Source organism: Primulina tabacum, chromosome 5 (assembly GCF_025594145.1).
Source record: "Primulina tabacum isolate GXHZ01 chromosome 5, ASM2559414v2, whole genome shotgun sequence".
In the NCBI taxonomy this organism is placed as follows: domain Eukaryota; kingdom Viridiplantae; phylum Streptophyta; class Magnoliopsida; order Lamiales; family Gesneriaceae; genus Primulina; species Primulina tabacum.
In genome coordinates, this window is record NC_134554.1 from 9,363,302 (window position 1) to 9,503,831 (window position 140,530).

The following is a 140,530-nucleotide window of genomic DNA, read 5'->3' on the forward strand; positions in this document are numbered from 1 at the left end:
AGGATATGTTATAATCTCTCGTGTCAAACCGAAATAACTAAAAAGACAAAACAAGACGTGTTTTTCAATGTTCTAAAATCCATGATGTTAACTGCCGGATGGTTGCTCGTCGGCTTAATTTTTAGAAAAATATATCTTTATATGTTGTTGAAAAAATTATCGCTTAAGATGCCCACAACGTAATATATAAATTTTGTTTCAAAAAATGTTCGACATATTTTTTTCAATCAATTTGTATTAAATAAAGATACATTACATACCATTAATTTTGAGTTAGAATCCGATGTATCTAGACGTTAGACGGTAGATGGCCGTCTGCCTACCGCTTTTTAGAATATTGTGTTTTTGTACCCAACACCTAATTTTGATTAATTAGATTTTTAAAAATCATTTGATTCTTGTTAAAATATGTATTAGTGAGTGATTATTTTCATAGTATCAGTTTTGAATTTTGAAAAATATCCAATCATCCTAAGCTATATTATAAATTGAGGTTTTAATTCAAAATTTTAACTCAGAACCATGAACTAAAACAGCAACTATATCTAGAAAATTAGAACATAACTATTTTTTGAATTTGGTTCTAAAGTAGAAATAAGAACGAGGTCCGATTTCACTTCCTTGAAATAAGAAAACCGGGAACAAAATTTGTCTAAATTTTATGTCTTGTAGTATTATATATAGACGGAAACTTGATTTATATGAGTAATCTATTTAATTATGTAAATTAAATATATCATAGATTTTATTTTTTTAAGAAAAAATTGAAATGTACACAATATTCACATTATTTTATAATGTAATTGTTAATAAACTCTAATAGCTTAGTATGATTCAATATTTTATAATCGTGGACATACCTTATTATTATTTTGCAACTTTTATATATTAGCATATTTTATAGTATATTATATATCTACAAAAGCATTATTTTGACCCTCCAATATTTTTTTTGGAGTTTTAGAACTTCAAATTTACCTATCTATACAAAAACAATAAATTAGTGTACTGCGCATGCGTTTTGTTATAATCAGTTCGATTTATATTCAAATAGATGATTATCATAATGATAAAATATAATGATAGGTCATGTTATAATTTGAAATGATAATATTTAAATAGGGTCAATCCATAATTGTGAAAAATAATTAAAGATCAACCTTCATTTTCAAATAATGAAATAAAAAGTGGAAAATTAGAGGGGTTAAATTGAATTTTAAAATCCAGATCATAACACCATTTTTGTCACTATTATGAGGTCTTTTAATAAATAGTTAAACATTATATATAAATTTATCGTGGTCTTATTTGTTTTAAATTATTTATACATGTATATATTTTACATATCGTATATTTAAATGGTATTATTTTTTTCTAATTAGACCCTCCTATGTTTTACGAGTTCAAGTTGGTTAACTAAATCAACCCTAAACCTACTATTAATTACCCCCTAATACCTAGCGATTAGCACATTTGACCGTGAAAAGTACTGGAAACCTTGCAATTATCATCATTGTAATGTCATAGCATGTGAACACTAAAAACTCTTTATTTACGTAACCCAATGCAATTGGAGATGATCTTGAATCTCTGATAATAACACCTAGAGAACAAAATTATTTTTTAATATATGGTTTGTTAGACAAAAATACTTTGGTAATTGTAAAATATAATTAATTTTTTTTATTAATGGAGAAATTAAATTACTTGAAAAGGTTATTAGTGGGGAGCTTACTATCAAACAAATATTCTAGTTTAAAGAGCTCTTAAATGCGTAGACAGGACCCAGTTCGTCGGAACTTGGATATCATGGTTTTGTTCAAATTTATTGATTTGGATTATATTGTTCAATCTTTTTATTTTTTTGTATGTTAAAATGAAGATGTCATAATTAATAGTTAAAAGTGTACTATATTAGACGATTAAAGTAGGAAATTGGTTTGGTATATTTTGATATTTATTTTTCCGAAACCGATTTTGAGTGAATGATAAATTACTTGTTAAATCAATTCCATGAACAGAAACTGAGCTCGAGTAAGTGTATGAGACTGAGCAACGTTGGTCCATATATATATCGAGGAGCTCAAGAAACTTATTTTCCTTTGGGATTGGAAGTTACATTAAAGTAATAACAATGATTGTAAATATGATAATTTGGATAGTTATGGTGAGATATTTTCTTTGAGATGCTGGTTTAAAATAGATAACCTTTGAGTTATTGATTTGAAGTATTCGAGTTTGTACTGTTAAATGTTACCATCAAGTATATGTTTTTGTTATATTATTGATATCAGAATCGATTTCATGTATTGAATTATCACAGACAGTGTAATAATTTAAATGACGATTGTTAGAAAACAATAATTATTCATGGTGGGAGGGTGATCAAAATGTGTTGTGTATATTGATGTACATTTTAAAATCTCTTTTTGTTGTTGGTTAAAATTAAAGGGGAAAGATTAAATAAAATGCATGGTGAAACTTATTATATTGTAGAATAAGTATTTTGTGAGACGGTTTCACGAATATTTATCTGTGAGACTGGTCAACCCTACCGATATTCAGTAATAAAAGTAATATTTTTTAATGAATGACTCAAATAAAATATTTATTGACAAAATATAACATGTGAGATCGTCTCACATAAATCTTTGTCAATATTATAATATCGGTCTGTCTTTTTAGAACATGGTAGGTAATTGGAACACTGTTTATCCCGCATTTTAAATGAGTGAAGATTTCATTATATGGAAATTGACCAAATTCTGTGATCGATTGTACTTGTGGAAATAACAGACACATTCGGGGCATTGGCTAAAATGGAATTTCGCAATTGTCAGCTTTTTTTAAATATTATATATGTTATATATATTGTGTGTGTGTTTTTTTTTCATGTTTGATCTAATATTTGAAAATGATTTAAAAACAAAATATTTTAAAATATAGTTATTTCATGCAAATATTTAGTATATAGAAAAAATATATTATGAATGATATTTACGCATCATTATTTTATAAATGTAGTACATTTTTTATTTTTTGTTATAGGAGTTAATAATAACACTTAGTTGCTAGTTTCTTTTATTTAGTAAGTTTGTTACTAACTTTCAATTCCTAAACTAGATTACCAAAAATTGTAGTTATCCAAAATTTTTAATTAATTTTTTCAATACCGTATATAAAAACACAAATGAAAAAAACTAACAGTTAAAAACTAAACTAATTGCTACTTTTGTTTGATCTTAGTATATGTATTGTTTCTAAAATTTTACATTGAGTGATGTTTCATTCTTGTTTTTATAATTGATCACATTTGTAACTTTTTATAAGTTTAAATAATCATATTAGGATGAGTTTAGGATTTCTCATCAGTGCTTCGAGATTGGATTAGTAACCAATGAAATTATTCTTTGATTTAAAATGATCGAACGATTAACTTTATATAAAACGTAAAAACAACTCGATCTAATGCAATAAATATTTTGATCAAAATGATAATAAAACAGATAAAATATGTGAACGCGTCAGAATTGATTGCGTAAAAAATAGACGAATGAGCGCACAAGTTTGTTTCTGAAATTTCGAGGATCGAATCTCTCTACGTCTTTCATATTCCACATCCAAAAGGGTTTCACAGTGAAGATTTTGAACTAATGATCAATCAGATGACAAGTTTCATATAAAATATAAATTATACAACCGTTCACATTCATCTTCTGAATCAAAACTCGAAACAACCCAATCAAATTTTTTTACGCTTAGACAAGACGACGGGCGGTGGGGTGCATACCGTTCTTTTCTCGCAACTCTGTGACTCAAAAATTTGCATAATAAGAAATAGGTTTTGAAAATATAATCTAGCAGTCAACATTCATAAAAAAAAAATTATAAGATGTTTATTCACGACTTAGACCTTCATCGATCCTAAAAATAATTGATTTACTTTATGCAAAAAAATAATACATGAATTTAATCACCAAATGTATATAATTTTTTTAGAAATAATATAAAATAACAAAATTTTTAAATATATTTTATAATTTTTTAATTAAAAAATTCAAATCCCAATTTATTAAGTATTTTGAGAAATACATAACCAATTTTTTTATTTATACTCTTCTATTTTCGGTATAATTTAATTATTTTATATTATACTTATATATAACAAAATTTATTAGTAACTTTTAAATCACATGATTTTTTGTATTAACATAAAACATGTCAAATTTAAATTTTTTGGGGTAGAGAAAAAATTTATAATAAAAGAAATTAATAGGTTAAAATAAAAAAAATAAAATTAATAGATGAGGGTAAACTTATCAAATATTAAATTAAAATAAGTAAAATGCATTCAACAATAAATGAAGCGTAATGATCATTTTTCAAAAATTTGTACTCAATATTATTTTACATAAAGATGTAAATGAATCAAGCTGCTCGCAGGCTATTTAGAGTTCGATTTGGTAAAAATTTTGTTCGTTGAGCAAAATTCGAGCTCGACAATTTTGTCAAGCCAATCTCGAGCTTAAAAATATTCGGCTCGTAAGCTCACAAGTCGGTTTGCGAACTCGCTTAGTTTGTTGGACCTTAAGTGTATAATAATAACTTTCATTGTCTCACATCGAAATTTTACTTTAAGAGAAGTAATCGAAAAACTATAAAATGAGAATCGTAATCCCCCAATTTCTCATATCCTAATTGACCGTTTGGATTTGAATGTTCGATTAGCTCGAAAATGAGTTTGTTTAACTAGCTCAAAAAACAAGCTCACTTGACTAGGTGAGCTCGAACCAGACTCATTAAATATGATAAATGAGCTGTTAATAAGTCGAGCTATCCACATAGCTAAATAATTTTAAAACGAGTTGAGCTCAAGTCTCATGATAAAGGAGTTGAGCTCGAGCCTGATAATGTTTTATATCTCATCTCTAATTCTATATCCTACTCAAATATTTTAATAATCACAATATTATATTTCAACAACTTCATATTAACCCAAGTAACTTAAACGGATCTTAAATATATGTAATGCTTTGTTAGTAGTAATAATTCTTAACAGAATGTTATATTGCTACCATAAAATCAATTTGGCCGATATTTTACTGTAATTTTAAAAAATGAGTTTATTTTCATTATTAACAATATAAACCGTACATAACAACTTGTAAAGTCCACTTTCATTTTTTTTTTTTGGGTTAAAAAAAGAACTTGAAAAGTTAAGTATATTATATAATCGAAAATTAAACAGTGGTTTTTTTAAAAATTATATAATATAAAATATGATCAATATTAAAATACGGAGAAAAAATGAAATGACATCTGCCACGCCTAGGTTCTCCTGCATTTAATGTAAACCTCCACCTCCAACCTTCTTCTGCACTTAATTTCATAATGCAAAATAAAAATATATATAATTCGTTTTAATTAATATTTTCTTTAAATGTTTATCAACTGTCTTTTCTCCTGCAATTAATTTAATCATATAAAATAAAATTATTAATTATCAATCAATATTTTACTGTATCAACTGTCTTTTCTAAAGTGCCTGCACAGGCCTAAAACCACATTACATGACATGACACTTCATTTTACATACCTCGTTTGAACCGACGATAATTAATTTTGTAAACAAGTTTTTATATTAACAATAATAATCCATTAAATCTTCTCCTTTATATGCCACACATTATAGGGACAAATTGTATTTACCACTCTTATAAAATGTTTAAAAAATATAAAATTATTTTAAGATAAAAGATATATAAAATTAAATATTTTATTTAATCCTGTATTTTAAAACAGTGATTACAATTATAAATTACATGGAGGAAATAAAATACAAGGCACTTACATAAATTTTGTATTCGATAATTAATGTAGAAAGATATATTAAGCTACGAATCTTTATTTGAATCACCAAATTATAAAAAAATAAAATTACTATTATTATACTTATCACCAAAGAAAAATTCACAAATTTCTATTTTATAATATAAATCAAATTTATTATTAAAAATTAGATTAAAATAAAAATGACTATAAAAAAAATACAAATATATTAATTGAAAAGATTTGCCATGATCCGAATTCAATGGAGTCATGTGACCCAAAAAATTCACAGCAAGCAAATAATAGAGAAACAAAAAAACTCAAAATATTACAGTAAAGGCAGCAGCAGTGTCCGTAGCATACACAAGTAAAGTCCCTGCAAAAGCCTCATACAAACTCTCTTACTTAAACACAGCACAAAGAAGTCACCAACCAACCAAGAACCGAAACTACAAAAATCCCAATTCTCTCTGACCATTTCTTTCGCCTCTTCAATGGACTTGGATCTGAAGCAACAAGATGAAAATGACCTGGAAACAAACCCCTCTGCAAAGCTACCGAAACTTCTCCTTGAACAACACCACGCTGATTCCAATCCCTCTGCACTCACTTTGTTTGTACCTGAACCCAACAGCAGCAACCTGTCAGCATACTCACCCACCAAATTTAACAGTATTTTCCTCTCTCTTTTTTCTCTATCACGCACATATTTTACATGACCCATTGCTGGTGCTGACAGTTTAAAGCATGTTTTCTTGAAGTTCTTTCGCTTGCTGTGTTCGAAAGTTTTCTGGGCTTTTTTTAGCTTACAAGTTTCACAAGTTTGTAGCTTTTGTCAGTGTGTGTTTACTTAGCTTTATGGTTGGATGGATCTTTTATATTTGGCCATGGTTTCTTGCAGGAATGGGGAGCTATTTCAGCTTGACACAATGGCAGGAACTTGAACTACAGGCTTTGATTTTCAGACATATGATTGCTGGCGCTGCTGTTCCGCAAGAACTACTCCATCTTGTTAAGAAAAGCCTCATCGCTTCTCCTTCTTCTTCATATTACCTCGCCAACTCGCTGCATCAGTACTATCCACATTACCAGCCAGCTCGTAAGTTCTCACATCTCCTTCTCAAGATGATACATACAACAGTTATTGATTATTTTCACTTTCAGAATGTGAAATTTTCAGGATTATGGCTTATTTCCTGAATGATGGATATGCTGAGTTTTACATTCTGCTGTTTGGTCTTTTTTTTTAAAACTGTAAAAGTGTCGTTTAGTTGAAGAACGATGGGATTTTTTTTCATGGAATGGGGTTCTTGCAACAGTTTCTCTTAGCATAAACTTAAACATTTCCACTAGCGTACTTTAACGTGTGTATGTGTACGGTGGATCAGTGCTGCAATCAGGGTATTGGGGGAGAGCGGCGATGGATCCAGAGCCAGGGAGATGCCGGAGGACTGACGGGAAGAAATGGCGGTGCTCAAGGGATGTGGTGGCGGGGCAGAAATACTGCGAGCGCCATGTCCATCGTGGCCGAAACCGTTCAAGAAAGCCTGTGGAAGTCCCCACATCCACCACCACCACAGCCGCCACCCCCTACGGCGGAAAATCAGGTAACAATGGCGGTGGTGGTGAAGTCCCGAAAACTAACAATAGCATTACTTCTCAAGGAATGGTTGCTAGCGGCGGCGGCACTCCTCGCTTTACTCTCTCAGGGCCTTCTCCTTCCTTGGATCTTCTCCACCTTAACCAAAGGTAAAGTAATTTATTATTTTCACTTGTAAAAAAAAGTAATTTATTATTTCTTCCCCCACATTTAATTAATCTCCCCCCTAAATTATCATCTAAATATACGTGACATAATATATATTATTTTATCAATTTTGGGTGGCACTCTTCAAACTATTTATACATATATTTTTTACTTGAGAAAACTAATAAATTTTAAAAAAAAGTTTGAATGTTAGATGTCAAGATTATCTCCGCTTTTGAAGGAATTCTATACAATAGATCGGTTGGACTCTAATTCCTTAACCTGATACAAGGTTTGATGCAACGAGATAGGGTCAGCAATAAGATTAATTCTTGTAAGAATTTCATGTCATTTACGCCACAACTAAGGTCGTTTATTTGAACGTTACTTTTAATTATTCATCCATGCTGCTAATGGAGACTTGTTGTTCCCCAAAAGGAAGAAAGTGCGCCAAAACCTGATAAACAATGATCCAAGCCATCATCTGGTTTGATATTCTCAAACAACTTTTCCTTGTTGAGGGGTCGTTAGAATTCAATTCACTTTGGATTATTAAGGAGCGTATATATGCGCATTTGACCCACTTGTGTTTTCTGGTGGGTCCTTTGTTTTGATATTTTTGGAGTAGTGACAACGTAAAAAGGGCATTTGATGATACACAGTCACCCCCAACCACATGTTCTAGCTATGACCCATATTTAAAGCTTCTTGAATCAATTTTCACCAACCTTTGTGTTTTTTTTTTTAAAATCACTGCATAATTTTTTGGGCAAGTTAGACCACAAGATATTTGCTTGTAGGCCTTCGGAGTCGACGATGGAGAACAAGTGTTCGTTTGAAACCCAAAACGATGGCGGACCAACACTACGGCATTTCTTCGATGGCTGGTCTAGGTCACTTGATGAGACGACCAACGCTGCTAACTCGGTGGCTTCGGCCACCAACTTGTCCATTTCGATGCCCGGAAACCCGTCTTCTGATTTCTCGTTAAAGCTTGGAACGAGCAGTGATGAATCAGGTGGTCATGTTGCAAGTCTTGACAGGGATAGGCTTCAACTGAGCTGGGGTGGAACGTGGGAGGCGAATCCAGTGGCGCCTATGGGTGGACCATTAGCAGAAGCATTGAGATCGGCTACGTCCAATTCATTTCCAACTAGTGTGCTACATCGATTACCACCACGGGGCCCAGCTCCCAAGGCCAGCTATGTTAGCACCTGAAAATTTAAGTGGCTTTTCCTTTCGCATTGCTTTCCGGTTTTCCACTGTGTTCTTGGTCCTCTTTTTCGAATGTTTCTGAATGATTTTTTGAGAACATGTAATCGTGTGATGTGTAAATGGTGTGAAGTTTGATTCTGGAATGACTTTGATTGATACTTTGTAGCAATGTAAGTAACTAAAACAGACCCAAGAATTTATACAAATTCTGTGACGCGATGCATCGTGAAGGTCCAAATTTACATCACAAGAAAATGTTAGATATTGGAAAAGTTTTTAACCCATCAGGTATAACAAGGATGGGGGAGAAAGTCAGGTGCCACATAATTGCACGAAGGATAACAGTTAGATGTTGATCTGTAAAGTCATCACTTTTAAAACAGTTACGCCCCCAAATTTACTGCAAGCGTCTGTAGGAGTGATCGACGAGACTCTACAACCGTATCTGCAGAAACAAGTTTTCCTTGTTCATGCTATGGGACTAAGAACCATCCCTTGTATAGATTCGTGCGGATTCAAGATGGTAACTCGATGTCCGTTTAAACTGCTAGCACACATGCTGCACTCTGCTTGAAAGAGTGTGATCAATCCGAAAAGCATTAGCACATTTTACGTCAGTAATAACTAAGAAATTTCATTGCCAACTGGAAATAATATACAGAGGAATAAAGACAGTGATTGGATTCCATAATTCGGTTCATTACATACTAAGATAACTATATGCATAATCTCCTTTCTAGATCTAGATGATGCCAGAACTTGAAGCAAGATCAAATCTTGCACTGGTATACAGTTAAATGATTTAGAGTTTTCAAACTCGTATCGATGCAAAATAACTTTAGTTATCACATCTCTCAGATCCATCAACTTGAGGATTTTACATACCTGCCCTCCATGTTGTCAATATACTTATTTGCAGATTATTGAAATCCATATGCGTCTGTGACTCAACCCATAGCTCACAAACTGAATTTGAATACAAGTTCATATATCAACAGCTTCCACTTCATTTCTTTCCAAGGCGTAAACCACTGCTGTTCTAGATGGTGCGTAGATCAAGAAAGAACGAGGTCGGTCATCATGCCCCCATTCCTGTTAAGATCAATTCGAATAGAAAAAATTGTTGATATTTACTGGTAACATCTACTAATATTAAATCTCAAATTTTGATCAAGCGTTGGTCTTTCAAACTAATTTAATAGATCAAGATACTAGTATCAGGCAATCTTACAGAGGTAAAATACTCGGCCGTGTTACTGATCCTACCAAAGCCTCCAAATAGTGGATCGTCCGAGTCCAGAACTACCTGCGAAATGTAGCACGATTCAAGTACAGAATAACATAAGCATTCCACCAGCTTCCAACATAAAAAGTGCTATTTTTATAACATACCTTATATTTTCCTGGATTTAAGCATCCTACCCGATAATCTGAATAACTATTAGTCCAATGAAAATTGAAGACGAAGATCAACTCCCCCCTTTCGAATACAATCACCTTATCTCCTTCATGTTTCCTTGATATGTATTGATGTTCCGAAGTCATGAACTGTAAAACAAACATATTATACATAAAGGTAAATAAATCAGTGGATTACACCATATTATCTTTTCGGAATTCAATTTATTCAGTGCAACAAATGCTTACACCGTGTTTTTCTTCAAGATGCTGCATAGCACGGTCAAACTCCTGCATCCCATTATATCTCAAATAATCTGCATCCGCCTGGTCAATCAAAGCCAAGTCAGAATATCCACCATTAACTTCAGAAAATCAAATTATCATTTTATATCAGTGAAAGGTTTATCGGAAGAAAATAATATACACTAGCATTCAAAAAATATATCTTTGGTCGAAAGAATATTGACGAAGAAATAAGTATTCTTATACATTGTTTAAAGCACCAAATGCACAAGGGTCTAAATTTATAGGATGGAATCTTTAATTTAACTTGATTGAGAAAAGCAAAAGTCGCTGGAAAATTAACAGGATAGAAAGATTATATTTTTATGCTCCAAGGTAAAAAACTTAATGGTTCTGCATGCCACTACTGCACATCAAAGTGTTGACAACCTGTTTAACCTCAGACATACTAAAAAGTTTTCATGGTGAAAATGCATCTTGGGTTGTTTTATCAAAGTCATTATTCCCAATAACCGCTCTGTCACCAATCATGCATTCCTTATTCATCACAATTCTTATCGAGGCAAAATTTTTTAAAGGAGAATTACAATTCAAAAGGATAACCGTGGGTAAAAAAATCAAATCGTGTCGTGTTAATTCTAAGTGACACAAAGAATTGATTTTTATCTTCTCAGCATTTCTTCCCACTAGAAAACATTCCCGTGTATGTGCATGAATTGAATCCGCCTACTTCAAGTCTTCTTACAGGGCATGGGCATTTCCCCACCTCTAATGGTTCACACATAAGACAATCCAAGCCATCCCAGAATTTCATGCATCAGTTTACCACGATAGAGTCTCCAGCTACGAGTTCATCTAATAGATATCATCATAGGAATAATATCTGGCATAATATTCATGAAAAGGAGGCAGGTGTCAAAGTCACTACTACAAGTTGGACCAAAAGTTACCAGATCAAATCTACGCCGGCACTTGTCATAACTGTTGCCGTTTCCAGGAATGAATCGACCATCTGGGAGAAGTTGATCGCTTCTAGGAAAATCTATCCACTCTGATTAAAAAAAAAAGTAAAACCGTCAATGACATGGATGTGCATGCCAATGAAAAACAAATAAAAATTAGAAATCACAATTCAACGTACGAACATAACAATATACACTTACTCACCTGAATGTCCAAATTCGTTTCCCATAAAATTCAGGTATCCTTCTCCTCCCAATCCCATCGTAACAAGCCTAATCATCTTATGCAATGCTATTCCACGATCAATCATTGGAGTAGATGGAGTATCCGAAGCCATGCAGTCATACATATCCTGAGACATGGATTTAAAATATGACGATACAGAAAATTCAGAATAAATGTTTATTATTATCTCATGCTTTTCTGAAAGTTCATGTTTAAATATGGAGGAAACTGACTAATCACTTCCTCGAAACAAGATGATAAATAAAGAAAACCTCACTAATATAGAAAAACAGAAAGATAAAAACCAATCAACATAAATGTTGGATAAGATAATACCAGTCTCTTTATTCTAGAAAATGAATATCATCAATTAAACCAAGAAATATATCTTATCACTTAATACATAGAAATTAGAGTTTTCTACAGATAACGTGCCTAAAAGCAAAAACTGATGAAGCAAATTTCATTTATCACAACTTTATAGCTGTGACTCAAAAGTGACAGATGTATAATTTCTCGAGCTTCTTTTACAAAAATAGAGAATCCTGTGTCATGAAATATAAGAGTACGCGCAATTACGCTGTTCTTCCTCAAGTTTCTTATCAAAAAAAAAAATTACGCCGTTCTTCCTTGAATTTTGGGAAAAAGAATTGACCACACAACAAAAAGATGAAGGTCATATGCAAACGAAGAAAATGTCTGTTCTATGTCGGTTCTTCGAGGCTGTGTCAACAGCATACCTACTTTTCTAGAAGGAGAAAATTTTCATTGGGAATTATTGATAAATCTTAATCACTTTCAGCAGCAAGCTTTTCATTTCCATAGTAACTGAGCAGAGATATATAAAGATGAGAGGCAAGCACAAGAAAAGAATAATCTACAACCTTATCCATCAACCAGAAAGCAATAGTTTTATCGCCAACCAGTGCTTGGTCATGACTTTCTGCATAGACAACACACTTTTCCAACCACCTTCGGTTTGTAAGAGAGTGCACTATATCCCCCATTTTCCAATGCTCGTCCCTAATATATAGAAAGTGAAACTTGGTAATCAACAGAAAAAGGCTAGCTGTTCAATATTTTATTCTTTTTAATGCTACTCTAACTTCATCATTTTCCAACATCCATGCACAATTGCACATATACATCACCAACACCGCCAGAAAACAGAAGCATAACAATGGAAGGGAAAAAAATAAAGAACATGAATTAAAGGAATACATACTTGAGAATCTCAACCCATTTATCAGCAACTGCCATATGAAGACGATAGTCAAAACCAACACCACCATCGTGTACGGGAATACAGAAAGTTGGCATGCCACTGACCTGCCATTACATGAAATATTTTCATGAGCTGGGTGGGAAGTAGTTGTTTCATGCATTCTTCAGAGGCATCAACAGTTCCAGCAAATATAGATTAACACAGTCAAAATCTACAAGATAAATATAAAAGGTTCACTACATATTTAGATCATGTGATCAAGTGCACACATAGATTTTTTCAATATAATTAATTATCTTTATAATTACTAATCGTGATTAAATTTCAAACTATACATTTTATATTTTTATAAATTTAAAAGTTTAGATAAGGATAAAGAAATAAAGCGTGATATTTGAGAATTTGGGAACGTGACGAGTAGAAGGGACATGTAGTTACACATATCACATAAATTTACTAAAAAATATTTTCTCGTTAATTATTATTGAATGGAGAATTTATTTTTTTTACCATGAACTTAAAATAACCAAAAGTACTTACTATTGGTAGGTTGATGCACAAGTATATATGATTACGAATATAGTAATATACCAACTTTGGAGCACAAGGTACCCTCCAAAGTTCTTATTTTCTAAATGGTAAAACTTCTGGATATCCTGAGTAGTCTAGAGTAACAAGTTAAATAATCCAAAGGTGGAAACTTAATTAATTAGCTAATGTGTAAAGTTAGAAATACTCTTATAATACCAAAAATTTAAGAGATATCAGGGCCTATGGGTAAAGTAACTTTTTTGCTTCACTGCTTTATAGCCACTCACTGTTGGTGGATATGAGGAAAAGATAAAATTTAAGATCAGAATATATGGGATCCAGAATTCAATGTTTTAGATAATAATAGAGGCATACGTCTTCACCAATGGTTATGGCATTAGGAAAGAGTCCATGAATGAGATCGTTAACAAGCATCAAATAAGCCACCGCATCAACATCTGTAGCAACTCCGAAGTACTCATTATAATTGCCAGTAAATGCCACCTATCAGAAACCAATTTTATTAATCAAGACATCTGATGAATAAGATGGAATGAAGTAGAAGACTTGAACAAATGTATTATGCATGGATGTCTGATTGGATGTTAAATCACCATGATGTCAAAATCAGCCCAATTTTAGATAGATGCCTTTTTCTCTAATTAAGTTCACATCGTAATCGCCTTTTTTATGCTTCGTTTATGTAGAACTCACTATGGCCTCCTATCATTCAAGAGACAATTTTTTTTTATAAATTTATCTAAGAAAAACAGCTATCAGACTAAAATAGCAATTTAAATTTGAATATGAAATAATTTAACAACAGATAGTTAATCATGGTTCAAATGAATATGAAAGGACATTAAACAAAGGAAAAACTAACACGTCAACTAGTAATCTTATTTTTGGAAAAAGGAAAGTATAATTTAACAAAGAAAAAACTTGAATTTGAACTGTTCTTTTACATGTTGTGATTATGGTCAAACTGATGAAACAGATAGAACAACAATATATTTCAAGGTTTTGTGTAATTGCTTTAGTTCGGATATAAGAACTTGCATGTGTATTATCATGAAATATTGATCATGTCATCAGGTTCATTGGTCCAATTAACTAGGACTAGCAAGGTCTTACTGGAAACATTAGATACTTTACCTCCAAACCATGGTGTGTATACATCATTGATGTCACACCATCAAATCTGAAACCGTCAAACTTGTACTCATCCAACCACCATCTTGCATTAGATAGAAGAAACCTTAAAACCTACACTTAAAGTCGTAATTGACACCTTCATTGCCATACCATTTGAGAAAAAGGTAAAAAAAAATCACATATTCGATAAATTCCGAATTTCAAGACCATACATACTTCCCAGTGTCCATAATTAAAAAGTCGAGAGTCCCAGATCCAGTGATAACCTCGTGCTCCAGAGTGAAAGTAACAAGCATCAGTGCCGTCAAACATGTTCAGCCCATCCAAAGTGTTATTGGATGCATGACTGCATGAATTGAAAATTTTCAGTGAAATCAGAAAGGAAAGAAGAAATAATTTTGAAATTGAGGTCAATACATAGAAATTAAAGTAAAAGAATCATAAAAATACTTACCAAAGAAGGAAGAAAAAACCAAAAAAGAAGAAATATCAAAGAAACACAATTATTTTTAACAAAAAAAAATGTACAAATCAAAAGAGTAATTAATAGCCACAGAAATCATAAATTGAGACTCTTGAAAATAACTGTATGGAAGTTAATTGCAACATATAGTTTAAAAGCAAGGTGCCTAGCTATGACAAGGTTCATGCCTAGCCTACACCAAAGGCCTATGACTAAGAGTGCAAGTAAGTCAAGCTACTCGTGGACCGTGGTTAGCTCATGAGCGGCTCAATCAAAACTCGACTTGAACTTTACTTGACAGAGCTCAAGTTTGAATCATTTTTACGCGAGCTACGCAAGTAGCTATGTACTATGTTTTGTTAGAGGATATATAATTTAAATCTAATTTTGTCGATCTAAATATAAAATTTAAACCTTAAAATAAAATAAAAAAACTAAATATTTTCAAGTTCTCATAGCTCTGTTATGCTACAAATACTTTCACGTTTTTCAAGCACGAGCTCGAGTAACTCAATATTTTTACAATTCGAACTCAAGATTGAAATTTAGTACTCGATCGAGTTAAGCTCGATCCTAAAAAATTTAAATGTAGTTGAATTTGAGTAGTATGATACTCGAGCTTGACCGGACTCATTTTCACTCGTACTTATGACGCCAATGCTGGTCATTGTACCTGGGGTATTTAACAACTCCAAAAACTTGAACATCAGGAAAAGCTGTTATTTTAGTTACAAGTAACCAAATAATACTTTCAAAAATAATATCCAGTCTACACAAGTAGAGGGGTGGGAGCAGGATTCGAGAAAAAATGAAAAAATGCTCACCATTCATCAGTCACAGCTTCCGAGAATAATTTTACATAATTAAAATAGAACAAACATCTTGATCACATGCAAAACGAATAAACCGTAGCATGGAAGTTTGCAATCGTAAGTAAGGGTGACCACAAACTGAATCAAACTACACAGTCAGTTTGTGTGATAACTTTAGTAAAGTTTGGATCGGTTGTAAAGTCAACCAAACATAAATAATTGGTTTGGTTCAAATTTTAGATTAAAAAAAAATCCAAAACAAACCGAAGCAAACTGGTTTTGTAAATAAAATAATTATATCATAAACTTTTTAAAAAACTTAATTTACAATGTTTTTTCAGTTATAGAAACTTAGTTGTTGTAATTGATTTTATTTCTTCTCAAAACTATTTATTTTTCTTTACTATTTTTTACGAGATATTTGTTGATACGGGTGACATCGAATGATTGTGGAGTTTTTTTTCAAAAACAAATTTATTTATTTTGAGGTTTTGTATCTTGTTATGCAAATTTGGTAATATAATTATCATGCGTTATATTGTTAACTGCTATAATATATATTTTGTATATTGATATTTGTTTATCTATAATATCTAGTTCAGAAATTTTAAAATATATTGAAAAATAATAATTAAAAAAAATCACTCAAAAAAAATTCCAAATCAAACCGAACCGATCCAAAAATCAGGTTTGGTTTCTATGGTTTTTAATCAATAATGGTTTGGTTTGGTTTGGTTTGGTTTCCTACTCAACAAACCAATTAAGTTAGTCTAGTGAGTCTTCATAAAAAATCTAACCAACCCAAATATGTTTACCAATCACCCCCACTCGTAGGAACTTGATTAAAGAGATTGTTCACTTACATTTAATGAACTGAGAACCCTAGGAAATATAACGTCCACAAATATATTGTCAAGTAGATTTCATTTCATACCTGTGCACAATATCCATGAGGACAAGCAATCCCAACTCATGAGCTTTATCTATCAAAGACTTGAGTTCCTCTGGGGTCCCAAAACGGCTACTTGGTGCAAAGAAATTTGTTACGTGGTAGCTGAGGCAGAAGAATCATTATTAAAACTTGTCAGAAGCCAAAAGGAGAAATAAAAAAAAAGTTCGCAAAAAGTTTACAAGCACAGAATGCTTTTATGAGATGGCAACATATAAATTAAGGTTTAGCAAAGCACCCAAAACTGGCATAATATGAATGCTCTTGAATTGCCATTATCTGAACTGCATTATAACCAAGTTTCTTAATGCGGGGTAACACATCATCTCTGAAGCCGGCATATGTATTTATAATGGGCTCCTGCAATAAAGGTCAAGATGCCAATGAATTTTGAAGCCTCTGAATAACTGTATAGAATCAAGAACTATCAGCTTCTCACATTATCCTTAACAAAAGAATGGTCCACGTGCCTCAGAGATATCATAAAACATAAAACCTTAAAGAAACTCCAGAGATGCATGTTTACTCAAAAGCAAAAGCCAATCTTAATTAGGCACCATAAGTTGCATTCATTTCAGGTTGTTGATTGCAAATTCTACCAGGCAATGGCTTATGAGAAAAACATCCTTCCTTACATTGCTCCTCAGGAGTAAAGAAGTATCACCATTTGCAGAATGTAACAGCGGAAACCATCTTCTCTTTAGAAAAGCACAAACTATAATACCATATGGTATCATTTCTAAACACTCAACAGAATAAGACAAGACCCATGATCATGCAAATCCACAAAGGTGATTTATAAGTAACCTTCACGATTTACATTTTCTTGCGCACTACAAGCCCTATTACTGTAGCTACATTCTTCCAGACTCAAAGTTGGTTTCTGTAATAAAAAACATTTGGAACCCCAATGCCTTAATGTCAGTCCACAAAGCCAAAAGAATAACTATAATTTATCCATTTTTGATTCTTCATTCTCTTGAACTAAATTGGATATAATTATCTATTTTTTCAATCATGCCTTTTACTTTTTAGGTGTCAAAGGAGATTTAACTTAGTCAAAAACAGTAAGGAGAATACAGGTAACTAGAAACAATGAATTAAAAATTACTTGAGAGAAGAGAAGCACACCGGACTACTCATTCCAACATGAGACTCATATATTCTGAGTGATTTTGGTTTATTTGGTCGAGGATGCTTGAAAACATACTTCTCCTGCAAATCATCAAAACGAGATTCATTGACTGCAAAATTTACTCTTTACTTCCTAAATTTACAGATGCACAGTCAACATGTGGAATTATCATGTGAATTGTGTCCCTTGCACCAGAATTAGATAACATTTTAATGCAAAGTCAACGATGCTGATGCAGAAATACAATACATTGAAAACTATGAATACCTCTTCTGGTGGATCATAGTATATTCCGTTATATGGAATTTCCCCTGGATCCTGAACAGAGAATTTGATCCAGGCAGGAATAGAATCCTTGATGCCAGATGGAGTCTCCATACGAATCTTCATTTGGAATGAACGGAGATCATTATCAGAAGCAAAGCAAAAATGACTTTTATAAATACTTATTAAGTCAATAACCAATTACTAACGTGAAAATATTGAAAATTAAAGAGTCTAAGTTCTTCATAAACAAGCTGTAAAACAATGCCTCTTGTCTTATGATTCTTCTAAGTTCCTCAAGCACGATCATTCTGAAGTAATAATGAATAGAACAAGTTTATTTTCTAACCTTTTCATGTCTAACCTCATATCATTTTACAGGAGTGTTTACGACCCAAAATTTATGCATGAGCACAAACGCCAATTACCTTTATTTTGGAACCATGGGGGATAGCTGGAGAACCATCTGCATTGTTTGGCAAAAAGACCTCCCAAACGCCAAATTCATTCTGTTAAAACTTTCCATAAGTTTAAAGCAAATGGGTAGTAGAGATCACTATGAAACATGAAGATTATATGAAAAATGCACAGACATGTAAATACCAGGAGAGAATACAGCTGGTTCCCAAGTATACATAACAGCAAGAAATAACAAAAACTAAATAACATGAACCAAACTATAGTTCACCACTCTAGCGAAGCTCAGCCAGGAAATTAAAAAAAGGACGTGGTTACATATACATCTCAAACCTGGAAAATCACATTTAAGAGGTGCGAGAAAACCCCATTTTTCATCAACAAGCCAAACGGAAGTTATGACATGCAAGAGTCGTGACATTCATAAAAATGAAAGAATGCTTACCCGAGTCATAGTATCAGCATTAGGGTTCCAATTGTTGAAATCTCCAATAAGTGTTGCCCACTGCAAGTGCATTGAAGAGTAAATTGACACACAACAAAATCGACTTTTCTGACACTAAATAAGATCTCCACTGCAAACATCGATAGTTCAAAAATATCGTCATAGATCGGTCAATTCTAACAGCCCATTCAGTTCAATGGTCAAGAAAATTAGTTATTGAGGCAAATGAGGTCGTTAATATAAGTAGCCAGTAACTGAACCAACAAGATGCCGACTTGTTTCAGTAATTGCTACTTTTTTAAGCGACAAACTCATTCACCATGTATCAAATGCAGATTCACACCTTCGGCAAGTATTCTGTGCTCAAAAAGCAGATAAATTATTTCATTAGAATTTTTCAAATGCTAAATGGCTGGCAGAAACTCAAGTAGAATACAGTCTGAATTGGAGAAACTACCATCAAAAGATGAAAGCCTGAAGAGAGCACTGGTTTGAAAGAAGCTGATAAAGTGAAGAATAAAATATGTGCTGACAGCTGACATATAAAAATCGATCAATGCTAACCTTGGCCCCAGGAGCCCACTCCCTGTAAGTGATGCCGTTCTCACTGGTCAAAGATAATATACGAAATAATGAGTTTTAAAATCAGACAAATGTACAAACTTTTCATAAAACATGATCACTACGTGGCCAGGAGTTGATAAATTTCTAGAGGAACTACCACTTCTCATAGTTCAATATAACAATACAAACAAAGTAAACACATTTTATAATTTCATGAAGGCCTCAGTTCTTCAAAGAATCAACAGTCTTCTTCCAAGACATAAGAAATTACCGAAAGATAGCTTGAGCTGACATAAGCCCAAACCAGTCATCCCATGGATGAAGTACTTTGTGCACTTAAAATCCCTCCAAGCACATGGCATGCACTTTCCTCTCCAGAAATAAATAAAAAAGGGAAACAATAGGAAAAAAAATTATATTTATTTGGATTGCTGCAGTTCTCTCATGTTGCTAGGACAATGTCTAGGAAGAACCTTAATATCTAGCAAGTATGCCTTCTAAACAGTCATATTACAGTGTTACTGCAATAGGAAGAACATCTTTCACTTATTCCGTTAGTCATATCACCAAAACAGACACATTCCTTCCATTTGTATGATTTGGTGTCAACAATGAGAAGCAATTAAAATCATCAATTTGCATGGAAGCCCTTTCCAACAGCAGTTATCCTAGTAACATGCGAGGACCAAAGATTCACACAATTTTCAAATATAAGATGCATGTATCAGTCGAACCAGGTTGATCTCAATAACAGATTTTATATTGTATTCAGAGGGTAAACCAATAATGTTCAAAGAATTAACAGTTTACCAACGCGTAAAGCCAAATTTCTCATAACCGCGAGAAAACTTTTCCAAGCCACCCTCGTACTTGTCAATTGCTTCACGCAATCTTTTATATTGCTCATACCTGTAAAGAACAGAAAATTTAGCCAAAAAAACCATCTATTACTTTCTAAATGCGGATTTCAGGGTTCACCACAAGCTTTGGCCTATGGTTAACTCTGTTGAAAGCTTTTACTGAATAATTGAAAATTGTGAATTGTTTTAACTTGCACATAAAGAATACAGTAGGGAAAGTTAAGCTTCCATTCACATCTATTTTTATATCTATCCGACAAATCCTCTAAAAAAAAATGTTCACAAGATCTCACCGATAATCAAGATGGCCACGATGATTGTTTAAAAATGGATCTATCTCATATATTCTCTGACCAATTCCAGGTGGAGGGACAACACTCTCTCTGATGATAGCAAATTCGTTGCTTATTGTTTTAAATGATGCATCTGATGTTCCTTCTTCCATTTCACCGTCTCCATCTGGCAAAATTTCTTCTTCAGTTTTGATTTCATTTTCCACCGCTAAACTTCCCACATCATCTGATATCTAGGAAAAAGAATCATACAGTGAACCAAATCAACAAAGAGGTTGATATTTCCGTATCACATATTGCTCTTAGACAGTCCGTAAAGATATTAGCAGTCAGCAAACAGATAAGCTAGTTTATAAACACACAAGGAAAACCTAATAAAGCAAAAAATTTAATGCCTCTTTGTCTGGTTCGCACCACACACCTAGGTTTTAAGATACCAATGCTCTTCATGCCTCTACTACGGTCTAAATGCAGGACGACAAAAGACTTGGCAGTAAAAGGTCACAGACCCACTTAAAATAATATAAGATGACTTCCACAGATTATGCCTGCTTTGAGCTTGTTTCTACTCAATATGTAAACATAAAACGCGGGTTTCTCCATTAGTTTCAAGCATAAAGTTCTTGTATTCATGCTTATAATAATAATAATAATAATAATTTAAAAGAACTAGTGCAAAATATTAGATCTCCTCTGATTCACTATGTCACAACTATAAGAAGTTCCCTACAGCATGATTCAATCCTACAAAATATACCCGGTTTGACAATGTAGAGATTCATATCTTAAGATTGTGGCTTTATCATGACAAAAGTATCGTATGATGCCATTGGATAATTTGCCTATACATTCAAACAGAAGTTCCGCATTTAAATTAAGACAATGGGATAAAACATGCTTGCTGTTAAGAGATCAGCGAATTAACAAAAGGGAGATGAAAATGTGACCAAGTTTAGAAGTCGAATCAAACAAAAAATTGAGACCATGTTAATGTTTGTGTGAGACGGAACGATAAATTATGCACTTGTATCTCAAAAGTTTCAAATATGGGGTAATGTGGCTAACGAATAAGGAACTTTGACTATGATCAGCGTATTTTCCTCTTTTCAATTACGATATATCTACTCTTCAAAAGATTTTCATTTTTCTTTCATTTATTCACATAATTTGGGGTCGGGTTGCATTGTTTTGAATCTTTTGATGAATGCCGGTGGCACATTTTATTCCTGACATGCCTGGGAATCATCTGAAAGTATCTCAGGAACCTTTAACTCCTCTCTCGACGACGAGTCATCAATCTCAGTGCCTGGAACAAGGACCTTCTCTGATGAAGTCGCCATAGACGACTGGGATCCAGACTCCAATGACTTTCCAGCCAAAATTTTCCCTAAAAACAAATGCCAAACTAGCTTAACTTTAGAATAGACGTCAGCTGTATCAAATTTGAAATTGCAAAATGGAAGTGACATACAGCGAAAATCCTAGATTAGGCAAATGAGATTCCAGATTCAGCCAATGTAAATTCAAGGATAAAGACCCAAAAAAAAAATTAACAAAATGAACACTTGCTACAAGATTAAGAACCAAAAGAGAATAAGATAATCACACAAAACACCTGAAGGATCCAATTAAACACAACGCCTGACTGGATTATAATAGTATTCAATCTAAATTACAGTCCTAAACAGAAGCTACCTCCATCTCAGACCTATCGCGCATTCGCAAAAACTCTTTCATGACAAGAAAATTTCTTTCTTGCCATCTAAGTGAAAAAACTGCAAAAGAAAATCATCCAAAATAAGACCGATACAATTGTGACAAATTCCGACTGATAAACAAACATCCAACATAAAAAAAACAAATCTTTACACTAAAGAAGAAAAGGAGAAGAAATTACAGGAATGAGATTGATTTCTGAGGCAAAATGAGAAGTGGGCGTTCCTCCTATGAGAAAGAAACCTCGATCCACGGCATCCCAGCCTGCCCACCAATGGCATAGTAGGCCACCTCACGCCGTACAACGTATACACCATTTTCTTCCCCGAGATTTTCCCCGCTAACCCTCTTTCCACCAAAAATCTAATAAGGAGTAACCATAAAAAATCTGCACCGAGTTCAAGGTGCCCAAAAATCCGCCAGGATATTTGACAAATTTACACAGAATATAATACAGAAATAGTAGTGACAGCTAGTGTACTAGAAATGTGCGGCCAATATGCTACGTGTCAAGAGGGGCTAACATCATATCATGGGTGCGTGGGGACTACAGATACCATCATGTCCTCCTGGCTCCTACCTGCATCGCCCATTTTAATTCCTATCGCAAATTAAATTTTAAAATAATAAATATTTCTACGTGTGGGTGAGGTTCTCCAGTTGGGCAAAGATATGATGATAGAGAATCATGAATGGGATATACTTGCACTGTTTTCTTGATTGTTTAACTCAGTAGTAACTACATTGTTGCATACGTTGCTGCACACATTGTTTGGAAGATTTAGGTATTGAATTTTAATTGATAATTTTTACTAGTGAAATTTTTACTATGTAACACTTTTCATGTTACAAATAATTATATGTTTGAACAAATATTTATAAAATGTTTTTTACAAAATTATTAAAAAAATTTAAATGTTGTTTTAAAAATAAATATATATTTGGACAACTATCATATAAAACATTTTTACAGTTAAATGTATTTGAACATCTTTATCTACTATTCTAAAAGACGTAGAAAAAACATCTATCGACTGTTCTTTAAAAACTATATTAGAGAACAATTTTTTAAAAAAATATTCATACATTTTTCACAAAAATCATGTTCAACTCAGTGTTCTAAAAAGCGGTACGCAGTAGGTGAACGAGCACCTAAGTGATTATTTTTACCTAAATATGTAATTTTTATTGTTTATCTCTCTACTTTTCCAATAATTCATAAATATATGATTCAAAATCAAAATCAATAACATGTTATTCTTCTTTATACTATATATATTAATTGAAAATTATGTAAGAATATTTTTTAACAAAATTTAAAATTAAAAAAATCATATATATTGCATTAGGCGGCCGTTTAACGACTTCTAAAAATGAGGACGGTGAGCAACTGCACAACACCTAAGCGCCGCCTAAGCAGTCCTAGAAAGTGTCTTTTAAGACGTTGATTCAAATACATACTTTCGGTTTTTTCACTTATAAAACATTATAAATATTTTAAAGTATATGTTCAAACGGAACACCGATCACGACAAAAGAAAATATATAATAATAAGAGCTCGTTCAATTTTCATCGAACTCGTCGATTTGGAGAAGAGTTATGCCTCACATGTGCAATTTATGAAATATGATGCATAAATTGTGCTACATTACTTCAAGGCCAAATACTTAATTTTCCATCTTCAAGTTGGTGAAAATGGTATTTGGAGCATCAAATGGTCGACAAACAACCAATTGACTATAACTTATGGACATTATATGAAATATTCAACACATAATTCTAGACATAATTTTATTTTTTTTCCAAGTCTTTTACCACAAATTTATATTTCAAATATTTGACCATTATATTAAACTCTTCGATAGCTATACATCGATTGTATCACATATACCATGATTATCTTATTTAATATAATGACATTTTGCTATATTGAAACGATACTTTTGGTTGTTAAATCTAATTTCATTTGATATTTCAGATCTTTTGTGATTTCCTATTTATATATCATTATCAAATCAACTTTAACATGTCAACAGAACTTCAAAATGGTATAATAAGTCAGATAATCTACTCAAGAGAAATCACTTGGTATATTTCCCATTTTAAAAGAAATTAAAACTGCTCATGTTCATGCAACATATAAAATGATTCCACATGAATTTGTAATTTTTTTTTTGTAAAGGATGTATAAAAAAATTAAATGATGAATATAGCTAGTTGTGGATTTTCTTTAAATTCAGATATATATTTTTTTAAAAAATATAAATTCCCAGATACTTTAACAATCAAATTTAAATACAGAAGGCTGCGCCAAGAGCTTCCTATATAAATATAAGATTATTACATTTCATATTATATTTACTTTAATTTTCAATCAGGAATTTTATGAACAAAAAATATAAAATATCTAAATTATGATTCCTCGTTTTTATATATTAATCTTTATATTTATCAGTCTCTTGGAAATATATTTTTTGTAATTAATAATTTGGTTTAATTTAAGACATTTTTGTTAAAAAATTAATACCTTTATAATACAATTAAATTTAAAAAACAAAAAACAAAATATAAGTATTATGAGAAAATAAATAGTTATATTTATGTTCGGCTGCCGCCGTGAGGGAGGCGAACTTTGTAGAGCTCGCGGCGTCATCGCCACTCCATTTGGACCGATTGGGTGTCCTTTTGGGAAAGTGAGCGTCGGAAGCAGCGCCGCCGGTCCCAGGGATGTGGAGTCTGGTACCACAAGGCCTTACTGGACTCCTCTCTCCAGTTGACTGGCGGCGCTGTATGCACCCGTAAGGAATGAAATTTTATGTGTAATTTTTCTAAAATTGAATTACAAACCAAACCTTAGGTATGGGTTCTAAGTCCCCCATGTGAATCTCTGGTGAAAGTTGAGGTACCGTCTCTTTTACCCTTTTGCTATTACATTTGTGCTATGCATTCTGTCTGTTCTTGAGCTTGGAATCGAATTTGAAACAATTTGCTTAAAAGAAAGGGATTAAGATGATTTTTAGAGATTTGGTTTATAATTGGGTGATGTTGTTTTGTTTTGGGATGTTTTTGTCCCGACCTATTTCTTTCCAATTGGATTACCGAAACCAGGCAGTCATTCTCTTCGGGCTTTTATGATTTTTTTAAAGCACCGTTTCTAAAAAATGTGTACTTTTTTGAAAACTGGAGCTCGAAAGTTTTGTGATTGTACATCTGAAATGGATAGCCTGATCTTTCATGAAAGTAAGTCGTTTATGGTGGTGGATAAAACCAATCTCGGGAACAAGAATGGATGGACATTTTTGGGTAATACTAAAATGATTGGGTTGAAATATGTATTCTGCCCTCGGGGAAATGCCAGATGTTTTAAGGTCTTTCTTGCGGGTTGTGCCACTCATGACCCTTGAATGGATTATAATGCCCTAATCTGGATCTCGCTCCAGTATTTTGCGTTATTTGGGGCTTAAATCAGTCCCATGGAATTAATTGAGCCTATTGTTATCTGCTGTTCTGTTTTGTTTTATATTCTGATACATGAGTTGGGTCGAATACGTCAAACAATTGCATCATAGGTTTTGAATTATGATAATTTATTGATCACGGTCTATTTAATAAATTCGAAATTAGTGAAGTAGTAGTCTTCACGTAAATTTTGGAATATAAATGGCGCAAAATAATTGTTTTGTTTGTTTTTATTTTCCGGAAAGTGTTTCCATAGCTAGAATATTAGTCCCTTGTTATATTTAATTGATATCTTGATATTAAATATGTTATTGAACATGCAAACAGATGGAAATCTTAAACACATATAAATTTTGACATAATAAATTAATCGTAGTTCGGAGGAATAAATAATTCCACTTAAAATTGCATTGACAAGAGTTGAATTGTAAGTCGTGTCATTATCACCCGAGTGCATGCACAATCTATGATCCGTTTTTTGGGTATGGGATGTCTAACGCTGTGAGAGCCCAGCCCGTACACCCCAAGCCCAGCCCAAAATTTAAGCAAGGATAAATAATAAATAAATAAATAAGTAATTAAAAAAAAAAAAGAAGAAATAATCATCATCATCATCACCGATTTCTCTCTCCTCACCCGTAACCTTCTGTCGAAACATTTTCACCATTTTCGCCGCCTCTTTGATCGCCGATTGTGGCCGCACCGGTCGCCAAAAAATTCAAGTAAATATACGATTGGAAAGCTCTCGACGTAAGCTTTTCATTGATACCACTCTTGCTAGGTGAAATCGTGATTTCCGAAAACCCGGCGAAAAACGCCGCCTCTGTCACCGCTAAATTCGCCGTCTTCCGCCGCTCAAAACTAAAAAATTGATTGAGGGGTTTTGTTCCTTATGTCGTAAGCTTACTTTTGATACCACTTTTGCAAATTTTCGAGAACTCTCTGTTTTTAGCGTAATTCCGGTCATCTTCTCCGGCGAGTTTGCCGTCTGTTGCCGGTTAGCTTTGGTTGAGGCTCGGTTTCAGCCACTGTTGTTCGGATTACAAGCTACTTCGGTGCGAATTGTTGCTCACGTGAATTTAATTCAATTTCGACTCAAATAATGTATCATTATTGATTAATTATTGGGTTATTGTTGTAGGTTCCGGAATTGTGCAAGTTGGAGGTATAGTGTGGTGAACCTAGAATTTATCGCAGTCGCTTAAATATTAGTTTAGCGTCATTTAAAGCTAAAAAGAATATTTTGCGACGATAAAATATAAATAATTGATTTTAGGTATTTTAGTCGAATATTGAGAATTTAGAAATTTAAAAGGCCTAAATTATTGAAATTGGATTTTTAGTGAATTTAAATAGTTCTGGAATTTTTATATGATGATAAGACCATTTAAATTAATATTCAGGTGATTTGTCTGAGTTGGCATTTACCAGACTTTCTTGAGGATTTAAGATATTTTGTGGTAAATTAAAGTCCAGTTGAGGTACGCATGAACTGTTTTATTATGACTTCTATATGATGTGAAATGACGTTAAGTACTTTGTAATGAGTTGTGGCGTGCCTTATGTGTTTCTGTGAATACGTGATTGCATTCTCGCATTTATTTGAGTTGATACTATTGTGGCATAGCATTTCGAGCCTTGACTCCTTTGATTGCTATTGATATTGATCTATCGAGTTGTTGCGTCATCGATGGAGTGGGTGGGTAGGATTAGCACTCCTGGTGACTTGCATGAAGGCTGAGCGGGTCGCTCCCGTACCCTCGATGCTACGTGCATGGATGAGCGGCGGCATGATATTACGTTGCTGCAGGTCCTGGCACGGGTGGCCACTGTTACTGTTGCTGATGCGTTTCATTTGGACTCCGCTTTGGTATCCATTATTTTGTTGTTACCGACACGCATTGCATTGCATTTTACTTGATTTTATTTCATGTCAGTTATATTTGTCGTAATATTACTGGTTCGTCGTACTGGGGCCCGACCCCTCGTTTCTTTTTATGCTGTGGTTGTTTTTGATGCCATAGCAGGTTATCCAGGAGGATTTGACGCGTCTGGTGGAGCGTCAGGTAGCGGTGCCCAGTAGTTGGATTGTGATTGAGAGTTCCCAGATATATACTATATTATGGAGTCATACATTTACCGGGGAGATGCCCCGTGTAGCTGTACTGTTATTTTTACGATGTTTTGTATTGATAGTTGTGTGATCGAGCCTTGCCGGCTCTATATGTGTTTAGTCCTGGCCAGTGCGGCTATAGGGTTGTGAATTGATGTTATGACTTTATTTGGAGTATATAAATGTTGTTTGTGTGGTTTGGAAATTTTTGGGATGTCCTATTTACGTGAAGGTCATGTCGAAATTTCTATTGGCCCAAAAGGAAAATTTTTAATCGCTTTCGCTGTTTACATTAATAAATCCTGGTTGTTTTGTCATTAAAGATTAATAAGGAGCACGGGCCCCCGACAGTTGGTATCAGAGCGTAACTGGGATATGCTCGAATTAGAGTCTAGGGCACTTGAGTCTAGACACAAATAACATGATTGTGCATGTGTTTGACTATTTGCTCTTATTTGAATTATTTGGTGTGATTTGCTTGAATTTACATGCGTTAGAACGACTAGCTGATTAGGCATGGTATGTAGTTTCGAAATTGCCTATAACTTTCTTTTACCTGTTATCTGCCTGTGGATTTAATCCTCGTGTCTTGCAGAATGGCACCTGGGGGAAGAGGTAGAAAAGGAAAAGAAATAGCGAAAGAATCTGAGGCGCAAAATGTTCGAGGACTTGCAGATATCATTAGAGGTAAACGTGGTCGACCTCGAGGACAAGTCGCTCAAAATGTTGAAGAAGAAGTGAACCAAGAACCTCCTCGACCTGAAAGACCTGGAGCTAGACATGTAGCGATTGAGCAAGAAGTGGAACAGCTGACACAGAAAGTTGGAGGAATGCAGTTAATAATTTCTCAGTTTCAAGAATTACGTCCTCCAAAATTCTTTGGCAACGAGAGCGGAGAAAAAGCAGCAGGCTGGCTGAAAAGTATAAATCATCTATTTAATTTGTTGGAGTATTCCCAATATATTAAATTGAAGCTTGCCATCTACCAACTTAAAGACCGAGCACAACTCTGGTGGGAAGCCACAGAGGAAGCAATGAAGGACTCTGGTGAAATTATTACTTGGGATGCTTTTCGTGCTCACTTTACCCAAGAATATGCACCACCATCATATTATGCTGCTAAAGAAGAAGAGTTCAATCAGTTGGTGCAGGGAAACAAATCAGTGGTGGAATATGCTTCACATTTTTCTGCTCTTTTGCCCTATGTTCCACATGTTGCCAGGAATGATCAGGCTAAACTATCACGTTTTCTGCACGGGTTGCAGCGGACTGTTCATACTTTGGTAATGACTGGATCGCCTAATACGTATATTCAAGCAGTGGAAAAGGCGAAGAAAATTGAAGCAAGTTTGCTCAGAGGAGACCCACAACCAGGTCCATCATCTGTTTCTCAGGGATCTGGAAGTAGTATGTCAATGCCAGTGGATTTACCTCCATATCAGCCTGTACAGTCATACCAACAACCCAAACAGCAGAGGTACAAAGTAAAAGGAAAGCAATTCAAGAAGAAGTCTCAATCCAGCTCTTCCAGTTCAGGCAGCGCACGAGGGGGAGGTTCTGTTGGGTCGTCTAGCACTGTGCATTGTGATCGATGTGGTGGTCGACATTTTAGTTCCCAATGTGTAGGAGTTCAGGGGACTTGTCATAATTGTGGTCAGGTTGGACATTACGCCAGGGTATGTCCTAATGCAGGGAGACTGCAGTTCCAGCCACAGCAGCTTGGTCAAGTTCCCCGTGGACCAGTCTTTAGACCATATGCTCCTACTCCATCATTTCAGCAGTCCGGTTACCCACCTCCCAGAGGTCCTATTCAGCAGCCATTTCCAGGGCCACAACAAGCCCAAGTCCATGCTTTGACTCAGGACCAGGCTCAGGATGCACCAGGAGGAGTGATTGCAGGTATTTGTTATGTTTTTGATTATCCTGCACGCATATTGATAGACACAGGAGCATCTCATTCATTTTTATCTGCTGCATTTGTTGATGAGCATGAGGTTGATACTATTCCTTTGTTGGATACTGTGTCAGTTGCTACTCCTTCCGGTGTATATTTGATGTCCCGTGAGATAGTTTTGACCTGTGTGATTAGATTTGAGGGTAATATTATGATAACAAATCTAATCAAATTAGCCATGACTGATTTTGACTGTATTCTGGGTATGGATGTGTTGACAAATTATCGAGCCACTGTGGATTGTTTCCATGGAGTTGTCAGATTTAGACCATATTGTGGCAGCAAATGGAATTTTTATGGTTATGATTCACAGTCTCGAATTCCATTAGTATCTGCAATGGAAATGTTCAGGTTGTTGTCAATCGGCAATGAAGGATTTTTGATCTATGCTCTTGATGCAACACGGGAAGAACGATTGAAAGTTTCAGACATTCCCGTTGTCAAGGATTTTCCAGATGTATTTCCTGATGAGATTCCAGGCTTTCCGCCTCAAAGGGAAATAGATCTTAGCATTGAATTAATGCCAGGGACAAATCCTATTTCTAGAGCACCATATCGTTTAGCTCCAACAGAGTTGGAAGAACTCAAGGAACAGCTACAGGATTTACTGGAGAAAGGCTATATCAGACCCAGTATGTCGCCCTGGGGAGCTCCAGTATTGTTTGTAAAGAAGAAAGACGGAACGATGAGAATGTGCGTCGATTATCGGCAGTTAAACCGGGCTACTGTGAAGAATAAGTATCCTTTGCCGCGTATTGACGACTTGTTTGATCAGTTGCAGGGTAGTTCTGTGTATTCCAAGATTGATCTTCGTTCCGGATACCATCAGCTTAGAGTCCGAGAGGAAGATGTTCCTAAGACAGCATTTTGGACACGTTATGGACACTATGAATTCCTAGTCGTGCCGTTTGGTTTGACTTATGCTCCAGCGGTTTTTATGGATTTAATGAATCGTGTGTTCCGGGAAGTCATAGATAAATTTGTTATCGTCTTTATTGATGACATCTTGATTTATTCCAGATCAAAGAAACAACACGAAGAACATTTGAAATTAGTTCTCCAAACACTCAGAGAAGCGCAATTGTATGCCAAATTTTCTAAGTGTGAGTTTTGGTTGGACATAGTTTTATTTTTAGGCCATATTATATCTGCACAAGGAGTATCTGTTGATCCTAGTAAAGTTGAAGTTGTTATCAATTGGCCTAAACCAACCAATGTGTCTGAGATTCGAAGCTTTTTGGGATTAGCTGGGTACTACAGGCGTTTCATTGAGGGATTTTCTAGAATAGCTAGGCCTATGACCCAGTTGACACAGAAAGATCGACGTTTTGTATGGACTGCAGAATGTGAGTCTAGTTTTCGGACTTTGAAAAAAAAATTGACCACATCTCCAGTGCTAGCTTTGCCTTCAGGCTCAGGTGGATTTGTTGTCTGTACAGATGCTTCCCTAAATGGACTGGGTTGTGTTTTGATGCAAAATGGACGAGCGATTGCGTATGCATCTCGTCAGTTGAAGCCACATGAGACTCGATATCCAGTTCATGATTTGGAGTTAGCTGCCATTGTGTTTGCATTGAAGATATGGCGTCATTATCTGTACGGAGAACAGTTTGTGATTTATTCTGATCACACGAGTCTGAAGTATCTTTTCACACAGTCCGACTTGAATATGAGACAGCGTCGATGGTTGGAATTACTTAAGGACTTTGATTGTGAGATTCAGTACCAACCAGGGCGAATGAATCAAGTTGCAGATGCTTTGAGCAGAAAGGTTCAGCCTAAAATGTTGGCATCTTTGACTATTTCAAAGGTTCATGAGCATTTGGGAACTTCAGGATGGACTTATCAGTCTAAGGGCGACTACTTTATAGTTTCATCTATACAAGTTGAACCACAGATTGTTTCTAAAATCAAAGCAGCACAGAGAACTGATCCACATGTTCATAGATTGAAAGAATTGACTCAGACAGGTCAATCAGACAAGTTCAGTGTTGCTTCTGATGGATGTCTACGCTATAATGGTAGACTTGTGGTTCCAAATTTGATAGACCTAAAAGAAGCTATACTTCGAGAAGCTCATTGTAGTCGACACAGCGTTCATCCTGGAATCAGAAAGATGTATCATATCTTGAAATCCCATTACTGGTGGGAAGGTATGAAGAAAGAGATTTCTGACTTTGTGGCTAGATGTTTGACGTGCCAACAGGTTAAAGCTGAGAGAATGAGACCTGGTGGTAAGTTACATAGTCTTGAAGTGCCACAGTGGAATTGGGAGCACATTGCTATGGATTTTGTGACACACCTACCTCGTTCTAATCGTGGTTGTGATGCGATTTGGGTGATTGTTGATAGATTGTCTAAATCAGCCCATTTTATTCCTTATGATCGTACTTGTACTTATAAGAAAATGACAAAAATGTACATCGATCATGTGCTGAGATTGCATGGTGTGCCTGTAACCATAGTATCAGATCGTGATCCCAGGTTTTCTTCGAAGTTTTGGGGTAGTTTGCAATCAGCATTGGGTTCAAAGTTGGCGATGAGTACTGCATATCACCCACAGACAGATGGTCAGTCTGAGAGGACCATTCAGACACTCGAGGACATGTTGCGAGCAGCCGTGATGGATTTCAGGGGTGGTTGCCAGGAATCATTGTCACTTGTTGAGTTCTCTTACAATAACAGCTTCCAAGCAACCATCGGAATGGCACCATTTGAAGCCTTGTACGGTAGAAAATGTAGATCTCCGATATGCTGGGAAGATGTAGGAGAAAGACAGATGTCAATGCCAGAATTTATACAAGAAATGAAAGAGAAGGTTGAAATGATTAGAAAAAGAATGAAAGCAGCACAGGATCGTCAAGCCAGCTATGCTAATAAAAGGCGTAGGCCTTTAGAATTTCAGGTTGGCGATCAGGTTTTCTTGAAAGTATCACCGTTTCGTGGTACTATGAGATTTGGGCGCAAAGGGAAGCTAGCTCCGCGTTATATTGGTCCATATGCGATTGTTGAGAGGATTGGCACTTTGGCTTATCGTTTGGACTTACCACAGAGTTTGTCTGCGATACATGATGTGTTTCATGTATCTATGTTACGAAAGTACGAGCCAGATCCTTCTCATGTCTTGAGGACTGAAGAGGTGGAGTTGGATAGTTCCCTTAGCTATGTTGAGCATCCAGTGCAAATTCTTGATCGTAAAGAAAAGCAACTTAGGAATAAGACGATTTCACTGGTTATGGTGCAGTGGAGTAGACATGGGAGAGAAGAAGCTACATGGGAATTAGAGGCTAAGATGCGTCAGGATTGGCCTCATTTGTTTGAAAATGTAATAAATTATTCCATGTATTCTGATTTCCCTATGTACTATCAGTGGTAAATGTTTGTAAACCACTTTTGTATAAATTGTGTATACTAGATTTCGAGGACGAAATCTTTTATTAGTAGGGGAGAATGTGAGAGCCCAGCACGTACACCCCAAGCCCAGCCCAAAGTTTAAGCAAGGATAAATAATAAATAAATAAATAAGTAATTTTAAAAAAAAAAAAGAAATAATCATCATCATCATCACCGATTTCTCTCTCCTCACCCGTAACATTCTGTCGAAACATTTTCACCATTTTCGCCGCCTCTTTGATCGCCGATTGTGGCCGCACCGGTCGCCAAAAAATTCAAGTAAATATACGATTGGAAAGCTCTCGACGTAAGCTTTCCATTGATACCACTCTTGCTAGGTGAAATCGTGATTTCCGAAAACCCGGCGAAAAACGCCGCCTCTTTCACCGCTAAATTCGCCGTCTTCCGCCGCTCAAAACTAAAAAATTGATTGAGGGGTTTTGTTCCTTATGTCGTAAGCTTACTTTTGATACCACTTTTGCAAATTTTCGAGAACTCTCTGTTTTTAGCGTAATTCCGGTCATCTTCTCCGGCGAGTTTGCCGTCTGTTGCCGGTTAGCTTTGGTTGAGGCTCGGTTTCAGCCACTGTTGTTCGGATTACAAGCTACCTCGGTGCGATCAGGTTTTCTTGAAAGTATCACCGTTTCGTGGTACTATGAGATTTGGGCGCAAAGGGAAGCTAGCTCCGCGTTATATTGGTCCATATGCGATTGTTGAGAGGATTGGCACTTTGGCTTATCGTTTGGACTTACCACAGAGTTTGTCTGCGATACATGATGTGTTTCATGTATCTATGTTACGAAAGTACGAGCCAGATCCTTCTCATGTCTTGAGGACTGAAGAGGTGGAGTTGAATAGTTCCCTTAGCTATGTTGAGCATCCAGTGCAAATTCTTGATCGTAAAGAAAAGCAACTTAGGAATAAGACGATTTCACTGGTTATGGTGCAGTGGAGTAGACATGGGAGAGAAGAAGCTACATGGGAATTAGAGGCTAAGATGCGTCAGGATTGGCCTCATTTGTTTGAAAATGTAATAAATTATTCCATGTATTCTGATTTCCCTATGTACTATCAGTGGTAAATGTTTGTAAACCACTTTTGTATAAATTGTGTATACTAGATTTCGAAGACGAAATCTTTTATTAGTAGGGGAGAATGTGAGAGCCCAGCACGTACACCCCAAGCCCAGCCCAAAGTTTAAGCAAGGATAAATAATAAATAAATAAATAAGTAATTTAAAAAAAAAAAGAAGAAATAATAATCATCATCATCACCGATTTCTCTCTCCTCACCCGTAACCTTCTGTCGAAACATTTTCACCATTTTCGCCGCCTCTTTGATCGCCGATTGTGGCCGCACCGGTCGCCAAAAAATTCAAGTAAATATACGATTGGAAAGCTCTCGACGTAAGCTTTCCATTGATACCACTCTTGCTAGGTGAAATCGTGATTTCCGAAAACCCGGCGAAAAACGCCGCCTCTGTCACCGCTAAATTCGCCGTCTTCCGCCGCTCAAAACTAAAAAATTGATTGAGGGGTTTTGTTCCTTATGTCGTAAGCTTACTTTTGATACCACTTTTGCAAATTTTCGAGAACTCTCTGTTTTTAGCGTAATTCCGGTCATCTTCTCCGGCGAGTTTGCCGTCTGTTGCCGGTTAGCTTTGGTTGAGGCTCGGTTTCAGCCACTGTTGTTCGGATTACAAGCTACTTCGGTGCGAATTGTTGCTCACGTGAATTTAATTCAATTTCGACTCAAATAATGTATCATTATTGATTAATTATTGGGTTATTGTTGTAGGTTCCGGAATTGTGCAAGTTGGAGGTATAGTGTGGTGAACCTAGAATTTATCGCAGTCGCTTAAATATTAGTTTAGCGTCATTTAAAGCTAAAAAGAATATTTTGCGACGATAAAATAGAAATAATTGATTTTAGGTATTTTAGTCGAATATTGAGAATTTAGAAATTTAAAAGGCCTAAATTATTGAAATTGGATTTTTAGTGAATTTAAATAGTTCTGGAATTTTTATATGATGATAAGACCATTTAAATTAATATTCAGGTGATTTGTCTGAGTTGGCATTTACCAGACTTTCTTGAGGATTTAAGATATTTTGTGGTAAATTAAAGTCCAGTTGAGGTACGCATGAACTGTTTTATTATGACTTCTATATGATGTGAAATGACGTTAAGTACTTTGTAATGAGTTGTGGTGTGCCTTATGTGTTTCTGTGAATACGTGATTGCATTCTCGCATTTATTTGAGTTGATACTATTGTGGCATAGCATTTCGAGCCTTGACTCCTTTGATTGCTATTGATATTGATCTATCGAGTTGTTGCGTCATCGATGGAGTGGGTGGGTAGGATTAGCACTCCTGGTGACTTGCATGAGGGCTGAGCGGGTCGCTCCCGTACCCTCGATGCTACGTGCATGGATGAGCGGCGGCATGATATTACGTTGCTGCAGGTCCTGGCACGGGTGGCCACTGTTACTGTTGCTGATGCGTTTCATTTGGACTCCGCTTTGGTATCCATTATTTTGTTGTTACCGACACGCATTGCATTGCATTTCATTGCATTTTACTTGATTTTATTTCATGTCAGTTATATTTGTCGTAATATTACTGGTTCGTCGTACTGGGGCCCGACCCCTCGTTTCTTTTTATGCTGTGGTTGTTTTTGATGCCATAGCAGGTTATCTAGGAGGGTTTGACGCGTCTGGTGGAGCGTCAGGTAGCGGTGCCCAGTAGTTGGATTGTGATTGAGAGTTCCCAGATATATACTATATTATGGAGTCATACATTTACCGGGGAGATGCTCCGTGTAGCTGTACTGTTATTTTTACGATGTTTTGTATTGATAGTTGTGTGATCGAGCCTTGCCGGCTCTATATGTGTTTAGTCCTGGCCAGTGCGGCTATAGGGTTGTGAATTGATGTTATGACTTTATTTCGGAGTATATAAATGTTGTTTGTGTGGTTTGGAAATTTTTGGGATGTCCTATTTACGTGAAGGTCATGTCGAAATTTCTATTGGCCCAAAAGGAAAATTTTTAATCGCTTCCGCTGTTTACATTAATAAATCCTGGTTGTTTTGTTATTAAAGATTAATCAGGAGCACGGGCCCCCACAAATGCTGTGCTGTTATCACACATCTACGTACAAAATCCATGTCGTGTTTTAAATTTTAAGTTGCAATAATTATAAAACCCTTGTCACTTCCTCTTCACTTTCAAGAGTATTGTTTTTTGATCATGATTACAAGTTGTCTTAGCCATTCTAGTTGGATATTTGGTCTGATTTATATATTATAGAATTTCACAATATTTTGCCCGAGGTATGTAAAAGTGTCCCTATCAGTAAAATGGATTTCACTAGCAACTTGTTTTAGTTTTCTTTCCAAGGTAAGGGTGAAAGTGTGGCAAATTTTAATTCAATATCGGTGTGACAAAATGGATAAAATTTCTTACGCATGGATCTTCTAGTAAGTCATGATGCCTTTTCCTTTGATGCGTTATTTCTTGCTCCAAGCCCACTGCGTCAAGTTTTAATATTTGATTAAGTACGGATATCGTCAAACAGAGAATGAGTAATTTAATCTTACATTAAGTATTGTAATTAAAAAATTTTAACTTTGTCCAGAAAATCAGATGTGAGATTTATACTAGATAATAAGATTGCAAAATTGATCAACGGAAAAAAAGATTAATAATGAGAAAAATCAATTGGAGATAAATGCTAGAGGTTCGATTTCAGTTAACTATCTACTATTTTTAATTTTTATCAATGTCTATATCATAAATTCTTCTAATTTATTAGCTTAGAATTCTTAATCTTTCCTCAATATCCATTTCCTATGTAATACGTAAAAATGTATTATCAAATATTGACTCCAATATTTCTATTAAAAATCAATTATCAAATAATATAACCGACAAGATAATTCTTGTGATGAATTCAATGGAGCTATAGGTCTTTCGAACTCTATAAATACCAATTATGTATTTTCCTACGGTCCTATTCTAAAATCTCCTCTCTTGAGGGATAAACTTCATATAAATATAACGATTCAATTAGTGATATGTTAATTGAATGCTAACAATTCAGAAAAAACTATACGAAGAATTCAAATATATAAATAAAAAAGATCAAAACCATAGTTTTAAGTCAAACCACGTCGTTTCTCTAGACAATATAATGAATAAGTAATTAAAACAAATAATGTTTTCAATCCCAGCATTAAACTAAGAATTTGAGAAGAAGAGAATGATGAAATTGAAGTCCAACATGATCTCCGTCTCCGGAAGTTGCATTTTTCGTTTTCGTACCATGCTTCTTTTGCTCACAAATCTTGTCTCTGGTTTTCTCCTCTTTGTATTTTCGTGTATGTCTCCTCTGATGCGTGATTCCTGACGGCTGCTAGGGTGCGGCTCTTTTATAATCTCCAAATTCCGCAGACAACATGTTCTCCACGACTCTCAGCGCGAGTGTGCTCTATGTCGGGCGTGTTCGTGCTATTCTCACTGTTCTCACGTGTGTTGGTCCTCTCGACAGTGCAGCCGCGCTCCAACGGTAGCGCGGGGGCGCTTGTATCTGCATGTGGAGTGTGGGGCATTTGAATCTCTGCCTCAATGAATGTTTTCTCCACTCGTCAGCGCGGTCGCGCCAAAAACCCAGCGCGGGTGCGCGATAACATCTTTCCAGAATCTCAATTTTGCTTGGCCAGTGCAGGTGCGCTGGTTTTTAGGCACGGAGGCGCTCTTCATTCTGCCTTGGACTTTGTTCCATTTCATCAGCTCATCTTTTTCCTTCGATTTCACTTCTTCTTTGCAACAATATGTACTTCTTAACTTGATTCATGCAAACAACACAAAAAACTACCCAAAACGCATAAAACTGATCTGGAATAACAACATGAGTACCAATTAAGATGATAATATAAATGCAAATATTTCACTTAGCATCTTTTCATCAACCCTCGCTTGAACCTTCATTGCATGTATTCAAGGAAATCATGGTGGGTATAAGATTCTCAAATTGTTTTCTTCTTATCCAATCGTCATCATTCCTATATGTTGACGATACCTGTGTTTTGGTGGTCTTACAACCTAGTGCTTCAAAAGTTCGTCATTCCTCTCTTATTGTGGCCCTGTGGGTGATAGATTTCACCAATAAATTGTCACAAGCTCCATTAGAGATCTCATACTCTTACATTTCCCATATCTTCAGTTGAATTTTGGTCGTACAATAATACATGTAGGTTTTATTCGTTAAATTAGTTTTCTTCCATGACAGCTAAAAGTACTTGGTTTGATGGATTCATTTGAACTGGAAGCTCAGGGAATTATGTTAAGACTGTAATAAACATTGGACAAGCATTGGCTAACAAAGGGTCATGGACTATATCTGAAGATGATATCCTGGTGGAGTTTGTGAAAGAGCATCGTGGAGGGAATAGGGGTTCAAGTTATGGGAACTCTGGCTATGACTTACAAGGACGAACCTTTTGAGGCCTAATCCAACAAAGATGCATTCTGCACTGAGAAAGAAAGATTTGTTGTTCAGCTTTATGGAAACACCAAATTTAAAAGACACCAACATATTGGTTTGATAATTTACCTTAATGGGACATGCTATGAACGTTAGCCACCAATTCTTCACCATGACCATAATTTCATCTCTTTTAACTTCATTTCAACCCCAAGATCCAAATTATTTGTATTTCTCCTGATCTCCCCTAAGTTAAAATGTAGATTACCAAAAGATCTTTAACATGCTTGATATTCACATATACGATAGAACTTATTGTAATTCAAGATGTTGGTATTGGCGGTGTTCATGAAATTTAGATCATGTTCTGCAAGCCATGACAATAATGCTTTTGATAATTAATAGAAAGATAATCTCCAACAAAGATAATTATCAGTGATGGTAATGCCATAATGAATTAATATTATGCTATTGATGTTCTCGCGTTACATTGTGTTCTAGCCTTCTATGTAAAGTAAGCAATATTTTGGAATCACTCTTGTTTGGTCGTAAAGAATTAATTGCTTTGCTGCATTCGTACTCGGTTAATAAATATTCTTTGTGCTCGAAACATTTGTGATTGCTTCATTCTCGCTCAGTCACACTGATTATTTTATATCTAAATTGTTGCTTGAATCGTGATTCCATATATTCTCACCACATTTCTATGTAACGATTAACTTGTTTTGATTTTTCAGTTTCACTCCCATAAAGAAACCAAGGAAAGAATATGGAGGCAGGTCACCCAACAATGAAGTAAACCCTCTTCCTTTTCATTATCACTCCCATTTTATGAATTATGCCCTTTTTTTTGTACTTTGGAGTGTATATTAAATTACCGTTAAACTATTATAACTGCTCATTTTACTTGATGCCCTCTTTCCATGATTTTCTCACGGTCTTGAATTGTTCTTGAATATGCTTTCAGAAAAGAATTATTTGTGGTATTAAATCAAAGTTGGACTTTGGAATTGGAAAATTAAGTGATTTTTTTTCCCCGGAATTTGGTGAATGGAAAAGTACATGTTTTTGGTGAACGGGAAGTAGCCAGGCGTATGTTGCTATCTCATTGGTTTATTGTTTTGAGAACCTGTTGGGTAAATATAGTGCTTATTAGTTCCAAAAAATTTAATGGGCTTTGTTGGTAAGGACCATTTCTTGTGTTGTGTATGGATTCTGTTCGGGAGCTTTACAAACAGATTAATTCTATTTATTTCTTTCTCTAGAATCATTAAACAAGTAGATATTTCTACTTGGGAGGTTTCTGAAGAAACAATAAACATAAACAACCCCCCTGTAGTAGTTTATGGGTTGTTTCTCTTTCTTGTTTCTAAAAGATAAAAAATCATTCTTGCCCTTCATATTATGTTTAGTAATTTTTTTGCTACTTTAATAATTTTACTGCCCAAACTATTTTTTTCTATATGTATATTTAGTAATTTTTTATTACTTTAGTAACCTGACATTTTTTGTGCTATGATTTAATAAGATTTTTGAAGTAATCTGTACGAATAATTGGTAAAAAGAATTAATTATTTAGCACGTAGTATTTTTTCCTTCTATAATTCAATAATCATATCTATTTACATTTGAATCTTCACTGATTTAAAATTTTGATTTTATAATTTTTTTGTTAGCTCTAATCTTTACCCTCAAACATAGTGACCCCCTTCAATGAATTTTTGGTTTTAAAAGGCGTGTCAACATAATGAAAGGTTATTAGATATCTATATTTTTTAGGGTCCATAGATTGTTTTTGTGCATCTTATCCTTGCCATGTTGCCTTAGCAGAACCTGTCATTTTTGTTGCAAAGGGAGACTTTTAATTTCTGAAAAAATCTGGGGGTTTTAAGAAGATGATCTATGTAATAAGCCATCATTTTTTAATTTATTGATTTTATATGTGGATATAATTGTCAAAATATGGTTCATACACGCAGATGGCACGTGTGAGTCACTTTGGTCGGACTTGGGGATTTAGTCCTTTTCTTAAAGCATTAGATGTAGGACACTGTTTTTTCCATTGGGATAAAATGCCACCAGCTAGAGATAATATAAATACGAACTATAGGTTGACTCAGGCATGAAGGTTTGAGGGGGGGTTAATTTTTTCGTTGATGATAAATCTTTTGTCACTTTGTATTTAATTTTCTGTCCACTTCTATTTTATGTTAATTAAACTGATTTGAGTAAGTAAATCTCGTACAAAGCTAATTTTAATTATTAAATGGTATCATTGATAGTTCATTAATTTGACATCTTTGTAAATGAGATTGAGAGAATACCACATCACGTCCAACTGGTGAATTGTTGGTATCGAATTACTATGATATTATTGAGTGAATACATTATGATTGTGTCAAAGATTGCCAAAATCTAAAGAGGGTACCAATTGCCTCAAAAACTTGAAAGCGCTGTAATGTATAGACAACAAAAGTGTTTATTGACTTGCCTGTTATTGGTTGTTAGGCTGCTTTATTGTTCATGTGGACACGTGGATAGACTAGTATTCAAACAGGGCGGAACGCTAGGTTTTTGCCTATAAATTAGACAAGCCCCATTAGGGTTTTTATACTCTCACGACCACCATTCTCAACTCAACTTTCGTTCTACAAGAATTCCTTTTTCCCCTATCTAAATCGACCCAATTTTTAGTTTATCAATTTTTTTCTATTTTAGAACAAATAGAGGTATTGAGGTTTATGGCTTTCGACGGATCTGGATGCTCAGGATCTACATCTGGAAAAACCGAACATGTGCTAAAGAGAACGCCATGGACTTCAGCAGAAGATAAGATTCTGAAGGAGTACGTAATCAAACATGGTGAGGGAAACTGGGATTCTGTTCAAGAGAGATCTGGACTAGATAAATCAGGAAAAAGCTGTAGAAACAGATGGGCCAATTATTTGAGGCCTAATCTGAGGAAAGGCGCATTTTCTGCTAAGGAAGAAGAACTTATTATTGAGCTTCATGGGAAACTTGGTAACAAATGGACTCGCATCGCTGCTCAGGTTATTAATTTGGTCTGGATGATTTATTTATTTATTTTGGTGGTTTAATTTTTCATCAGTGTGCAGTAAAGGATTCAACATTATAATTTACTAATTTCTTCTCATTTATATAGCTTCCTGGTAGAACAGACAACGAGGTCAAGAATTACTGGAATATAAGAATTGAAGAAATGCCGACGTGCGAGTTTGGAGATTCACCACCCTCAGCAAATGTGTCAAATAAATCAGCCCCTAACTTCTTCACCATTACCAACATTTTCATCACTTTTTGCTTCACTTCAAGTCTTCAACCCCAAGATCCAAATTTGTTATGTTTCTCCAATTCGGTCGTGTCACCATCACCAAATGATCCTTTACCGAACATGCTTGATAAATCTTACTCCGCTAATGATTTGACGTTTGCTCGAGACAACAATGGTGGTGTGGCCTTGTCATTGATGGCCTCAAACGAATTACTTTCTTCACCCACTTTGGTTACAATGCCTTCTGTCAAACAGATCTTACCAAATTCATTTTTGCCTGTGGTACCAGTTCAAGAAAATTATCTTAATTTTGGCTTCAATAGATGCCCAAACGAGGTAGTTTTAGGCCTTCCATCCACGCAATCACCAAAAATGGTCACATCAACTCTTAAACCTTTTCCTAGTGATCATGTGATTGCCACCCCAAATAATGCTGCTGGGGATTTAGAGGCGATGGAATCAGAATTTCTGCAAGGTAAAACAATGATTTACTGATATTAATTTTTATTTATTACCGGGAAATTGTTGATAGGCAATCTAGGAAGGATTTTGGTACAATTCAAGTTGTGGAATTGGTTGTGCTAATTGAAATTTAGTTTTTGGTTTTGCAATTCACGACAAAGTGACCTTTTTTAGCCATTTCGATGTATTTTTTTTTTTTTTCATTTTCTTTTGCTAAGCATTCTTTTCTGTAGCACCATTACGCATTGGGTCTGGTTTGGTGGTAAGTATCATCTCTTTGGGGTTCTTGCTGTTAAATGTCAATGGCATCGAACATTTATGGCCGACTGTGTCACTTGATTCATGAATGGATTTTGGTCAGTCTTGTTTTGCAATAGATATTCATTTTTTTCCCCAATAATTTAGTCTAGTACATTGTTTTACTTGTTCCCTCAGGCACGGGAGACATGGCATCAATTTTATAGATGAACTGTCCAGGCTTCTAGACAATTTCCCGTTAGTTGTGCCGATCCCCGAATGGGACGATTTACATCCACGCCAGTGTTTTGATTCATCGCCCAAATATCGAAGTTGAAAGCGCACACAGTTTTTGCTGCTATGGGAAGCTGAAGTTTGAAATTTTTAAAAATGTAATTCGAATTTCTAATGATGTGGGATTTTCTCGTTTAGCCTGAATATTTTTAGCTCAAGTGTGTGGTATCTGCTAATGTATAACGTTTAGGACTTAGTTATTTCAAGAAAAGAAATGGTTCTCAACGTGTCTAAAATAATTGGTGTTTGCCCATGAAGAAAAGAATGGAAGTTGGTATTGTTCACGTTTTCATTTAGCTCGAATCGAGGCCATGCCTTAAAATGCGAGAGTGGCGTATAAGGATATAATTTGGGTAATCGATTTGTGAAAGAAAAAATTTATAATCTAACTTTTTTTATAGATTGTAAATATTGTTTTGGAGATCGTAGACAATTCTTTAATATCGTCAAGACGAAGAAAAATAGTAAAGACTGATTTTGATATTTTTCCTATTTGATTTTTAGGAAAATAAAATTGAATGCAGGAATCCTAAATTCAACAAACAGTAAGAATTGATTAAAAACCCGACTATAAAGGCGTATTTCTCCTTTGGAACTGTTGGTGGATTTGAGGCTTAAATACGTGATATAAAGTAAAACTTAATATATTCTTATTTTTGTGATGGATATATGTCACAATGTACTATTTTTTGTAGTTTAACGGATGCTTAAATTTTCTGTTTTAGACATTTTTTTATGTATTTTATAGCGATATTTTTTCACTATTATGTGACATTCAAATCTTTGACTATAATGCGATTTTAAAAATGTTTGACTATAATTATTGTTTTATCAAACAATGGTTTTTCTTTTTAACAATAAACTCAAATATTAAAAATCCATATGTTGTTTTAGAACATATTTAACAATAATAATATGATACGCTATGAATACAGAATATTTGAGTCCAATTGCGATAATTTAGAAATCTTAAATACCCAAATTTCAAAAATAAATAATTACACAAGAATAATGTGTAATATTATAACTTATTTGAAAATTAACAAAAATGGACATGTAAATAGAGCTACGTTGATTTTGGTAATCTAATTAACAAATCTTAGTGCAATTACTTCGTTTCTTCTTCAATTTTATTCATATTTCATCGAAGCACTAACATTTGTTTTTATGGTGGTGGTTGTTTTATTGAGTATACCAACTTCACATTAATTTTGACTAATTTTTATTCATGTATTAAACTTAAAATAATTTTAAAACGACAAATATTAAATTTTTATAAAAAAATTTGAGTGATGAGGATATTCTTTTAACATAAGTTTCTAGAGTGCATTTCAATTGAGAAATCTAAAATTGTGGATTCTAAATATATGATTTAAAATGCATTTCAATTTATTCGGATAAATTTATTTTATGTGGAATTTAAATTCATTTCTTATCAGATTACGCAGTTGTATGTATATTATCAAAATTCAAAGTTAAAAATTATTTCTCAAATCGAATTCTTCCTCTAGACAAGTTCAGGATATAATTTTTTCCTTAGTTATATATACACACACAGAGTTCACATAATCGTGTAACAAAAGTTGAATAATCCCCAAGATTTATGTGTTTTTTTAATTTCTCGTTGTGATTCACTACATGTGTTAATTTTCACTAAAAATTATATCACAAAAGCTCACGTGAGTCGGTCTGAAGGATCAATTTTGTGAGATCAATATTTTATTTGAGTCATTTTTGAAAAAGTATGATTTTTTATGTCAAAAATATTATCTTTTATTGTAAATATAGCCAGAATTGACTCATCTCACAAATAATTAAATATTCAAGAGATTGTCTTATAATAGACCTACTATAATTATATAACCAATTATTAAATATATAAGTAATAACATATCTATTTTTCTTAACCTTGATTTAAAAAAAAAGAGAGAATTATATATCCCGAATTATAAATCCGTTTATCACCGCCACACAGTACTGATAGGAAACCCTAACATTTTCAGAAATTTACTTGCTATATCCATATGTCGTTCTTGTAGTACTTGGAAATTCTCATAAATATCTATGTTCAGTTGCAACACAGAACCAAGGAAGCAAGGCGGAGCTTCCGGCGGCCATTCCTTCGACAAGGATACAATTTTGTTTTAAGGGAATGGAAGCTTCAGTGCCACCGCCGCCGTGGTGGATGCGAAGGAGGGTGTCTCTGCTTCACCCTCCACTCCACTTGATTCCTTACACCAGCAGGATGGAAGCATAGACAAAATAAATTTTATATGTATTTATTCTGAAAATTGGATTTTCGTCCTTCCCGTTCTCAGGTAACCAATAAACCATGCATGAGGCACCATGAGTCTCATCAACGAATTTGTGTAATCTTGTGTTGCAATAGATCATGTTCACTTTCCATGTGTTAATATAATTTCTAATAATTCGTTCGCTCGACACGGAAAACAAGGAATCCGGGGAAGAGATCGACTATACTTTCCATGCAAAAATTGAAGTTTAAAGCCAAACCAAAGTAATTTGGCAGAAGCTTCTCAATGGTAGCAGATGACGACAGAACTTTTCAACCTTTTTCGACGATTCTGATATGGGATGTTGAAGATGGATGAATTATTTGTGGTCGTTTGTATATGTAAAGCTGGGGTATATATTAATGTATGCAACATTGTCGCCGCCAATGATGATGCAATTTCTTCAACTATGCAGAAAATAAATTTTATGGTGTAACTTTTCTACAAGAATATAATAAATTAATATATCAGCCAACCCGTTGGGACAAATACTAAAACCCTTACGCATCACACTGTTTGGTATGAATGATGAGATTCAATTTCCTTGTATGATATCAGGTTTTGCTAAAATTTGACAACAATTGTAATTGAAAGAAACTATATCATGCTTATCTTTCAATTATCATGACCATCTCCCGAACCAAACGATCTATTAAGGGATATATGAGCCATCAAACCTTCTGATCTATACATGTTAGCATGTGTGGCGATTCCTGAATGGGACGACATGAATCCATGCCGGTCTTAATTCCTACCTTAAAAATGGTGCAAATAATATTTTCAAAAAATAAAATAAAATGGTGCAAATAATGCAAATGAAGATCAATCCAATGTTGGCACCACAATCTCCTCAAGTCAGCAAATCAAGTCTTGACCTTATGATATATATGCCTAGTATTTGTTGTTAACTGTACGTATTTAGACAAGTTGGTCGATTTTAAAGTATGATGTATTCAATTTAAAATTATGAACAATTTTTTTTTTCCATTGATGAGTCAATTTCATTCAGACAAAAAACACAAAAAAAAAAAAGAAAAAAGAAAAAAAGAAGAGAAATGTGTATAAATCAATCAATATTTTGGTTTATTTCATTTTATAAATAACATAAATTAATTTATAATATAAATTGCTTGGTGCAAATAAAAAGACATTAATTGATTAGTCATAATTGTTTCGTCTCATAATTGAATCAAGTTCTACACAAGATTAAATCAATATGTTATTCATTTATATGTCACTACGATAAAAACACGGAAAATCGTTTGGTGCAGATGATAAGACATTAATTGATTATTCATAATTGTTTCGTTTCATAATTGAATCAATTTCTACACAAGATTATAGTACTAAATCAATATGTTATTCATTTATATGTCACTACAATAAAAACATGATTTTATAATGGAATTAGAGCCCGATAAAGAACCGGGCTATAATTAATTGAAACCGAAGTTATTAAATTATATCTTAAACCGTTCACACTTTTAAAAAATTTGCGACCAAGTTTCAAACGCTCGGTCGCTAGTTAGAACCCGAAATTATCATTTGATCTCTAATTTGAGACTGATATATAAGCGTTGTGTCTCTTTTAATGCCCACTCGCTCAAGACCTAGAAATCTCAATTTCACGTGTTCGTCGCCGTCATCCGCCCCACCATCCACACTCGTCGCCATCCCCCCAACTCTCCGCCACCTCCATCAACTACTGTTATTTTTAATTTTTCTGTCATTTTCTTCTTCATTTGGGTATGTATTTATATTTCTTTGTATTACACATCTGTAGCTGCACACATAGCTGTCATACCTCATCCCTTCTCTGATTAAAGGTAATTTCATTTTTTTAAACCCAAATTTGAATTTGTTTTATTCAGTTCGTTTGTATTTTTAGATTAGAATCAATTTGATTCAAATTTTATGTTTATGACTCTTCAAATTTTTTTTATCATCAGGTTCATCTTACAATATTTCCATTTGTAAATGATAGCTTGTCATCCGTACTTTGTCAATGCTTGCTTATCTCATCCCATGAGCCAAAAGACCTTTTTACAAGATGAATGACAAGGAAAAATTGAATTAAATTTGACGAATAAAAAAAGGAAAATGGAATTAAATGCCAACACGATCATGAAATAAAAAGAATATATAGATTGCAATTGTTATCATTGAAAAAAATAGTAGATTTGCTATTGATATGTATGCTTTAATTTTTAGAAAATGATTTTGTTTTTTTTTTTGTTGGTATTATACTATATAATAATTATTCTAGTTAATGACCTCAATAACATGAATAAAATTTTAAGATACATTATAGTACATGGGATATTTTAAAATCTTCATCATCAATTCATCATCATTATTAAAAGATTGCATTTGGTTTGATAAATTAATTCAAAATTATGATATACCAATTCATGATTCTAATTTCATTTAATTTGTTTGAATAAATTTATTTTTAGTGATTTTGAATTACCTCTATTCAAACATTGACAATTGTGTTCTTAATTGTGGAAAAATCAAATCCATCCATTAAAAAACAATCGAAAACATATAATTATATCACAAATACATGGAATGTTTACACAATATTCTAAGAGTTGAATACTATTCCATAAGATTTTTTAATTAAATAATAGCAATATATGAGTAATATTATATCTTATTTTGTTAATCTTATTGAAAAGAAGATAATTAGATTACCAAAATTATAAATCTTGTCACAGACGCGTGAAGCCCTAATTTGCTTCCTATAAATATATCATCCTGTTGTTAGAAATTCACACGAACAACAATTTATGTTTAATTGTAACAGAGAGAGCAAGAAAAGCGGTGTTTCCAGCGGCCATTCTGCCTTTCCGGCAGAAAAAAGACGCTGTTCTCCGGGGAATGGTTGCCGCAGTGCCGCTGTGGTGGATGTGGAGGCTGGCAGAATAATCTGCCGCACAAATAAAATAAATTTTATGTGTAATTTTTCTAAAAAAAATGATTTTGTTTTAGGTAACCAAACAAATCAGGCATGCAACGTCGCCATGCTAAAGTTTGGGTATAATCTCCTTTTCCTTTTTGTTGTTCTTTGATCTTGATTGATTTTAGATTGAGATCCCAGTCAAACGAAGAGAGTAACTTTTTTCATTGAAACAGTTTCCAGGATGAAGAGACAGAAACGTAGGGTGGTTTAGCTGTTTCCCCTCCAGAGTGAGGCCAACCACTTCTTTGGCATCGGTCCATTTTCTTCAATATTAATCGTTCGACTTCCAAGCACTGGATAATTCCTTTTTTAACATAAGTTTGTGTTCGAATTACAAATCACCAAACGATCCTTCACAAAGCTCTCCGTATAAAAAAAAACTTATTCATGTTTTAACAAGCCTGCTGACGCATTTTAGTGTGGCCTGGACTTGTCGCTGATAGCCTCCGATGCATCATCTTTTTCATCCCATTTGGACCCAATGTCTTGTCATTCCGGCTTTCTCAAATGCATTGCCATGCCTTGAGAATACATATAGCTACTTCAATCCAACCACCACCCACATACAGCAACTCAAGGGCCTTGATATGCTTGGTATGATAAAAACAACATCCTGAAGTTAATACCACTACAGTGCAGTAAAGAATGGTCTACACCGGTTCGATTTCCAGTTACATTTTGTAATATACTCGGGACCACCATCCTGTGATCACAAAAAGTCCCGTGAAACGGTCTTATGTGAGACAGTTCTTTTATTTGGATCATCCATGAAAAAATATTGTTTTTATAAGACAATGTCAGACTTACTTGTGTAATCAGTTTATTAGAAAGTATTGATTGTTTTTAGGTATATGCTTATTGTTGTTGGCGTCCAAAAATTAATTGCGACTCTTTTATTGTTAATTGATCAGCAACCGATTTTGCAAAATCCGTCATTAAAGAAAAATAACTGAATTTTTTGGCGCAAATTCGGTTGCTATTTTACGACGACAACATTTTACAAGTCTGTTGCTCATTACAATAAGGAACATTTTACAATTAACGACTAACGATGGATTTACAAAATGTTTGTTGTATCTGTCTTTAATTAAGGGGGCGCCGAAAAAATTCAGTTGTTATTTAATTAATTAATTAATATATTAATACTGTTTTTCAGCAAAAAAGACAGCCAAAAAATGGTGCATACTATATGTACAACACATTATCACAGATTCACAGTTTAAAATAATTGATTTGTGTTTCAAGTTAACATGGCCGCACAAAGCCGCAGGCTATTCTTATATGTTGAAAGGGTGAAAGGGTGTTTGGCATAAATTGTTTTATATTGATCTAATAATCTTATCATGAAAATAAATAGTTAATATATTTAGATGAACTTATTTTAAACAACTTAAAGATATCGACATGTTTATTATTATAAGATTTTTTTACTGTTAAGATCACCAAAAATATATAATATTATGAAGATAACGTAAGTAGTTATATCTGTGTGTGAAAATAGTTTTAAATTTTATATAAATATTAAATCTATATTCTATATTTAAAAGATAAAACTATTTAATATTTGTACTTTATAAAAATGGATATTTTTGGAAAAATAAATATTTAATAGTATATTTAATTTTTTCAAGTAAATTTCTAAAGTTAAAATTTATCAAAAAATTTTGGAGGACTTGGTGGGAATTTAAGAAAATATATAATGATATTTTAGAAAAAAAAATGTTAAATAAGATATTTTCAAAAAAAATTGAGTCGACTTATAAGATATCAAGTAAGGTGTCAAAAATCTATTTTGATTGCTAGCTTGTAAGATCTTTTATTTTTATTATTAAAAAAATATCAAACAAAATTTGAGAGCTTATAACTTATAAACTGTACCAAACAAATATATTCTTACTAATAGCATATATTCATTTGCAATAATAAGATAAAGAATCATAAATAACTTAATGTCTGATTATGTGCAATAATTGAACATATTAAAATACTCGTTTGAGTTGTTGTATGATTTGAAATACTAAAGTTACTTTGCTATCATTAGTAGAGGCATAACAACTATTGGCAAAGCTCGACCCAATAATACATGTCCTTCCCGGTCTAATAATTAATCTTTACAATTAGAAGTTCGAAGCGTGATCCAAAGATTAGGTAACTTGGGCTATTGTAAAAGAAGTATATTAGTAGAGAAAGTTAATTTCAAAGTATAGAATTTTCTGACGAATGGACAAAGAGAATCTTTCATGGAAAAACAATACCTCACTTAATAAAAGGACGGGAAAAGAGAACACAATACAGGTCTTTCTATCTGCATGACATTGTTCTAGACAACAATACTCACATATGATGATTGATAACACAGTGCCACATAAATAAATCCCAAACGCTCTAAAATTATCGTCCATCGTTGCTTCAATTGTGCGAAAACAACATAAATATTGAAAGAGAAGCTTATGAAGTTGAAGGTTTCAAAGTTTTAAGGAGTAGCAGGTCTTTTTTTTATAAGGTGGAGATGAAGTTTTATGTGGCAGGTTTTTAACGTAGGAATCATGTCTCGAGCGTGTTAAAGACTGGTTTATGGGAAGTGATCCCTGATATTCATTTGGGTTAAAGTGCAATTGGAAACCAACCTACGGGAGATATTTAATTTTCTTTTTAATCTTTTTACTTTTCAAGCCCGTTTGATAAATGTTAGATATCTCATTTGGATTTTCACATCTTTCTTTAACCGTACTTGCAAACCCATTCAATCGATTGCGGGTGTCTTTTTCTTGATTAGCCCTTGACAAATACACGTGTGTATAATAAACAAGATAATTTTTTTTAAAAAAATAATTAATACATGTAGCCATCAATCCATATTTAAACGAGTTGAACATTGCTGATTGTACTTATATATGCAACATTTAGCATTTAGATTTAATTAACTTTTGCTTGTTATCCATCTGTCCCTTCTCCTTTTCATTTAAAAATACTTGAACATAAAGATTTTGGTTAAAATTGAATGGACATTAAAATTTTTTTTTAAAAAAAAGGTCGGCATATGGACAGATAAAAAATTAAATTAGAAGTGATTTTAATTGGCCTTTAACGTGTGTCATTAAATAAAACCTTGGGAATTGAGGAAGAAAAAAAGAGACACTGGAAAATTCTACCCTCCTGTGAAGTCTTCGAAATTTTTATTTTTAAAAATACATATTATATAATAATGATTATATTTGTTTAAAATTATGATGTTTAAACATATCAGATACCATGATATAATTAATTTAAAACAAATCATATATTTGTTCCAAAAAAAAAACTCAAATACCTGCATATTATATCAATAATAAAATTAAGAAAACAGAGAGTTATACAGTTTAGCAGAGAGCATTCAAATAAAAACTAATTTGTGCTGAATTATTTCCCGATTGATTATACCATCTCCATCTCGATTTCAATTGCATGACCGTAACTCGAAAAATCGGCAAGTTGTTTTTAATTGACTTGCACAAATACTTTCTGTCCCAAACAATCTACAACCCGAAAATCCATCCAAGTAAAATAATATTTTTTTCTAGCTTATTTATTATGTCTTAAAAAAAATTAACTGACATAATTATTTTGCATTGAAAATCGTTCCTTATAACTCTGTGTATTTAAAAATAGTTGGAGTAGAATGGAGAATGTCAGGATAAATTGCGTTTATCACCCAGATGGAATATCAAAAGCCTGAAACCCCCAAGTAAAATTAAAATCTTTTTAGAACTATATGGTTCCCGTTTTGACAAGAATTTTAAAAATATTTTTAGTGTTTTATAAGTAAAAAAAAAATTTAAAGTATGTTTTTGGATAAGATTTTTGTAAATCATTTTTGAAAAAGTGTCATCCAAGAACGGTTTTTAAATAAAAATCAAGAGATTTTTTTAGAAATGAAGAAAATGATTAAAATCAAAACATATTACTTTTATATATTATATATATATATATATACATATATATATATATATTCACTGAAAATTAAGGGTCCGGTTCCAGCAAATAACACTAATCCAGACATAGGTTTCGAATTTGTCTTGAGCCTGCCATCACAAAGGAGACCGTTAGAAAGGGGACGAGAGGGTGTCCCGGCGTAACCCTCCGACGCTCAAGTCAGAGACTGAAGATATAAGGGGGAGCAGCTAAGGGGTGCTGCTGAAAAATAATATATTGAATGAATTAGTTATACATCCGATCCTGGTATTTATAGGGGAATACCTGGGTTCGTGTTGGGCTTGTCTTCCATCTGGACAAGAGATGAGACAGGGATAGTGGGTCATCCATGGGGTATCAATATATATAGGTGTGTGTGTGCGCGCGCTTCAGATGGTGCAAATAATATTTTCAAAAATAAAATAAAATGGTGCAAATAATGCAAATGAAGATCAATCCAATGTTGGCACCACAATCTCCTCAAGTCAGCAAATCAAGTCTTGACCTTATGATATATATGCCTAGTATTTGTTGTTAACTGTACGTATTTAGACAAGTTGGTCGATTTTAAAGTATGATGTATTCAATTTAAAATTATGAACAATTTTTTTTTTTCCATTGATGAGTCAATTTCATTCAGACAAAAAACACAAAAAAAATAAAAAAGAAAAAAAAGAGAGAAATGTGTATAAATCAATCAATATTTTGGTTTAGTTTATATTATATATAACATAAATTACTTTATAATATAAATCGTTTGGTGCAGATAAAAAGACACTAATAGATTATTCATAATTGTTTCGTCTCATAATTGAATCAAGTTCTACACAAGGTTATAGTCATAAATCAATATGTTATTCATTTATATGTCATTACAATAAAAACACGGCAAATCGTTTGGTGCATATGATAAGACATTAATTGATTATTCATAATTGTTTCGTCTCATAATTTAATCAAGTTCTACACAAGATTATAGTAATAAATCAATATGTTATTCATTTACATGTCACTAAAATAAAACACGATTTTATAATTGAATTAGAGACCGATAAAGAACCGGTCTATAATTATTTGAAACCGAAGTTATTAAATTATATCTTAAACCGTTCACTTTTTAAAAAATTTGCGACCAATTTTCAAACGCCGGTCGCTAATTAGAACCCGAAATTAGCATTTGGTCTCTAATTTGAGACTGATATATAAGCTGTGGTGTCTCTTGTAACGCCCACTCGCTCAAGACCTAGAAATCTCAATTTCACGTGTTCGTCGCCGTCATCCGCCCCACCATCCACACCCGTCGCCATCCCCCCAACTCTCCGCCACCTCCATCAACTACTCTTATTTTTTATTTTTGTCTATTTTTTTTTCTTCATTTGGGTACGTATTTATATTTGTTTGTATTACAGATCTGTCGCTGCACACATAGCTGTCATACCTCATCTCTTCTCTGATTAAAGGTAATTTCATTTTTTTTACCCAAATTTGAATTTTTTTATTCAGTTGAATTTTTTTATTCAGTTGGTTTGTATTTTTAGATTAGAATCAGTTTGATTCAAATTTTATGTTTATGAATCTTCAGTCTTTTTATCATCTAATTCATCTTACAATATTTCCATTTGTAAATGATAGCTTGTCATCCGTACTTTGTCAATGCTTGCTTATCTCATCCCGTGAGCCAAAAGACCATTAATTTTTACAAGATGAATGACAAGGAAAAATTGAATTAAATTTGACGAATAAATAAAAGGAAAATGGAATTAAATACCAACACGATCATGAAATAAAAAGAATATATAGAGATTGCAATTGTTAGATTGAAAAAAATATATATATTAGATTTGCTATTGATATGTATGCTTTAATTTTTAGAATTTTTTTTTTTTGGTTGGTATTATACTATATAATAATTATTCTAGTTAATGACCTCGATAACATGAATACAATTTTAAGATACAATATAGTATATGGGATATTTTAAAATCATCATCATCAATTCATCATCATTATTAAAAGATTGCTTTTGGTTTGATAAATTAATTCAAAATTATGATATACCAAATCATGATTCTAAATTCATTTAATTTGTTTGAATAAATTTAATTTTAGTGATTTTGGATTTACCTCTATTCAAACATAGACAATTGTGTTCTTAATTGTGGGAAAATCAAATTCATCCATTAAAAAACAATCGAAAATATATAATTACAAATACATGGAATGTTTACACAATATACTAAGAGTTGAATAATATTCCATAAGATTTTTTAATTAAATAATAGCAATATATGGGTAATATTATATCTTATTTTGTTAACCTTATCGAAAAGGAGATAATTAGATTACCCAAATTATAAATCTTGTCACAGACGCGTGAAACCCTAATTTGCTTCCTATAAATATATCATTATGTGGTTAGAAATTCACACCAACAACAATTTATGTTTAATTGCAACAGAGAGAGCAAGAAAAGCGGCGTTTCCAGCGGCCATTCTGCCTTTCCGTCAGAAAAGAGACGCTGTTCTCCGGGGAATGGTTGCCGTGGTGCCGCTGCCGCTTTGGTGGATGTGGAGGCTGGCAGAATAATCTGCCGCACAAATAAAATAAATTTTATGTGTAATTTTTCTAAAAAAAATGATTTTGTTTTAGGTAACCAAACAAATCAGGCATGCAACGTCGCCATGCTAAAGTTTGGGTATAATCTCCTTTTCCTTTTTGTTGTTCTTTGATCTTGATTGATTTTAGATTGAGATTCCAGTCAAACGAAGAGAGTAACTTTTTTCATTGAAACAGTTTCCAGGATGAAGAGACAGAAACGTAGGGTGGTTTAGCTGTTTCCCCTCCAGAGTGAGGCCAATCACTTCTTTGACATCGGTCCATTTTCTTCAATATTAATCGTTCGACTTCCAAGCACTGGATAATTCCTTTTTTAATATAAGTTTGTGGTCGAATTACAAATCACCAAACGATCCTTCACAAAGCTCTCCGTATAAAAAAAAACTTATTCATGTTTTAACAAGCCTGCTGACGCATTTTAGTGTGGCCTGGACTTGTCGCTGATAGCCTCCGATGCATCATCTTTTTCATCCCATTTGGACCCAATGTCTTGTCATTCCGGCTTTCTCAAATGCATTGCCATGCCTTGAGAATACATATAGCTACTTCAATCCAACCACCACCCACATACAGCAACTCAAGGGCCTTGATATGCTTGGTATGATAAAAACAATATCCTGAAGTTAATACCACTACGGTGCAGTAAAGAATGGTCTACACCGGTTCGATTTCCAGTTACATTTTGTAATATACTCGGTACCACCATCCTGTGATCACAAAAACTCTTGTGAAACGGTCTTATAAGTCAATTTTGTGAGACATTTCTTTTATTTGGATCACTAATGAAAAAATATTCTTTTTATGAGACAGTGTCAGACTTACTTGTGTAATCAGTTTATTAGAAAGTATCGATTGTTTTTAGGTATATGCTTATTGTTGTTGGCGTCCAAAAATTAATTGCGACTCTTTTATTGTTAATTGATCAGCAACCGATTTTGCAAAATCCGTCTTTAAAGAAAAATAACTGAATTTTTTGGCGCCTTAATTAACATAAATTTGTTGCTCATTACAATAAGGAACATTTTACAATTAACGATTAACGACGGATTTGCAAAATGTTCGTTGTGTCTGTCTTTAATTAAGGGGGCGTCCAAAAAATTCAGTTGTTATTTTCTTTTATTTGAGTTATTTAATTTAATTTATATACTAACGACTGTTTTCAGCAAAAAAGACAGCCAAAAAATGGCGCATACCATATGTACAACACATTATCACAGTTGAAAATAATTGATTTGTGTTCCAAGTTAACATGGCCGCACAAAGCCGCAGGCTATTCTTATATGTTGAACGGGTCAAGGGTGTTTGGCATAAATTGTTTTATTGATTTAATAATCTTATTATGAAAATAAATTGTTAATATATTTAGATGAACTTATTTTAAACAACTTAAAGATATTGACATATTTATTATTATAAGATAATATTACTAAAAATATATAATATTATGAAGATAACGTAAGTAGTTATATCCGTGTGTGTGAAAATAGTTTTAAATTTGATATAAAAAATGTTAAATCTATATTTAAAAGATAAAACTATTTAATATTTATAATTTATAAAAATGGATATTTTTGGAAAAATAAATATTTAATAGTATACTTAATTTTTTCAAGTAAATTTGTTAAGTTAAAAATTTATAAAAAAAAATGGAGGACTTAGTGGGAATTTAACAAAATATATAATGATATTTTAGAAAAGTGAATGTTAAATAAGATATTTTCAAAAAAAATTGAGTCGACTTATAAGATATCAAGTAAGGTGTCAAAAATCTATTTTGATTGATTGTAAGATCTTTTTTTATTTCTTTATTAAAAAATATCAAACAAAATTTGAAAACTTATAGCTTATTAACTGTACCAAACAAATATGAGTTGGTCTATTGTGAGACGATCTCATGAATCTTTATCTTTGAGACGGGTCAACCCTACCGATATTTACAATAAAAAATAATACTCTTAGCATAAAAAGTAATAATTTTTCATGGATGACCCAAATAAGAAATATGTCTCACAAAATACGACCCGTGAGACCGTCTCACACAAGTTTTTGCCAACAAATATATTTTTACTAATAGCATATATTCATTTACAATAATAAAATAAAGAATCATAAATAACTTAATGTCTGATTAGGTGCAATAATTGAACATATTAAATACTCGTTTGAGTTGTATGATTTGAAAAATACCGAAGTTACTTTGTTATCATTAGTAGAGGTATAACACCTATTCACAAAGCTGGACCCAATAATACATGTCCTTCCCGTTCTAATAATTAATCTTTACAATTAGGAGTTTGAAGCGTACGTGATCCAAAATTAGGTAACTTGGGCTATTGTAAAAGAAGTATATTAGTAGAGAGTTAATTTCAAAGTACAGAATTTTCTGAAGGATGGGCAAAGAGAATCTTTCATGGAAAAACAATACCATAGTGCATCGCCTAATCTCCACTGCCATGCAAGCAAATCGATACCAATCACCCGACCAAGTAAAATGAATTCTAAATTTTTACATAGAAGAAAAATAAATCTAGTCTCCAGTGGATATTATACATGTTGCTGCGTGCTAGTCTGTTTTGTTAAAAAATAAACAGAAATGATTTATACCACATCAAAGACTTAGCTTCTTGTTTGAGCGCTATAATCTTTCCTTCACCACAGTTCTTGTAAGTGTTTCGCTGTTCCACACGAGGGCCAACGTCTCCATATGCACGGGGATTCTTCGAGCCTCCAAGTTGTGAAGATCTAAAGTGCATCTTTTAAGCTTGCATCTTGCGATTTTAACAATACCGAGGAAATATCTGTCGTGAAACTGAATCATGCACGTGTAAGACATGATAGCTTGCAAAAGGTGGCAGGCTTCAATTATGAGTGGGAAGATGGGCTGGGGAGGGGATATGAGAAATTGATGATCCAGTCCAACTTACACTTGGAAGGTCATAATCGCCATCGGTAGCATCACATATGTCAAGTGATATTTTACGAAGCATTGGCAACTGCAGTCGTGATAGAGGCACAATTTTGGTACGCATTGAGACAGTTCAATGTCTACTAAGCAACAATCACCAGAATAGCTATGCGTACCTTGGAAGCAGCATCAATTATGAAGTTTCTAGGAATTCCAGGGCCCTATAGTTTCGATGAACATCAGAGATTGTTTAAAACAAGCAAATAAGCTAGTGAGGCTGAATTGAAGGATATCGCAATTGCCCATATATTAAGAATAAAAAACATCATGCCTAATGTGAACAAAACTCACAGATGGGCTCCCTGCTAAAACATGCAACACAATTACACAGTGGGTACTTGTTTTATGGCTATTTTTAATTTTGAATCAAACACTAATTACTGAGTGACTCATCTAAGAAATACACCACCAGGGACCTTTATATCATTGTAGAACAAACAATCTCATCCTTGAAAAAGGCGTCCCCCATTGTCTTTTGCAGTTGTGTACGAATCTAAATGCAAAATAGTAATCGGAAAATTATAGTGGGTTAAATAAGTTTCGCACAAAAGAGAAATCAACAATTAAATGGTGGCAGGATGCCTAATCAGATTTCTCAAGCCAATAGGGACTGAAAATGCGTAATTGTTTTGCTCCCTACGTGGAATCCCAACACAAGTTGAAATATCAACTTGGTATGTTATCAATAGAATCTCTTGCAACTCAGGTGATGCAAACACCAAATTGAGATATTCAATTTTTCAAAATAAGATATTCCCGTGACATGTACCATCTTAGTATCATGCATCAAAAAAGAATAATGCTGGTCAATACATTATTTGAGAAAAACCCTAACCAACTGCAAAAGAAAGGATTGGCAGCGCTCACAGTGTGACGTAGCACAAGATCTTCAAGAGCACAACAGTTGAAAAGGGGTTTGATACCATTGGCTGTAATTTCTCCACATTCCTGAAAGCAGTGGACATGACAAAGTGCCAATGATGTGAAAATAACTAAAGCAGCCTACTATGCAAAAGAACTACAAAGATCTGCCCACACATAGTAATGAAAGGAACCCAGAGAATGGTGGCAACAAACCTCAAGATGGAGAGATGTCAAACCGGGCCAACTTCTTGAAATAATATTTTGTGATTCTGGGATAGATAAGGCAAAGCAAGGAACAAACTTTCATTTTATTATGTGGCAGTATAACTTTTTGCTTCTGAGCCACCTCTCACACAATAATAAGCAAATAGAGTAAGAAAAAAAAACTCAAAAGAAAGTTTTGCATTTACAAACATTGAGCTAATCCACGCTTATTAAGATTTTTAGACAAGACATTCACCTGAATTAAGCAATGTGCATCCTTTCAATGAAAGAGTATTTAAATTTGTACAATTATCAGCCATAATCATCAAATCTTCATTGGTCATCCATGGTGTTACTCTTTCAAGTTTCAACTTCATTAAATTTGGCATCTTGAACCTGAAGCTTAATGAGGATATGCCACCAAAACAATAGCACAAAGACAAGGATCTCAAGTGTGGAAGTGTTTTTATAAGTTTGGTTATTGCTGAATCTGATATCACCTATGAACAAGAAGTAAGAATATATTTAATGGAAATTACTGGCTTGTAGCAGTTACAACAATGAAAAGAAACAGGATTCGAAAAAAAAGATGTACGGACTAATGGGTAAGTACAAAAATACAGTGGCTTTATAACAGAATTCAAATATTGCAGCATTACAGAAGGATAACAGTCGCGCAACGATTTCTACTGATGGCCACTTTACTAAAAGTTCTTTTTGGCTCTCAAGAAAAGAAGAATTATAAGAGAAATCCGACTCCATATAGCTACTATAAAAGCCTTTCCACCCCATCAAATCATTCAATAAATCTTTTGTGAGTCAACTGTCAATTGGGATGCAAAATAAGACATTTGAAGACAAACTCAACTAGTCAACTTCTAAGCTCTACATTTACTCCTAAGTTATCACAAGTACAACTGATAGAAGATAATGAGATAACCTTCAAAAACAAGATCTCAAGACCACGTATATAATTGACAAGTATCAAAGGAAGTCTGCAGCCCCAAAATTCAAGAAAGAAACAAGTAAAAACATAAAAGTAAGGCGGCACCCATGTCAATGTTGCGTGCATGGTTGGATAGTTTAAAAGAAAATGAGACACGACTCTTTCTGGTTGGACCGTGTGGTGCAAATTTGGTCAACAGAAAGAAAGAACTTTAAAAGAAGACAAAGCATGAATAGGTTATGAGAAAAGATGGTGACTGAAAAGAAAGATGTAGCAGCAATGGATGAAGGTTGGACTTTTCTGAGAAGGAATTTAACATGTTGTGCTCTTGCAAGCAAGGAAAAGAACGGAGGAGGAACAATATTTTTTGTTATTAAAAGACAGCAAGCAAGAGACCGAATCGAAGGAGAAAAGACTGCTATTTTCAGGGGAAAAAAACAGAAGGTCCCGAGAAATTCAAGGTGGAAGGAAACGGGGAAGAAAACAAAGGGAAAAGCAACAGGTCAATGACGGACCAAATTCATATTTGTTTCTTGTTCCTAATTCCCACTCATCTTATATTTGAGTTGAAATTGTTTTCTAAGGTTGCAGATCCAATTTATTCATATTATAAACTAAATTATTTTACCAAGATCATATGATCCTTTGTTTTGAATCTATGATTTAATAGTTATTTGATTGAATTCCTGAAATTTCAGAGTGCATGTTTGGTGCAGCGGAGAATTGTTTCTAACGAAACCATTAAACTCAGCTCAACTGAGAGAACAATATAAAACTGGAATATTATTAACGTTGAATTTTATGTTTTTGAATACAAGTAATAGACTCATATACAATACTAATTCTAATCCTAGACCAAGTAGGATATCTATAATTCTAATATAACTAAAATACTAGTCCCAATGCCCTTGAAATACCAACAGTTCTAAGGTACTTAAAATACTTATAAAACTTCTAATTCCATTGCATTTAAGCAACTTAAAAATCTAGATAATAATAAATAAAAACTAATAATATGAATGGCGAAAAAATTAATCTTGTATTACATCAATGTTTTATTATTTTTAATGCTTTCAAATATTGATCACCTTTGAACAATTTTATGTATAATAATTCAGATTGAGAGATGAAATCATAATAAGATAGAATAATTCATGACATGATTTAGATTTAGATCTAAATCGAGAGATAAAATCAAACACATATGTGCTAGACATAGACATTATACCAAAGGCTAGTGATTTTCATAAAATTTAATGCAATATTAATTTGTTGAATGATTTAAAGAGATTTAATTGTTACAAATTAATATTTAATCTGATATAGTTCGAGAGACTATATCAAATCAATCAAGAAACCCGTAACCACAGAAAAAATGAAAATTCAATAGAAAATAATAAAAGAATCATAAGAGATTACAATAAGTGAACTGAAATCTTGATAATAATTACCCATCGACTTTTCCCTTGCGATCTACACTTGTTTAGTTTAGAATTTGAGTTATTTTTATTTTTTTTTAAAATTATTAACTCCAATATCATATGTTAAATATAGTTTAAATAACTTTATTTGGTACTTGCTAGTTAGTCTGGTAGAACGACAACCCTTTTCTCCATCAAGTTTTTATATAGTTAGTCAAGTAGAACGACAACCCTTTTTGTCCATCACTATATAAAAACTTGACACCATATGTCTGCAGTTAATTCGTGCTATTTAGTCAAACTTGTGAATTTGTAATTAAAATTTTTTCAATTACCTGAAAATAAAGAACCACCATCTCAAGCAATGGACAGGTGATGGGTATGAGCTTCAAGCCTTCAAGACCCAAGGATGCACCTAAACCAATAGTTAGAGTTCGTAAAGTTCTGATTGCTGGTTTTAGGGCTCCAAATGACAGAAATGAAAATCCCCATCCAAGTTCAATCTCCTCCAATTGGCAGGATTTGCCAAGGTCTGAGAACAACTCTTTTGGAGAAAATGATGACAGACACAATTTTGTCTCTTTGGTTCCAATTTGCTCTTGTACAAGTTGTGTGCAGCCTCTTGTTTTCAAAAATTTTAGATCAAGATTTCGGCAAATAACACGAGACAAAGCATTGCAAGAAACCTGGAATAGTTTAAGCACAAAGTTAAAGATTAGATGGGGATGCTGTTCAACTCAAGTTTTATATTAAAAAGTGGATAGTTAATAAAGTTCATATTGCAGATAATTTTAGTTAGTTGGTCTACTTAGAGAAGCTTTAGAGAAGTCATTTAGTTTCTGTTTGACAAGTTGAAGCTAATCAAGGAAATTAACAAATGCAAAGTGTCTTATTTGTCCAAATTCCTAAAACAACTACCATGAAACAATATGAGTGGTGAAAAGAGATTTATCATGTAAGAAAAAAGATTAATGCTACTTTATGACATCCTTCACACCTTGGTTTCTGAAACATCAAGCATCTGCAAGGAGGATCCCTGAAACCTGTAAAGGGCATCATCAACAAGTTGAATTTCCCTGAGGCAGAGACTTCTTAAATGACCTGCTCCCAACATAAGCTCGGATAGAATCGTTCCATCTATCCCTGGCAAAAAGATTGAATAAAGAGAAGTGTTGAGGAAATTTATGCTGTGCTTTCATGTATAAACATATGTACCATTGTCTCTTCCAGAGTTCAACAATGTGTAAGATGAAATGGAGGATTTCTTTCTCTATGTTGACTGTGATGTTAGTCTCCTGATACTAGAGTTGATAAAAACATTTAATATCTAAACTGTTATGCTTATGAAGTTTGACTTCTCATCAAACTAAACATTAGAACTAACCAGGTAAAGGATAATTCATCCTCAAGTTGCACTGTCATTTCTCGAAATCTCTCTTCTGATTTTGTGTTATGCCATGCAAATGAGTGAAGAGCAATAGCAAATTCATAGAATAAGAGACTTTATTTGGACACGACTTTATAGAAGAATATCATCCCACATTGCTATGTAACATATGCGAGGGAGAAAGAATAGTATCACTTATCCAGTGAATGTTAAAGTGATTAGGACGAAGAGCTGAAATGTAAACCATCACATACCATTACAGCCACCAATGTGTAGAGTTTGAAGCTTATGAGGCATAGACTGATAATATTTTTCACTTTGTTGAGTTTTACTGGAGATACTGGAGCAAAGCGCTAGAGCGGAGTTATTCCCAAAAGAAGTATCACAAGCCACCATAGAATGTAGCTTTTTGCATTTCAGAATCATCACTGACAAACCACAATCCGTAACAGATGTGCACCCTCTCATGTTAACAAAATTCAAGGATTCACAGACTTCTGATATGTTATAGAGATCAGAATCTGCTCAAACAATGAAATGCTAATTCAACAATTAAAGGTTTGCCAAGTAAAAGTTATTTACACCTAGAAAATCAAGCAAAAATTAATTGTTAAACTGGTGAACCATTTTCTTATATCCATAAATTTTTAATAAATATTTTTTCTTTTCTTAGGCTTGAAATGATGGATACAGTTATTTAGTATTTTCAAAGAAATTTTTTAGTCGAAACTAGTAAGTTAGAATGGTCTCATTTAGAAATACCACACTATTTTTACAAATAACTCAATAAATTTGTAATTACTGTGTGAGATTCAAATATGGTAATTCAGACCCTACATCTAGATTCTGGTAACAGAATTCTAGCCAATACAGGCAATAAACAGATACCCATTCAATGGACTTTTTAAAGCACTTCTTTTACTATTTAAATTTGTTGAGTAAATTTAATAATGTCTCTGGGATAGATGGAGAGAGAGAAACTTACCATTTATGTCCGTTCGACCGTCCAAAGTGAGTTTAGTTATATTTGACAGAAATGGCCAGGACAATAAAGACAATGAGGCAGCAGAATGATAATCATATCCGTCTAACGGCATTGATTTTTGTGGTGTTGGAATCTGTGAGGAAGATACAATAGATACTCGGGCAGGTATAACAGGACTAATGTCCAGAGTTAGGTCAATACTGGTGAGTAGAGGGAATTTTCGCAGGAAATGACACAACTTTGGGGTCTTGAAGTTCAAAAAATAAGCTGCCTTCAATGTTCTTAAAGATGGAAATGACTTGCATAAAAATTCAAAGGCCAATCCAAGAGGAAGTGATGGACAGTTTGAAATGTCCACTTCTTGCACCGCCTCAAAACTCAACATCTGTTCCGTTGCCTGTGAAATCAGAGAACCGTCCAAACCAACATTTGCAAAATTCATGGGAGACTTCTCAATGATTTTTCTGAACATCGAATCTGCACTGTCAGAAGGAAGAATGGAAAGCAGGAATAATCCCGGTGTAATCTGAGGGCAACCAGAAAGATCCACTTTCTGTAGAATTGCATGGGAAAAAGTAAGTATTTAATAATTGCAGCAGACTATGCACATAAAGCACAATTTAAGAGGAATTAACATTGAGATTGACTCTTGGCAAGATAATCTTCCAATAAACATACCAATTGACAGACTGGCTATCGAGAGGTTTTAAAGAGATTCTTGACATACACAAACAAAATGCACAAAATAATCCATGACGCTCGCATTTCAAAACCAATGAGTGAACCAATAGTCTCGTTTTGAACTATTATATGGATATATGAGAAAAAAGAAAGATGGATATTCTTTCAGCAAGTTGATCTTTGCAACCACACAGTCTGGCCTATCAACAACTCTAATTTTAATAACTTATCTTATAATAAAAAAGGTCATAGTTCTTACAGTGATCATTACACTGACAGCTCTATATCACCTAAAAAAAATTGACAACTAAAACCAAATCACTGAGAAAAATATCGAGACTAACTCAAATTTTGATAACTTAATAGGAAAAATTAAGGAATCAAGACTACAAAATGCTGAGTACACAAGAACAAAGCAAAATGTAAAAAAACCTGTGTAAATTTTGTCAGACGAACTTTAAAGTGACTCAAGTCACCTTGTTTGAATATTTCTTTCAACCTTGTATTAGGATGTCTTGCAAGACTAAGGATAGTGCCAGTTGCTTCATCAGCAAACATTGAAAAAAATTGGTACCCCCGCTTCCCTAGAACAAAAAATTAGTGATAAATTGACAGGCTGGTAACACAACAGATCATTCATCGTTGCACGGATAAATGAAAGAGGTTTCAGAATATACAAGAAGGCATACCTGCGGCAAACCACAACGGTAGAAGATTTATTCGTATCTGTTAAGGACAAATACAAATATTTACAATTCCGTTTAAGTGTTTTCAATAAATATTCTTGAAACTCTAAGTTCAGTACTCTTCATTTTGCTAGTTGTTCCACCAAATCCTAAACCTTCTACGGTAACTGTAATGACCATGGGCTATCCCGATCTTGAGCCTTTCCCTCACGGGCTTTCCACATGCGCCATTATTCACAGAACTCTCAATCTCTGGCAGTGGAGTCCATGCCTCCCCAGGTTTCGATCCCAAAAGCTCCGGGCTAAGTACTTGGATCCTTGAAACCTGGTACCTTGGAATAGAACCCTATACCATATAAAATAAAGCCCTTTAACTTAACCTTTGCTTGCTCTTTCCGCCTTGGAGAACCGCTTGATTGAGGAGAATGCCATCACCTCACAACTAAGAGATGGGTAAAGCCATTTTGTGAAGAAGAGGGCAACACTACCACTGAGTCTCTCGCCGCATTAGCAGTCCCATAGATAAAGAAGTTGTTGAAGTCCCTACAATAGTTCTTAGGTCTTAGGGGACCTGATTACCTACTTCTGCCGGCACTAAAAAAGGAGATAGTCCTTAGAGTAGTTCCAACGCCCGTGAGTTGGTTTGGCCTCTCCTCTGTCTTTTGGTACCAGGTTTCAAAGATACAAGTACTTAACCTGGAGGTTTTGGGATCGAAACCTGGGGAGGCATGGACTCCACTGCCAAGGGTGGAGAGTTATGTGAGTAATGGTGCATATGGAAAGCCCGTTAGGAAAAGGCCCAAGATCGGGATAGCTCATGGCCATTATAATAAAAGGCGGCCTTTTCCCTCATGGGCTTTCCACATGCGCCATTACTCATAACAATATACCACCCCTGGCAGTGATTTCTTTCGCCTCCCCAAGTCTCGATCCTAAGACTTCCAGGATAAGTACTTAGATTCATAAAACTTGGTACCAATTGAGCTACTCCAAGTACTTAGCCTGGAGGTCTTGGAATCGAAACCTGAGGAGGCATGGACTCCACTGCCAGGGTGGAGAGTTCTGTGAGTAATGACGCATGTGGAAAGCCCGTGAGGGAAATGCACAAGATCGGGATAGCCCATGATCATTACAGTAACATTCCCTATAAAAAAATGTATAATCTGTAGGGGGAACTCGTGGTTTTAAAAGCCAATACTATACCAAGCATACTGAACTTCGGATTTGTTTATTTTTATTTTTGAAAAATTAAGGGTTTTTGAATGATATCATTCCAAACAATTTGTTCTTGCATTGACATATTAATCTTGTTGGAGTAAAATACAGTACTGAACTGTATATTATATAATTTAAAAATATTATCAAGCAGCTCAGTGCTACGTTTTAGGCTCCAAACTTGCACACAAAAAAACAAACAAAATTCACTCACAACACGAGGTTAAAAATCATTATCTACATCTCACAATCGTATGAGCACACCCATCAAGTTAAAAATCATACAGCCTTAACAAAAGATATAAAAATCTATTCATACCACGTCAGAGTCTACATTGTTACTCCAGCCCTCTGGTTTCGCAGTCTTTGCGGTGAGCCAAACTTGAATCGCATCAAAAAGGTGCTTCTCGCTGTGAAAAACAGTCAAGAATGAACAACAAACCAGAAATTCCAGAATATTAGTATTCAAAACAATAACAGCATCCCACCTGTCTAGAGTCAAATCAGAATGCTTGATACATGAGAACAGTAGTTCGTGAGGAATATCAGCGAAAGAGTTAAATGATGATGCCCACATCTGCAGAAAAAAAGATCGAATGTGGATTGACAATATACGGACGGTAAACTTATTCACAACCATGACTGATAAACCTTACCATGAGTTTAGCTGACATTGAAATTACTATAAATATTTAAGTTGATATATTACAAAAGAAAAGGCGACCCTTCTTATACAAAAGCATCGATACACCAAAACTCAGAGAAAACTGTGTCAACTGCAAAACACTTACAAAGTTCCTTGCCAGATAGCTCGTACAAAGCTGAAGGATAGAATCATTTGCTGCAACATATTCCACTTCCATCTATAAGATTTAATTCCATATTACTAATGTAAATAAATTAAGGCCCATTGTTATTCAAAATATAAGTATTTATTTAAACCGAATGAAAAACCGTACCATGCTCCAAACCATACTTCCAGATATGAATCAAGCCATCTAGACAAAGTTGCGGCGATTGAAATCCTTTGTATGAAGTTACTTCATTCAACCAAACTTGACATTTCAAGAGAAGTGTCTCAACCCCAAAAAATAAAGCCGCCTGAGAGCATAAAAAATTAATTTCAAACATTATGACACAACACATTTTAAGATAACAGTCCATCACGGACTAAAATATTTCCACTAGCCAATCACTAGGGACATCGAAGTCAACTGCTAGTTGTAGAAGGGGTTGGAAATTCATAGTCACCGATAGTTAAGTCAACTCGAGAGCTTTAAGAATTATATTTTAAAAAATCATTTGTGTGAACATGAAAGATTAATCTCTAAAAGCTGCAATCTGAGACAGCGATAAATCAATTTGCTAATCGGAAAACAAGAAACATAAACCATAACCTCAAGTAATAGAGCAAGTATTAGCACGATCAAGCAAGCATGTCAACTTTGTAAACAATCCAATCATATTATAGCTAGAAAACATACCAGTCTGCTTCATTAAGATAAATAAAATTTAAGTGGCATCTCAACATGAATGTTGTAATCCTCAGAAATTATCAAACCCAACAACACACACGGGTGAAAGATAAGGGAGTGAGATATGATGCTTCCACGGCATGTTGTCACATCATACTAACGTGTAGGGATGACGCAGTAGGAGATAAACAAAGAAGAGTAAGGAAATTACCAAGGAAGCTTGAGGATTATGTAATTCAGTTGAAGTAGAAAGCATGTGGAGAAATATCCAGTTAGTTGGTTGTACACATCGTTACGAGCAGTTAGTTTAGTTTTCATTCATTGTATAAAAGGAAAACAACACCTAAGAATTGTATGGAACTTCATTCTTGAATACACAGAAATTGAATTCTTCGTTTTCCAATTCTTCAACTCTCAATCTTTTCTCGTATCACCGTCCATAAATCAACTTAAAAGAACAGAAATCACCTCACTCAGAGTTACAAAATTATCCGAAGTAATATCCAGATGACATCCAAATATAAACCTCAAAACACTCAAAATCGACTCCGGATTCCAATGTAGTGCTACAGAATCCAGCCGAGACTCACTGAGACAAAAAGATACAGCTGAATGACAGCAAAAGCTTCAGCGAATACAAAATATAGTCGTTCAGTAAATCAAATACCAAAATCTTCCGAGTAGGAGCCCCCGAAAATACGAAGATTCTTCAATTAGCCTGTTAATTTAATGTCACCCCACAAATCAAATTAAAAAATATATGAAAATACAAACAGCCATGTGAATAAAAATCACATTTATATCACTGACCTGCTGCGATTGACTCGAATTTTAACTACAGAGTGAGTCAAAATTGAAGGCAAGTCCCAATTATGGATATCCGCCGTCGAGATTAAGATCTCGTCAAGACTCTCAGACGGGTTCAGTTCGGTGCAAACAAGAGTTAAGGCGCCAATCGCATCACTGTCGCCTTCCTGGGGCGCCATTTCTTTGGCTCGAAGCTGGCAGTATGTTTGGCTTTCGTTCTTCGTTGCTTGAAATGAGATTTTTATGTAAATAAATTATATTTTTATGAAAAAGAAAATAATATTAGAGTGTTTTTTAATTAAAATATAATATTTAAGTTTTTATTTTGTATTATTTTATTTCTTTTAAAAAATTATATATATAGTTCTTTTAATATAAAATTAAGAGTATTTTACGGTGAGTGGAAAAAAAATTTGATGTATTTGGTAATAAAAAGATCTCAAATATAATAATATGCTAGTTAGAAATATAGATTTAGTCAAATAATTTTATGATCTATAGAAAAAAAATTGAATATGTTTGTTCTGGATCCTGCCATCTGCAAAATTGACTTATAAGTTATAACCATGTGTACATTATAATGCTTAAAAATTGGAGTAGGTTTATTGTGAAACGATCTCACGAATCTTTATATGTGAGACTAGTCAACCATATCGATATTCACAATAAAAAATAATACTCTTAGCATAAAAAGCAATATTTTTTCATGGATGACTCAAATAAGTGATTCGTCTCACAAAATATGACCCGTAAAACCGTCTCACATAAATTTTTTCCTAAAAATCGAGTGATTCACGTACTTTTAGATGATATTCTAAAAAGTATGACAAAACGTCGAAATCAAAGCTCAAGTTTTATAAGTTTATCAAGTTTAATATGAATTTAAACGTAAAAAATGTTTTTGGTTTTTTCTATAGTTTTAATGGTATAAATATAATAAATTAATAAAATAACACACAAATACAAAATTTAATAATAAATTTATAAATTTTATATATTTTTTTTTCCTGTCAAGAGCAACCATCAGAGAATATTTTGTTGTCGTAAGGATTTTTTGTTCAAATATTTTATATTTGAAATTTAAATTTTAAATTTTAACTTTTATCAAAAAATAAGTTAACTTAAAATAAAAATTAAAAAAAAAGTTCAAGATCAACTTAAACTTTTATCTAAGAGCTCATAGTACATAATTGTGTTTAATAACGTTTAATCATGTTTTTTCGCACTTGATATAACCAATTTTATGTGAAATCAAACAAAAAAAAGTTTTACGCTTAATCGTGTTTAACCCGTACTTTGTAACCATTTTGAAAACGATCATCCTTTTTTTCATCACCTAATCTAAGGAAACGGAAGACTCGAACTTGAATGTACAAGAGAAACCAATGGTGAGATCAAGACAGAGAACTATGATGATTTAGTTTACCTTCTATATCTATCTAAATAACAAAAACAGAGAATTTTGTTTAATTAAAATTTTGTTATTTTAATTGATAATTTTGTTTTTCATTAGAAGTATCGACATGAATTTTATTTTTTTTACACGATCTTTGTTTGTATTGTAGAATTTTCTCCTTTTTGTTTAAAATAATATTGCTGGAAGTTCAAGAATATAAAGAATAGTCACTGCGTGATTTTTATATAAAAATTTAATTCATTGTAAACAATATTAGTGACTAGTGCCAATTGTTTCCTTTTGTATTCTTTAATTTAATTCTTTAAAAAAAATTTCAAGCTTTTCTTGATATTTGAAGAGGTGTTGCCACGTGGGTGACGTGGATACTAGGAAAAAATAAATATTAAAATTGGTTTTTAATTTTGTTTGACAGGTAAAAAAAAAACGTGAGACCGACTCAAACTATGTAAAATATACTCGAAGAAAATGAGATATATCCGATCAATATTTGTAAAATATACCCGAGGAAAATGAGATATATTCGGTCAATTAATATTGTCCCATTATTAGGAAAGATTAAGCAGACTTCATCACCTCAATCTAAAAGTGAATTGAATAATGTTACATATATAACCAAATTTATATAATAATTCTTACCACACAAAAAATTAAATACAAAAACCACAATTATCAATATCTAATGATAAATTCAATGCAAAATATCACGATATAATAAAAAAATCTCACGATTTAATTGTTGTAAATATCGTTGTAAGATATTTTGGTGGTATCTTTAACATTACTCGTGGGGAAAAATATTACGTTTGCTTGTTTTTGTTAAGTTAGCCAACAAAGAATGATACCAAAGCATTTATTTGGGTAGTATTAAAGTCAGATCGGAGATATTAATAAATATTTCAGTAGTAAGCAACGAGATAATAATGAGAATTCGGTACGTTGGCATGCGGAGAAGAAGAAGAGAACCAAAACAACAATAGTATTAATTACTTGATTCATCTATGAATTGTAATGATAATTAAAAATCAATTCAAGATCCCATTTTGTGATTGAATAAAATGAAAAATACAATATTGATATTATTAAAGAATGGTCCACAAAAGAATATGAACAAAAGAGAATTTGTTTCCTTCGAAAATTGACGATCCAGAAAATTGGAAAAAAATTTGAGGATTTATTTATTAAAAGGGATTGGCGATTATATCGTGTTTCCCAAAGATAATATATCTGACATTTTGATATATTACATTACAAGCGGTTGATACCAATAGAAGATAAAATTGATAGATGTCTTAAAAAATAATGAAGGGGTGAGGACCACATCAATTGCATGAGTAGTTGGATTGAACTGAAAAAAATACTGAAAGAGAAAATAAGACAATAGATAAAAATGTGCAAGTAAAAAAAATTAAAGACAAGTGTTACATATGATCGTTTTGTGCATGGACTTGCGAAAAATAGTTTGGCGTTTCAAGGAAGTTGCAAGAAACTTTATGTTGTGAATAATGTTAATTTTTCGTAGATGACTGAAAAATGATTGCTGAACGCACTTGACATATTTTAGCACGCGAGATTCATGAGACATATCTTTGTCCTCAAATTAAAAAAATGGGTTGATACAAATGTTGGTAAATGAAGTGAAGGTTTCGATCATTGCAAAAGTTAAAAAACGAAAAATAACTTAATTATATTATATTGTACTCTAGATGCGAGTCACGAAGAACGAGTATCTTTTGTAATACATTGTGTGGATAATTCAACAAACTCCGTAGTGATTGAAGAATATTTGAAATAATTTTTAAAGGTAGATGATACACCAGGACATGATCCTTTTATCAAACTAGAAATTTTGAAGTTGACATTGAAGATATAAGAGGAAATTATCTGAATAAAATGGACGGATGATATACAAGTACTTGAACCTACCTCCAGCAATGTAACAATATTAAATGAAAAATGCAAATTTCAACATATCTAGATTAAATCTAAGCACTAAAAGGACAATTTACAAAGGTGAAAAGAACACAAGCCATTCAAATGTCGGATCACCTTACGCACGCCCCATAATTTCCCATTAAATGCTATTTGGTAAATAGGTTAAATTATTTATTGCTCACATTTTCAACAAATGCATGAACTGGCAAGGTATAATGTCTTGAAAGGTTCCTTGATTTGTTTTCTCTTACAGGAGGACGAGTTTTTATATATTTTGCTTTTGTTTTTAATGGGAGCTAGGGTGATCGAAAACGTGGAACAATAGAAATGTGACGTGTGTTATATGTAATTTGAAGAGTTGCACCGTTATCGTCGAATATATCTTTTGATATTTATATCAATTGTTCGATATTTTTTGTTACTTTTGTAAAATTTATATAAATTTTATTTGGTTTTTTAAATGTTCAGAAATACGGATACAAAAAGTAATGAGTTATAGTTTGGTTCTAGTCCTTATAAAAGTAGGAAATCAAAATCAAAATCTGTAATCAAAACCATAATTTTTCCCCTTTTTCCCCTTCAAGTTTAAGGGGAAAAATATCCACTCACTTTACCTATTTTAGGTTATGGTTCATTGAGTTTTCAAATTTGGATTTTGATAAACTATTTATTTTAAATTCAATTTTATTTCGTTATAACGATGACATGACATCGAAAATTTCTGAATTGTTTGATGTTATGTAGACAATTGGATTAAAATGACAAAAATTAGAAGTTAGTATACCCAATTTAAAACTGAAAACTTATTTGACGAAAATTCAAAATTTAATAAGTTAGTCGACGAAAAAGTTTTCTTCCTTCTTATGATAAAGATTTTGCTTATGGCCAAAATTTAATTTCATTGTCAGAATCAAATAGATATTCAAACGTAATTAATTTTGGAAAACACGATGGCCCTACTCTAGCTTTCCTCCATCTTTGGCGCTTGCTTAATGTGTCATTTTATATTATAATTTTAATTAGTTTTTCAATACTATAGTCAAGAGGAGCAATTGCCTTCACTCAAAATTCATATATATATATATATATATATATATACCAAAATTAAAATAATTAGTTATACATCAAATTTTGACTATTTTTTTTTTCAAACGAACCGAGCTCGAAATTTCAAGCTACCATCGAGTCTCTGATTCAATGGTGCATGTAAGAGTGAATAACTACTTAAAAGGTAACATACCATTTCCCTGCATCGACCATTCAAGCATTGCTAACATATGTAAAAAATCTGGAAATCCACAAAATTTTCAAACAGGCAAGAAATCCAATCATATCCATGGAACTCATTAATAGATACCCTATGTCCCACCTGAATTATTATACCGATCAGGCAAAAATAATAAAAGAATAATATATAAAGGAGGAGGAAGGTTTTTGTAACAGCATTGCTCAGAAGTCATAGACGTCCTTGAATTCTGAGACCCCACAGATTTGGTCCTTCTCCTTTACCACGAAGCAGTGAACAGAACAAGATGGGTAAATATTACATGAAGTGTGGGGTTTTATCTGAAAATCTTAGCTTTCAAGGATCAGACTTATGCCTAGTGGAGCGTTGCTTTCATTCGTATTGCTAACCCGAATTCGATTGATTATTGCCTGAAAAGTTTGTGGTACTCTTTTCTGGTATTCAATATCGTACAGGGAATTTTTCCTCGTAAATCTACGTTTCTCTTAACTTTACGTTTTGTGGATGTTATCGATATTATTGTCAGAGGCACAAAAAAATAACTTCCTTGTCTCCGTGGCTGCAATAGCGAGGGCTTCTGAGAAAATTTGATCCCGAGTGGAAAACTTGATTATTTAAGTAAATAAAATATACTTTTGCAAAAGTTTTGCTCAGATTGCGAAGCCAAATAGGGCAAGTTGTCGAATGAGGTATTTTGCGACCACAACGGTAGATTTGACGAAAATATACTATTTTTTACTAAAAAAATATGAGGCAATGAGCACAAATCATCATTTCACCATGATCATGATGCAAATGTATATCAAACAAATTCCATCGTCCAGGCATCTGAATAAGCATTTTTTTTTTGCTAATTTCTGTTTTGGTTATAAATCAATTTTAGAAATTTAGGATTCAATTGCTATTTCAATTCCTTATTTCTTATATATGATATATCTTCTTATTTGTGGATAATAAGTTTTGAGTAATTCTCTTGTGAGACGGTCTCACGAATCTTTATCTGTGAGATAGGTCAACCCTATCGATATTCACAATAAAAAGTAATAATTTTAGCATAAAAATTAATAATTTTTCGTAGATGATCCAAATAAGATACATGTCTCACAAAATACGACTCGTGAGACCGTCTCACACAAGTTTTTGGTATAAGCTTTTCATTTTTGAAAATATTTTCTACATTTAGTATTTCTTTTACTTTTGTCTTATAAATATGGAAGTAATTTTGGTCAATAAAACAATTTAGTTTATATAAAAACTAAAATTGAGTTCAGTTCGGAAATTACTCTCATAGTCAGATCTGATCTGACGATCATCATTTGTCTCAATATTTTTTTTGTGAGATCAATATGAAACTTTAATTTAGTCTCATTGTAGAGAGTAATGAGATGCTAATAATATGACATTACTCCGATAGTGCATATAAAAGAGGTAAATTTATTTTTCATTATGGAACCCTAATTAAATCCGAAGACAAATTAATGACTGAATGTGAGAGTGTGGAACACTTATCTTTCTATACTTGGACGTACACTTGTACCCGCCATTATTTATAGCTAACTGCGTACTCCTCCATTGCTCACTCCCCCAATCCCATCTCCCACCAATATACTCTCTCCCTTCTGCTTTCAAAATCTTCAAGAAAATCAGCCATATTTTCTTGAATTCTAACCATAATCCCATGGCTACACAGTTCCTCCTGCCGCTCATTTTTTTCTTCACTTTCCCTTTCACCAATGCCGGTAATTGGCCGCCTTCTCCCGGCTTTTCCCCGAGTTCCAGGTTCAGGTCCATGAGTTTCTATAGAGGATACAGGAATTTATGGGGCCCCTCCCATCAAAGTGTGGACAGCAATGGCGTCACTATTTGGCTAGACAAAAACTCAGGTTCATTCGATTTTTTTTTTTAAACGACGATGATTTTTGTTATGGAAAATGCTGTAAAGATTGATCGTCCTAAATGTTAATATAATTTCCTTGAAAATTTAAAAAAAAAAATTTGCCTTCGCTGCACCGGAAACATTCGTTTCTATGCAGAATCTATGTTTTTTTCTAAAATATACGTTCTTTTGGTGGGACAGGAAGTGGGTTCAAGTCATTGAAACCATTCCGATCGGGGTACTTCGGAGCCTCCATTAAGCTCCAGCCTGGTTACACTGCTGGAGTTATTACTGCTTTCTATGTAAGAATTTTCAATTTCTTTAATCATTAATGTAAAGATCTCGATCCGTCGTCGCAGATAATTGATTTTTTCATATATAAAAATTATAGAATATTTTATAACTTCAATTATTTTCACACACACAATTACCGACACAAAAATAGTATGTCTTCTGATTAGTCAAAAATATGAAGTACAATAACTTGACTTATTTTACATTTTTAATTCTTTTATCGACAATATCTAGTGTCATGTTGTTAATTTAGTTAAAAAAATAAAGTACAAGAGAAGTCAAGTTATTATCCTGAGACTTAATTTTAAACAAATTAAAAGACCAAAAACTCAATTATTTAAGCCAATTTACTATATTTCCATCTTAATCATAATCTAACTAAGATAATAATTGTTACATGGTTTATTCTATAGCTTTCCAACAATGAAGCTCATCCAGGGTATCACGATGAGGTGGATATCGAGTTTCTTGGGACAACCTTTGGAAAGCCTTACACATTGCAGACAAATGTGTACGTCAGAGGAAGTGGGGATGGGAAAATTATTGGAAGAGAGATGAAATTTCATTTATGGTTTGATCCCACACAAGATTTTCACCATTATGCCATATTATGGAGTCCTAAAGAGATCATGTAAGTTGCCACTTCAATCTCTTTTTATATTATACTAGTGCTTCTGCAAGCATACGCCGCATGCGTTGTGTGTGTGTGTGTATAATCGATTCTTTTATATATAGATAATTTTGTTTAAAAAAATATAATTTGAAACCGAAAGAAAACTGATGGGAATTGAGAGAAAAAGAAATGTCGGCAGCAGTTGAGAAAACAGAGGAATAAGATGGTGGGGATGTGCAAATTACTGGGACTGTGAGATAGGGTAAATTTGGGCAAAAAATTGTTACGTCACTGTCATGATTTTCACAATTACATCATACTAAAATTATTGTCTCTGATCACTGTATATTAACAAAAAAGATCATCCATAAAAAATATTACTTTTGTATAAAAAAATATTATTTATTATTATAAATATAGATAATATTGACTCGTCTCACACGTAAAGATTCACGAGAATGGCTCATAAAAATTTACAATAATAATATATATTTAGACTTCGATTTCTGGCCAATTATAGTTGTTATATCTATCTCACGATAGTGGCTGAAGGCTCAAGATTCCATCAACATGCAAAGTAACGTCTCAACATGATTTTATCTATCGCACTATTTTTTTACACTTAAAATTATCATTATTTTGTATCGATACTACATCATAAATGCATACTGAAAGTTCACACAATCACGAGATTCTCGCAACAATGTTAATTGAAAAAACCAAATTAATGATAACAATTCATATTCATATATAAAAAAAGACGCATCACTGTGTGAATATTATAATAATTATTACGATATGTTTTAATTAGTTTCTTAGTACTTTGCATTGTTTTCAGATTCTTTGTGGACGATGTTCCAGTTAGAAGGTATCCAAGAAAAAGTGTGGCAACATTCCCCCTCAGACCAATGTGGGTATATGGATCCATATGGGACGCGTCGTCGTGGGCGACCGAGGACGGGAAATACAAAGCCGACTATAACTACCAACCTTTCGTCGGGAAGTTCACTGGTTTCAAGTCAAGTGGTTGCACCGCCTTTGCGCCGTCCTGGTGCCGCCCTGTGTCGGCCTCACCGTTCCCCTCCGGCGGCCTAACCCGCCAGCAGTCTAGCGCTATGCAATGGGTGCAAAGTCGGTATTTGATGTATGACTATTGCAACGACAATAAAAGGGACCATTCCCTGACACCGGAGTGCTGGAATTAAAAAAAAAAATTGTTTTAAATTCAAGGGCAAAACATATTATTATAATTATTATCTTTTAGTCTTAATTTTCTTTAAATTTTATATATATATATATATATATATATATATTATAAAAAAATAATCATTTTTTGGGTTTCTTGAGATGGATCCCATATTGCCAACAAAAAAAGGTGCAAGATAAGTAAGTGGGGTAACATCCAAATACCCAAAAAATAATAAAGATAAGTCATTGGAGTTTTTTTTGTCATGTTTCCACATTGTATATTAGTATACAAGAGTGAGAGGTGATCCATAACGAGAGTGAGATCATTGATACTGAATGTATTTAATTTGAAAGAGTGCACGTTCTTGTCAGTTTCTTAATAAATAAAGCAAAATGTTTTTTTTTTTTTGGGGTTAGATTTAATAGATAGATATGTTACAATTTTTATTTCATTAAATAATATACTTACTTTGATATTTTAAATTTCGAAGGATGTAATAACCACTTTCATGTGATATATCAAAAATTCCATTATTACAATTATTATTCTAAAGATTGTATATAATTCACAAAAATATTCAAATTTACTATGAACGATTTTATAAAAGCTTTTACTCTGTTATATATTGATTAATTTAAGTCCACAAAATATTACAATAAATGACGACTGACTACATGACCTCCTAGTATAAATAATACAGGTAAATTGCATCAACACCATGGTAAAAATTAAAATAAACAAAACTCTTAATGTTGGGGATACAATTATTGCTTCTAGTAAGTAGAATAATCGAAATATGATGTAAAATTTAAAAGATTTGAGTTATACTGTTACCACTAATTATAGATATTGATAATGCGACAAGCGTTAATCCTACAATTGGTATGAGAGTCGATATCAGAAGTTTTATTCACATAGATTACAAAGAATGCAATATTAGAAGAATGCTTATTGAGGTGCAATAATTGTTCATATTAGATTATTCAATTGAGTCATGGTGCTTGGGCTTTTATTTGGTTTAAAGAATTTGAATTGAATAGTTTTCAATAGCTATAGCTTTTCGTGAAGTGAAAATGTCTATTTCTACAATTGGTATCGCTCGCAGGCGCGAGCGGGCGCCCCTGCAGGTCTTCGTGTCCCTTCGAATTTTTTTTGCATTTTTAATTTTCTTGGCATTGTTTGATGATTGTGGTAAGTTACAATGGCCAAGGGACACCACTATGAATGAAAGATCATGTCCTTTCACATGAAAAACATTAAATGATTGATTTATTGAAAATAAAAAATATATACACAAACATAACATCATTTGCATATTGTTCTTCTTCCTTCTTCAACAAGAGAGAGTTCCTTCATTTCTTTGTAATAGAACTTGAATATTTGAGTGCTCATTATTCAATAGTTGTAGTTGTATCTTGGGAAAATATTGCCACAAACCTCTAGCACATTGTGAGGGGCAAATTCTTCTTAAGGAGAAAGTGTTCAACACTTACCTCTACAAAGTCATTCTTTCGTTTTCTTCTTGTTTCTCCTTTGAATACCCCAAACAATATATATATATATATAATATCAATTTCATATATATTTGTAGGTCCCTTGCTGCAATTATTATTATTTTTTTTTACAGGCCCTTGTTGGAATTATTGAAAGGACAGAGTTCGGAAATAAACGAAAAGCAAAATGAATTAAAAAATATATATACATATAGGCCTACAAGATGCTACATGAAAAGACAGAAATTATGATTAAAAATAAAAAAAAACAAATGAAAGAAATAAACAGATACGAAATCATTGGTTCATACAGTGTGAAGAGAAATATAATTTCTAAATTTAATTTATTTTTATAATAATATTTTTTCTTATTTATTTGATTGCGTATAATATTGAATGTGATTTTATCTTTCTAGCTAATGAGATAATTATGTAAATATTATCATGATATGATATCAATGTTCAAAATGAGTTTGTTCCTAATTAAACTCATACTTTTTTTGTGTAATAGGTTTCCTTATGAAGATAAACTCTAGGAGAGATAAAATCTATAAATAAGAGAAACAAGGACATTATTTGTGGCGCTCTTGGATTGATCATTCACACACTTTGCACTACACAAACCTTTCACAGAAAATTATTCCACAATGTCGTTGCAGATCGAAGAAGTTCTGATACCGCGTGTTGCCTTGATTATTGGAGACATCTACAGACAACATCCATAACGAAGTTGGCTGAAGATCGTTTGTGTTGATCCAATTTTTGACATCACGTTTTTTCTTTCTTGAATAAGTTTTATTATGGTTATTTGTTTTTAGAAAGGATTTAATTTCTCAACGTATTTAGAAAATTGATTTTAGTAATAATCACTATTGATATTGTTTTCGTGTAAACCCATTGGTTTTTATAGTAATTAATTTTTGCCTTGATGCACCGATACTTGTGCAAATTTAATATTGACTATCGTATTTATTTAAAGTTAATTTGTGTTACAAACTTTAATATTTCGCTGCATGTTGTCTGAAATATTGTAACATTCAGCACAACACTTAATTATGATAAAACACAAATTTACAATCTTATACTACTATTTTTATATACACTCACATATATATATCAAGCAATTAACCCTTACACGATGGTAATCTCTTAGTTGTTGAGAAGATTATCCAAAAAAGGTATTATAGTAAACTATCTAGATCTAGCATATTAGGATTTCAGAATTACGATGATTTCCCAGTGAGAAAAATATAATATTTTTATTATTTTTAATTTTTTTTACTAAGAAATAATAAAATGTATAGATAGAATCATAACATTTTAAAATTTTCTACATGAGGTAAAAACTTAAATAATATTTTCAGTGGGAAAAATATAATATGTTTAACTTAGAATAACCAACAAATATTTTAATTGCGTCTAGATAATCACAGTATACTCTAACAACATAAAAATAAAAAAACAAAAAAAAAAAAACAGAAATAAAACAACAGATATGCTGATGAATAAGTCCAATTTTTTCTTTCTTGCATTACAACATGCCCTATTCGTTTTTAGCTACTTATTTCATATAAAACGAGTCGATCTAATTCGAACATGTCGACAATATTTGGTAACGATTTGATTAATTAGCTAGCGAATTTAATATGTAACAATGACCACTCAAGAAAAGAAGCAAGGAATGTCTTGTCCATTACATTTTAATAATTGCATATATTTGAATCCCCCCACCTCACACTAAAGAACGAGGACAAGTCACATTGATTAGTCGTGAAGTCAAGCCCGTCTCCATTCTCACGTTGTCGCATTATTTTCTTCATTGGTTTGTATTTTTATATACGCAATTTGAGTATTATTTACGAATAAAAATGAGCTATCTGTAAAATCCCGTCGGTTGCGCTGACATGGAGGCGGGAGGACCTAAAATCAGCAGCATCACGCAATTATAAAAATTACAATAATTTATTCATATAGCTATCAAAATATAAAAATAAATTAAAATGCGAAATTTTTTCCAATCAAACATCTTACACAATTTTTTTTTAATTTTTTTTATTAATCTTGTTCAGACACTGTACTAATTATTTCATTTTCTATTTAGCATACTAGGATACGAGGCTTTAATTTACTTTCAACAATTTAAGTTTAGTGTATGTTTATCAATTAATCTTGCACAAAAGATTAATTTAGTTGAATTGTAAACAAAATTATCATATCATGGAAATTTTTTGAATATAAGTTTTTCGAAAATATCTTGGGTTGAATGAATGAATATCAACTGCAAAAAATCGCTGTAAAAGCAAAAATAAATTGAAACAAAGGGTTCGGAGAGAAAATAATTACAGTTGATGAGAGAATTATAACACTCTTAATAAGAAATTCCTTCGATGTCTTTTCAAAGTATTACTTTTATTGTTTAATCTACTTCATCGATGATCTCTAAATTTTGGAAGAGAATAATTTTATTTTTTTTTCCGTTGCAAAATATATCAAAATCAAGTGAGAAAATGGGAAGAATTAAAAATCGTGTAACTAAAATCTTGGAAATGGATTGGGAAAAGTCAATGGCTAGTATAATAATGAAAGGTCATTTTAGACAAATAAAAAAGAGCAGTAATTAAGTGGGACAAATTTTAAGTCAAGAGAGTAAATGACAGAAGTGAAGCCAGAAATAATATATAACAATATTCTCGGTCAAATATCAGTCTTAGTCCGCTATCTATATATATGTTTTCGACAAATTTGATCATTTTTCTGACGTGATGATGATGTGACATCAATACGACGATCATGTGATACTGACATGTGTAATGACACATCAATACTGCAATGAAAAATTACTAAAATTGCAAAAATTTGGAATATACATGATCAAGATTTAAATTCGATAACATAGAAAAACAAAATCACAACGAAATAACTACACCCAAGTCAGGTAGTTTCTTGCTGATTGTTTGGGATCCACGAGCTTAATTTTTGGACATTGGTAGGGATTTTCAATATACTTAAGTATTTAAGATGTCTAAAAACAATTAATATGCCTTACAATTTCCAGTATATGCCCAATTTATGCAGTATCCAAGAAACCACAGCCCAGAAGGTAATCTCAGCAAATATTACATACAAAAGAGTCCCCAGCCTCTCACTTTTCCACACATCAATGAAAACATGCTTCTGAATCCAATTCACCTGACAAAAACCAACATAAAATTTGCAATTTAAGCTTGCAACAACATAAAATTTTAAAATTTGTTGCAATATATTACAGAGACAAACTTACCAAATTGTTATCTGGATTCTTGAAATACCATCCATTTATAAATGCTGCGAAAATTCCTTGAGCTGCCATCACGAAAACCAGCATTGCATTCATACCGATCCACTCCAAGAACAAGAACGGCATTCTAAATCCCCTTATGTCAATCTGTTAAAATTTTCAACAAGGGTTTGGATTCATTCCATTCGAAATGATTTTGAATGGCAATCTGACTTTATTTTATGACTCTCATATCATCAAAAAGACGAAAGAAGTAAAGGACTAATTATATTTTTATCCTAAAAAAATATTTACCAGTATGTAGAAGGCAGAGAATACGATTCCAGCTGCACCCGCGGTAAAACAAACATAGCTAAAACTATAGAGCTGCTTGTTGATAGGAATAGCTGCAAGAAAATTAATGAAATTTTTTCTTGAATTATTGAAATTTGATCGTCCAATCGGTGGAAAATTTCAGAATATCCTTTTTTTACCATCTGTAAAATGAAAAATACAGGCTAATGCTAGTAAAACAACCCCCATTGAAATCCATTGCTTCAGTCTCTCAGCATGCCCCTGCATAGTGAATCCATCATCTGTTTTTACATACTAAGCCATTGATCTTCATATAATTTTCCATTTCGAAATATATAGTAGTATTACCAAAGAAATTTACCTTGAAATGAATCAAGACATGCCCATAGTGAATGCCAATAGTACCTGACATGATTGCTGAAATTGAGCTGCAAAAAAACGAAAAACACATAAAATTTTCTCGAAATCGTGTAACTAAGAAGATGAACCAGCATTAGAATCATGAAGGATCGCAACCTTAAAAGGCCTTCAGGCTCGAATGGAGCACGACACCATGTGGGAGCATCTTCACGAAGCGAACCAGAACTAGGAGAACTAAGTGTACAAGCCTGCATATTTTCTCATTATATATCCATGAAAACGGAACTCATGAAATACAACATAATCATCGAAATTCTTGGGGAATAATGAACTAAGAATTTGTTTTCTATTTTTAAGAACCAACCCTTAAACGTGCCCAAACCGGTTGAGTGTACAGATGATTAACACCCCAAACTTGTCGATCAACATACCCAACTGCATTGCACGCCGGTCCCAAATGTCCTCTCATCCCACATTTTACCTGAAAAAATGTCGAAAATTTTGTAGTTCATGTTTACTGAGATATAAACATGTAGTACAGAAAATGTTGGTGGTTTTTACAGTGTATCTCTCGATTTTGTCACCGTTTTGCTCCGAGAAACTCCAGTCTGGAACATATAGACTGAATAATGTCACCATGTAGATAATAAATGCAGTGAACCCTCCAATCCTAAAACCGAAACAAATGTCAATCTGTTGCTTCATTGTAGTACAGAAAATGATATGATACATTCAAGACTTAGCTTACCATTGCCATTTGTATGTGGTGAAAATCGAGAAATGGTCGAGGTTTTGGCTCGTTGGTCTGACCTTGGTGGTGAAGGTCTCTATTAAAGCCACAATGAAGTAGACCAAAGCTATTCTCTGTTCCCATTTGTACATACAACACATAAGATTGGAGTTTTTGGATTTCTTTTCGATTTCCATAGCCATTTTGTATCATTAATACACGAATTTATGAAAACGATGGAACGCTCGAACCTGAAGAATGCCACACCATCGAATCTGCTTCATGTCGACACCATAAACCAGATCATTTGGTGCATGAGAGTATCCTCCTGCAGGTCATAAAATGACAAATATTGTTGAACATGCGCTTTTTTCGATTTCTGGAATTCAAACTCGAACTCTATTCAACCCCATATCAAACGTTTGTTACCGAACGTGAGATATATGTTTTGTGCTCAAAGAATAATAAGTATAAAACTTAATCAAGACCTTGTAGCAGAATTCCCCAGAACAGAAGCTTTAAAGTCCTCAAAGTTATCTTTCTTACTGCATAACTAATCTCTGGAATTCTCTGCAAAAATTAAGGTTAGATCCAATTTGAGAGCAGGACTGTCTGAATAAGGGGATATGCACGATAGTAGCCCTCAGCCCTCGAATGAAAAAAAATCTAAATTCTGGAATCCGGCCTTGCAATAAAGATTGTAAAATATACATTATATATATTGTACCTTAAGGGCAAGAGCTACGGCAACACCAACGATGAAGAGGAAAAAGGGCATTACAAAATCAGCTAATGTGCATCCATTCCAAGGCGAATGGTCAATGCGCGAATACGCCGCTCCAGCATCATCTACCAGTACCATCAGCTGTAAAAACACCATAAATTCCTAATTCAAGTTCCAAAAACTGATATAAAAATTAGCGGGGAACGGCTTAATATATTCGAATGGTCGGAACCGAAAAGTACGGGATTTTCGTTGGCGGGGCAAGATAATGTAGCACTAGCAAGCTATTCATACCACAATAGTGAGACCTCTAAATGCATCTAAGGTTGCAACCCTTTTCGTCTTTTGTTTTAACAGAAGCTGCTCTTCCTTCTGTTCCTCAGTTTTCAGGTCCGAGGTCTCCACGCTTCTCGGCTCAATCTCGTTGCTGATATCATGAACACCACTAGTTCTTGCATCATTCTTTTCCCCGTATACATGCTTATGATCATCCTTCTTTTCATTTTCGAAATCCGTTCTGGCTCCGAATCCTTCTTCCAACTTCCTCGGATCCTCCATGGGCAAGTACTTTCTGTATTATGGCAGACAAATTCTTGCAAAGGATTGTATTTATATTAAAAAAGGAAAGACAAGATTAAGTTAGATGCCGGCCGTTGTTGGGACTTGGGAGCTCACACGGACGGTAAGTTTGGTCTTCCCTCCCGAATAATAATAACAATACTTTCTGAGTACATAAAAATATTAAACTGATTAATTTAAAATTTGTTATAAACTATTATTTGTTTTAGAAGCTTTAAGTTGTAAAATCTTAATTGAAAATAGGTTGTTAAGATTTTTTTTATAATATGATAACGGAGTTCAATTTAAAGATGTTGATTGCAAGTTTTTTTTTATTATTATTAAAGTTATAAAAAGGACATGATACTATGGAAATAACTCAAAAAACTATGAATTTCGGTAGGGTTATGTCCGAGATATAAAATTTGTTGGGATATATGGTTTTAATGTATCAAAATAATATATTATCTTATTATGGTGGCCCATTTGGTTGGGCAACTTATCATGATATCTTATGAAATCTTTTTTAAAAAAAATTATCAAACATTTTGTTAGGACTAAATAATTTCTCTGCTAAGAGAGAACGCATCATATTGTTTAGGTATAATTTAAAATATTAGATTTGTAAAATTACTATCGTATATAGTTTTTGGTAAAATAACATGTGTTTATTCTTATAATTGGTATCAGAGTTAAGACACATATTCGATTATCATTGAATGCAACTTGCAAAATTATTGAGAGAGATTTTTGAAGCGTCATAATTGTCGCTGTTAATATAGAGATCAAATCATGACGTTTGAGCTGCTGTACGTTAAAAATATTGGAGATGCACTCTTATCACTATATAATTTTTGATAAAACAACAAACATTTGGTTCCACAAAATTTATAAACTTTCAATAGCTTATAAGCTCAACCAACGATCGACCTTTAAACTTTTGCATATGTTTAAGGCGTTGGAGAGTCAGAAAAAATACTTCCAGTCGGACAAATCAAAGGTAAATTCTTTAGAGAAGACAAATAGCAAGTCCAATTGCTGGTGAGCTAGCTAGCTGTGATCGTTAACTGTCATCAACTGGAATTTTAATTAAAAGATTAAGACAAGACGACAATATTTATTTCATTACATTGACCTTTAAAGTAATTTTATGCATGTAGACACTCGAGAACTGGCCCTGCACACATATTACCTCGATCAGTGGGGACTTTCTCTGGATAAGGTCCATCCAATGCTCAAGTAAGATAGAGGAAGCCCAAAAAATAATACTAGGCCGAAGAGTCAATGATGTGCATGTCGACGTGGGGTTATTACGATATTAGTAATATTTTTTTAGGAAATTAATTTTTTGATCCATTAATTTTTCATATTTAGGGTCTTGAAAACTTTGAATATTTTGGCCTTTTCAGTTTTTTTTTTTTTTTTTGATGATATCGCAAAAATTAGTGACGTGGTTGACTTGTCCAATGTTTTTGTCCTTGTAAATGATTGATTCTGCGTGGAGGAGGAATCTCTTTGTGCCTGAATCAATAGTTTATTCGACTGCAGGGATCGATTAACCAAGTAAGATGACATTACTATTGGACACCATTATATTATATATATAAAAGGATAATTAAAACTTTCATTCGTCATATTTATCTATACGATTTTAGTTTGACATACTATCAAACCCAGATCTTAATCTGATATTTTATTTTTTATTGCAATTTTAATCCTTTGTTATTCAATTTTTATTTCCGTCAGTCTTTCAACGTCAGGATCAAGTCAATATTGTTGTAGAAAAACGACTAAAATTGTAGAAATAAATTTTTATACATATTGATCGCAAAAAATTCAAACATATAGAACCAAAATTACAATTTCCTTATATAAAATTATTGGGATTCTTTAATACAACAATTGTGGTAAAATATAAGAAGATTTATTTATAACATGGTCCATTTCTTGTGTTTTAAATTTGTTTATTTATCTCACAGAAGATTTAAAGAAAGAATCATATTATTTTTATATGATTGTTACTATTTATTATTAAAAATGGATGTGCAAAAACCTTTTTGGCGTTTTGGGACCCTAAAGTCAAATAATATACGTGAATATTTGTCAATTTTCGAAGGCGAACATGCCAACTAACAAAAACACATTCCGATTAGCATTTTTATATCTTTCGGTAAAATTTATTTTTTTATATAACATTCATTATGATTTAATTTCCTATTTTTGATATCAGAATTTATTTTTTTAATTATAGATTTTTCATTTTTTGAAATATTTTTGATATTCTACGTGAATCCTAGCGTCAACCATTTTGAAACTCAATGTTTAAAAGCACCAAAGAAAACATTTACAAAATGTAAACTGCCTGGTACAATACAATGCATAAGGGAAACCACACTGTCCTTCTCATATCTATATGTATTTAATTGCCACAAAAACAAAGTATTATTAAAAAAATTATTAGAATCGAGTCGTAAGATTTCAGCTTGTTGCTCCTTGAATAATCACCATAGTCCTCGAAAACGCCTGCTTGTGTATCCGAATCGGCTCCAGAAGCAGAACCGTCGGATTCAGATGCCCACTTGCCCAGATTATTTCCCCTACTCAGCAGAATCAAGATGAATAAAACTGGATGTGGATCTTTGCATTGTTGTATTAGTATGTATATCTATTTGATTCGATTAGTTGAACGTGAAATTCGAACATTTTCCCGATCAGATATGGTGACAAATTAAAGCGGAAAGAAGAAAGGAAAAAAACCTGCTGCTAAGTACACCAGCATTGAGTGTGAGCAAGTCAATATCTGTAGCAGATCTAGGCTCAATGCTATAAGCTTTCTCGTATTTCACCTCCACACCCTGTCCAGATGCCACAAAGAATGCTCCATTCACCATTATGTCCCCCTCACTCCTCCAATTCCAGTCCCTCCATTCGTCCTCCGGTGTATCCACCCGTTTCGTCACCTAAAAAAACGAATAATTCAACAATGCCTAGATCATGTACTGCCACGCACTGTAATGGACTCTGCTAGATACTATTTTTGTATAATATCACCCTAAAAAATGGATCTTGTATTATATGTACATGCTGTAGGCCTGCGATCGAATCCATGCAAATGAGGTTAACATAATAATGAGCTCTGCTAGTAACTATTTCGCGTTCATGCTTCCCTTAGTATGCTATGTCTTTGAACTAGCTACTTGTATATCAGTACAAATATAATGAGAGTACCTCCTTCACATTGCTATCAGACGAGGCGATATAGCGATTTCCTTGGCTATTGATGGTAGGATTCCCACTCCCTCCAATGGCATACATTTCCCACCTAGTGAAGTCATTGTTCACCACATGTATGTACCCTCTTCTACATCTTGGCATTCTCTGTACAAGTTTCTCTCCAAAATGGTTAAAAGCAATGGTCACCTGCATTCCTGAATCAGGTAAGTAGTCGTCGCTATGGCCGAGTAGCATCACCTCGTTATGATGAGAAAAAATGTTGTTAGATATAGTAATCCCCGTCGACCCCATCACAGCATCTATCAACCCATCCTTACAATTCGACAAGGTACAATGATCAATCCAAATGTCCCTAGATCCAAATATCGAGATTCCATCACCGTCGGATTGGCTACGCCACCCATAATGGGTGGGGCTCGACCTTATATTCGTCTCTCCTGCTTGGTAGCAGTCATGAATATGAATGTTGTGGATTATCACATTGCTTATATATTGTAAAGTTATACATCCCCCACCGGTTATTTGCACCTTCGCCCCTCGGCCATCTACAGTTTTATATGAGTTGAAGATCAATTCCTCGGACAGATGGATGAGCATGTTAGCTGAAAATACGATCCATAAAGGCTCAGTTTGGATCACAGCGTGTCGAATTGTGCCTGGTTTTGGATTTACAGGGTCGTTGTCTGATGAATCCGTGACAACGTAGTAACGTCCACCCTTGCCACCGAGGGCATATTGGCCGAATCCAATGGCACAATCAGCTAATTTCTGGCGGTTCTGTTGCCAGTTGATGTTGCACCGCCAGCAGTCGTCTGTGGGATTTCCGGTCAGACAAGTGGATGATTTTTCATTGGTGGAATAGGATAGCATTTGCCTTCTTGAAAGTGAGATATTCACTTTTCTGAATGAGAAAAAACAGCCAAATGCATGATTTCTTGAAGAAGAAACCAATTCACATAACATGAGTAAAGGTTTACTTATGAAAGAAAGGAGTCGCAATCAAGTGGATGCATGCTTTACTTGTTATTAGCAGTGCATGTCTGTATGAAAGGAGATACACATAGGATTCCATGGAGAAGGAAAAGTTGCTGGAGGACCCCATTTGGTAGATTAAATCAACACCATGCCATTCAAATTGTGTACTAAATAATTTTTTAATAACCAAAAGTTGGATCTCATTGTTTCATATTATATATAATAGATACTAGTGAAAAAATATTGAATTTATGCCGATAAAATGCATTTGATATTGGACTGTTCTCTTGTTAAAGTGTACTGATATATTTCTATCGCAAACCAAAGCAGGATGTTGGGATACACGCTAATCAAGTAGTACTTAGATCACATGTATTGAATCATGGAAATTTAAAAATAATACAACTCCTTAATTAGGCAGATAATGTTGCAGAAATTTCTTCCGGGTCAGTACTTTTACGATATCTTGAACAAAAGCACACATACGTGAACAGTCACTGAATTCCACGACTCAAAAACCCTCTCTGATTAACATAAGGAATTAAAGAGAGAAAACAATGAACAATTGCGAGATTTATATATACTTTGGTATGTACATCGAATGGTTATATACATGTCTTCTGTATACAAAGATTTGACCACCTCTAAGAGCAGTTGGTAAGATAAGTGTCATAGTTATTCCATTCAAAAAAGTAACAAATTCGAATTTATTAAAAGATGAAAGCACGCGTGGGCGACTACGGCCAACACTGACAAACATAAGTAACACAGCAGCTGCACAGATTAATGAAACAATCCAAATGCAAACCGAGAGATTTTAAGAGCAGAATTAGATGTCATAGCTAGGTTTCTTGCCTGTGGACATGACGAGCAATGGCTTCGGGGTCGGGGTGCTGACCGGGGAGCGTGAAGTTGCGAAATGCTGAAACCTGGTGAGAAAATAAGCCCACAACCAACATCATGAACACAATGCAGCCATTGCTGGTCAACATGTGGTTGGTTTGGTTGTTGAATTTGTGAGTTCAAAGTGTGAATAATGAGTGTTTTTTTTAGAAATTTGAATACTCTCAGTTTTTGAAGGGCTCAATGCTAAGTGGACTGGAGAGGAATTTAAGGGTAGTGTAGTTTTGTTTTAGTGGTGGCATAAATCATATTAATTTATCAAAAATAATTAATAAAAGCAGCGCAAATATAGATTATATCGGAAGTTTCGTTTTTATTTTTGGGTTTTTATTGTCTTTTATCATAAAAAAAATTTCATTTGTTTAAATAAAATCTATAAATATTCTTCCTACGTAATAAATATTACAGAAAAATATTAATATAAATAAATATATTCTTACCATAATAATAAATATACCAATTTACTCGTTAAAGTGTAAACCAAAATAAATCTCGAGTGGCACATAAATTATCCAAAATGAGGGCCCACGATTTTTAAAATTTTTTTATGCAATGGTGAACTTAATTAATTAAACATCTCACACAATAATTAGTATATGAACCCAAAACATCTATAGTTTCGGGGGGTCAACTCTATTGATATTCACAATAAAAAGTATTATTCTTAGCATAAAAAGTAATATTTTTTCATGGATGACCCAAATAAGAGATCCTTCTTACAAAATACTACTCGTGAGATCGTCTCACACAAGTTTTTGCCTTTTTTGTAACCCGTATATAAAAATAGATATGAACCATTTGATAATATCATAGATTAATACCTTAATAATAATAGCATCTCATCTACAAAAATATCTCTATCAACATACAACACCAACATAACTAGCCATTAAATAAACAGATATTTTACTGAAAACTAAGAACTTTACGAAAAGTTCCATTGAACCAAGAAATACACGGACGTAAAAAAGGTATGCATGTTTTACAAAATTATTTCACATAGAACTTTTACCAATATTTTCTAAAACATTATATTAAAAATTAAAATCCCATAATGATTAATATAATATATATGTATATATATACATATAGTACAAGCAACAAAAATTAAATAAACTTTATTAAATTTTTTTTTAAAAAAAAACTATTCAATTGAATAAATAAAAAATAATATTTAAATATGTATTTCATTTATATAAATATTATCGTAAAATATATTTTATAAATGCATATTATTTAGTAATACAGATAGATGTACAATTATCCGGAGCAAAAGATAGCGTCAATTTCCAGCTTCGAGTGATGTTGTTGGATACAATGGCAACAAAACTTTCGGTTTCTCAAATCTTTTTCTTCTTTTAACTCCGTAATTTGCTCAATTGAGTATGCTACTAGCAGTCGTCAAGTAATAAAAAGCGACTATACATCAATCAGACAACTAAGAGTTTGATCGAGAATGTTCTCAGATGATTTATTGTGGTCTTCTTTTTCCTAGATCAAAATAATAATAAGAAGAAAAAAAACTAATAACTGGATCGAAAAAAAAAAACTAATAACTGGGAAAAAAGTTAATTTTTATATTCTTGGACCACTTTTGGAGTTTTGGTCTCGAAACATACCTTTGACATTTTATTTTGATTTTTGAACTCCTGGGGTCCAATATTGACTCGTAGAATCCAACTGCATACTTTGTTAACTTAATTTATTATCGAGCAACGTTATTCCACTCCAAGTCACATTTCATCTTCATAAATTCCTCAATAGTCTGAGTTCTTAAAATAAGTATTATTGTTAAATTTGTCAATACCTTTAAATACAGAAAAATACTCAAAACAACTTCTAAAATACATTATTCATTAAAACAATGGCTTGTTCCATTTCCAATTTCTGGAAAAAAAGTAATGTTTCATTCTTATTTTTTCATATTTTATTCCATATTTTCTTATTTTTTATTTTAACTTTAAAAAATAAAACTTTTCCATGATAGTTCACTAAATGGAATAAGGTAAACTTTGGTAAAGAATAAAAATAGAATGAAATTACAGTTCTATTTCATTTCAATAACTGATAACATAAAAAATGAAAAAAAGAATGAAGCGAAACTATTTTAAATAATCAAATAATTTTTTAACTAAAAATTCAAAATAATAAGTACTACTCGAAAATTTGAAATAATAGGGGATGAAAACTGATCAAAATTTAAAATTTGAAATTTAAAGCAGCATGTGTACAAGTGATTATCTAAAGACGATCCCAGCCATTTTTGTGGACATTCTAGTTTCCTACCAAATAGGCCACTCAATCGGCTATATTCATGAAAATTTTATTTGTGGGTTAATTTTGAAGAATGAATTTTATACAGTAATGAGTTTTATACATTAAAAATATTAGTTTTTTATTTCTTAACATGAAATTTTGCTTTTGATTCTGCTCAATTTACAATATTATAGGTATGTTATTTAAAAAAAAAAAACTAGTATTATCAAATAAACATTGTAACTTAAAATATTATATTATCTAAATATATAATTTTTGCAAACAGTTCCTATTTACGTGCTTTGCCTGCAATTACTTCTGTGTTTGTTCGGTTTTAACTGTCTTTGAAGGGACTTGTGTTTCTTGCGATTCTTAAACATAAGGTTTTAAAATTTTATTGATTTTTTTTTTAAAGTAATTTATTTTATTTTATTTTTTATGAAACAAAAATGTAATGAACTTTACATAGTAAGTTTCTGCTCTTTTCTATTTTTTAGATTATTCTATACTATACTTGAATTATTTAAAAATTTATTGATTTTTTTAAAAGTAATTTATTTTATTTTTTTCCGATACAAAAATGTAATGAACTAATTTACATAGTAATATGATTGACTCACATAATCTAATTGTATTGAAATAAAAGGAGAAACAATCTCGATATAGCATATATTAACCCTTATTATTTCTAGAGGCAACAAATGCTATTTGGCTTTTTTCCCACTTGGCCATTTCAATAATCTAAATCAGCAAATGTTTCCGTTTTTAGCAGTATGTATATAAAGTAGATATCAATTGCTTGAAAAAAGAAAAAAAGAAAAAGACAAGAAAGTAGGTATCCACGATAAAACAGGATTAAAAGACAAGAAAGTAGGTATCCAAGATAAAACAGGATTAATAAAAGACAACGGAAGCTTATACGAGCTGCCTTTAATTATTTATGGCCAGTATTTTTACAGATTTAAATTCTGTTATTTGCGATGCCATGCATTACACCCAATTTGCGAATTCCAGTATTATGATATATGGTATTTTCCCTAATTAAGGTCCAATCGAGTCTGATATTATTTGAATCTTTTATACTTGTATTGAATTTGAATTATACTGAGATGGATATTTTGTCCAAACACTATGCTCATCAATGAGTTGTCGCTTATCTAAGATGTGATGAAACGTATACAAATTGTACATCCAATATATATGTATATTCAAAATAAATGTATTTAGGTTTCACTAAAATTCGATGATTTTAAATACGAATATGGTTTGTGTAATGTTAAATGGGTGAAAATGTAGGACCGAGTGCTTACCACTTTACCAAAAGCTACATCTAGTGGTAATGGTGAAACTAAAAATCTTTTAAACCGCACAGCAGCTCAAGCACCACGGTTCGATCGCTCTACCAAGCAGGGACAATTATTGCACCCAACAATCTCACTCACAATAATTGCACTCCTTGCAATCAATGAGAATCGAACTCGTGACATTGGCTCTGATACCAATTGTAGGACCGAGTGCTTACCGCTTTACCAAAAGTTATAGTTAATGGTAATGGTGCAACTCAAATCTTTTAAACCGCACATCAGCTCAAGCACTACGGTTCGATCGCTCTATCAAGCAGAGAATTATTACATCCAACAAAAAAGCTACTTTCCTCCTCCATTGAAAATTCTCTTTTCTACGAGATTCATGGTTTAAATATATTTTAATATATATAATTAATATTTTTTGAAATTTATATGAATTATTGGATCGCGTAGAATTGTTGTCTTTAACATTTGGTTGTAACTTGTAAGTGTGTTATAAATATACAAGTTTGAAATTAAAAATATTATAAATATAATTGTGTGGATGTTATTACAACCCGTTAATTTTCGGGTATAAGTCGAGGGCCAGGGGCTGCCTTGAGCTTTAGCCCAGGCCAACCCGGCCCCTTTCTTCTAACTTAATATGATATATTATTTAATAAAAATTATTAATTGTTGAGGTTTTAATAATTAAATTTTTTCATATGATTTCAACAAAACAAAAAAATTCTTATGAATACACAACGTACAAAACATAGATTAATTAAAAAAAAAGGTTTAAAATGCATGTGTTCGTTCTACAATAATATAGATGATGGTGAAACGAGTTCAATATATGTGCGTATCATTATGTATCTTATTTTTTCCCAATATTATATTAATAAAATTTTTATGGTCTTTAGGACATTAAAATTAAAAATCCTGGTTACGACCCTGATCGAGAGACAAATATGAGTTTAGGTTTAGATGGGTTGGAGTAAGTTTCGAATTCTTAAAAATTGTAGCGGATCGGGTCTCGTGTCATACTGAAAATGACCCATATTGAAACCACATTGGTTGCCTACCCTTAGATTCTTTATAAAAAGAGGGAGGGGAAAGAGATTGAGAGAGAAGAAAGAAAAGAAAATGAAGAGCAGAAGCAAGTCCATTCCCAATATCCATGCAGTACTACTATTCCTTGTATTCATCATCTTTATTGAAGTAAAATCCATCCTTTCTCAAGAAGTAGGTATGTAATCAACCACATATCCATTAAATAAATTTTGATTGATTTACGATAAGTGTACGTGTAATTTTGATTTGGGAATTAATTTTTTATTTTTTTTTTTTTTTTTTTTTGCTGTGTGTACAATATTAGATAATGAAAGGGAGTTTAACTACAGCCCAGATGGGAATAAGGGTCCAAGAAAATGGGGAGAGATCAAGAAAGAATGGGGTGCATGCAACAATGGAGACCTGCAATCCCCAATAGACTTATATGATGAGAGAGTTGTTCAAATCTCACAGCCTGAAAACATGAATTTCAAAGCTTCTAATGCAACTTTCAAGAATAGGGGCCATGATATACAAGTGATATTTATCAATATTTTGTTAGGCGTATCGACGATGATTATCGATGTATATATATCGGATAATCTGTTCTCGAATAAAATGATTAAATATAATATGGTCATCCGATACATATTCAATTCTCGTCTTTGAAAAAGAAATTTATATAATTAGAATTTGTTTGTTCCGAGAACAAAATATAATTATTTCTTTAAAAGTATTTAATATTTAATTTGTGTCGTATATTATGCAGATTAAGTGGATTGGTGATGCTGGATCAATTTTTATAAACGACACCGTGTACCGTCTCCGATATGCACATTGGCATTCTCCTTCGGAACACACCATCAATGGCATACGGTACTATACCTACTTCGGGGATAATTGTTTATCCAAGCTATAATTGTACAAAATAATTATAAAAATATTATTTTGCCTTAGTTATCTGATTTTTTTAATTTTACGCTAATTGAAATTTACACAAATGCTCATGTCAACTTAAACAAGTATTCTTTGCTCATTAAATAAAAAAATATTATAAAAATCTATTTTAATACTTCTACTATACTCATCCATACCCATCATATTTCATTCATTTTTCGAATTTAAAAAATCCAAGCATTATCCATACAAATTACAAATATACTTAATATAGTTGAATAATTATTTTATTAAAAAAATTAAACGTTACTCAAACAAGAATTAAAAATTTTAACAAAATAAATCACAAATGTTTTCTATACATGTTACATAATTTTATATAAAAAATAAATAAATTTCATAAATAATTATTAAAAAAAATATACAAACACGTACTAATTATTCATAATACGCCTCTTAAACGATAAAAACTTTAATTATAAATGTATTATTATATTAAACATTCATAACGACTAGTTATTTAGATCATACAACATTATATTTTATTAGATTTTTACGAAATTTTTTGTATGTTTTTTCAGTTTGTTTATACCAAAAGTGTCCGATAAGGGGGGAAAAATGTGATTTTACAATCACCTTTGTCGATCACAGATGCGATGAAATCTAATTTAGTGGAACATTATCTATTCTTTTATGTTTGAGTTCGAGCTCGATTTTTTAAGTTGAATCCGAGTTTGACATTGAAGTTCGAAAAATAAATAATCACAGGCTCAACTTAAACTTCAAAGTCAAGTTCCATTTATCTTGTTTGAATTAAATCGTGCTATATGAAGAGTCTCGAATTCAAGCAAGAGTTCTATAAAAACTATAAAAACAATATCAAAGCTCACTAGCTATCGGATAAAATTATTTCAAACTCGAGTTCGGCTAGAGATCATATTCCAATGTGTTCGAGCACAGTTTAAAGTTCGATAATTTTATATTCGAACCAAATAAAAAAAAAAAACAAGCGAGTTACTAATCGGTTCGATGTGTCTACGCCCTTAGAATATTCGCTTCTAGTATCATTTCAATAATATTTACGAGCCAATTCAAAAAGACTCATATTTTAAACTCTTTAAATTTCTTAGTTTATAAAACAAATATAGGATTATCTTGCTTAAACATGTATATAAGTTGACTCAAAATATCTATTATTGACAGCTAATGACTAATATATCCTCGATGGTTGGTAAGAGGCATTTGGAGATGAGCTTAGGCATCGTTGATCCAAATGACATTGTAATACGCAGCAAACGGTTCTATAGATACATGGGATCACTAACTATTCCACCTTGTACTGAAGGAGTCATTTGGACTATCAATAAAGTGGTAATTCCATAATTACCCTAATCATACGTCATGCACGCGTGCACACACATACATATACATATACATACATCTTCTATACTATATATAATACTTGAGCCATGATATAAACAAAATAGTATTTTGGTGTAATTTTTAAAATCCCCAAAATTTGTATCTTCTTTTAGCCTCCCTGTTTCTTTTTTATTTGCATGAAAAATTTAATTTACATAAAAAAAAAACTTATTAAAAATCAGTAAATTTAAATTTTATTTTTTATTTGAATTTTTTTAACGAAATACTTATAAATCAACTCGAAATACGTGGGCTACTATACATAATGGGTGAAGCATATATTCATTAAAGACGAAAATACACCAATTCATTATTACAAGAACAATCATGATTAAAAGGAAAAAAAAGGCACTCCTTATAAACATAAAATATATATGTTTAAAATATAACCTAAGTCTGTTTATTTAAAATATGTTTGGTTCTAAAAAATAATTTGGTTATATCGATTTTCAGTAACCAAACGAAGAGCCAAAATTTCCAGCCAAACCGAAAACATAAATTTTTGGTTCGACCAATTCTTTCGGTAATGAAATTTTTTTTAGTTCCATATCTATCTAGTTTTTAAAAATTATATATTAGTTTTAATATATTTAAATTCTCAAAATACATTAAACCATCTCATATTTACTTGATTGGCTTGATTACCCTAATTTAGGTGAAGTCTGTTTCAAAGGACCAAGTAAAATTGCTCCGACAAGCTGTTCAAGACGTGAGTTGTCAAGTTCTGATTAGTTTTATCAAACTACGTCGTTTTTTTTTCCTTTTGCAAAGAAATGACGCCATTTTTACAGTATGCGGAGGAAAATGCTAGGCCATTGCAACAGATTAATAATCGAGGCGTACACCTTTATAATTATGGGTCAGATGAGACGGAGCGATCGAATGAAATTTATTTGGTAATAAAGATTGATGTTCCCTCTAGTTTATCCCATCCAATCATACGAACTAAACGAGCCCTTATGGGTAAGACGAGATGTATTGTTCTAATAAAATTTATTTTGTAATAAAGATTGATGTTTCCCCTTCCGCATCCAAAATTTGATACTTTCTTGTTTTATAGCACTTTTGAATTTAAAATAATAGTTGAAATAGCAAGTGGCAAGAGTAAGGTCCCAACACCCATATATAATCTTGGGTTTAAATCTCACTTGTGTATGAGGTAGTTAGATAGGAAATTCTCTCACTGTCATTCATTGTATAAATTTAAAAATAAAAAACTTGAATATGCCCAAAGTTTTTTGATCGAACGCCACCACTAGGAAGAGCAACAACCACTTCTAGGAGGTGTCTGATGTTCCTGCTTCGGTTTTAAGATGCTTCTCTTCACGACTGTTGATCCTTCTTCAAGGAATCTTGGAACCTCCATAATCTGGGGAGGAGAAAAATTTTAGGTATGGTTTTTCCCCAAGAAAAACTGCACTAAAAGCCCCGTAAACTGGTTATTCTCCATCCTCTCAAGTTTGTAAAAATGCACCACAAATTATGAGAATGCATTTTTATAACTTCCTTTCACTCTAATCTTTCCTTGCAATTTGTTCCATAAAAATGGAAGAGTAAAATGCAATTCTTTACCTTCAGAGCGAGCTCTTCAAAACACTGTTCCACATTTGTTCTAGTTTTAGCACTGCATTCAAGAAACATACAACCAAGCTCTTTTGCGAGTGTCAGCCCCTCTTCCCTCCTAACAACTTGTTCAGCTTCCTGAAATAGAAGTCCCAGTGGAAAAAAAAAAAAAAAAGAACCAGACATGACACGAAAAAGTCTTGCAGGAGTAAAATGTGGTCGCAACTGATGGTAAGAAACAGAGAGAAATGGACTTACCCTATCAACTTTGTTTCCAACAAGCATCTTGATGCAATCCTGATTAGTGGAGTAAAGTTCCAGTTCTTTTGCCCATACATCAGACAAGTTTGAAAATGTATCTCTTCTCGTCACATCATAAACTTGACACCGTACGAAAATTAACCAATGAGTATCGAGCGACAAGAGTCGAGAGTAATGATCATTATGAGAATATTAGCAGGAAATAAGTTAGAAACTAATGTCACAAATATCAATCATTACCATTAAAAGTTAAAACTCTACTCTGAGATGAAATTGGAAACGGTGACAGTTAAAGTGAAATGATAAGTTAAGAAAGTAGCACTTCAAAGCTTGATCTTGGACATATTCCTGTAAGCTCCAGTTAAAGCATTTCTACCTAATTCTCCAAATAGGACGTGTAAAAGATCAATTTCAGAGTCCCAAAGGTTATACCTGTTCCCTGAAGATTAGAGATTATTTAAAAAGACCACAAATTTCATAATCTCCATTCAGGAGAGATTATTCCACTTCAGTAATCTTCAGTGGCAAGAAAATGAAATACTGTTAAACTCCAACCATTATCCAAGCTTCAAAACACAAGCTCTAAAAGCTCATCTGAGATCCTTGATAACAATTAATTATCGTGTATACCAAAAAAAACAGAGAGGGAAATGGAGCATGACAGAGTGACAATATATATGATTGTGGTTTGTACATGACTTACCAAGAATGATCCCATGCGCACCTCTATAATATGAGCTTGTCAATGTCCTGAACCTCTCTTGTCCAGCTTCAAGAGAGGTTGAAACGACATCATTAATTGTTAACCAGAGAGAAAAATAGTAATGCTAATTCATCCTACAAGTTAGTTTGCGAAGAGAAAAGGAAGAACCAAGAGGATGACTTCATCGGTCTTTTTCAACTTAAGCAAATTGGAACAACGGTTATAGGAAAGGTGATACCTGTATCCCATATCGTAAGCTTCAGTCTTTTCCCCCCAACCGTAAGCAACTTGATCTTAAAATCCACACCTGTGCATCGAAAAAGAGACGAACAAAAATATGTCCAGTAAATTTGAAATAAAAGTCGATCAAAATTCAAGATAATGATCCTTAGGAAAGCGAAATTCCAACTAAACGTAAAAGAAGAGCAAAAGAAGAGTTTCCATGAACTAAAAGGTCTCCTAAAACTCTAGAAATCCAAGTGGTTTTGTTTAAATGATCAAAAAAATTCAAGAATACGAGATGTGATACACTGAATCAGAAGTAGTAATAATTATTCTTACTACGTTTCCCAACATCCCAAGAACATAATTAATGTAAAAATGTGAGAGAAAAAAAACATAAAATTAAATAAATAAATTATAAACAAAATAAAATAAAGCCAGCAAGCGTCGGAAGAAAACATCAACACCAGCAGACCAAGATGATTCCCTATTTGCGACTCAAATTGCAAAGAAAAAACCAAAAAGAAACAACTCCAAATGTGACTCGCAACGGGAAAAACGGAAACTTGACTATCAAATCGCAAAAGCACCATTAAGACACAAAGTACAATCGAATCCGGAAGCATATATCAACCCGAAAACAATCACGAGCTCAAGTCATCCGTTCAGAAACTAACAACCAAACACAAGAACCTCACATCTCCAAAGAAGCAAGCGTAAAATTTGAATAGATAGATGTAGAAAGCGAGTAGTACCAATGGTAGGTGCAAGATCGTCAGCAGCATTAGAAATGAAACTGACAAGGAGACTGCTCTTGCCGACCGCCGAGTCTCCGATGAGCAAGATCTTGTACGACAGATCGTAGTTGCTCTGCCCCTGCCCCGACGTCGCCATTCACCACCAACCCCTCATCTTCTCTCTGTATATAATGAATTAATGTATGTAGTATAGATAAAGAGAGAGAGTGGAGACAGCGATATTCTTTGCTTGTGCTTCGCTCGGTATGTCTGCTGAGATGCGATTCCGTTTTTGCGCCAAAAGCAAGCGTGTGTGTGTCTGTTGGTTTGACGCTGACGGTGACTCTGGTCAGATACGGTTGAATACGGAGGATATAAGGCTGTTTAATTGGATAGTGGATTTACAGGCAACTTCCAGAAACGTCGCCCAAGCCACGGTGTAAATGTACCAAGATGGAACTCAATGGAATTCTAATACGTTTGACATTTTCTTTAAAAAAATTCGAGTTCAAACTATTTTGTTTGATAATTTTATAAAATATTCATGAATTTTAAAATTTTATCAGTATAATAAAATTATATATTAATTAGATAAATTTTACGTTTTTGAGTATTTTTTTCCAAATAATAGTTAGAATAATATGAGATTTGCTATTTAGTTTTGTGACAAGTGTCACATGCATTCATTGTGATACTAATTGCTATTTATGGTTTTCGCGACTGAGTGAGTTTTTTCCCAAAAGAATAGAGTGGGTCTTTTAATAAAACATAATATAAGATAATGTAATTGATTTTGCCTCCATAGGATGGCGGGTTCAATATTTTTTTCTCATATACTGATAATAATAAAAATAGTAAATATAAGGCAAAAACTTGTGTGAAATGGCCTCACATGTCGTATTTTGTGAGATAAATCTCTTATTTGAGTCATCCATTAAAAAAATATTACTTTTTATGCTAAGAGTATTATTTTTTATTGTGAATATCAATAGGGTTGATTCCGTCTCACATGTAAATATTCGTGAGACCGGCTCACAAGAGATCTACTCAATATAAACAATAAGAAATAATTCATGAGGTTAAGAGCAATAATTGTCTATGTTTGGTAGAACAATTGAAACATGATGTTTGAGTTGTTATGCGATTTAAAATATTTGAGTTGCACATTTACCACCAACTATAGATTTAGGTATAACGATAAGCTGTTCGGCCTACAATTGACATCAGAATCAATTTCACACGTTCGATTTTCATTAATTGAAAGGAGTACAATTATTGAGAGAGATTGTTGGATGCAATAATTATCCGTGCTGGGTAGAGCAATCGAAATGTGGTGCTTGAGTTGCTATACATTTCAGAAGATTTGAGTTGTATCGTTACCATCAGCTAATAACTTTTGGTAAAGTGACAAGTGCTATGTCCTATACATAATAATAATAATGAATAGAACTAATAACAATAATTATTTATTACAAAGTATCAATAGTAAATTAATAAAATTTAAATTAAGAAACATAACAATAATGAATAATATGAGATAAATTGATAACCATACTGTTTATAGCAACAATTATAATTTTAATTTTAAAAATTAAATTAGAAATGATAGTGGTGTTAATGATAAAGAAAATATTAAAGATGATGGATATAATATTAATACAGAGACAAAAACTCTATGTTGGTCTAAAAAAAGATAGACAAAAACTTGAGGTCTGAGGAAATCCTTATTCGAATCGAAAAAACTATTGGGTTAACAAAAATGACACTCTTATTTATACGATGGAATTTTTTAAAAAATATTTGTCTGCATTGTTCCATTATTTTTGCATCCTATAAAAATGACATCATTTTGTTAATGTAGATAGTATGATTGTAGTAAATATAAATTTGGTTTTTTTGGATAGATGGATTTGAGATGACGTCAAAAATATCGATTTCAAATTATATGGTTTGTTTTATCTCGTGAAATTTAAATGGTTTTCAAATACATTTCATATCAAATCATGCAATTTTAATAATAATCTTGATGAACGTCAAATATACTTGAGATGTGGTTTATTTGAAATCAAAACATCAAATATTTTTTCATCGATTTAACCACAACCTTTAAGTATTTACTTATATTCAATTTTCGATATTATTCTGGAACTGACAGATTGATGGGGTGCAATAATCGTTTTTGTTTGGTAAAGCAATCGAAACATGGTTCTTGAGCTGTTGTACGAGTTAAAAGATTAAATTTTCACCATTATCACTAGCTATATCTTTTGGTAAAACGGAAAGATCTCAGTCATATAATTGGTACCAAAGTCAAGGTCATGTACTCGTGTTCGATTCCTATTGATTGTAAGGAGTGCAATTATTGAGAGATATAGGGTGTAATAATTTACTCTGCTTGTTATATCAATCAAAATGTGATGATTGAGATGTTGTACGTTTTAAAAGATTAAAGTTGTACCGTAACCAATAACTATAGTTTATAATAAAACGACAAATGCTCGAATCTACATAATCTTAGTGTCCTTGCTAGCACGCTCACAAGAATGTGATTAATTCTTATATTTAGAAACTTGATAATTCCACACTGAATATGAAGCTAAAAGGTTTTTGTTCTCGTGTCTAAAAACACCACTTTCACGCGTCTTGTTGGGCTAACATTTTTGATCGCATATTCATAATGGTAGCAAAAAATTGTGTGAGACCGTTTCATGTGTCGTATTTTATGAGGCAGATTATTGAATCATAATAAAAAAATTTAAAATAAAATATCTAACATTGCGATGGCATGAATATACTCAATATGGGATTTTAAAAAATAAATAAATTATAATTAATTTTAATTATGTCAAAAAGATGGAAAAAATACTAAAAATAACTTTTCCTGTTTGGATTATTTTTGTTTTGTTTCAATTTTTTTTATTTGTGTATTCATGTATCTGATTTTTTTAATGTTTTTGTTTGGGCCTTTTAATGTAACCGGGTTCAATATTTTTCAAGATAGGCCCAAATCCATTTATCAAAATATCTTGTTTTAGATTAACGTTACAGGTAGTGGTTCCAGAGCAGCCATTTCTCGAGTGAGAACCAGCAGCAGGAGATGGACAGAGAATGGGGTTCGAAGCCTGGAAGCGGAGGCGCCGCTTCCGCCCAGAACGAAGCCATCGACCGCCGTGAGCGCCTCCGCAGGCTTGCTCTTGAAACAATTGATTTGGCTAAAGATCCTTATTTCATGCGCAATCACCTCGGCAGGTAAAACCCTAATATCGAGAAACATAATCAATTGCCTCGTCTCCAATTCTCTATACAAATTTTTGCTGCGTGGCAGCTATGAGTGCAAGCTGTGCCTGACATTGCACAACAATGAGGGGAATTACTTGGCGCACACTCAGGGGAAGCGCCATCAGACGAACTTGGCGAAGAGAGCCGCTCGGGAAGCAAAAGAGGCGCCAGCTCAGCCGCAGCCTCATAAGCGGAAAATTAATCTCACGAAATCTGGTAAGTTTGAGAATAACCGTGGTTTTCCCTCTCGGTCTAAATCGGTCAGCATTGCGGATATAGTTGAAGTTTTCCTTTCTCCGGGGTTTTTGAATATTTGTTGGCTCATTCCTGTCTCTTCCTCACGGTCTATTACTGGATAGAAACGCTGAAATTAATTATTTGCATACTGTGTGCTTGCAGTAGCTTTAAGGGGACCATTTTTCGTTTTTAATCCAGAAAACTGCTGGACTGAAATGTAACTTTTTGGCCCAGTTCCTCGAGCCGTATTTGCATTTTCTAAAGTTTCAATTCATCTGCGACGCTGCAGATCAACCACATAACTGCAATTTTCTTTTGCCTTTTGTCGTTACTCTGTAAAGTTGTTATTATGGGCCGGAGGATGAAATTCTTTTGTTGTGTGTTTTGAAATGGTAGTGGATTGTCCAACCACCCTAACAAACCCGGCAGTGAAAAAATCTGTATAATGACTGACGAGGAACCAAGAAAATGTGGCCAGAGAGTTTGTTGGATTGCTAGATGTATAATCTTATATTATAGCTGGATTTGAAGATTTTTTGGTTTTGCCTCCTAATGACACTTGAAACTCTTGGCTTGTTGTGCCAGTTAAAATTGGTAGACCTGGATACAGGGTGACCAAGCAATTTGACGCAGAGACCAAGCAGAGATCATTACTTTTCCAGGTGTGTGTTCAGTTTTTCTTGTAACTTTGTATTAATGCATGTTGAAACCATCTCAAGTTTGATTATTACTTGTCTTGTGGAAGCAATTTGTTCCAATTTCAATTGCATTCTTTTTTGTGTGATACTCTTTGTTTTTGGATGATTTCTTTAAATCTAGAAAACCAAAATGCATGGAAATAAATTTAGAGAGCAAGAGAAAGAACCCATAAAATAGCAAGAATCACTTGTTGGAGGAAAAGTATATGTTGGATGATGCATAATTTTTGCTTTGCGTGGAGCATGCCTCCGGTCTTTTAGTGTTGCTTTTTTACTTTGTTTATTGTCCGTGTGAAAAATAGGTGTGACTATTTATTTTAACTTACTGTTGATGAAACACAAATAAAGGATTATTAGTTAGTTTTTAGTGTAAAGTTCAGCATTCACAAAATCTGTTCTTGCTGTGTTTGTGTATGTTAAATGACGATATAAACATTCTAAGTTCCTTAGATTTTTATCTGAATGACTTGCTGAAGATCTTTTACTGTCTCATTGTTTATGTTTTTGTGCTTCGGTAATTTTTCAGATAGAATATCCTGAGATTGAAGACAACACAAAGCCGCGGCATCGATTTATGTCATCCTTTGAGCAGGTTCTCCAGTCATCATGGATGGATTTTGCATGTGCAATTTTTTTGTTTGGACTGGCCTTTTGATTATCTTTTTGACTGCATAGTTAAACAGTGTTTACTGACAGTTATCTTCAATTTGACTGCAGAAAATTCAACCGTTTGATAAGCGATACCAGTATCTTTTGTTTGCTGCCGACCCGTATGAAATTATCTCTTTTAAGGTATTTTTTGAACCTCTTGCAAGTCTCAATTTCTCTATTAGGTTATTGAATTCTGCTTCCACATTTATCTTTAAGGTTCCAAGTACAGAGATTGATAAATCAACTCCCAAATTCTTCTCGCACTGGGATCCAGATTCAAAGATGTTTACGGTAGGTTTCCATGCCCCCGTGTCTTTTTTAATTTGTGAGATAATTTATTGAATATTAACCATGGCCGTGGTACGATATCATGATTCCGGGTTGGTATTGGTTTGGTTAAATGATGTATACCATAAATAGCAGTTGCAAGTCTTTCTATGTTCATTTTGGCTTTTGTAACACATATGGTGACTTCTACTTGTTATTCTTCAACTTGATCGATGGGAAATGAGTGATTTATTCATGTCCCTGAATCATGTCTAAATATAAAACTTGGAATTCGTTGCCCTTTAACTGGTGTTTACTGGAAATGGTAATCTTAGATTTTTACACATCGACTTAGGAATCATTTGATCAAACCGACAGGTCTTCACTCTGTGCTTCCAGACATCAACAAATTACACATAATGGTCTTCATTTCTGGCAATTCTTTTGAGCTCGACCTGAATACCTTCAAGATCCTATCTGACTCTGTTTTGTGACGTGCTTCAATATTCAGTTGCAGTTATACTTCAAGACAAAGCCACCGGAGGCAAATAAACCACAACCTGCTCCTGTAGCTAATGGGAATGCAGCTCCTGGCGCCCCACCTAGGCCTTTGCCTCCTCCACCCCAAGCTCCACCTCCTCCCCCACCACAAGGACCCCCACCAATGGCACCGGGTGGAAACCTTCCAAGGCCTCCATCTGCTGCACCTGGATCATTACCTCCTCCTCCTCCTCCTCATAATGGACCCTGGCCAATGCCTCCAGGAGGAAACTTTCCTGCTCCACCACCTCCTTCAGTTGGTAACGGTCCAATGTCAAATTTTACTATGGGACGGCCTCCCATGCCACCTCCTCCTCAAGGGTTCCCAGGACAACAAATGCAAGGCCAGGGAGGACATCCACCCCCTCCGCCTCCAAACATGGGTTGAATATTGATGCATCTTCATGATATGATATGTTTTTGTTATCCGTGTTATGTTTGGACAATCAAATTCAATTACAAATGGGGTTATGATTAAATATGCTGTTGAGATGGAGGTCATTGAATATTTTGGTTGAGGACCGTTTATTTTGAGTTTAGCCTGTTGAAAATACTTGCTCCTGAGCGTTATACAACTTGTAACGACGACTATCGATGGCCCTAGAATGGACCATGTCTGAACATCATACAATTTGTCTTGCCGACTACCGATGGCCTTGGTGCGAACCATGTCTAAGTACAAGCGATGTATGAGACAAGTCATAAGCGTATAAAATTTACACATGTCACTTGTGACGTGTAAATTTTCATTTATAACCATTAGGACATTCGTATTGGTTTACGTCACTCATAACCTCTTGAAAAATTGTGAGGTTCATATATCATATACATATTATATTAATATATCTATTATCTCACATTTATTTTAACAATAAAACTCATTATTCGTGGATCTGTTGTTTGTTCATTCATCTTTATTCTTATTTTATATTAAATAAATATAATTTCAAATTTATTTACATAATTTAAATGATATAAATAATAATATTATTTTTATATATATTTATTACGTAAAATTATTTTATCTTATTTTATGAATGTCATTTATTTAAAATTTTAAATTTTATTATAGTTTTGAAATGGAGGAGTACAACATTAAAAAAAAAATCACTTGCATAAAATTTTTAAAAAAACATATAAATTAAACATAAAGAGAACCTGTAAAATACTAATTTAATTATTGTTGTATTGTGACCATATATGTTCAACGAAGTCGATGTGAAGTTGGTGATGTACACGACTGTCACGTTTTTCGGAATTTGTCTGGAGATAATAATAAAATCCTCGGTTTGAACCCTCAATAGGTTGTGTGGTTTGAACCCTTAATGGGTTGTGTGGGTTCGTCACCTTTCATAGTTGCGACCACTTCAAGCACGATTGTTGATGACCATGGCCTCTTGTAAACTAGCTTTTCCAAGCAACTAGACAATTTTTTCATTCTCAGGCTGCCCAACATTCCAGAGAAGTGTCTTTCTTCGTACATGTGAAGAAGACGGTGTAAATATCGATCACCAAATAGTTCAACCACGTATCCGTAGAACTTGAAAAGACACTTGATGGCAGTTGATTCACCCATGCGTAAGTACTCGTCATGATGGTAGGTCGGGACTCTATAAGCCAATTGACGAATTGTAGCCTTGCATTTTTGTAGTGGTGACAAGCTTTTTCTTCTCGCAACATTGTCCTTCTACTGAAAATACAACGAATGACTCACAAATATGTGAAAGAATAACTCTCTTTGCATGCAAGATCGTCTTCAAAATATTTGATCTGGATACATCGAGTTTGTGGAGAAATAATCATTGAAGAGCCTCGCATGCACGAATTCACGATTTTTTTGGATGAACCTTCTTCTTCGCTGCATCATGTTATCACTTTGATATGCTTCAATTAATTGTTAGCTTTGTTGAAGTATCAATGACATTAGCTCTTTCCTTGGATTATAATATTTGTCATCAACTTCAACTTGAACTTCATTTTCTCTTGTTGAGCTAGAGCTGGTGCTACTGGAATATTGAGATATTTTGGAGAAAACAAATTCAAATCTACATGTTTGCTAAATGGTATGTTCTTAGAATGAAAAATTGTAGAGCACAATGTGTCTATATTTTTTTCTTCTCAAAGTCTATATTCCAACGGCGACTTTGCATCAATCACAATTGAAACAACTATATTCCAACGACTATATTAATTGACCAGAGAGTTACATAAACTGAAATGAAAATTACAATAATTGAAAATTAAATATTTCATCTCCCCCTAATATCTTGACATAGACATTCGTGGATGATAAGTTGTTAATATGTCATTTGCGAAGTGTCATTCGAAAGGATTGCGTATTCTTTTAGTTGAACTTTGGCTATGATAGCTTTTGCTTTCATCTCCTTTATTTCGAGTTGTTTTTGTTTCTTTTCGAATTCAGCTTTTTTAATGCTTGTATACTCAGTAAACTTTGCAAACATATATTCCAAGTTTACTCGCATACACTCCATATCTGATTTCATTTTGGCTTTTCCATTTCTTTTTGCTGCCTTCTGACACATTGGACAAGTTTAGGTCTATATATAAACTCGCATATTGGTTGGATGAGGTGTTGCTTGTTCCCGACTCTGAGGTCCTTGTCTTCTTTTTTACGATCTTTTACGACTTGCTCCCGACTCCGAGGTCCTTGCCTTTTTTTTTTACAGTCTTTACGATTCTCCACACATGCTCGAAGTGATCAACATACTGTGGAGTAAACATTGGACAGTTTTTTACGATTCTCCACACATGCTCGAGATTAAATACGATGCCATTATTTTCCTCGCGATATTTTCATACGCTAGCCGCATTATATCTTCAACATTGTGGCCGCTGCGATACTTGCACTTCTATTGGGTGTACCTGCATGACGATTGTCATTGTAATAGTTTACAACACGTCACTAGAAATCATCCGTCTTTTGATCATTGCCGATGATTGGGTAATCGTTGTTAGTGACAAACAATCTTGCTAAGACCTCTTCTTCAACCTTTCTCCATGTTGATATTTTTCCCACCCTCAGCGCCAGAATCCATATTCTCCAAATTTGCGAGTTCAATTGGGGATTCACGGTCAGACAACTGAGTCTAGGGATGTAAATGAACCAAAATGTTTGCGAGCTATTCGGAGCTCGGCTCGATAAAAAGTTCGTTTGAGTTTGTTTGTTAATCATATCAAACCAAGCTCAAGTTTAAGGATATTCGGCTCGTGAGCTCACAAACATGTTCGACAATAGGCTCGCGAGCTTGGTTTGTTTAGGTGGCTCGTAAGCTCGATCTCGAGCTCGATTCGTTTAGGTGGCTAGTAAGCTCGAACTTGGCTCATTTGTTGAGTTGACAAATAAAAATATTATTACTAAAGTCAATGGAATGAATTGAAATATTAAATGAGTCAAATTATTGCAATGTTATTTATAAGGTGATATCAGTGTATGACAAATATTTGTTATCTGGATGCTATATGTATTATTTTGGGATGTTCAATAATATACTGATTTTATGGTTTTTTTTTGTTATTTTGACGTTTTGGTTATTTATGAATGAATTTACATTTTTATGTCCAATTTAAAATTAGATCATAAATATATTTAATTTTTAACAAGCTCGAATCAAGCTCAAACTCGAGTTCAATTATATGCTTTACGAGCTCAAAAACGAGCCGAGCTCAAGCCAGACTTGTTAAACATGTAAACGAGCTATTAATGAATCAAACTCGAGCTCGACTTGATTAACATGATAAACGAGTTTTTAACGAGTCGAGCTCGAACTTTTCTCGAGCTTAGTAATTTCAAGATAAACCGAACTCGAGTATGATAATAGAAGTTTGAATCGAGCCTGAGCCGAGCTCAAGCCTCAAACAATCTTAAACGATCCAAACTCAAACCTGATATTGTTTAGTTTGGATCGTTTACATCCCTAACTGAGTCTACATGATGAAATTCGGAGTGCCGGTTTTATTTTTTCGGAGATGTAAAAGGAGTACTGGTTGCATAAGGATTAAATGAATAATTTGGTGGATATGAATTATATGGATAATTTGGTAGATATGGAGTATAAGGATAATTTGGTGGGTAAAAAAAATATAGATAATTCGGTGAAATTTCTAAAAAAAACACCAGTTATTTTCATCTATTTGAGAACAAAATATGAATATAGAAATAAATATTAGAAATGAAATTGAGATGATGAAAATAGTAGATAGAAGATTTTCTAGACTTTTCAGCACAAATGACTTCACATTTCTATATTTTCAAATTTTTCCACGTGGTTGGTTATTTTGATTCAAGGCCAGGCCAATTAACCGGGAACCATTGTTTAGTCATGGCTGACATTTATATTTTCTGAATATTAAGAATTATATATTTTATTTATAATTTACGGAACAATTTGTTATCAAATCACCCACAGCAGTCAATGAAGCGCGTGCTTCGTCGCCGGTTGAAATCCTAGGCCTTCAAGGGGCCAAGGATACATTCACATACGACAATGTGGGGTAATCCTTGCGAAAACCCTCCGACAATGTGTTTTTCGTAATTATGATAATAAAAAATATCATAATAAAAAATCAATATCTCTAAACTTGATTATCCTATTTTATCTACACATTTTTATAATTATTTTGAAATAAAAAATTGCATTTCTTAAGTTTCTAAAAAACTTTTTAGGTAAGATGTGAGAACTTGTAAATTATTTAAATAAAATTAACCAAACTTCCTTATTACAATTCAAAATTGTATTTAATACATAAAATACACTAGTACATTGTAGTACGCATTGTGTGTTGTGTTTTTTATATTTATTTATTTGCTATTGTTACATGTCATGAACTTTATACGATTTATTTATTAAATTTTATATTGTAAAACAAGACAAAATCCCATGCTCCCATTATATATAAAATTTTGAATGAATAAACAATTATTTCTGTTTTTAATGATAATAAATTTTATATTATTAAATTCTAATTCATTTTAATTTATTTTATATTTGTTGGTGGGGAGAAACAAGCCAGTCCTCTCCATTAATGTATGAAATATCAAGGTATGGAGCTGCTTCACTTTGCTTCAATTGCTTGGCGTATGCCACTCTAAAGTTCGGGCTTGCTCCCGGCCCGTAGTTCTCGAATTCACCAAACGCCACCGTTCTGCAAAAATCTCTATGTTAAAAAGCAGTTATTTTAAATAGATTGCGCTGATATATATTAATCAATCATACAAATAAGACAATATTTAGAAATTAGTTCATTTTTTAAAATTGAAATAGAATCCATATACCAAGACGTGTAGGGAAAACTTGCAGATTCGCTCTTTATGAAAAAAGTTTTTGAAAATATGATTTCCTTATGTGTGTCTATATAGTATATACTACTACTTTTTTTTTTTTTGCTTCAAGGTCATAAATTTTAAATACCATTGTTTTGAGGTTAGAATTCAAACTATGCTGGCGAGTGTAAGTTATGTGGGTTACTTAAAATTTCAATCTTTCTGACGCAAAAATGACCTTGATCATTTGCTAAGCATGTAATGGAACTCGTTTGTATTATGATGTTTCTTATATTTTAACAAACGATGGTCATTTTTCCTTTTAAGTTATGCATAGAATAAGTGCAATAAAGAAATTTCAACGACGGACTGATCTCTACTAGAGTCCTTCCAGTCATTCCATCCCTCGGCAGCAACTGCATCAGACATGTATGTTTTTGCAAATACCACAGTTGCATAATGTCCCCAAGCTCTCCCTAGCCACAATTTCCCACTCCCATCTATCTTGCAATTCACAAATGAGAAGCCCGTTTTTTCGTTTGATGAATCTCTGGCATGAGCTGTGATCGACCCGCTGATCCCTCCAGATGACACCTCTTTGGCTGTCGAATTAATCACGCAATCCTACAAAAACAACCAATATTGTTTCAGCTTCTCAATCAAGAAAGAGACTTCACGAAACGATGAGAAATCGGAATTTTTTTTACTAGTATGCTGTGGATATTTAACACTATGCAGAAAGAAAGTTGAAGAATGTAACTTTTGAGTATATATCTTCAACAAGCAAGTGTTAGTAACTAGTATACTGTGATGAATTAGTGCAATCAGTTTTATAAAAACTTAAAAGTGAGCCGATTATGATACATACATATATACACATACCTCATAGAGTGATCTACCATTTCCGAATATGAAATCAATGGATCCTTGTATGAAACATTCTTTGAAATAATGTCTGCCCTGATCATCATTTAATGTGTCTTGTGCTCCATAACACCCACAACCATAAAATGCGGCCCGGTCACCTGAAATCCTCAACGCCACGGCCTGTCCTCCCATTTCCCCGGGATCAGGAGCCGGAGCTGTGTTCTTCACATTGAACCAAAAGTAGAATTAAAAAAGGTCAGTCAAAAAAGAAAAATGTACCAAAGATCCCGAAAAGAATATGAATGTGCATTTCACAAAATGAAAGTTTACCAAGAAACTGATGTTGCAAGCTGTGAAATTGGGAGCAAAGATGGCAACTGTGGGGCTATAAGCTGTCCCTCCGGTGGAGTTAGCTGTATCGTTCCACGCTATAGAAGTGTTGAGGTAACCTTGTCCCTGTACTATTATATTCGTTTTGTTCGAACTAACCGTGACCTTTTCCCTGTCGAAATGAAGTGTATATATTGTTTATACAGTTAAGCAAATTTCAGTTTCCTTAACTAACAAAATATAATGGGATAAAATATGTACATATTAAATGAAAGGATAAAAAGTAATGGCCGACCTATATGTACCAGCATCAATTATGATAAGTGAACTAGAAGTGCTAAAATCAGGCAGAGCATCTATTGCCTTCTGCACGCTGCTAAAATTCGCGCAGCCCTTTAAATCAACCGTGAAAACGAGCGAAACATTGTAAAACGATAGGAGACTAGACTGCCAGATGCTGCCGTTGCATGAAACTTTATGCCTCTTATGATGATGGTGGTGGTGGCCATGCCGTTTTCTATGGAAGATGTTTTCAAGAATGGGGAGGAAGTATTTGTGATCTAAACCAATTTTTCGAGCTATTTTAATGAAGAACTCGATTTGATCATCGAACATAGGGTGAATGTAAAATGACGCACTAAGGGTAGAGTTATTGGAGAGTATGATGGAAAGAAGAAAGATGGCAAAGGTTGTGAGCCAGAAGAAGGTGGTGGTTTTGGTGTTCATGGCTTAGGTAGTGCGGTTGGTTAACTTTTTTATGTTGTTTTGAGTTAAGTTTTGCTTTGTGACATGCGGGATTTTGTGTTCTTATATTGGGGGTGAGGAAATGGGGTGACGTTGGAGGTAAGAAAAGTAGCGTGATTTGGTGTGTGAATCATGATTGGATTTTTCGATGCAGGAAAGTGAAAAGAAAAGATATGGGCAGAATATGGGAGATTGAATAAGCCTCACGCCAAGCCATGTTTTGCTTAGGAGACTTCTGGTTAGTAATAATCGATAATCGAGGGCACATTTTAACTTGAGGCGAGCAAGAACAATTATCCTACAACTAAAAAAACTTATTATCCTCGCTTTTATTTCAACAAAATTCAAGTTTCGGACCTTAAAAATCACATTTAGTTAATTTTGTATTTGTTGTAGGGGCGTAACTCAACACTTTAAATCATAAAGCAGTCTAAGCATGATTCTCGACAATAATTGCCTGGAACCATTACGCCAATGATTACATTATATTTAAGAATCATACCGTACGAAGTTCTAATACCAATTATTGGATCGATCGTATATATAACAACTCAAATGTCACGTTCTAATTGTCTCCTGCTATGTTTTAATCGTCTTCCAGCAAGAATAACATTGCTTCCAACAATTTTTTCATCAAAATTTATAAATCTTGCACGTTTTCAACACTCTTGTGCAAGAATGGACCATCTCGTGAATATTACATTCAAATTTTCTTTTTGCTTTTGGCTCTTCATTTGATTTCTCTACTGGTTTAACACACTCGTCCAGCCAGAAATTTATCATTTAAAGTGGTGATTTTTAGTAGCTTAATAAAGTTTCTTGCTTTAATATTTCACAAGACTAACGCAAATTAATAGCCAGTGAATCACAGGCCGAGCCTCAAGCATGCAAAGCTTCAAGTTTCATTTATTTCTAGTCCTTGTTTGCATAATGCAAGTGATTCTTCTAGGAAAATGAATGATGAAACAAGAAAATAATCATAACCGGCACGAGCAATTCGAATGTAAACTTAGCATCAGAATTCACTCATGAAAACCACCTATTTGCGCTGTTGGTTACTTTGAGCTTCATGACAAGATTCTCACGCTGTGCTTCCACTTCCGCATACTTGAGACTCATTGTTAGGTAACGTTCACGAAGGTCTCTCAGCTCGGTTTCAAGGGATGATTTTGTTCTTTCGTACTTTTGTTGTGTCCCAGTTCCACCATCACCAGCTGGTTTCTTGGAAGAAACTGTAAAGTTCTTCTGGCTAGTGGATATAAACCTGCTTATAGATATGATCAAGAACAAGTGGTTCAGGGGCAAACCTAGAAATCATGTTGGGTGATGGATTTAGGGGGCTAACGGTTTTTTGTTCGAGAAAGTTTATCGAAACAAACATGAAGTTATTTCTATATGATTTACGTATGTTTCAGTGATTATTGTCCATGGACAAACCTGTTTTTCTGAACTCTGTTCTGGTTATTTTCGTCCAAAGCCTCCGCAACTTTACTCTCAAGCAACTGCATTTTTGTTGCAGGATCCATACCGATGGCAAGAGGACTTTCGTCATAAAAATCGATGTCCTTAGGGTTCTGAATGAATCAATAAGAATGAAAATCCACCCATATGATATATAGACATGCTGACCAACACGAGAAAAAAAAAAAAGAAGTAGCGATACCTCTTGATGAAAATGATATCTCCTCTCCATCAATTCAAGTTCTTCTTCAAGAGTGCAAGCCTTCTTGAAGCATTCGTCCTTCTCCTCCTCGAGTGTTAATATCTTCTGCTGGAACTGCGAATTCGCTCTCTTTATTTCAGCTAGCTCATCTTTAAGGTTAGAATTCTGGGTAAGGAGGACTTCTTTCGCGGTCAACTCACTATCCTTTTGCGTAATCTTTTCTTGGAGGGCTGAAGTTTTTCTTTTGTTTTCCTCACATTCAGAGAAGACAGTCTGAAAGCTAGTGATTTTTTCTGAAAGCAAAGCATTCTCGGCCTTCATTTCTTCATAATATCCAGTTACCTTCCGGAATGCAAGCTCTAGATTTCCCTTCTCAATCAAGGATTCTTGGAGCTCACCTTTTAAGACCAAGCTTTCATCCCGAAGACTTGAAAGGTTCTGTAACTGAACCTTCAAAATACTCACTTCTTTAGTAAGTTGCAGGCGTTCATAATCAGAGATGGTAAGCTTCAATTCAAGGTCATTAATATCTGTCTTGAGTTTATCTTCACTTCTCCTCTGATTTGCCAACGATTTCGACGCGCGTTCATGGTCGGCCAACATTATGCCATGGCTTTGTTGAGAAGCAGCTAATTGACCACTCAAGACCTTAAATTTGGACTCAGATTCTTGAAAGGAACGTTGCAACTCTTCCTTTTCAGCTAGTAACCGGGAAACTTCGCCAGCAGCTTCAGAAGATATTATTTCCTTTTCTTCGTTAACATCGGAAATTTCTTTACTAAGATGTTCTACCTCATTCCGAAGGTTCTCAAAATTCAATGTTTTTTCCAAAATATCTTGATGCCAAGTCTCCTGCAGAGCAAGTTTGTTCTTATGATCCTTAATTTCTTCCACAAGTGTATCTACCTCAGATTTCAAACAGTTCTCTCTCGTGTCGAAATCTTCGAGTACGGAATACAGATGATCTTCTAGATATTCGACTTTTTTAGTGCAATCAGACAAACTTTTCTTTGAATTTGTTAATTGAGCCACCATGGCCGAACAATGCTCCTTAAGTTTCTGATTTTCCCTTCTCAGTTCTGAATCTGAATTTTGAAGCTCTATTCGTTCTTGTGCAAAACTTGAAGCAGATGCCCGTAAAGAACGATTATCTTCTTTAAGATCTTCACACTCTGTTTGAGCTTTTAACCACTGTTTCTGCATTTGTTCTGATTCTTGCTCAAGATTCAACATTTGACTGTCGATTTCAGATTTCAGTTTCTCGATCTCCTCTTGAAGATTCATAGCAACAGATTTGGACTTGTCAGTTTCTTGTCGAAATAATTCCTTCTCTTCTTTGAGGTGCTGCACTTCAGTTTCAAGACGGCATATGCATTCTTGGCACTGAAAATTATCTTCTTGCAATGAATTAAAAATGCTTTCTAATTCGTCCCTTTCCCTTTGAAGCTCCTCCGATTTTCTTTCAAGAATGGTTTTAGCAGAAATGTAGGAATCAGCACTGTTACGAAGGATCGTGATATCATTTTCCAGATTCTTAAAATACTCAGATTTCATGTCATTCTCCCTTAATACAACTTCCATGTTCTGCTCAAGATGGTTGGTTTTCCGCTGCAATTCATCAATTTCAACCTCTAATTCCCTCTGATACTGTAAAAGGGACTTGTTCTCTTCGTCCTTTGACAGCAAATTAGACTCTACGCAATCAAGTTGCAATCTTTTCTGATCCAATTCCTTCAATAAATCAGCACATGTCTTTTCAAGCTTTGTCTTCGATTTTTCATGCCTTTGAACTTCTTCTTCCAAAGCCCCAATCCACTCTTTGATCTCGAGTTCATGACCCCGAATAACATCTTCACACTCGGTTGTCCTTAATTCCAATAGCTTGTTCAGCTCAAGCAAACCACCTGATATTGCCTTTTCTGTGCTTGAATTCTTAAAATCTTGGAAGAAATTTAAGCTCTCCTCACTTGCCATTGAGGACACAGAGCACAAAGGCTTCATTAAAAGATGAAAAGCTATTTCAAGCTGTTTCAGAATTTCGGTGAAGTGTTCAGAACATTCAAACCCAGCATTTGGGACCTCCTCAGAAGAGTTATAAATTTGAGACTTGGGATCACTTACATCAGAATCATCACTAGGACAAACGGTTGGATGCTCACTTGAAACCGAACCAAAAGATGGACATTTTCGTATGCCTTTTTTATTCGACTCCTTGAGCTTCAATAAGAGTTCAAGATTTTCGTCAGTGAGCTCAGTGCAGTCATTCTCTAGCTCTTGAACTTTTTCTCTTAATGACTCAATTTCTTGTATCAGATCCAATTTAATTTCATTGTCTACATGACGTGATAGATTCGTTTCTAATCTTGCTATTTCTTCTTCCTTCAAAGATATTTGGGATTTGTAATCCTTCTCGACTTGAAACAGAATCTGGCTATTTGAATTCTGAGCATTAACCAGCTCTTCGGTTCTATCTTTCAGGGCTTTGTCAAGTAAAAATACACCAGCTTGCAATTTCTTCTCTGATTCTTGAGCTATTGAACTTTCTAAATCTGCAAGATACGGTTTGAGAGATGAAAGATTTTCTATTTCAACTTTCTGCTGTTCAATGGTCTCTTCGAGCTCTTGAAGAACAGAAACAAGCTGAACATTTGATTCTTGACTCCACTTCAGTTGTTCTCCTAAATTAGCATTTAAATTTTGCTGATATTTTATCTCATTTTCCAGTATGTTTGGTACATGAATCAAGCTTTCTGATTGAATGCTGAAATCTTCTTGGGTACACTTTGCTCTTAAATCTTGCAACTCTAGTTTCAAACATTCGATTTCTCTCTTCAATCCATCGTGTTCTGAATAAGCAAATGAGCGCTCGATAACCAACTCAGCTTGTTTCTTTGATTGATCCGATAATTCCTTTCTGGACACATCCAAATCTATTACAAGCTTCCTAGCATTTCTTTCCCACATCTTGGCTTCTGCACGAAGTTCTTCAATGGTATTTTCTGCAGCTTCCAATAGACTTTTTGTAGAACTAATAATGTTTGATGAAGACTTAGCAACCACTGTTTGATTTTGCGAGTCGTCTCTTGGATAAATATGGGAATTCTGAGATGAATGGTTTGATGCAGAATCTTCAAAAGAAAGATTATCGGGTAGAACGCTACCGTCATCAATCCTGCCATCTCGCCTTCCACGAGTATTATACTCTTCACCCTTTGACCCATTTCTTGAGGACAATGAATCATCCTTTCTTGTCACTTCCTCTATTGAGTCAAAGCTGCAAAACGGGCCACCTGCTGATTGACTTATGACCTGCAGACCGTGAAAAAGAGACTGATCATATTGATAAATCAGAGAGAGAGAGAGAGAGAGGCAGTGAACAAGAACAAAAATTTCAAGACCTTGCTCTCTAATTTTAATAGACGGGGGATGGTTGCAGCTGATTCATTTGTTGGAATTTCGTTAATACCATCACTTGAATGATTCGATCCGGTTGAGTTACTACAGAGTTCAAGATTCTCCACATTCTGTTCTTTGTCTTCAGAAGTTGAGTGTTTCGAGTTCTCGTTCCTGGATGAATTCAGACAAATTTCGTGTGAACATTTCCAAAATCCATAAATCAGAAATGGGATTCTTCCAGAACATATATAGAAACCTGATCTTTGATCTTGGGGAAAGGCATTGAATCTTCAGCTGTAGGACACATAACATAAAAGCACTTTAAATTAATCACCAACTGTATTATGTTCCCTAGCTATTTATCATGTTTCCATGTATGGATGTGAACTTGACTTTGACTTCACTAGGAAAATAAAGAAAGAACAAAAAGCAGCCCGACTGGCAAATTTCAAGCTTCATATGTAGCTATACCTGTAAAATTGTCCCATAACCGCATTTGTTTAAAGGTTGTGAAACTGCAGCAGCGATTTTTGAACTGGTATAACGTGCCAAGTTGATGTTCACTTCGCCAAGGATGCTAGATCTACTCGAACCCTGAAATGCAATGGTAAACTTACAACTATGTGTATTACATTGGACTGAGCACTCTCTTCTATACTAAAACTGTAAATGATGGTAATAACACAACTCAAATATTCTAGAAGTGCATAGTAATCCAAGTGACATGTTTCAATCGTTGTATCAAATAGGCAGCCACACAGAACAGCAGGAGCAAAGTGCTCCCCATTATTTACACAGAACTATAGAAGAAAGTGAAAGATCTTGGATCTTACCATGGACACAACAAGCTTGATGAGGGATTCTTCAGACTCTTTGGAAGAATCATTCTGCGACACCCGAATAGATTCGGAGTGAACCTCAGTCCATTGGCAATTTCCATTTCTTACAAGTGCTTTTCCCAATCTGGCAAATGTTTTCCCAGTCTCAAGCGAGATTAGAGAAACTAAAAGCATGTCCCATCCCTTTGGCACCTGATTGATGGAAGATTTACATAACTAAGAGACCATTGATCTAACTTAATTCATGCTAATTCATTGACTTGTTAAGAATCTTAAAAATCAACTATCTAACCGAACCGAAACACATCAACTACTGTGCATCACATGAGCATTAAGACCAATCTGTATCACAAACTATTATCCATGTTCTATAACCATGCGATCACCAACTTTTCTCCTGTTTAAGAGGGTAGACCAATAGGTACACGAAGTTTTTCTGTAAATTTTAACAGTAGAGACAAAATGTAAGAAACTTATCAACAAAAGTAGAAATGCCCATTTTAGTACATCTCAATGTCACCGAATCCACCTTGCTGGCTATTTCCAGCAATACTTTCAACATAAATTCTTGAGAATTTCACAAGATTTCAAATGAATCGACTGTTAAGTACAGTGGTAGTATTCAAGCCAAGGCAAAATACAAACATCAGCAATCAACAAAGTGATTTTTGACAGAAACAGCAATAATCTCACACCAATGCACGTAACGTACATACTCCCAGGGACGAACCATTACAGCTAACAAAGTAAACAACAAACCACAAAAAGAAGAGGAAAAAAAAGGGAAAAAGGACCAAGAATGGGAAAAAAAATTGCAAATATTCACCTGAAGGAGTTGACAATTGGAGAACTTGAAATCGACCCTTTCTCTTGGTTTGGATGGTTTACTGTTCGGCTTCTGTAATTTGAACATCGTCTCTCACTGTTTGTGATTCTTGAAACTAGGCAGCAATTCCATCGAGTTCTTTTTCAGCAGGAGAACAAGAAAAATGAACATTTTGGCATTATTATTCGCTGTTAGTTTTTATTGTTATGCATTGGAATCACAGAGAAACAACGTTAGAGTTTGCTAGCTGGTCTTTGTTCTCGCATGTTGGTACATAGTTTTCCAATGAGAAAAACAGTAGAGTTTGCTAGCTGGTCCTTGTTCTCGCATGTTGGTACATAGTTTTCCAATGGAGTTTGTTTGGAATCAACAATGCTTTAGAAGTCAGGTGATTAGCGGTTGAGTGTTTGTAACTTAACTTGATACGATCATTCATGTAAAAATAAAATAAAATATGCTTTAAAATTCAATGTTTCTAAATTACAAGTATAAAATATATCATCAAATGGTGAAATGAAATATATAGAGGAAGACTATTTTTAAATACAAAACATACAGCAGGTTAATTTTATTTTTTTTTTAATTTCTTCAAGTTACATATAAAAATGGGTTAAATATATTGTGATTAAAAAGAAAAATGGAGTTACGAAGAGGGAAATTGTGAGAAATAATTGTTGGTCTCACGTGCGGAATTTGAGATAATAAAATCCGAAAATAAAGAATAAAATGGAACCGAGATTTACGTGGAAAACCCCTAAAAATAATTAGGGTAAAAACCACGGGCAAGATGAAAAGAATTCCACTATAATATTTTGTGGTGTACAACTCACTCACTGTGTTTCCAAAGAGAACACACACTCTCTTAATACATGAGAACAAAACACCTCACAAATATTATAGAACTAAGCACTCAAATGCTTATAAGATGAGAGAAAACTCGAAGAAGGGATAATTTCTAAATGAAGGGGGGAGCTCTATTTATAGAGCCCCTTGACCGTGTGAAGACGCGTATAATACGCGTCTTCCATCTTTCCACGAAACCTTTGAGCAGCCCATGTTTTTTTTTCTTTTGCCGCCACTTGTGCATTTAATGCACCTACCAACATTTCTCCCACTTGGAGATTTGATTGAGAATCAAACACATCTTCACACATCCTTTCAATCTTGCCATTCCCTGCTGCTTACGTTTCTGTTAGACCACTTGAGGATCTACACCACTCAAACTTATCAGTGTTTACTGGCTTGGTCAGAAAATCAGCTATGTTATCCTTTGTATGGATCTTCTGCATATCCACGCTTCCTTCTTCAACTACTTCCCGTACAAAGTGAAATTGTACTCCAATGTGTTTAGTCCTGGAATGAAAAGCTGGATTCCTTGCGATGTGCAAGACACTCTGACTGTCACAAAACAAAGGAACATTCTCTTGTTTGTGCCCGATCTCCTCCAATAACCTTTTAATCCATATTGTCTCCTTGCAACCTTGAGTAGCTGCCATGTATTCTGCCTCTGTTGTAGATAATGCCACAACTGTCTGCAGTTTTGAAACCCAGCTAACTGCTCCCCCTGCAAGTGTAAACACATAACCAGTAGTAGATTTCCTCTTATCAGGATCACCTGCATAATCTGAATCGACATAGCCCCTGAGTGTAAAATCCGATCCTCCATAACATAATGCAGCATTCGAGGTACCCTTAATGTATCTAAGGATCCTCTTAACAGTGCTCCAATGCTCTCGTCCAGGATTCGCCATATACCGACTAACTGCTCCCACTGCTTGAGCAATGTCTGGCCCTGTACAGATCATGGCGAACATCAAACTTCCCACTGCTGATGCATACGGTACTCGAGACATCTCCATCCTCTCTGCTTCACTGCTAGGACACATCTCGGAGGATAACTTGAAGTTAACAGGAAGAGGGGTCGATATTGGCTTACTATCTTGCATGTTGAAGCGTTGCAAGACTTTCTTCAAATAATTTTTCTGGGAAAGCCAAATCTTTCTGTTACTTCTGTCTCGGTGAACTTGCATCCCTAGAATCTTGTTTGCTGGTCCCAAGTCCTTCATATCAAATTCCCTAGCCAACTGTGCCTTCAATCCTTGGACCTGATCTTTGTTGGGGCCTGCTACCAACATGTCGTCCACATACAACAGTAAAATTATATAATCATCACCAGACCTCTTGAAATACGTACAAGGGTCTGCACTCAGTCTGTTGTATCCAAGGCTCATGATATAGGAATCAAATCTCTTGTACCAACATCTCGGCGCCTGTTTGAGACCGTACAGAGATTTCTTTAACCTGCAAACCAAGTTCTCTTTGCCTTTTTCCGCAAAACCTTCTGGCTGGAGCATATAGATTTCTTCTTCAAGATCTCCATGAAGAAACGCCGTTTTCACATCTAGCTGTTCTAGATGTAGGTCAAACACTGCACACAATGCCAACACCACTCTGACTGTTGTAAGCCGAACCACAGGAGAAAATATTTCATTGAAGTCAATGCCTTCTTTCTGAGCATATCCTTTTACCACTAACCTAGCACGATACCGCTCCACTTGGTTATTGTCATCACGTTTGATCTTATAGACCCATCTGTTTCCAATGGCTTTCCTCCCTCGTGGTAGTGTAACAAGATTCCAAGTTTTATTCCTGTCTAATGCCTCCAACTCTTCTTGCATTGCTATCATCCACAAGGATACATCCGAGCTTTGAGTAGCCTCGTGGAAACTTGATGGCTCACCATCCTCTGATAATAGACAATATGCAATGTTGCTTTCAGTGACATAATCTGAAAGCCAACCTGGTGGTCTTTTGTCTCGAGTTGATTGCCTCACATTGGAAACCTCAGACTCAACATTTTCTTGTTCTTCGTGCTCTGGTACTGCTTCACAAGAAACTTGACCTTCGTCCGTCTTATTTTCCACCTGAAAAATAGTAGTTTCTGAATTCAGTGTGCCTTTGTCTCCCTTTACTTTATCTTCCTCGAAGATAACATCCCTGCTGATGACAAGCTTGTGAACAGTAGGATCCCACAAGCGAAACCCCTTTACTCCATCAGCATAACCCAAGAAGATACATTTTCTGGATTTCGAATCCAACTTTGATCTTTCTTGCTCATTGTACAGAACGTACACCGGACTTCCAAATGTATGCAAATGAGAATAATCTGTCGGCTTCCCGGTCCACATCTCCATCGGAGTCTTCAGATCAATCGCCACTGAAGGAGAACGATTGATAATATAACAAGCGGTTTTGACTGCTTCTGCCCAAAATGACTTTTCTAGACCTGCAGTCCTCAACATAGCTCTTTTTCTGTCTAACAAGGTTCTGTTCATCCGCTCCGCCACTCCATTCTGTTGAGGTGTGTAAGCCGTCGTGAATTGTCTCTTGATGCCCTCATGTTGACAATATGCATCAAACTCGTCACTGGTATATTCTCCTCTATTGTCAGTCCTCAGACACTTGATTTTCTTTTCAGAATCAAGTTCAACCCATGCTTTGAAATCTTTGAAGATCTGGAAAACATCTGATTTCTTCTTGATTGGATACACCCAACATCTCCAAGAGAAATCATCAATGAACGAGACAAAGTATCTCGCTCCTCCTAGGGATACAACCGGTGATTGCCAAACATCTGAATGAATCAGCTCCAATATGCTTTTGCTCCTGGCAGTAGAAGTGCCAAACTTTAATCTGTGTTGTTTACTGGTAACACAGTGCTCACAAAAGGGTAGTGACACTTTTGTAAGTCCCGGCAGCAGCTTCCGTTCTGAGAGAATTTTCAACCCCCGTTCTGACATATGCCCGAGCTTTCTATGCCATAACACTGTTAATTCTTCTCCTGAACCAATTGATGCAACAGCTAGTTCTGCCTCTTTATGTGTTTCTCCCAAAAGTACATACAGATTTGCAGCAACCTTTTCCGCCTTCATAACCACAAGCGCGCCTTTCACAATTTTCATGATCCCGTTCTCGATCCGAGTTTTGCACCCGATGTCATCCAATTGCCCCAAGGACAAAAGATTTTTCGTCAGTCCTTTCACATGTCGTACTTCCTGTATGGTGCGAATGGTACCATCAAACATTTTAATTTTGATAGTACCGACCCCAGCGATTTCCAAGGCATGGTCATTTCCCATGAATACAGATCCTCCTGAGACTGGTTCATAATGATCAAACCATTCTCTCCGAGACGTCATGTGCCACGTCGCTCCTGAATCCATAATCCATGTATCACAAAATTTGTGCCTGCCTTCTGCAACAGTTGCTGCTTCGCTGAATAATATTTCACCACTAGCCTGAAGTACTGGCCACATTTCCTTGAGAGCTTTTATCGATACTTGTACACTCTTTCTTGAATTGCCCTTTACCGCCACATTTAAAGCAGTAAATATTTTTCTTCTTACTTCTCGACTTTGATCTACCTCGCCTTTGGCTCCCACTGGAGTCACGATCCATAAATCTTCCTCTTATCATTGGTAAAGCCTCTGCTTGCTTCGATGTTACCAACCTATCTTCCTTATCTTGCGCCGGCTTTCTTCTCCGAGAACCGCAGTTAAGACATCGTCGAATCTTAGAAAGCCCATCAGAATATTGTTGGTAATGTTGATGATAAGTTGATCGTATGAATCTGGTAGACTTTGAAGTAGAAGCTCCGCACGTTCATTTTCCCCTATTTTATGCCCCATGGAAGTGAGTTGGGCAAATAGAGTATTTAGTGTGTTGATATGGTCGGTCATCGATGAAGATTCCGCCATCCGAAGAGTATAAAGCCTTCTCTTTAGGAAAATCATGTTGTGTAGCGACTTGACCTCGTACATCTTTGTCAGAGTATCCCAGATAACTTTAGCTGTTTTTATCTCAGAGATACTTGACAAAACTTCGTCTGCTATAGCCAAGTGTAAATTGGCAACAGCATTATCATTCATCTCGTTCCACTTTCCATCATCTGTAATCTCCACCGGTCTATCTCCAATAGCCGCCAAGCAATTTTTCTTTCTTAAAACTGCTTGTATCTTTATTTTCCACGGCATAAAATTGCTTCCGTTGAATTTTGCTATCTCGTACCTTCCCGCCATTATGTCTACAACAATTTTAGTAGACCGGACAAAATAATCCCGCCTTAAATAAAAAATCTCAAAAAATCTTTTCTGATGTGGAATATCAGTCTAGGCTGCAACCACAGAGCATACTCAGAATTTTAAGAAATTTTAAACCAAGGCTCTGATACCACTTGTTGGTCCCACGTGCGGAATTTGAGATAATAAAACCCGAAAATAAAGAATAAAATGGAACCGAGATTTACGTGGAAAACCCTAAAAATAATTAGGGTAAAAACCACGGGCAAGATGAAAAGAATTCCACTATAATATTTTGTGGTGTACAACTCACTCACTGTGTTTCCAAAGAGAACACACACTCTCTTAATACAGGAGAACAAAACACCTCACAAATATTATAGAACTAAGCACTCAAATGCTTATAAGATGAGAGAAAACTCGAAGAAGGGATAATTTCTAAATGAAAGGGGGAGCTCTATTTATAAAGCCCCTTGATCGTGTGAAGACGCGTTTAATACGCGTCTTCCATCTTTCCACGAAACCTTTGAGCAGCCCATGTTTTTTTTTCTTTTGCCGCCACTTGTGCATTTAATGCACCTACCAACAATAATCTTATTCAAACCCGCCAAAAACGATTTGTCACTTTTTTATACATCTTTATTGCAGATAATCCACAGAATAATTACACGTAATAATCCATAAAATAATTACATACTCAAAAAGTCATTATAACCAATATTAAACAATCCTAAAAATATCGTAGCTAAAACCCTTAATTAATATAAGTTCCCAATTATTTAAATAAACTGATTTAACTCCAAAAAATACAATATATTAACAACTGGAAATAAAAGATAACTTTGCATGTAGCTAACATATGTACAGAGGCAGTAATATTTATTCAAAATAAAGATTACAATCTAAGAAAAAATATATATATAAATATCTTAATCTACTAAAATAATTATTTTTGAAATTATCGTCGTAGCCACATGACTATAAATTTACAATAAGATTATTTAAATAAAAAAATACATGAAAACCCGGGAGATATGGCTTGGACTTTGGATCTCACATTGAAGCAAGAGATCGATTGGGATACATGAAACAAAGTGCAAGACAGCAAGCTATTCAATCAATCTGGCGAATAGAAAAGAGAAAAAGAAAAAAAGGATATTAGATAAATAATTATTTTTAAGTGTTTATTAACCTAAATATTAATTAACATGCCCACAGATCAAGTCGTGAGACGATTAAACAAATAAGGCTGCAAGGGGAAATTGAGATCGAATAGTTTAAATATGATTTCGGTTTTGGTTTCTAACGATTTCTATTACAGTTGTTTTATTATGAATTAGGTAAAAACTTGTGCGAGACGGATATTTTATTTGGGTTATTCATAAAAAAATATTATTTTTTATGCTAAAAATATTACTTTTTATTGTGAATATCAGTAGGATTTGACCCGTCTCGCAGATAAAGATTCGTGAGAACCGTCTCACAAGAGACATTCTCTTTAAATTAAGCTCAATTTGCTTAAACGTATAATGTATTTTACTTAACAAAGAATTGTAACTAAAGTTTTTCTACATTATTATTTATTATGTGCATATATGACTTGAATCAAGTATATGTATTCTTTAAAAAAAATTATTACTCTAAAAATTTGATACAAATTAACATTACGTTTGTAATGTTATTGTACATGTGGAGCTTATATCCGAGTGAGGTACATTGACCAAGCTCGATTTGTTATAAGAGTTCATTATAATCCCATTTAAACAAAATTAGTAGCTCAAACAAATTCTGGAATGTTTAGAAACTCGAAGGAAAAGAAATTTCCAAAATCAAATAAAAATAATATCACATGCTCAGCTCATGGAATTTGCTGCAGCTAAATTGAATCAGTTTGCCTTTGGCTCACTTTCATGTATAAGCCCTGTCATGCAACAATCAAAAGCCTGTTTTCAGATGGTGATCACAATCCATTTTAAAATTGGGCGTTGGGGAGTTTTTTCAAAAAAATTAATTTTATTGAAGAATTGAAGAGGGGGCGGGTTTCTTTTTCAGTTTGGAAGAATAGCAAGAAACAGGAATCGTGGTTCAAGAAAATTACGTTTGTTGTGTGAATGGTGGCACCGGTGGTCATGCCAATATCTTGATCAGGGATCAACTCGAAGTTGAAGCGCTGAACAAACACTGCCAGGGCTACAATTGCTTCGAGCAAAGCAAATTGATCGCCAACACATTTACGTGGCCCTCCACTGAATGGTATGTATCTGCAACACCGATACCATGATGTAGCAGAGAATAAACATAAAACTTCTACTAGCATTACTAGAAAAGCGAAAATTTAAAAAGGGGGTGCCTGAAATCAGTGTTTGTTTCGTTGGGAACGGGTCCTTCTAAATCGAATCTTTCTGGCAGAAACTCCTCCGGTCTTTCCCAAACCTGGCATAGCATAATATAAGGACAGAATGATAAAATGTTATGGTTTTGGATTTCAGGGCAATAAATGAATCCTGCCTACAAAACAAAGGTGATAGATACCTGGGCAGAGTGATGAATATTGTACACTGAAATCATGATATCTTGACCAGGATTAACTTTATAGTTCCCTGGTAGTACGTCAGCTACTTGAGCTCGTCTCAACAAGACCTGATGAAAAATAAATGTTAGAAACCAAATAATATTTCTCGGAAATTCGGAATCACGTTCTATGTTATTAAAATAAAGCTATCTGAATTATGATTTCAATTGTGATGTAATTAACGATGATTAACAAGAGGTTTAGTCATCTAAACCTTGTACAGTAAATGTACGTATTCAGGATTAAACCATTTAATGCCAACTGCCAATGTTGTTTGGGATTCTCTCCCGCAATTTTTCTACTATTCAAAATTCACAAGTATAATCGAGAATTATGAGCATTGGCAAATGAGTATAGGTTCAGCCAACATGAGAGATGGGAATCATAACGTACGGGTGGATGTGGGTATAAACGCATTGATTCCATTATGCAACGTGTCAAGAACTTGAGATTCTTTATATCTTCATAGGTAGGAAGACGCCCCTGCAGAACTCCATCGACCTCACCTCGTGCTTTTTCCAAAGAGGATGAATCCTGGATTACAAACAAGTTTAGTAAAAATCTGAGGTATGCATACAATCCAAAACCGAGGAAAAAAGGAAAAATAGCAGAAAGTGAAGAGGCAATCATGTTGGCAATTAAGTATGCACCATATATGCATTTTGGACCCATACCAAGTTCTGGCATTATAAAAATTGTTTATAATCGGCATAAATTATTTTGTAATGTGAATGTATTCCTGGAACTTCTTAACACATCATAATCACTTTCCTTAAAGCATTATTCTCCAGTACAAGTTGGAAATTGTGTGCAAATAGGTTTTAGGCAAATCAATTCCAAGGATACAAAATAGCTATTTTCAGTGTTTTGCACAAACAAAGACAATCCCACTGACGAATCTATTGAACTGATGAGCTGGCAGCTACTATAAAGAAGAAAATGTGGTGCTTCGTCACTCTTTTCAGTATTTTATGTTCTGTATTGCTGCTACTTCATGGGACTTACACAAGTGAACAACTTCACCCTTTCGTAATAAGGAGAATTACAAAATGTCTATATATTATTCTTTAAAACATTAAATAAAGGACCAGGAGATTTTTAGTAAACACAAACGGTACCTTACTGAGCAGATAACTCGTCCAAGTTAACACAGAGCCAGTGGTTTCATGACCAGCAACTAGCATTGATAAAAGGTCATCCCTTAGCTGTGTGCTAGAAACCTAAAGAGATATGACAAATCACATTTAGAATATTTGTGAATAGATGCATCAACAGGACTTGAAACATTATAAAGTTTCGGAAGAAAAGAATTATCACAACACTACCAGTTTTAAGTTACAGATAATGCGGCATGAGACAATTACTGAATTGTGGGCAACTTTTATTGTAGACAAAGCATGTTTAACCACGAGGTTCACAGAAGGGTTGCATCCAAGAATATAGGAGACTGGAGCAAGATAGGTGATTGAATTGATTTTGAGGGTGAAATTTGGAGATTTTGAAAATTTACTTAAAAAATTTCAAAATTACTTCATCTAATGGGGCGATCGCCCTCCTTGCTTAATCAAACCCTGGTTGAATGTACTATGCCATTTTCAACAATGTTGTAAAAAGGTCACCAGTACAAATGAAGCAAGTTCAATGTAGATCCGTACTTCCTCTCTACTAGCTAGTAAGAATCGAAGAATGCTCGGGTCTGTGTCATTTACATACTCTTCCTCACTCATCCGTTCACCCTCAGTTTCCACAATCTCCTTGCACTTTGATATGAGTTCTTCCACCGTTTGTCTGATCAAAGAAACTGCCTTTTCAGCTTTAATCTGTCTAGGGATAACTTTACATAAAAAATTAATCTGCACAAATAGGAAAAACAAACTTTGTTGTTTACACCGAACAAATAAAATATGATATGACCCAACAAGTCAAAATATAACCCGCCTTCCAGTAAGGTAATATATCAGTTGAACGCAGCTCTGCCTCTTTCAGCGCAGTGTAAACAGCGTCAATGACAGGATTATTGGTCGTGAGAGAATCAAAATTGTAGTTGAATAAAGCAAGACCAATAACATCAAGTGTAAGTTGCGAAAATGCTTCCTCCATGTTTACAGCTGACCCGTTGAGAACAGCAGGCTTCAGCTTTGCTACCAACTGCTCAGCACATCTGCAAAAGACTCGATCTACAACTATTGATAAGTACTTCTTGTGAAGTGATGGAACCACAGCCCTACGCCTCACCTATAGAGAGAACATAATATAAACCTCAACATACCGACATCCATAGTAAACTCATGCAACATAATGACCCCCACAAATATACGTAAATAAAAACTATTAATTCACTTAAGTATCATTGCCTATTTTTTCCACAATGAACTTGATAGAGAATAGTGCTCGAGTCCATGATCTTTAAGTCAAAGGTTGACAGAGAATGAGAATTGAGATCAACGGCTTCAATAGCAGTAAAGTTCAATGTGATGTCTCAATCGGTTGTATTACCTTGAGTTAGTTTTTGTGGTGGAATTAGACCAAAGTCTTAATCTTAACATGTTAACAGAACTCAAACTCATCATTACTTGTTGGACTGCCCTTACGGACCACCCGCTAATGTTTTATAAACTTTATGCTTAAGTTGTTATTGTTTATAACTGAGCTTGGAGGGGTTGTGTTAATGTCTCACATCAGGTAGATTAAGTCATTCATGTGTGTGAGATGATATGTTAGATGTCCATGTCGACTGACTAAGTTCTTAGGAGTTATATATATGGACTTGTAGTGATGGACTCTTTTATCACAACAGTACCTAAGCAAGCACAAACTCCATAAAACAATCAATTTCCTACTAAAGTTTTTTATTTTAAAAAAAGATCGGATCTTCGCACTCGCTTATCCACAAAGTCCAACCTATTAATCCAAGAAAATCAACCAACGACCTCTACAGTTATGCAACCAAAATTTATCAAAAATTCAAAACTAATTTACAGATATTCCGCAATTTCGTTTCTCCATCCACTCCAAATGCTCACAAAACGCACAAAAATTCACAAATTTGTTCATTGGAAGCTAAACTAATGGGATATTTGTAAATGTGTATAATTTACCGTCCAAAGAGACCCTTCCGCAATGGCAAAACCAGATCCAAACAAGAACTCAGACACCTCAGCCACAAGCCCTTTTGCGTACTTTGCGCCATAGTTTTTCAACACATGTTTGGCAATGAGGGGATCGCTTACCACCACAAAATTCCTCGGCCCGGCGGGTAGGCGGTAGATGGGCCCATAATCATTCATCCACTTGAACAGAGGGAGGAAAAGCGCCCCGCCGAGAAGGTCCGCAACATCATCCAGCTTGGCACTGGCATTGGGTATGTTGGACTCGTCTTTTAGGCCTACTGATGTTAGAGATTTTGTAATACCGGTTAGCCAATCTGGGCTCACCCACGAGGCGGGCTTGGTGTTCGGCGGCTTGTTGTTTATGGAGTTCTTGATGAATGGTGATGGGGTCCCGGCGACCCGGTGGCTGCGTCGGCGGTGGCAGTAGCGGTTGGCGAGTGGTGAAGAGGAGAGAATGGGTGCGGCTGACATGGCGGCAGTGCGATGGATTTAGTTGGTAGTCCCAGATTGCCATCAATCCACCATGTCCACACAGTTTCAGTTCTGTGCGAGATTTTTGCTCACTGGATTGTGCTTTTGCGAATTGCAGATCTTATTATTTTATTTTATTTGTCTTTTTTATTTTTCTTTCTTTTCATCTTTCCTAATTATTGCTATTTTCTCTGTCTATTTCTGAATTTTTCTTTTTGATTACCTTAATTTATCAGTTACAAATGTTGTTTTTTATTTCTTAATTTTTTTTATTTATCTATTTCCTCATTTATTGTTATTTTCCTTGTTTCCTTTTTCTCCTAACTAGTGTCATACCTAGTATGACATCAAATGGCTTGTCATTCCATAGTTATTAGTGCTCTTTGATCTAATAGGAGCAGGATCACGTACAATCATTTGATTCATGTCACGATCATCTTCACCAACAATTTCACCAGCAATTTCAACATCTAATTTCATGTTCTCAAACATCTCATTTTTCTCCGATGAAAGATTTTGAAGTCTTCTTTTGATCAAGTTTTTCGAATCAACATGAACCGTACTTTTTGTAATGAGACAAAGTCTCATCATTTGATTTCTATACACAACATCTGGATCTTTCCCACACTCCATGCTGAAATTTTCACAACATTGTATCATATTTCTAATTGTCTTCGTCCATCGCATTTTTATGTATCTTGTTGGTATCGAATGGACATTCATGAATTTTAAAACAATCAAAATGTGCTTACACAACACTCCAACTGTTTCAAAATAATGACAAGTGCATTTGATTTCATTAGTTTCCACATCAAATGTGACATTTTGGATCCTATTTGATTGTCCAACCGATCTTATGTCAAACTTCATTGGATTGCCCGTGAATGTAGGGGGATGATCAAACTCAATGTTTAAAGAATTCACTAACTCCTTTTCAAAGATTTTGTAGATGTCAATTGTATAAACAGATGCGGCATGCTGTAGCAACGGTTGATTTTTCACTACGAGTGTAGGTGTCTTATGTCGGCACTTAGTCTTTTTCTTTTTCTTTTATCCGCCACCGTTTCTGAATTTCTTCAAATCTATTCACAAATTCAAATAGAGTAAAAGTTCTCTTTCCACCATCTTTCAAAACAGAGTTTGTGCATTCACTTCTAGAGGTAGCCTTAAGCCCAGCACAAAATTTTTTATTACTAAATGTTGTTGACCATTTATGTCGCAACTTGTACATTCCCCTCAACCACGAATGGTTTTCAAGACCAAACTCACCAATCATTTTTTTCCACACCACATCAAATTCTTCCTCAGAATCACAAAATTGCATACACTTCATAAACATGCCTTTAAATTCATGATTGACATTCAAGTTAGCCAAATGTGAAGGAGCATTTTTTGAAATGTGCCATTGGCAAAGACGATGTTGTGAACATGGAAACACCGATTCAATAGCATTCATCATTGCTTGACATTGATCTGTGAAAATTGTTTCTGGTTGTTTCCCCCCCATAGATTCAAGAAATGTCTTAAACAACCACTGAAATGAAGTCTTTGTTTCATCAGACATGAAAGCTAACCCAAACATCACATTATCCATATGATGATTTATGCCAACAAATGGAGCACATATTGAATTATATCTATTAGTCCGATAAGTTGTATCAAAAGAAAGCACATCACCGAAATACTCAAAATCAATCCTAGCTCGACTATCTCTGTAAAAAAAATTTGACAAACGACCATTTTCATCCATCTGAATATCCCAATAAAACAAGTCTTCCTCGTTTGATTTGGTTTTAAAATATCGTATCAACTCAAAAGCATCTCCATTTTCAACCCTCGAGTGTCCCTTAGTGACATAATTCAGATAATTATAAGCATCTTTTCGAATAAAACCTAAATTCTCCACTCTATGTGATTCTTTCTCCATATATGACAACACACTAGAAGGTTTTATCCCAGCCTCTGACATTACTCTTAAAGTTTCACCTTGAGCATATGAAACTTTACGATTTCATGATTATGGTTAATTTCAAAAATTGTCACTCTCCAATCTTCATTTTTTTTCCTTCGAATCCTAAGTCTTGCTTTACATTTGGTTCTTGTTTCTAGATTTTGATACAAAGGTCTATTGTTATTTGCACTCCGCTTTCCATCCTTTATTCCTTGAGATGAACATTCAAATTCTTTCATATAAAGATCTTTAGAACCACTAAAATAAGCTTCTTTCCCCCTTCGAGCACTAAAACCTCTAGTGTATGCATACTCACAATATAATAAATAAGCATCATCAATACTTTTCATGGTTTAACCAATAGCTAACCTTTGCTCAAATTCCTCAACAGTGGATATATGTTTTTTCTCAACATCTGACGTCTCCTCATTTTCGGCCTTGCTATCTTCATTGGTGCAAATGGTATTAACAATAACACTTTCTCCATCATTTAATATCAAATCTAACAAAAAATAGAGATAAACATTATAGATATTAAAAATCATCAATTAACAATATTATTTGATATATAAACGATCAAGTAAGATATTTTAAAAAATATGATACATTCTATCAATATTGTATTTATGGGCATATCTGTGTTTCTTTTAAAAAATTCTTTATATTAATGTATTGTTCATATAAATGAATGGTGAAAAACAATATTAAATCAAAAAATAAAACTTGGCTATTCAAGAAACGATATCAACGAAACATTAAATGACGATTCTGAAAAAGAGGACTTTAAATGGATTAAAAAACTACTATAAAATACATACCTTCCATTAAAAATTAATGCTGCTGAATGGGAGAACTTTGGGTTGTTGAATGGCGGGAAGAAGACACTCGCATCACTTAATTGACGGTGGTGAAGAATTAGCTTTTTTTTTTATCGTTCAACATTTTCTTCTCTTATTGTTCAACCATGGTTAAATATATAAATATAATGATAAGTTAAGGTAACCAAGAAAGAGAAATTCAGAAAGTAGACATAGAAAATAGCAATAAATTAGGAAAGAGAAAAGAAAAGAAAAATTATAAAGACAAACAAAATAAAATAATAAGACGAGACACATGTCAATTATTTGATGTAGGGGAGTAATGCTCCCGGTGGAGCATAGACTCTGCCGTAAAAAGGAGTCGTGCGAATTTTACTTTTTTTCCTTTTATTTAAACTCGCTTAAAATTTAATTTTGTCGATTAGTGAATTTAAATTTAAATTTTAACTTTATATATAATAAAATTTAAATTTTAATTAAATTTAAATTTTTGAAATACCCAAGACTTACATCTCTTATGTTCTTCCTAATCTTTTTTGTTCTTTTTGTACTATTCTTCCTATCACCATTTTTTGTCAAATGGTTTTTCACTGTACACGTTGTAACAATGTGTCTAAAAGATATTGATTCAGAAGAAATCCAACGAGACAATCAACTTATTATTTTGATTTTTAACACTAATCTTTTGATTGGGTCAAGCTCTACTTATGGTTAACAGGTTCTTCGAGTGTAGATCTATTTGTTGGTTTCTTGTTCGATCTGTTGCACATCCTAAATAGATCGATTTCGACACACAGCACATATACACAACGAATTTTGGGTCGAAGGTTAATATTGGGTCGAGCTTGTAAAGAACTCGACCCATATTTGGGTTGAGCTCGACCTCAATCACGAGCTCGACCTGATGTTAAGAACTCGACCCAATTGGCTGGGTCGAGGCTTGATGCTTGGGTCGAGGCATTTGGTCGAGCCTCGGCCTAATTTTTTATTCTATAACACAAAACAATTTTAATTTTTACAATAAATAACATTTTTTTTCATATTTATTTCTCCACGAAACTTGGAATGAATCAATTCTTTGATTGTAAGTTAACTTTACGACCCATGCTCAACGCACGCTTACATGACTAAAAATGAGACTCATCGACCCACACTCGACCCACGCTCATGCTACTAAACATTGGGCTCAACCCATTGAGATACATTAAACATTCAACTCATTTTAAACATGGGTCGAGTACACATGGGTCGACTAAATATTATGCTCGATTGGTCGAGTGAAGTGACTTTACATTAAGGCAAAAACTTGTGTGAGACAATCTCACATGTCGTATTTTGTGAGACGAATATCTTATTTAGGTCATCCATGAAAAAGTATTACTTTTTATGCTAAGAATATTTATTTTTATTGTGAATATCGGTAGAGTTGACCCGTCTCACAGATAAAAATTCATGAGACCGTCTCACAAGAGACCCAATCTTGCATTAATTCTAACATTAATTAGTCGACACATTCTTAATATTAGGCTCGACTAAACAACTTAACATTTGGTAGCATTTATGATGATGTTATAACATTATCATTTGTATGATTATCTTTTAACAACTTACTTAAATTATAATATATATCTCATATTAAAATGTTAACATAATTATAAATTATTTATATACTTGAGATACATTCTAATTATATTTCACATCATCATCATTAGATGTTAATTATATAGTATAACATTACCAATTTTTATGTTAAACTCAATCAATATCTTTTGATTATCAATTTTTATATTTTTATAGCACATATTAAAATGTTTAACATAAATATAAAGTATTTATGTGTTAATATGATTAACAATCAGACTCAATCTCGACTCAAATTATTTACTCGAACTAAAATCGATCCAAACTCGACCCAAACCCTAAACCCTAATCCTCAAACCGCAAACTCGACCCACTCCACCTCCCACTCCACCCAAAATGCACCCACTCAACCCAAAACTCCACCCACACTCCTCTCAAACTCCAGCACAAACACACTACAATAACTCACTCCACCCAAACTCTACCCACTCAACACACTCCACCAGAAACACATTAAAATCCATGTCAAGAAAAAAACAAAACTCAACACATTAATAAAATCGATTGTCTTTAAATTCAAACAAATTGCATATCATTCGACCGGATCTTCTAACAAAATCTCCAATAGAGGAAAATTTGTTTTGTTTTTTTCTTTCATGTCTTCTCTTGATCACATGAGTCAATACTAACATATGCAACATGCTCGACCCACTCAACCCATGGCCCATTTTAAATATGCAACAAGACTCTACCCCTGCTCGACCCACTACACTCATGCTCGACCCACTCAACCTTGTTCAACCCGTTAGATCCACTGCTCGACCCACTCACATTTCTACCCAATAAACGAATCATAATCTCGAAAGAAACTGATTTTGTAAATTTGTTACAATATTTCTCCTATACAAATTTAATAATACATACTTTCTTTACAAAATTTTAAATGATATTTGATTATATTTTGTTTTATTTCATTTGAGAGAGCACAAAATAGCGAGAATAGAAAGAAAAATAGCTAGAACGAAAAGAGAGAAACATCTGACTGAACGAGTGGACGAGAGCAATCAAAATATTTTTTTAAAATTCAAAAGTTAAACATAACTAATTAATGATCTCATACACCTAACAAAGTCAAATCCTTTTTCTCGATTTAAAAAAATCAAACTCCTTTCTATTTAATTAAATTTTAAATAAATCATATATATTTTATTGATCCGGCTTTAGGACTATATCTACAATATTTCTAGAATAAATTTTAAATACTTAATTCGAACCATGCAAAGCAATAAATGATTATGTTATAAAACTGATTGCAACATTTTTTTTGTAAAACAAGGAATTACTAGTATTTGTTCTTACAAATGTTATCCGTCCGAAGATCGTGTATTCATTTGGTAGTATCCTCGAACTACATGCTTAAATTTTAATTTGGTTGAAACTTACATGTCCAAATAAAGTTTGGACATAACTTTCTATAACTATATGTGAACGAAATCTGAGTTGGACGAAATTTTAGTTGAAATCGAGGCTGGAGTAATATTTTATGTTTTTAAGACAAATTTGTTGATAATATAAATTTTAAAATAATAATTGTTGATTTTTAAAATATTTATTTATGTTAATTATTATTAATTAAGGACTAATTTGATTTAATGATTTATAATTAATATAATTTTAATATATAATTTATATTCAATCAAAATTCTGCTCAAATGAGAATCAAAGGTCAACCTTACTAAATGAACCACAATTTATTTTCATTCAAAATTCAATAAAATAATGTTTTTAGTTCCCAACAACAATACCTTGCTCCAATGGAAACTATGTTCAAAGACATCAAATATCCACCCTGCGAAACGTGAAAGAAGATGGAAAAATTACCTTGTTACACGTCGTCAATCAAGTCACCATACAAAATAATTGATTTGATATTACATTCACGTCAAGATTAACTGATATAGGCTTAGATTTAAGTAGATCATGTGCCCTATTATTCTATCAGGGCATTTGCAACGGTGGATTGTTATAACATTCATCAACTCATAAAAAATTGTAGGGTCTACTGTCACATACTTATTATAACAACATATTTCTTTCACTCACATTCTTTTTAATATTAAAACTCATTATTTATAGGTTTCACTGTCCACTCAATCATCTTAAAATTTTTTAATATTAAATAAATATATTTTACAATATTTAAATCATTATTATTCTAATTTTTAAAAATAATCTTACTTTTTAATAAAATAATTTTAAAAAATAATATTATTGTTATTTAAATATTTTTATTAAATAAAATAGATGTTCGAAATAAATACCATGACAGAATAATTATTTAAACAAGGCATGAATATGATTTATTTAAAATTACAATATAATTAAAAAGTTAAAAAAAACATAAAAATAAAAAATCCAAAAAAAATGATTAATTTAAAAAGAATAAAAAATATAAAAGAAACAAAAAAAAATATTAAAACAAATGAATGGCTTGATTCAAGTTTTCTTATTTTAATTTTTTTTAAAATTTCATTTAATTCATTTACCGATCGAAATAATTGATTTTTAAGTTATATTGATTGCTCGGTTTTGATTAAAGGTTCAGTTTGCTAAAATAATTCGGTTTATCTGGTTTTAAACCAAGAACAAAACTATAGTTTTATCTATTATCAATGTCTAACACTAGGATGAAGTCTCGAGTTCCCCAATTCGAAAGAAAAATAAAAAGTAAGAAGAACAAAAATCTATAACTACAAAGCTAAGGTAAAATATAAACAATTTAAGGTGTATTGGATAACAAGGGATCATCCATGAGTTGATTCTTGATTCTTGGCCCTGTCAAGCATGAAACAATCCAGTACACAACTCCAGCAGAGAAGAAGCCAAAAAACCAGGAATTATCATATATTACAGAAAATATTCCCAGGACAGAACTCAAGATCCCAACTTCATGCAAAAAACCAGGAATCAATGGAAAGCTTCCTACCGTCAATGCTCCCAATGCCACCAGATTGTATCCCCTGTAATAATAATAAGCCCCGTCCGGGCTCAATGTGTACAAATCCTCAATACTCAAATTCGTGCCACGGATAAGATAGTAATCAGCCAAGATTATGCCTCCAATAGGTCCCAACAACACCGAATATCCCACAAGCCATTTGTTGACGAAATTCTCGCTCGATCCTATAAGTTTCCAGGGCTGAAAACCGATCCCGATTAACGCTGTCAAGAGTGCACCTCTTCGAAAAGTGAATATTTTGGGGCTGAGGTTGAGTAATGCGTTAGTCGGAGCAACAACATTTGCGGGAATGTTGGTCGTAATTACGGCTAGACTTATGCCGAAAACGGCTAAAACCTTGATCAAAACTCCATCAATTCGTCCCAGAAGTTTTATTGGATCCGATATAACTTCGCCAAATATGACTTTAGTTGATGATGTTACTGCAAGTCCTACGAATGTGAATGCACCCATGAAGACCGGCAGCCCGAGTTGTCCCGTGGCCTGATCCTTTTGCGACTTGGCGAACCGGGAAAAATCCGGAATGTTGAGTGCTAGAGTAGCCCAGCAGCTTATGTTTGCTGTCAGTGAAGGAAAGAAGAGCGCCCAAAACTCAGAGTTTGAGAGCCTGGAGGATAAAGACAGCATTTGACTGAATCCTCCAGCTTTAACATACGACCAACCAAGAAGACAACAAGTGAGAAAAACCAAGATTGGGGCTGAGAATTTCTGAAGAACCCGAATCCCATCCATTCCTTTCCACACAAACAACAATTGAGCCACCCAAAACGTAAGAAAGCATGCAAATTCAAGAGGGGAAGTTCCAAGCCAAGAAACAGGTTCCGCGATAGCAGATTCCTGAACAGTTTTTGGAAGTAAAAGGAAAATGGCATTACCACCGATCCAGGAATCGATCCCATACCAACCACAGCCAACCAAGGCCCTCAGCAGAGTTGGGATGTGAGCACCCCTGATTCCGAACGCCGATCTCGACAAAACGGGGAACGAGATTCCGTAACGGGTCCCCGGATGGCCTGTTAGGATTAAAGGGAATAGCACGATTACGTTTGCGGCAATCACGGTGGCGATTCCTTGCCACCATGCCATTCCCAGATCAACTAAGCTGCCCGCTAGGTAATACATGGGCACACTCACCACGAGTGCAGCCCACAAAGTAGCCATTTCCAGACCGGAAAGAGTGCGCTGATTCAAGGTTGTGGGCTTAAGATCGTCGTTCGTGAAGGTGGGATCAGGTTCCTGTTTAAGTTGACTTGTGGAAGCCATTGACAGATATTGAGTGTTGCTGGGAAAATGCTACTCTGCACGGGTAAAACACGGGACTCCATTTTATTTATCGTTTCGTGGAGTATCTTCAACCACTGAAATTTGGTCCAAAGATATTCTTAAAGCTGTTCTACAAAATGTAAAACTTTTAAATAATATTTGATGGTTAAAAATCTAATCTTGGAGGAAATCTTTAGAAGAGTTATCCTATGTAAAATATAATGTAGAGTTTAGACACTTGCAACCCCCATCACATTTTCTTCCATAATTTCACAATAATAACGAAACTATGAAATGAATAAATATATTAGATGGATATCAAAAAGTCACTCCGATGCTTAACTCAGACAGCAAGAAAATATATTTACTGATGGATTTTTTAATACCTTTACTTGTCCTATTTATAGGCACGAGTCCGAGTGTTCTGTTTTATACTAGAGGAAGAATTAGTTATTATGAGTTTTTTTTTTAATGATTTTACCAGAACTTTAAGTTTGTATGGTAGAAGTTTTTTTTTAATAAATCAAGTACAAAAAAAATGAAATAAATAAGGAACAAAGGATTTATAAAAGCTTGGATCAAATGTGGCAATATTCCAGTTCGATCATTTGTTTATTTGAGATCCAAATTTTGAGAATTTCAATCATCTGTTCGCTGCAATAAAACATTAAAAAAAGAGTAGGTCTCTTATGAGACGGTTTCACGAATCTTTATCTGTGAGACGAGTCAATCCTACCGATATTCACAATAAAAAGTAATACTCTTATCGTAAAAAGTAATAATTTTTCATGGATGACCCAAATAAAACATGTCTCACAAAATACGACATGTGAAACCGTCTCACACAAATTTTTACCTTAAAGAAAATAGCATAGTCATCAAGCATTTAAGGAAAAAAAATATCACATGACTAACTGATAAATTTTTA

The 140,530-nt window shown here is 33.9% G+C and overlaps 15 protein-coding genes and 2 long non-coding RNA genes across 30 annotated transcripts; 7 read left to right on the top strand and 10 right to left on the bottom strand.

Annotated features, from left to right (window-relative positions):
- Positions 1-6,186: 6,186 nt before the first annotated feature.
- On the top strand, positions 6,187-8,960 carry LOC142546290 (growth-regulating factor 3). Its single transcript, XM_075653927.1, has 4 exons — positions 6,187-6,501; positions 6,731-6,928; positions 7,218-7,578; positions 8,377-8,960. Exons 1-4 carry the CDS (start codon positions 6,324-6,326, stop codon positions 8,792-8,794), a joined length of 1,155 nt encoding a protein of 384 aa, XP_075510042.1. The 5' UTR covers positions 6,187-6,323; the 3' UTR covers positions 8,795-8,960.
- A 254-nt stretch (positions 8,961-9,214) lies between these two features.
- Positions 9,215-23,029, bottom strand: LOC142546289 (1,4-alpha-glucan-branching enzyme 1, chloroplastic/amyloplastic-like). Of its 5 annotated transcripts, none has more exons than XR_012820453.1 (23): positions 22,634-23,028; positions 21,972-22,123; positions 20,737-20,969; positions 20,394-20,492; positions 19,584-19,626; positions 19,020-19,079; positions 18,586-18,666; positions 18,161-18,277; positions 17,890-17,973; positions 16,997-17,118; positions 16,744-16,863; positions 14,751-14,880; positions 14,535-14,645; positions 13,755-13,883; positions 12,849-12,952; positions 12,508-12,646; positions 11,603-11,750; positions 11,386-11,486; positions 10,439-10,516; positions 10,184-10,339; positions 10,023-10,097; positions 9,677-9,883; positions 9,215-9,350 (listed from the first exon to the last, which is right to left on the bottom strand). XR_012820453.1 is itself a non-coding variant. In XM_075653925.1 (22 exons), exons 1-22 carry the CDS (start codon positions 22,767-22,769, stop codon positions 9,776-9,778), a joined length of 2,496 nt encoding a protein of 831 aa, XP_075510040.1. In that variant the 5' UTR covers positions 22,770-23,029; the 3' UTR covers positions 9,448-9,775. The 5 variants fall into 5 exon arrangements, 3 of the variants coding, with proteins under 3 accessions (XP_075510040.1, XP_075510039.1, XP_075510041.1); XR_012820451.1 differs by having other exon boundaries at positions 9,222-9,357; XM_075653925.1 differs by lacking the exon at positions 9,215-9,350 and having other exon boundaries at positions 9,448-9,883; positions 22,002-22,123; positions 22,634-23,029.
- Positions 23,030-25,044: 2,015 nt separating this feature from the next.
- LOC142546291 (uncharacterized) lies at positions 25,045-43,221 on the top strand. 2 transcript variants are annotated; one of them, XM_075653928.1, is made up of 5 exons: positions 25,045-25,355; positions 39,597-39,654; positions 41,578-41,909; positions 42,023-42,626; positions 43,049-43,221. In XM_075653928.1, the coding sequence occupies exons 3-5, from the start codon at positions 41,601-41,603 to the stop codon at positions 43,075-43,077; spliced, it is 942 nt and encodes a 313-aa protein (XP_075510043.1). In that variant the 5' UTR covers positions 25,045-25,355; positions 39,597-39,654; positions 41,578-41,600; the 3' UTR covers positions 43,078-43,221. The 2 variants fall into 2 exon arrangements, with proteins under 2 accessions (XP_075510043.1, XP_075510045.1); XM_075653930.1 differs by lacking the exon at positions 39,597-39,654.
- A 3,796-nt stretch (positions 43,222-47,017) lies between these two features.
- LOC142544715 (uncharacterized) lies at positions 47,018-49,089 on the top strand. The gene is made up of 3 exons (XR_012820089.1): positions 47,018-47,264; positions 48,248-48,478; positions 48,577-49,089. It is a non-coding gene; the product is annotated as an uncharacterized LOC142544715 (long non-coding RNA).
- Positions 49,090-53,517: 4,428 nt separating this feature from the next.
- On the top strand, positions 53,518-56,157 carry LOC142544714 (uncharacterized). The gene is made up of 3 exons (XR_012820088.1): positions 53,518-53,814; positions 54,813-55,049; positions 55,148-56,157. It is a non-coding gene; the product is annotated as an uncharacterized LOC142544714 (long non-coding RNA).
- Positions 56,158-57,394: 1,237 nt separating this feature from the next.
- LOC142546292 (BTB/POZ domain-containing protein FBL11) lies at positions 57,395-68,842 on the bottom strand. 4 transcript variants are annotated; one of them, XM_075653931.1, is made up of 19 exons: positions 68,610-68,842; positions 68,467-68,517; positions 68,268-68,388; positions 67,284-67,425; positions 67,116-67,165; positions 66,813-66,901; positions 66,644-66,734; positions 65,113-65,149; positions 64,856-65,007; positions 63,743-64,295; positions 63,012-63,278; positions 62,368-62,513; positions 61,706-62,056; positions 59,260-59,503; positions 59,013-59,068; positions 58,803-58,883; positions 58,052-58,096; positions 57,895-57,963; positions 57,395-57,779 (listed from the first exon to the last, which is right to left on the bottom strand). In XM_075653931.1, exons 1-19 carry the CDS (start codon positions 68,783-68,785, stop codon positions 57,606-57,608), a joined length of 2,895 nt encoding a protein of 964 aa, XP_075510046.1. In that variant the 5' UTR covers positions 68,786-68,842; the 3' UTR covers positions 57,395-57,605. The 4 variants fall into 4 exon arrangements, 3 of the variants coding, with proteins under 3 accessions (XP_075510046.1, XP_075510048.1, XP_075510047.1); XR_012820454.1 differs by having other exon boundaries at positions 57,629-57,779; positions 58,771-58,883; XM_075653933.1 differs by lacking the exon at positions 68,268-68,388 and having other exon boundaries at positions 67,116-67,187; positions 68,610-68,697.
- Positions 68,843-74,700: 5,858 nt separating this feature from the next.
- LOC142546293 (putative xyloglucan endotransglucosylase/hydrolase protein 32) lies at positions 74,701-77,577 on the top strand. Its single transcript, XM_075653934.1, has 4 exons — positions 74,701-75,084; positions 75,279-75,379; positions 75,785-76,002; positions 76,823-77,577. Exons 1-4 carry the CDS (start codon positions 74,880-74,882, stop codon positions 77,187-77,189), a joined length of 891 nt encoding a protein of 296 aa, XP_075510049.1. The 5' UTR covers positions 74,701-74,879; the 3' UTR covers positions 77,190-77,577.
- A 3,946-nt stretch (positions 77,578-81,523) lies between these two features.
- On the bottom strand, positions 81,524-84,767 carry LOC142546294 (uncharacterized). 2 transcript variants are annotated; one of them, XM_075653936.1, is made up of 13 exons: positions 84,346-84,767; positions 84,055-84,192; positions 83,816-83,897; positions 83,579-83,655; positions 83,346-83,461; positions 83,159-83,267; positions 82,962-83,078; positions 82,754-82,845; positions 82,599-82,665; positions 82,417-82,498; positions 82,238-82,329; positions 81,947-82,008; positions 81,524-81,855 (listed from the first exon to the last, which is right to left on the bottom strand). In XM_075653936.1, the coding sequence occupies exons 1-12, from the start codon at positions 84,607-84,609 to the stop codon at positions 81,982-81,984; spliced, it is 1,263 nt and encodes a 420-aa protein (XP_075510051.1). In that variant the 5' UTR covers positions 84,610-84,767; the 3' UTR covers positions 81,524-81,855; positions 81,947-81,981. The 2 variants fall into 2 exon arrangements, with proteins under 2 accessions (XP_075510051.1, XP_075510050.1); XM_075653935.1 differs by having other exon boundaries at positions 81,527-81,855; positions 81,947-82,090; positions 84,346-84,765.
- A 2,179-nt stretch (positions 84,768-86,946) lies between these two features.
- LOC142546295 (putative pectate lyase 12) lies at positions 86,947-89,948 on the bottom strand. Its single transcript, XM_075653937.1, has 4 exons — positions 89,674-89,948; positions 87,838-88,744; positions 87,367-87,569; positions 86,947-87,206 (listed from the first exon to the last, which is right to left on the bottom strand). Exons 1-4 carry the CDS (start codon positions 89,808-89,810, stop codon positions 87,029-87,031), a joined length of 1,425 nt encoding a protein of 474 aa, XP_075510052.1. The 5' UTR covers positions 89,811-89,948; the 3' UTR covers positions 86,947-87,028.
- A 4,440-nt stretch (positions 89,949-94,388) lies between these two features.
- Positions 94,389-97,715, top strand: LOC142544100 (alpha carbonic anhydrase 7-like). The gene is made up of 7 exons (XM_075651182.1): positions 94,389-94,512; positions 94,642-94,853; positions 95,086-95,228; positions 95,795-95,810; positions 96,417-96,584; positions 97,291-97,344; positions 97,427-97,715. Exons 1-7 carry the CDS (start codon positions 94,410-94,412, stop codon positions 97,637-97,639), a joined length of 909 nt encoding a protein of 302 aa, XP_075507297.1. The 5' UTR covers positions 94,389-94,409; the 3' UTR covers positions 97,640-97,715.
- Positions 97,716-97,731: 16 nt separating this feature from the next.
- Positions 97,732-100,555, bottom strand: LOC142546298 (ras-related protein RABC2a-like). Of its 2 annotated transcripts, none has more exons than XM_075653940.1 (6): positions 100,140-100,555; positions 99,401-99,469; positions 99,163-99,228; positions 98,453-98,578; positions 98,208-98,332; positions 97,732-98,004 (listed from the first exon to the last, which is right to left on the bottom strand). In XM_075653940.1, exons 1-6 carry the CDS (start codon positions 100,276-100,278, stop codon positions 97,891-97,893), a joined length of 639 nt encoding a protein of 212 aa, XP_075510055.1. In that variant the 5' UTR covers positions 100,279-100,555; the 3' UTR covers positions 97,732-97,890. The 2 variants fall into 2 exon arrangements, with proteins under 2 accessions (XP_075510055.1, XP_075510054.1); XM_075653939.1 differs by having other exon boundaries at positions 98,208-98,336; positions 98,457-98,578; positions 100,140-100,550.
- Positions 100,556-103,153: 2,598 nt separating this feature from the next.
- LOC142546297 (uncharacterized) lies at positions 103,154-106,330 on the top strand. The gene is made up of 7 exons (XM_075653938.1): positions 103,154-103,370; positions 103,447-103,616; positions 104,223-104,299; positions 104,862-104,927; positions 105,053-105,127; positions 105,203-105,277; positions 105,765-106,330. The coding sequence occupies exons 1-7, from the start codon at positions 103,219-103,221 to the stop codon at positions 106,179-106,181; spliced, it is 1,032 nt and encodes a 343-aa protein (XP_075510053.1). The 5' UTR covers positions 103,154-103,218; the 3' UTR covers positions 106,182-106,330.
- Positions 106,331-110,746: 4,416 nt separating this feature from the next.
- On the bottom strand, positions 110,747-113,112 carry LOC142544716 (putative pectinesterase 14). 2 transcript variants are annotated; one of them, XM_075651750.1, is made up of 5 exons: positions 112,567-113,112; positions 112,272-112,443; positions 111,957-112,163; positions 111,445-111,698; positions 110,747-110,956 (listed from the first exon to the last, which is right to left on the bottom strand). In XM_075651750.1, the coding sequence occupies exons 1-5, from the start codon at positions 112,995-112,997 to the stop codon at positions 110,794-110,796; spliced, it is 1,227 nt and encodes a 408-aa protein (XP_075507865.1). In that variant the 5' UTR covers positions 112,998-113,112; the 3' UTR covers positions 110,747-110,793. The 2 variants fall into 2 exon arrangements, with proteins under 2 accessions (XP_075507865.1, XP_075507866.1); XM_075651751.1 differs by having other exon boundaries at positions 111,455-111,698; positions 112,567-113,111.
- Positions 113,113-113,865: 753 nt separating this feature from the next.
- On the bottom strand, positions 113,866-120,005 carry LOC142546299 (uncharacterized). Of its 3 annotated transcripts, none has more exons than XM_075653945.1 (8): positions 119,740-120,005; positions 118,908-119,105; positions 118,546-118,668; positions 118,331-118,368; positions 118,077-118,245; positions 114,679-117,987; positions 114,453-114,580; positions 113,866-114,282 (listed from the first exon to the last, which is right to left on the bottom strand). In XM_075653945.1, the coding sequence occupies exons 1-8, from the start codon at positions 119,824-119,826 to the stop codon at positions 114,042-114,044; spliced, it is 4,293 nt and encodes a 1,430-aa protein (XP_075510060.1). In that variant the 5' UTR covers positions 119,827-120,005; the 3' UTR covers positions 113,866-114,041. The 3 variants fall into 3 exon arrangements, with proteins under 3 accessions (XP_075510060.1, XP_075510059.1, XP_075510058.1); XM_075653944.1 differs by having other exon boundaries at positions 113,866-114,279; positions 114,453-114,589; XM_075653943.1 differs by having other exon boundaries at positions 114,453-114,589.
- Positions 120,006-126,431: 6,426 nt separating this feature from the next.
- On the bottom strand, positions 126,432-131,082 carry LOC142546300 (carotene epsilon-monooxygenase, chloroplastic). The gene is made up of 9 exons (XM_075653946.1): positions 130,488-131,082; positions 129,328-129,624; positions 129,045-129,242; positions 128,508-128,609; positions 127,783-127,923; positions 127,350-127,457; positions 127,168-127,250; positions 126,916-127,078; positions 126,432-126,738 (listed from the first exon to the last, which is right to left on the bottom strand). The coding sequence occupies exons 1-9, from the start codon at positions 130,968-130,970 to the stop codon at positions 126,694-126,696; spliced, it is 1,620 nt and encodes a 539-aa protein (XP_075510061.1). The 5' UTR covers positions 130,971-131,082; the 3' UTR covers positions 126,432-126,693.
- Positions 131,083-132,000: 918 nt separating this feature from the next.
- LOC142544101 (protein FAR1-RELATED SEQUENCE 5-like) lies at positions 132,001-132,939 on the bottom strand. Its single transcript, XM_075651183.1, has one exon. It carries the CDS (start codon positions 132,937-132,939, stop codon positions 132,001-132,003), a length of 939 nt encoding a protein of 312 aa, XP_075507298.1.
- A 5,041-nt stretch (positions 132,940-137,980) lies between these two features.
- On the bottom strand, positions 137,981-139,715 carry LOC142546301 (purine-uracil permease NCS1-like). Its single transcript, XM_075653947.1, has one exon. The coding sequence runs from the start codon at positions 139,600-139,602 to the stop codon at positions 138,100-138,102; it is 1,503 nt and encodes a 500-aa protein (XP_075510062.1). The 5' UTR covers positions 139,603-139,715; the 3' UTR covers positions 137,981-138,099.
- Between the last annotated feature and the right edge of the window lie 815 nt (positions 139,716-140,530).

What these genes read in the sequence shown, in the direction of transcription:
- LOC142544101 (XM_075651183.1), bottom strand. Translation starts at nt 132,939, where the DNA reads ATGTCAGAGGCTGGGATAAAACCTTCTAGTGTGTTGTCATATATGGAG.
- LOC142546292 (XM_075653931.1), bottom strand. Translation starts at nt 68,785, where the DNA reads ATGGCGCCCCAGGAAGGCGACAGTGATGCGATTGGCGCCTTAACTCTT. An exon ending in GCTATCTGGCAAGGAACTTT is followed by an intron (nt 66,902 to 67,115) that starts GTAAGTGTTTTG and finishes TTTTTTCTGCAG; the next exon opens with ATGTGGGCATCATCATTTAA. An exon ending in TGGTGGTTCTTTATTTTCAG is followed by an intron (nt 59,504 to 61,705) that starts GTAATTGAAAAA and finishes TCTTGTTCATAG; the next exon opens with GTGATATCAGATTCAGCAAT.
- LOC142544716 (XM_075651750.1), bottom strand. Translation starts at nt 112,997, where the DNA reads ATGAACACCAAAACCACCACCTTCTTCTGGCTCACAACCTTTGCCATC. An exon ending in ATTGATGCTGGTACATATAG is followed by an intron (nt 112,444 to 112,566) that starts GTCGGCCATTAC and finishes TCATTTCGACAG; the next exon opens with GGAAAAGGTCACGGTTAGTT. An exon ending in AAGGACTCTAGTAGAGATCA is followed by an intron (nt 110,957 to 111,444) that starts GTCCGTCGTTGA and finishes AGATTTTTGCAG; the next exon opens with AACGGTGGCGTTTGGTGAAT.
- LOC142546301 (XM_075653947.1), bottom strand. Translation starts at nt 139,602, where the DNA reads ATGGCTTCCACAAGTCAACTTAAACAGGAACCTGATCCCACCTTCACG.
- LOC142546290 (XM_075653927.1), top strand. Translation starts at nt 6,324, where the DNA reads ATGGACTTGGATCTGAAGCAACAAGATGAAAATGACCTGGAAACAAAC. An exon ending in CTCACCCACCAAATTTAACA is followed by an intron (nt 6,502 to 6,730) that starts GTATTTTCCTCT and finishes GGTTTCTTGCAG; the next exon opens with GAATGGGGAGCTATTTCAGC. An exon ending in TCCACATTACCAGCCAGCTC is followed by an intron (nt 6,929 to 7,217) that starts GTAAGTTCTCAC and finishes ACGGTGGATCAG; the next exon opens with TGCTGCAATCAGGGTATTGG.
- LOC142546297 (XM_075653938.1), top strand. Translation starts at nt 103,219, where the DNA reads ATGGACAGAGAATGGGGTTCGAAGCCTGGAAGCGGAGGCGCCGCTTCC. An exon ending in AATTAATCTCACGAAATCTG is followed by an intron (nt 103,617 to 104,222) that starts GTAAGTTTGAGA and finishes TTGTTGTGCCAG; the next exon opens with TTAAAATTGGTAGACCTGGA. An exon ending in TTATGTCATCCTTTGAGCAG is followed by an intron (nt 104,928 to 105,052) that starts GTTCTCCAGTCA and finishes ATTTGACTGCAG; the next exon opens with AAAATTCAACCGTTTGATAA.
- LOC142546293 (XM_075653934.1), top strand. Translation starts at nt 74,880, where the DNA reads ATGGCTACACAGTTCCTCCTGCCGCTCATTTTTTTCTTCACTTTCCCT. An exon ending in GAGTTATTACTGCTTTCTAT is followed by an intron (nt 75,380 to 75,784) that starts GTAAGAATTTTC and finishes TTTATTCTATAG; the next exon opens with CTTTCCAACAATGAAGCTCA. An exon ending in TGGAGTCCTAAAGAGATCAT is followed by an intron (nt 76,003 to 76,822) that starts GTAAGTTGCCAC and finishes CATTGTTTTCAG; the next exon opens with ATTCTTTGTGGACGATGTTC.
- LOC142544100 (XM_075651182.1), top strand. Translation starts at nt 94,410, where the DNA reads ATGAAGAGCAGAAGCAAGTCCATTCCCAATATCCATGCAGTACTACTA. An exon ending in CATCCTTTCTCAAGAAGTAG is followed by an intron (nt 94,513 to 94,641) that starts GTATGTAATCAA and finishes GTACAATATTAG; the next exon opens with ATAATGAAAGGGAGTTTAAC. An exon ending in TCCGACAAGCTGTTCAAGAC is followed by an intron (nt 97,345 to 97,426) that starts GTGAGTTGTCAA and finishes CCATTTTTACAG; the next exon opens with TATGCGGAGGAAAATGCTAG.
- LOC142546300 (XM_075653946.1), bottom strand. Translation starts at nt 130,970, where the DNA reads ATGTCAGCCGCACCCATTCTCTCCTCTTCACCACTCGCCAACCGCTAC. An exon ending in TACTAGCTAGTAGAGAGGAA is followed by an intron (nt 128,610 to 129,044) that starts GTACGGATCTAC and finishes ATATCTCTTTAG; the next exon opens with GTTTCTAGCACACAGCTAAG. An exon ending in GAAACAAACACTGATTTCAG is followed by an intron (nt 127,079 to 127,167) that starts GCACCCCCTTTT and finishes TCGGTGTTGCAG; the next exon opens with ATACATACCATTCAGTGGAG.
- LOC142546291 (XM_075653928.1), top strand. Translation starts at nt 41,601, where the DNA reads ATGGCTTTCGACGGATCTGGATGCTCAGGATCTACATCTGGAAAAACC. An exon ending in GGACTCGCATCGCTGCTCAG is followed by an intron (nt 41,910 to 42,022) that starts GTTATTAATTTG and finishes TCATTTATATAG; the next exon opens with CTTCCTGGTAGAACAGACAA. An exon ending in GGAATCAGAATTTCTGCAAG is followed by an intron (nt 42,627 to 43,048) that starts GTAAAACAATGA and finishes TTGTTCCCTCAG; the next exon opens with GCACGGGAGACATGGCATCA.
- LOC142546289 (XM_075653924.1), bottom strand. Translation starts at nt 22,769, where the DNA reads ATGGTGTATACGTTGTACGGCGTGAGGTGGCCTACTATGCCATTGGTG. An exon ending in AAATTTGGCTTTACGCGTTG is followed by an intron (nt 19,627 to 20,393) that starts GTAAACTGTTAA and finishes ATCTTTGACCAG; the next exon opens with TGAGAACGGCATCACTTACA. An exon ending in CCATAACCATTGGTGAAGAC is followed by an intron (nt 12,953 to 13,754) that starts GTATGCCTCTAT and finishes ATGTAATGGCAG; the next exon opens with GTCAGTGGCATGCCAACTTT.
- LOC142546299 (XM_075653943.1), bottom strand. Translation starts at nt 119,826, where the DNA reads ATGTTCAAATTACAGAAGCCGAACAGTAAACCATCCAAACCAAGAGAA. An exon ending in TCAAGCTTGTTGTGTCCATG is followed by an intron (nt 118,669 to 118,907) that starts GTAAGATCCAAG and finishes ATTGCATTTCAG; the next exon opens with GGTTCGAGTAGATCTAGCAT. An exon ending in GATATCATTTTCATCAAGAG is followed by an intron (nt 114,590 to 114,678) that starts GTATCGCTACTT and finishes TGATTCATTCAG; the next exon opens with AACCCTAAGGACATCGATTT.
- LOC142546295 (XM_075653937.1), bottom strand. Translation starts at nt 89,810, where the DNA reads ATGTTGACCAGCAATGGCTGCATTGTGTTCATGATGTTGGTTGTGGGC. An exon ending in CTGATAGCAATGTGAAGGAG is followed by an intron (nt 87,570 to 87,837) that starts GTACTCTCATTA and finishes TCGTTTTTTTAG; the next exon opens with GTGACGAAACGGGTGGATAC. An exon ending in GCTGGTGTACTTAGCAGCAG is followed by an intron (nt 87,207 to 87,366) that starts GTTTTTTTCCTT and finishes TCTGCTGAGTAG; the next exon opens with GGGAAATAATCTGGGCAAGT.
- LOC142546298 (XM_075653940.1), bottom strand. Translation starts at nt 100,278, where the DNA reads ATGGCGACGTCGGGGCAGGGGCAGAGCAACTACGATCTGTCGTACAAG. An exon ending in GCTTACGATATGGGATACAG is followed by an intron (nt 99,229 to 99,400) that starts GTATCACCTTTC and finishes CCTCTCTTGAAG; the next exon opens with CTGGACAAGAGAGGTTCAGG. An exon ending in AAACAAAGTTGATAGGGTAA is followed by an intron (nt 98,333 to 98,452) that starts GTCCATTTCTCT and finishes TATTTCAGGAAG; the next exon opens with CTGAACAAGTTGTTAGGAGG.
- LOC142546294 (XM_075653935.1), bottom strand. Translation starts at nt 84,609, where the DNA reads ATGGAGGATCCGAGGAAGTTGGAAGAAGGATTCGGAGCCAGAACGGAT. An exon ending in CGGTTTGGGCACGTTTAAGG is followed by an intron (nt 82,846 to 82,961) that starts GTTGGTTCTTAA and finishes GAAAATATGCAG; the next exon opens with GCTTGTACACTTAGTTCTCC. An exon ending in TATTTTTCATTTTACAGATG is followed by an intron (nt 82,330 to 82,416) that starts GTAAAAAAAGGA and finishes ATTTTCTTGCAG; the next exon opens with CTATTCCTATCAACAAGCAG.